Source organism: Pezoporus flaviventris, unplaced genomic scaffold, assembly GCF_033815535.1.
Source record: "Pezoporus flaviventris isolate CSIRO_AGI_PZ_B2104156 unplaced genomic scaffold, CSIRO_AGI_Pfla_v1 ptg000132l, whole genome shotgun sequence".
In the NCBI taxonomy this organism is placed as follows: domain Eukaryota; kingdom Metazoa; phylum Chordata; class Aves; order Psittaciformes; family Psittacidae; genus Pezoporus; species Pezoporus flaviventris.
In genome coordinates this window covers 86423-208318 of record NW_026892680.1, presented here as the reverse complement: position 1 = coordinate 208318, position 121896 = coordinate 86423, and the positions used below count along the sequence as shown (strand labels likewise).

General features: G+C 54.8%; 5 protein-coding genes across 12 annotated transcripts in view; 4 read left to right on the top strand and 1 right to left on the bottom strand.

Moving 5' to 3' along the window:
• Nucleotides 1-341: 341 nt before the first annotated feature.
• ALPK2 (alpha kinase 2) lies at nucleotides 342-42309 on the top strand. Of its 2 annotated transcripts, none has more exons than XM_061478790.1 (11): nucleotides 342-681; nucleotides 7213-8878; nucleotides 12693-14667; nucleotides 16753-16900; nucleotides 17301-17428; nucleotides 17523-17558; nucleotides 18400-18674; nucleotides 18789-18877; nucleotides 19376-19593; nucleotides 20383-20431; nucleotides 41237-42309. In XM_061478790.1, exons 2-11 carry the CDS (start codon nucleotides 7535-7537, stop codon nucleotides 41451-41453), a joined length of 4479 nt encoding a protein of 1492 aa, XP_061334774.1. In that variant the 5' UTR covers nucleotides 342-681; nucleotides 7213-7534; the 3' UTR covers nucleotides 41454-42309. The 2 variants fall into 2 exon arrangements, with proteins under 2 accessions (XP_061334774.1, XP_061334772.1); XM_061478788.1 differs by lacking the exon at nucleotides 41237-42309 and adding an exon at nucleotides 24216-24974 and having other exon boundaries at nucleotides 347-681.
• A 6607-nt stretch (nucleotides 42310-48916) lies between these two features.
• Nucleotides 48917-92043, bottom strand: NEDD4L (NEDD4 like E3 ubiquitin protein ligase). 7 transcript variants are annotated; one of them, XM_061478886.1, is made up of 32 exons: nucleotides 91913-92043; nucleotides 85303-85376; nucleotides 81063-81144; nucleotides 79948-79986; nucleotides 79444-79497; nucleotides 74004-74054; nucleotides 73497-73558; nucleotides 73289-73391; nucleotides 72943-73109; nucleotides 72087-72219; nucleotides 71306-71482; nucleotides 69719-69793; nucleotides 68654-68713; nucleotides 67339-67470; nucleotides 67088-67207; nucleotides 66332-66529; nucleotides 65721-65798; nucleotides 64706-64760; nucleotides 64560-64616; nucleotides 62083-62141; nucleotides 60173-60238; nucleotides 59353-59582; nucleotides 58717-58838; nucleotides 58530-58600; nucleotides 57962-58057; nucleotides 57521-57594; nucleotides 51570-51630; nucleotides 51393-51452; nucleotides 50878-50985; nucleotides 50690-50786; nucleotides 50367-50439; nucleotides 48917-49259 (listed from the first exon to the last, which is right to left on the bottom strand). In XM_061478886.1, the coding sequence occupies exons 1-32, from the start codon at nucleotides 91958-91960 to the stop codon at nucleotides 49157-49159; spliced, it is 2985 nt and encodes a 994-aa protein (XP_061334870.1). In that variant the 5' UTR covers nucleotides 91961-92043; the 3' UTR covers nucleotides 48917-49156. The 7 variants fall into 7 exon arrangements, with proteins under 7 accessions (XP_061334870.1, XP_061334871.1, XP_061334877.1 ...); XM_061478887.1 differs by having other exon boundaries at nucleotides 68654-68710; XM_061478893.1 differs by having other exon boundaries at nucleotides 91908-92042.
• A 10732-nt stretch (nucleotides 92044-102775) lies between these two features.
• On the top strand, nucleotides 102776-112948 carry ATP8B1 (ATPase phospholipid transporting 8B1). The gene is made up of 27 exons (XM_061478853.1): nucleotides 102776-103000; nucleotides 103682-103779; nucleotides 104187-104300; nucleotides 104466-104564; nucleotides 104660-104721; nucleotides 105077-105149; nucleotides 105266-105336; nucleotides 105684-105766; nucleotides 105920-106078; nucleotides 106231-106319; nucleotides 106417-106607; nucleotides 106893-107101; nucleotides 107168-107211; nucleotides 107311-107467; nucleotides 107795-107983; nucleotides 108256-108368; nucleotides 108482-108646; nucleotides 108776-108887; nucleotides 109051-109126; nucleotides 109615-109747; nucleotides 109858-110143; nucleotides 110510-110733; nucleotides 111142-111225; nucleotides 111341-111586; nucleotides 111768-111906; nucleotides 112269-112399; nucleotides 112739-112948. Exons 1-27 carry the CDS (start codon nucleotides 102820-102822, stop codon nucleotides 112946-112948), a joined length of 3738 nt encoding a protein of 1245 aa, XP_061334837.1. The 5' UTR covers nucleotides 102776-102819.
• A 721-nt stretch (nucleotides 112949-113669) lies between these two features.
• Nucleotides 113670-119748, top strand: NARS1 (asparaginyl-tRNA synthetase 1). The gene is made up of 15 exons (XM_061478838.1): nucleotides 113670-113717; nucleotides 114366-114448; nucleotides 114584-114649; nucleotides 114732-114824; nucleotides 115142-115231; nucleotides 115630-115708; nucleotides 115885-115955; nucleotides 116189-116275; nucleotides 116783-117004; nucleotides 117120-117319; nucleotides 117534-117669; nucleotides 118231-118344; nucleotides 118721-118852; nucleotides 118936-119067; nucleotides 119617-119748. Exons 1-15 carry the CDS (start codon nucleotides 113675-113677, stop codon nucleotides 119746-119748), a joined length of 1680 nt encoding a protein of 559 aa, XP_061334822.1. The 5' UTR covers nucleotides 113670-113674.
• Nucleotides 119749-120933: 1185 nt separating this feature from the next.
• The window catches only part of FECH (ferrochelatase), a 5896-nt gene continuing 4933 nt past the window's right edge, over nucleotides 120934-121896 (top strand). Inside the window, exon 1 of the mRNA XM_061478851.1 lies at nucleotides 120934-120990. Within this exon, the coding sequence (XP_061334835.1) occupies nucleotides 120942-120990 (49 nt within the window). The 5' untranslated portion in view covers nucleotides 120934-120941. The remainder of the gene's footprint in view (nucleotides 120991-121896) is intronic.

Genomic DNA, 121896 nt, shown 5'->3' with positions numbered 1-121896 from the left:
TAGGCTCTCATAACCACTTTTAGCTGTGCTTTCAGCTGCAAGAATGGCACAAAACTTGCTTTTCAGCCTTTTCTTGTGCTCAGAGCAGTCTGTGCAATTCATTCAAGTTCCTCCTGTGTGAGACTTGGGGAACTTTCTGACTGCAGGATTCACTCACCTTTGAGGCATGAGGTGGATTTTTATGAAGCGGTTGGTAAAAGCTCACTCTCCACCTTAGTTCTTCAAGTGCTTGTTAGGGATTGCAGTTGCTCCTGGTCAGCAGAGCTTTTGTGTGCTTAACTGCAAGCGAGAGATTCCCAGCGCAGTGAAGCACACTTAAAAACACCCCGGTGCTTTATTCTGCAAAGCTAAGGCCAACACTTCCTCTCTTTCAAGGCCATGAGGAAATTCCCCTGGACTTCTATGGAAGTAGGATGTGCTGTCCCATCCCTGCCAGCTCTCCCTCTGCCTGGCAGCGGTTTTCCCAGGAACAGCCATCTGCTGCATGTAACGAAATAGTCTCTCTTAAAAGTCAACCTGTTCTGTAAGCAGACTCGCTACTCTAAGGTCACACAACACCGAAGCTCCCAGCCAGCTTCTGAGCTCTGAGACGACGTGCACCACTTTAACGTCTTTTGTCTTATAGCACGGATGAAACCGCAGGCCTGGCCTGCTTGTAGAGCTTAAAGGAAGAGCACTTGGGTAAGTGCACGTCTGTGCTTTGAGAGGTCAGGTTGTTTCTGGTTTTCAGAGTACTTGTCTGCTTGTTCTCCTGCGTGCGGGTCGAATGTGTATCGTGGAAGAAAAATAAATGAAGAAGAGCAAGTTGCTTTATTCTTAATGCATTACATGATTGCAGTGATTTGTTTTGTGATGGCACGGGAAATAGGAGTTCTGATGTGCTTCTGCTAAAGTATGGTCGTTTTTGCTCAACTTGAGAGATTGTTGTTTCTAAACACACTGCCTTCAGAATTCTTCTGACTGTTTTGAAATGCGACGCTGGCACTATGTCCACTGAGCGTCAGGAGGACAAAACTTGTGTGAAAGCAAGCTTCTTGCTCTAAAGAATGTGTAAGTGATACAAGGTATCCTGAAGTTCACTTCCTAAATCCATACTGCATGGCCTGAGCCTTATCAGGTAAGGATTTCCTCCGTTCCTGAGGAAAAACCTGGTTGCTTGGGATTCTTGGCTGCATGAATTGCTCATGCTGACAGTGTCAGATGCTTGGCAAGTGTTAAAAATAGATGAAGACAGATCAGTGTTAAGAGTGGTGCTGTGTTTTAATTACTCAATATTAAGGTCTTCATTAGATATGTGCAGAGCCAGTCAGTTCTTGCATTTAGTCAGTGGTTTATAGCTGGGTGTTTTCTTTATGCCCTGGTGCTGTTTACAACAGGTAGCACACTAATAGAAAAGCTGTCAAAAAGCTTTGCATGTTGGCAAATGAAGAAACACAAAACATCCCAGAATATTTGGCAAGGATATGTTTTCCAGACATCTGCTTTTTGAACAGCAAAATTTCCCTGATGTGTTCCTTATCCAAACCTTGTTCATGCCATAGATGTGAGAATTAGGTTAGATAATGCGGTATTTTGGTACTTTCTGACATTACACACTCTTTGACAAGTAGCTGTTCTAATTATAGAAGAGTAATACTACAATTATTGTTGGTATTCCAGTATTAGGAGTTCCAGACAGAACTGCTGTGAGATACAGAAGCAAATAGGAAATGCAGTTGTAAATCCTCGTGTGGATGAGAGCTTGTTGTGGTTTAATCCAGCTGGCAACTGAGTACCACTTGCTACTCCTACTCCATCAAATGTTAGACTCTGTAGTAAGCAAACTGCTGTGTAAATACTTACTGTGTAGCCTTGTTGAACAGAGCTCACAGAGTTATCATTGAATTCTTGAATCCCAGTTTCTGTTGTCTTGGAGGCTTTGATAACAACATTTAAATACAGCACCTTTGGAAGTGGTTTTGTGGCTGTCTGGAGCAATCACTTGGGAAAGCTTGTCTGGGCTCGGAGTGGGGGAAAGTAGAATTTGGTTCCATCAGCACTTCTGGATGCACAGAAGAGCGTCACAGAAACACACCAGTGTTGATGAAACTTCTAAAGGAAAGCTTGTAGTAAAAGCCTGGATTTCTGTTAAAGAGAAGATGAGGAAGTGAAAAAATGTGCATGTTCCCAACTGGAAAAGCATCGTCAGGCTGAGAGTGGGGAGTGAGAACCCAGCCAGGCTGCAGCAGGACTCCCTTATATCCCATGTGCTTGTGTGTTCTGTCTGTGCCAAAACCAGGGTAAGGCAGGAATAGCGTGTATGCAACACTCGTTCCAGCGGGATGCCAGTGTCAGGCACGGCATGGATCCTGACCCAGCCAGTGGGAAGCTCCTCCTAGTCCCACATTTCAGACACTGCCCCTTTTAGGTTTTCCTTGGGATTGTGTGGTTAGTGGAGATTCCTTTCTGCTTTTGTTGTTGTTTCTGTTCTGCTTTTGCTGCTTTCTTTACTCAGCCTAATAACATACTGCTGGCCGTGCCAGCTTGCTTTCTGGTGGGATCTGTATGGTGTATGATATATGTATGATATGATATATGATATGTGTGGTATATGATGACTGTTTCCGTTCGTCACAAAGAAAAGTTTTGCCTCTGTTAGTGGCTTGGTTTGGAGCTTTTCCATGTTTCTCTTAAATGAAGTCTAATTATAGCCCCTAGCTTGCTTTGTGGTTAAGCCACCTGCCAATATAATAGCTCTATAAAGAGATCTATAAAGCCAAAGTTTAGTAGGATAATAATTGTTTTCCAGAATGGCAAATCCAGATCCCAAAGTTTGCCCTAATGGATTGGAGGTGACAGTAGGATTTGGGGAATTTGTTGCCTCAGACCAGCTACCTCAGAATAAAGAAGGAATCACATCAGCAACCGCTCTGGTGACTTTCTAAAGATCAGTGTGACAAAAGAGTGTTAAAGAGTAGGTGAGCAGCCTGTATGATGCATGCACCCACGTCCTCCTCGTATCAGAGAATCAGTCCTGCTTTCTGTGTGTAGGTTTGGGGGCAGAAGTTCAGTGGAAGTCAATCCACAAGGGACCTGCCAGCGTGGGCAGCAGCAGATAAGTTACTACAGGCACAGTCTGTGTCATCTGAGGCTGTTACACATGTTATTTATGTAGCTATCCATTTTTCCTGTGTTTTCAGGTATCCCAGACCTAGTGTCAGCTTGGTATAAAGAGACCAGAATATTAGCTGATGGAAGGATATGTCTTAATATGAGCCAGGGGGATTATCAGTCTCATTCCTCCTGTGTGTTTAGCTAAGATAACCCATTGTGCAGGCTCTTCTTGCCCACTGCTTTGTGCTGACGTGGGTGTGAAGCAGAACAGAGCCACGCAGGGGTATTTATGCTCTGATGTGGGACTTCAAAGCACTCACCCCAGACAATGCTTTGGTTGTCCGTGTGTTGTAATGCAGCACTATAGCAGGTTTAGGTGTGCCAGGCAGCACGTGAAGGTGAGAGTGGTTCCTGCCCCATGATAAGGAGAGAGACAACACATGGGTATGGACTGACAGGTCCCATGAGAGGAGGAGTGAATGCATCTGAAAGATAGGAATAAATCCTACTGGATGAGTCACGGGCTGAGCAGGACTGTGCAGACAACAGAGACTGTGTGATGAATAGGTAGTAAATGAGAGAAAACAGCTTCAGAAAGGCACTTTTTCTGCTGCCTACAAAGGACAGGAACCCCACAGAAAGACGCAGATTCCCTCCCGGACTTGGAAATCACATCAGCTTTGTGTAGAACTAACTTCTGTGAGTGTAAACTGCTTACGAAGGAAGATTGCAATTCTGGTTGTAACTAAATAAAGTAGGAAAAAATGTGATGTAAGAGGAGAATTAAGGGCCATTTTCTCAATGTCGTCAAATGTGTGTATTTCTGGCAGTTACAATTGGCATCTTTCTTACCATTACCTGCTCAGACCTGGTGGTGTTGATTTCTCCTGCATGGTTCTGCTTCCCTGCCCTCGTGTCCTTAGCTACTATCTGATTCAGCCACTGCCATCACTGGTTTCCAGAGCAAGACTTGAGACCAGCAGCCACAGCACCCTTCCACATCTAAATATTCTCTTGTCCTCTTTTCATCTCATGTTCAAACCCAGTTTCGTAGGAATTGAGTTTGTTTTCAGGTTACAAGTCAGCTGATGACAAACTTCCACCTCATCTTTCATCTTTCCTCTGTCACAAGTGTTATTGAGGAGCTGAGATGGTTTTATCCAACACTTCTCTTTCTAATTTCTATCTAAATTCAGTAACTGAAATAACAGTTTTAGCTTAAATCTTCTGTTTTCTCCCCAGCTTTACAAAAACCTAAAAGTCTGTTTGGGGTGGAACCACAACATTTACTGCAGTGTTACCCCTGGAGCAGGGTTGTGCTTTCCTTGCCATTGCTGGAGCTGCAGTGCTCAGCAATCAAATCTAATTCTCGTATCAAGAAACCTGACAGCTCTTCCCCCTCAATGTCAACATGCAGGAGCCAAGCTCATGTCTGTACAGTACAATTGCTTTAGTGAAGGCTATTCATGAGGCAATCTGCATGCAAAACTCTTGCCAAGTCTCTTTTCAGCTGGGAAAATTGCCATGCTTTTAAAATAGCTTATCCCCTCCAAACAGAGGAGAGAGGCATCTGCTCTCCTGAAAAGCAGAGCTGAAAGCAGCTTTGAAAGAATGCAACAGGGAGCATTAGGCAGATACATATTTCAGGGATGGGTGAATGCTTGGGGGGTAGTTCCATGCACTGTAATGAAACTGAGGAGGAAAAGATTGATCTCTACTGCTCCATTTTTATTTCTTCTGTTAAATATTTGTAGGGTTGAAATGGAAAACAAAACGTGATCAGAGAGCTGAAAAGCTGAACATAATGGGATGATGCCTGTTTTCTTCAGGCAGCATCTAGATTGCAGTTCAAAGGCCTGCATGAAGCAACTGAATTGGCCCAGGGCCAGCTGACAGGTGTCTGCATCATTTAAACCCACTACAAATGTGCACTGATTGTCCTCTTCCTATGGGAAGCCCATCTTGTGATGGATTTGGAACCAGACTGCTTCTCAGGCTCAGAGGTACCTGCACACCAGCTCTCTGCCCTGCCCTCCTGTGTGGGTAATCGCAGAACCACAGAGTGGTTTGGCTTTGAAGGGACCTTTAAATGTCACCGAGTCCAACCCGCTGCAGTGAGCAGGGACATCTTCCACTAGATCAGGTTGCTCGGAGCCATGTCCAACCTGACCTTCAGTGTTGCCAGGGATGGGGCTTCTACCACCTCTCTGGACGACCTGTGCCAGAGCCTCACCCCCCTTATTGGAAACCATTTATTCTGCCTATTTGGTCTGAATCTACCTTGTTTTAGCTGAAAAATTTCAGCTCAGAAAGCATCTCTAGCCAAGTCCCTGGGACCAGGCTGGCTTGCACCACCAGCAGGCTGCTTTGTCGTCTTCTGTGTCTTCTGGCAGTGTGTGCAATATACCTTTGTAGCACATCATGTTTGCTCTTCACACCATCCTTTCCTGTCAGCCTCTACTTCATTGCATGCTGGACCTTTGCCCATTTATTCCAAAGCTGAGTTGACAAAGCATGTTGCCTCTCTCCTGCCTTTTCCCAGCCTTCCCTCTGTCCCCTGTCTTACTTCTCGTAGCAGAGCTACTGAGCTCTCTCTTCCTCTCCTCTCCTCAGGCACACACATGCGTGTGTACAACACACGTATGTGTTACATGCTGGTCTGGTTACCCCATCTACTGTTGTTCATACTCCTTTGTGTGTGTGGGGTCAGTTTTGTTGCACACCCTGATATTGTCCTTTGTAAGTACCATTCCCATCAACCACCTTCTCTTCCAGCTTTTGCCTCCCAGGTAACTCTGTGGAAAAGGTGTCTTGGGCGTTTGCCCAAAGGAGATGAAATTACACCTAGCTGCTTTGGGCTCTTCACACTAGAGCAGATTCCAAGCAAGCCATGCAAGCCCCTTGCTATTTAGCCACCAAGGTCTAATCTGGCTCTCCCATTGCTTCTTGCTAGCTGCCTTTGATCAGTGCGTGCAGTGGCCTGTCACACGGAGCTGGGTGCTGACAGGTCCAGTGCCTGCTCTGCTGTGGCCCTGCAGAGAGCAGGAGCACTGCAGAGCACTTGGGAAAGGTTATGGTGTGAGCTTGCAGCCAGGAGAGAGACAGCAGCTAAAGAGGTCACAATGGGGAAAGCAGAGAGAAGAAAAAGGAGAATGAATAGAGGTCTTTCAATCAGCAGGATGGGAAGAAAGTTTTTCCTCCTGTTCTCCTTGTCACACCAGTTCTGAGAGTAAAAGTAGGTCACTTTTTCTTGCATCCTTCATGAGATCACAGTTACTGGAAGCTCAGTTCTGCTTCACTGCTTTCCCTGAGGAGAGGATCCAGGATGGTGGAATAGTCCTGCTGTCATTAGTGTGGGTGCTCTGTGGTGAAGAATGACCCAGAGTCCCTCTTGTGCTACACAGAAACACCTCAAGTCTCTTTGGATTGGGGAATGCTTAGGAAACATGTTTTACTTACAAGAGGAAAGAGATGATTCCATATCTCTTTGGAATCAGCTAATGGGAGGCTTCTGGCATCTTGCACCTTGGTTTGATGTGCATTCCCCATTGGCACACCAGGCTGCAACTGCACAGCTCTTTGAAAATAAGGCTCAAGTGAAACTACCCACCCTTATGTCATTGTCATCTAACCACAGATGTTACAAACAACAAACCAAAGTGGAATAGAATTGCCTTAAACAGAAATACCCCTGTAAAACCTAACCAGAATGCTTGCTCCAGGTACTCCTACAAACACATCTGGGACTTTGTGTCCCTGTGATGCCAGGAGTAGCCTGCTGCTGCGCCAATGTGGCTACCGACATAGCAGCTACTTGCTAGGAGTCATGCCCAGGTGAATATTCGCACTGTGTGCAGGTTACTGTTTGCATTTGGACATGTCTAAGTAAGAGGTGCTAAAGCCTATTTTGTGGTGCTATGTGTGTGTGCATTCGTGCTTAGGAATGCGTGCTTTCCAAGCACGGGTCACTCCAGACAGCTACAATGTGTTGCAGGAAGTGTCAGTGAGTAGATTGATGGGTTGTAGTTCCTGCTTTAATGTTTGACCGTGATTCTTAAATGCCGAGTCTATACTCCCGTGTTAGAAGGGTTTTAAACTGCAGGTTTCTCCTCTTTGCAGGTGCACAAAGCAGGGTCTACACTTTGAACAGGACCTGGACACAGTTTGACAGCAGAATGTCCTGCTCTGCAGCTTGGCTTGAGCTGGAATCACATACGGACCTCAAGACTTCCCTGGAGTTGGCTGGTGACCTAAATGACCATGTGGGGGACTTGAGGGTAAAATGAGCAGAAAGAGGAGCATTTTGCACAGCACAAGAGTTACCCCATGAGGGTGACCCCATGTTGATCCCACAGATTCTGACTCCTCAGAAATCAGAGGTGAAAAGCTCAGGAAAGCTGAAGTGTTGTCCCTCTTGAGAAACCCCACTGGCTTTCCTAACATGGAAGACAAGATGGATGTAAGAGATGTATTTAAACCCCAGGAAGACAGTTCCTGCCTAAGGGGTTTGTCAGAGAATGAGGATGGTCTCACTCGTTTTATGGCCAGGGGCACTGCTGGAGAAGCAGAGGAATGCAGCAGCAGGGAGGTGAGTTCCTGCCCTGCAAATGTGATCACTTCTCACACAGACAACTGCTGCTGTCACAGGGAGGACTCTGTGTCTGCTCAGTCTCTGGCTGATGTCCAAGCGGGTGATGCCCCCGCTACACCTCTCCCCACTGATACCCCCATCTGTGAGCAGGCAGATGCTCCTCCCACAGGAGACCACAGGTACTGTGCCAAAGATGGCTCTGACAACCCTGCCACTGTTGGGGGGGGTTATCCAGAGCAGATTCCAAGCGTATGTGATGACTTTGATGATGACCTGGAATACTTTGAATGTTCAGACGTGCTGACAGCGCAGGAGGATGAAATCTGGAAAAAGAAACTACAATTCTTATTAGAAAGTGATGATGAAGATGACTTAAAGCTGAGCAAGGATTGTGATGGGTGTGCTTACTTCCTCGGTGAAATGCCTTGCCTGATTCAAGTGTCAGATGACACTACGCCTATGGATACCACCATTGGCTTCTGTGGTCATCACTCAAAACTCAAAGGAGTAAATGTAAGGAGAGACCCCTCTACGTCCAGCCAGTCAACTCTGCAGCCAGAGATGACTCTCACTGTTGGGCACCACCGGGACAGCAGTTCCAGTCTGCAGGACAAAGAGAAAAGTAAAGTGCCTGAAGCATCCGCAGCCATTGGAAATGACCATCCCAGGGCTGAAGAAGGAAATAATGGAAGTAGCCCTTCAGCTGCAGGATTCCCAAGGGACACATCAAAGCACAAGGACAATGTACCTGCCGAGACAGACTCTGCTGGTGGCAGAGGTGCTGCTCTGACAAAGCAGGCTCCAGACACCACGATGGCAGAAAGCACGGACAAGGACTTGCTGGGGGCAAGCTCCTTGCTGCTGGAGGAGGAGGGAGGAGCCGTGCCAGAGGAAAACCCCAGGCGTGCTGTGTGCACCTTGACAGAGAGTCTGCGGATAAACCTCTTCAAGTTCCTGAACCCCAAAGAGCTCTGCAGATACGTAACTGCTATAGGACAGTCTCTGCAGGCTGCAGCGGAGGTCAGGGAATCCAGTGCTCTGGGTCAAGAAGGTGTCACTGCACCAGGGAGACCTGGGGAGGCAGAAAGCTCCCAGATGCAGCCTGGCGTGTGTCCTGCAGAAGAAGGGGGAAGGAAAAGGACTTGGGGCCTGTCTGAGCACAACCAGATGCCAGCTGAAACCGACCCACCCAGGGTAAGTACAGTGTTCCTCATTGAATAGAAAGAGCTGCTCTGCTGATTTAAATGCACTTTATTCCTGTTTGTCACAAAATCATGGGAAATGGGAATTACTGTGAAAGACACTATTCATGTACTCCTGAATGACAGCTCTGGCTGGGAGGAAATCTGGTGTTGAAAAAGGCCCAAATAAACCATAAGCTGTTCTAATTATAGAGTGAGACAGATAATAGTGAGAGGCACTAATGGGACTGTGGACAGCTGGGCAGGGAAACGTGAAACCCAGGCTGCTGCCCAGGTCTTACCAGAGCAATGTTGTCTTCAACCTACAGAGTTCCTCAAATACCTCTTGTGAGCACAGAGTCTTTTGAGTCACTTTCATCTCAGTTTGTACTCAAAGAATAGGATTGTGCTACAACAGATCAGCAGGGCTCTGCTCTGAGGGTCTGACATGGGGGAGTTTAGTCCAGAGAGGTCCTGTTACAAAGGTGGATGGAGCTTTGCTTTAAAATCAAACAATATAAGAGCCAAACACTCCAGCTGAAGTGTAAAATCCAGTTAAACATGAAACCCCAACGTGGTGCTCTCCATGTTTCATGCTATTGGTAGGAAATCAGCGTGGTTATACAGACTCATACAATGTGCCAACAGTTTTCCTAAGTGGGGAGAACTGGCTCATGCTTTTGTGTCTCGTAGTAAAGACTTGAGATACATAAATGTGGATGTATGAGTATTAAATCATGAATAATCTCTCACTGACTTTACTGATTGGAAGGTTTGTGGCTGATTGTACAGGAAACAAAGCATCTATGACAAAGAAACACAAATCAAATAGGAAAGCAGTATCTGTGTGCACAAAAGGGCTGGAGGTGAGCACGAGCCAAACCTCTGGTTCTACATTTATGAACGAAGATGGAATTTAGGTGTGGGTTCAAAATCAGGTGGTGTTGAAAATGAGGCAAAAGCATCCTGTGTGGAACCTGCTCTTTCTAGCACAGGAAAAGCACGGCCAGCTTCTCAGAGCTCCCACGTCATAAGCCAGGAGCTCCTCAGCAATCCGTTTGGGTAACCTAAGACAGGCAAGAACAAAATGTACCTCCCGTTGCTGCACAGAGGTTTATGTGGGCTGCGGTGTGAGCTGGAGCCCCCTCTGCCAGGAGCGGGGTGGGGGATTCGCACAAACCACAGTGACTGCTTTTGGGTTTCCCTCTGCATGTGGTGAGCAGGTCTGCTGAGGGTGCACCACAGCACTCAGTGCCCAGGGATTTACACTTCCCCTTGGAGCCAAGCTGCCTCCGACTGGAACAGCCTTTGCAAGTGCTGGACTGGGTGACTTCTGCTGCCATTAGCTGGTGGAGGTGGGAGGCTCCTGGCTCCTCTCCTGAGATCCTGGTGAAACTCTGTACGTACCTAATGCTTCAAAGCAGCTTAATTAATGATAGTTCCCCAAAGCCAACTGTGCCAGTGGTATGGTATGATATTACATCCCATGAGGAGAGCCAGGAAGCTGCCAGTCTGAGGTGTGTCATTCAAGAGCTGGGCTATAGTGGTCAGTTCAGAAGGTACTGGTGTCAGTCCCGAGTTCCAGAGCCCATGCCTATGGCCTGTTGAATGCCAGTGATGCTGGTGAGGTGCTCCTGGAACCAGCAGGTTCAGAGGGGCCCCAGGCCTGAAGCAACAGACTCATGCTGATACCCAGAAGAATGGCACATGGGGCATTTTTCTTCGTGCTAATGAGCTTTACTCTTCATCCTGCTGTTATCTGGATGTCACTCGTGTCATAAAATGTGAGACAGAATTGGTTTGGCCTTCCTGGCATAAACCGGTGTCACTTTCAGGTTATTTTAGCTGTTACTGTACCCAAGGAGAGAAGCAGACAGGCAGAAAGACATGGGAAGAGGGTGGAAAGGTAAGAGGGAAGGAGGGAGCTGGGTCAGTGACAAAGGAAAAGCAAAAGGAAACTGTTTGAAAGGGTGTCACAGCAGTTACAGCTGGTTAACTCTGCCCATGAGGGGTTAGCTTGAAACCTAGGGAATGAAACCCATTGAAATCCAGCCTGAGTCTTTCTAATGTCTCAGGGTTTTCCACTTCACTGCTAAGTTTTACCCTGTATAAACCCCTTCAGTAGTTCTTGTGTGCAGAATAACTCGCTGTAAGTGGTTCGCGTGCTTCATTTCTGAGTATTATATTCATACCATGTGCCACAGATCTCACAAGAGAGTCTGAGAGGCTACAGCTCATCCTTTCTAACAGGCTGGAGGGGTTGGTGGCAGGTAACATCTTGTTTCGTCGCCTGGGTTGTAGTTGGCTCCAGCCTTTCCTGGGAGCCACACAAATCCATCATCTGTACCACTTCAGAGCTGTGCTGTGAGCCCATTGCCCTGTGTTGCTGTCAAAGGCAGAGGCCTCTTTCTGTCCTTTGAAATCCTATATTCTTTCTTAACATCCTCTTTTTCTGCCTCTCCAGCAGGAATAGCAGGACGCTGGCAGGATGTCAGTGAGCATCTGCAGTAAAAGCTGCAGCTCATGTCTTTTGTTCCACCTAAAGCACTAGGAATACCTGCAGGTATTGAGTTCTTTAGCAGTAAAGGCAGGTGAGCCATTTAAACCAGAGTGTTATATTAGGAGAGAGAAATATTTCCCTTGAAACTCTCCTTCAGAATCACGTGTTTGTCTAATGAAACCCTCCCAGATATGGCACTAAAGGTATGTTCAGGCTCTTGAGCTGCCCCAGTCTCTGGTTCTGTTTTGCCTCTCTGCAGGTGTTTTTGGCCTAAGCTTCCCTATGAACACCAGCACCAACCCTTCCCAGTCAGGCTTCCTGTGCTGGTTTCCTCTTTTATACATGTGGGTCTCAGACTAGCCATTCACCATCCCCAGGGTGATTCCTCTTAGAAATCATAAACAAACCGCCCCAGAGGCTGCATGTGTGGCATCAAACCCTAGACACCTGAGAGAACAGGGAACAAAACCCAGTTCCAGATGGATAGATCCAGGCCTCTTTCCTAACTTGAGCAGGAGGCACCATTGGGCACCAGAGGGACAGCAGTCGTGGAGCTCAGCGTCCCAGGCTCAGGGGTTCAAGATAAGCATGCACTGGTAAAGGACCTGGTATCTGAGCAGCCTGTGCCTCTGCTGCACACAGCAGCTCATGGAATCCTTCATTCCATGTCCCTCCCTAAGGAGCAGCACTTCTGAGCTGTGCGCCTGCCAGCACTCACTGCACACACACACAGCAATGCTGCACCCCAGAGGACTCACACACTGGGTGTCACAGGGGCTCATTTCTGCCATCATCCAGCACATCCTTACTTGTTAACAAACACCCATGGGTGAAACTGGGACTCCCAAAGGGAAATCCCAACCCAGAGCAGTTACGATGTTGAGTTTGTAGCTGGGTAAAAGCTACAGCTTTGCTGTGGGTGGAAGATGCTCATCACCTCCATAGAATTGATGTAGTGCTGTTGAGAACTAGGGAAAACCCTGGCAACAAAAGCTTGGCAGGGACTCCGGGACAGGAATTTAGAGTGAAAGCTCAGTGCTGAGGGGAATGGGGAGCAGTTTGAACAGGGTTTGTGTCAGGCAATTTGGCTCAGTTTAGTTGAGGAATGGCTTGTTCCTGCATAAAGTGACTGTTTGGAACATTTTGATACAGGTTCTAAATCTGTATCAAAATCCAGGATTCCGATTTCACCCATTAAGTTGGTAGTTTGACTGCTGACAGCTACTAAAACCCCAAAGAAGGGACATTGCAAGCCAGGACTCCAGTCCAGGCCTGTGTCAAGCAGCAGTTCTGGCTTTGACTTACATTTCTCTTTTCTTCTTTGTAGAGTCAAGGTGCTGATGTTCAATTCTCTGCTCAGACCTGTGAAGGGCTGTGCATGGAGCCCCAGATGGAAAAGGAAGGCATCTCTGGGACTCGTGAGAGTGCAGGAGCCATCCAACCAGCTCCAGAAGTGCTCTGCACTGCAAGGACATCACAAGCAAAGAGTGACAGTGTACAGACTGACTCTCAACACCATGCTCACAGTGAGAAGGGAGGAAGTTGTCACCACCAAGTCTTCTGTGAGCAAGGAATGAATGTTGTTAGTGGTGGTGTTTCACCTTTCCCTGTACAGGACACGGGCTCTGCTCCTGACAAACAAGAATGTTTGTGTGCTGTTCTCTCTTCTGCAAAGCTCTGTGATGAGCCAAGGAAGGGAGGGCAACAGTGCAGCTTTGACTCACATGGTAGCAATGACACAGATACTTTTTGCAGTCTCTCCTCTGATGAATCTGTGCTTGAAGCTCAGACCAAGTCAGGCCTGGAATGTGGAGAACCTGCGTGCAGAGGAGATGCTGATGTATCTACAGTGCATGACAAGCTGTGGCAGCTTCTTCATGAAGATGAGGAGTTGGACTGTCAAATCCCATGTGAAACCAGGGGCATCACAAGCTTAGAAATCAGGCTGGCAGGTACCAAAGTCCCAGAACTGCGCTGTGCACAGAAGATCTCTTCTGATCCTCCTTTGCCAGAGGAGCAGGAACTTGTTACACAGCCAGATAGTAGACAAAGAACAGAGGAAGGTGTCTGCACCGACTCTAATATCCTACTTAAAGCAGATGGAGAGTCCATAGGAAACACTTGTCTTGCAAAAGTGGTAGAAGCAGATGGTGTGTGTCTAGATTCTAACACTGGAAATAAACCAGAAGCAGCACCATCCATTTGTGTTACAGCAAATAGCATCATCTTAAATCCAGGGGAGTGCTTGGAGCAGGAGCCAAATCCCATGTTACCTAACAGCAGCGGATCCATTCAGATGGCTGTTGGTGGGGAAGGAGAGCTTCCCATTAGTCATGCTTCCCAAGCATGTGATACAGGTTCTCCTGGAAGATTAAAGGGTGCTCAGAGTGGCGATCGTGACAAAGAAACTCCAGATAAGTCACACGGGACAGTTGGTCAGTTACTTCCCACTGAGCACAACATATCCTTGATGGATGAGACTGGAACTGGTGAAAGGTGTAATTTTAGAGACTGTTACCCAGCAAGGGGAGAGCTGCCTGATTTCCCTGAGGATAAAGCCTTTTTCCCCAGTGGAAACCCCAACCAGCTGCCACCTGAGGAACCCTCTTCTGTCAACACCTTACCTGAAAGTTATGGAGTGGGTTCACCAGAGAAAGGAAACCACTCAGCCCTGAATGCCCAGAGCAACACTGATCCTGACAGTGATCTCCCTTCAGGGAATGACTGTCACGATTCCCAAGTTATTTCTAATGCACAGGAAAATGTTACTGTAATTGGGACTCCTGAAAGCATCACACATAAGAATCCACCCCAAACCGCAGACCAACTGCCAGAAGTAGAAACCCAAGGAGTGGCATTCACCCCCTCTCCTGGGGATGCGGTTTTAAGGGATTTGAGCTTAGGATTGTGTAAAGCAGGAGGAGAACAGAGGCAGATTGGCAGGGCTGGAGCTCCCTGTGCCTCAGGAGCTGGGCATGCCTCAAGGAGCCAGGCTGCAGCTGCCCCTCGCAGTACATCAGAACATCTGGGCTTTGGTAACAGCCCCTTCAAGTCTGATGGAGAATTAAAAGCTGAGCCCGTCAAGTGGAAACACAACACAGCAAAGAGTGGGCACGTAGCTGCTGGGGCTAAGAAGAAGTTACCTCCAGCGTCACTGTCCAAAAAGCCCCGTCTGGAGGAGAGAGGAGATGCCTGCAGCAATCCTGCCCTTGCCACAAAGCCTGTGAGGAATGAGGCAGGAGTGAGTCAGAGGGAAGATAGAAATGAGCAAAGGAAACTCACTGTGAAAAAGGAGAGCAAAGGTAAGAGAAGGTTGAGGTTCATTTCTGTTCTTTCCCGTGTTCTGGCTGCACTTTGACATTCAAATCCAAACACTCTGCAAGCCTCCTTTGGTGTAAACCATGTCCTGCCCTCGCTGGTTTTAACCTCCAGCTCTGTGAGCTGCTACACTGTGGCTCCCAAACGCAGTCACCCTGCCTTGGTTACCAGCTGGTTTTATTACTAGCCAAGTAGCAGTGTTATTAGTAGTGCCACGTGTTGTGCAGTCCTGACTGGTGACTGCTGCTGGGTCTGCATTCCTCTTATCACTGTTGCGAATGACACTGCTGAAGTCAGCAATATTAAACTGGAACAGCATGCAAGTGAAAGGGGATTCAGGTTGCTGCCAGGTCAACCAAGATACAGACAGGAGCAGCAGTGTAACAGCTGGACAGATGTTTGTGGTTTCCATGGATGCTTTGCAAGGACTTTTGACATAAAATAATCAGAGCAACACTGAACAGGGACTAAAGCTGCACAACTGTGAGAGATTCTCATTAGAGTGTGCTCTGGGGAGAGTTCTGCTGCTCAAATCCCATTTAAAACCTCCAATCTTTTCTCTGTTGGAAGATGAGTCCTTTGCCTAGAGCCAAATGTGTGGGAGGAGAGACACATTCTGCACAGCACAGTAAGCAGGCTGCAGGCACTGGGATGTGCCTGAGCTCTTGCAATGTACCTGAGGCTGTGCTTGGAAAGGTTTTAAGCATTCAGGCCTGCAGCAGATGAGGCTGATTCTCCTTCACCTGCTCCTGATGTGCTTCAGTTCAGACTGAAATCAGTGTCTGTACCTCAGAGTCATGCTGGCCCTGCCCCAGCATTGTGGGGAGGTTGCAATGGCTCCTCTGGTACATGCTCAGTGTTCTCCTTTGTGTTATTTACAGCTGGAGGAGGCAGGACTTGGTGTCAGGACAGTGGTAGTTCTATTTGCAGTTGTGTCACATACTGCCTGTGTCATTTTAGCCCTGATTCAGCAAGATCCATAGGCTTAAGGACTTAAGTGACTACAAGTTAAACATAGCAGTGAATTCCAGGTGCCTGACCCCTCACACTGGATCCAGCATTCCTTCAGCATTAGCTGGGGGAAGCTAGACTGCAGGAATGGGATCCCCCCCAGGGGCCTTGTGTCACGCCAGCTCATTCACAGGATTAACACAGGAGGAAACAGAACGTCTTGCGTTGTACGTCCCTTACATCTAGCAGGGGTGGCTCACTGGAGCACAGGGATGTGTCATGATCCCAAAACCCTTCCTTAAGTATATGTTGATTCACTTTCTTTCCGAGTAGCCTCCATCCTTCTGCTCACGCCATGCCCACGTGCTGGGAGCTGGTAAGAAGTCCCAGCAGAGAACCAGGTTGTGAGGATCAACCTCAGCCCAGGCAGAGGCTTCTCCTCCCCTAACCTAGAATCATAGAATCAACTGGGTTGGAAAAGACCTGTAAGATCATTAAGTCCAACCCTTACCCCAGGACTGCCGAGGCCACCAAGACTGCCAGGAACCTGGGGGCTTGGATTTGTCAGCCAAAGAACCAGATGCCCTGTGGCTGGAAAGGTAGGGACTTTCCTTCAGGTGGGAAGCTAATCCTTTGGAACTGAAGTGGCAAAGGCCACTGACAGTACCAGATGCAGATATCTTATAGTGGTGGGGTCCTCCCTCCAGCTGGGCTTTAGGGAACATCACTGCACCTCTGAGAGCCTCATCTTGGCAAGGTGTGATACAAGAACACCTTGAGACTGAGCATCTCTTGGGGCTTCAAGGCTTTTCTCTCAAAGGCTTTTTTAGCAGGTCCCATAGGCAGAGAGAGTGTGTTTTGGAGAGGAAATGATTTTATGTCAAAGCCTTTTCAGTCTAGAACCTCCTTTGGGTCCCATTCTATCGATTCAAAGTGGGGCACTGAATCAGTCTTAAAACCTCTGTATTTTAAAGCGTTGCTTTCTGCATCAGATAACTCATGTTTAGTTACCAGTGTTGCCAGATTCACATTCTTAACATCTGCCAATCACTCTGGAATTCCTTTTTAACGCCAAAGCAACATCTCCTAATCCTAAACTGTGGCTCTTCTGTTCCAAGCTCCCAAGCTGCTGAAGGGAATCCAGGCAGAACTCTTCCCTGACTGCTCTGGGAATATTAAGCTGTGCTGTCAGTTTGGTGACATTCACAGTGACTCCACTATTACCTGGACTAAAGATTCCAAGTTACTGGCTCGGCTGCAGAGGAGGTGAGTGGATGGTCCTGAGTAGTTTCTGAGTAGCTTTTGGGAACACGTGCCAGTGATTTACTCTTGTGCCTCCTAAGAGGATTAGTGTGCTAGGTGCTCTTCACACAGAGCGTTAGTATTGGTCCTAGTTTGCATTCCATGTGACTTCATGGGATAAGTGTATCTCAGACTGTTGGGAATAACATGAAATACATAACAGAGATTTAAAGCCATTTCTAGCCACAGTTCTGACTTCTAAGATATTCAGTATTGTTCCATGGAGGTCTCCCTCCATCCCAACCACAATCTAACTAACTGGTGTGGACCCAAGCACTGTTCCTTCTTTGGGAAATATAGATGGGATAATCAGGGAAGCTCTTCTAGAAGCATTGATGTGGGAAATGACCATGTTCTGTTCCAGTGCCCAGGATGACTCTCCTGTCTCATTGGCAATAGCTAAAGCCAGTAACAAAGACCAGGGAATGTATTACTGCTGCTTGAACAACATGTATGGGAAGGTGACTGCTGAGTTTAATCTGACTTCAGAAGGTAAATCCCATTTATCATTGTAAGGAATAATAATGACAGTGGCAGTTCTCATTCATATTATTACTACAAAACGTGTTTCATTGTTTCCCTGTAGTATTGGAACATCTCTCAAGTTTCCAGAGCTGTGAAGGTAAGTCACTTGAATTCATGGCACTTTTGGAGGGGAAAGACCCTCATGTAGGATGCAGTGGCTTGTGCAGGTGCTGGAGCACCCACCATGACAAGCTGTTGGCTTGCACTTAGCCGTGGAGCTTCAGTTAGTGCAGCAAGCAGTGCAATAGCATCCCCTCATGTCATGCAGACACACACCAAGTACATGAGGACACATGCTCACCTGCTCTGTAACTATACTCCAAGAGAAAGATGGGCATAAAGCTTTGGAATGCTTTCCCTCTATGTTAACTTGTGTTTAATGTCTTGCTGTGCTGCAGCTGAAGATTGTGCATTGCAACTGAGTTTATCATTTCTCAACAATGTGCAGTAGTGTAGGGAATCCAGACCAGAGGGAGCTGCAAAGCCTTCACTGCTGGGTAGCACACACCTTTGCTGTCTATTCAGCTTCTTCACTGATGTTCCTTGAAAAGAGCCACTTTAAATGCCAGCCTGCAGCACTGGAGCTGATGCAGTGAGTGTGGCTGGTACTGGGAAAGCTGTTCCCATTATGGCCATACTGGGTAAGGACAAGACTCTTTCAGCTGAGTGAACATGTTGGCAGCTTTTGTCATCTTTACCTTTTGCTACACTGTATTCTCTCCTTCTGAGCCACCTTTCTCCATGCTGGCTTTAGATGGTAGAAGCAACAAGGTACGTGTAGAGCAGGGTTCCAAGCCCTTACTAACACAGGTTAGGCCATGTGCTCTATTTCCATTGAGCATTTTCCTCCTGCTATGGAGGGCTGCGTTTGTTCTTCCATGCCCACCCTGTGGCTGTAAGGAGGATGCTGTGCAGAACACAGGGGCTTTGTGTTGTAGGTATGGAGGAAATTGAGTTCATGCAGCTCATGTTCAGAGAGGATTTCATCAGTGACAGCTATTTTGGAGGGAACCTGCGTGGAGTGATAGCCACAGAAGAGCTTCACTTTGGAGAAGGCATGCACAGGAAAGCCTTCCGAAGCAGAGTGATGCAGGGGCTTGTGCCAGTGTTCAGCCCTGGGCACCCCTGTGTGCTCAAAGTGCACAATGCCATCACCTATGGGACCAAGAGCCAGGATGATCTGGTGGAAAAGAACTACAACCTTGCACTGCAGGTAAGCTCCCCTTTGGCAGCAGGAATCGTGGGGAAAGCAGTCTTCAAATATTCAAACAGCTCATCTGTTAATGTGTGGAGTAATATTCCATAGGTGTATCTCTTTGTAACATAGGAGTGCTATGTCCAGAATACTGCAAGAGAATATGCAAAGATCTATGCAGCTGAAGCTGAACCCTTGGAAGGCTTTGGAGAAGTACCAGAGTGAGTATATATCTATTTTATATCCATCTACACATATGTATTGTCCTGGGCCGCAGCTGCCCCCTGTAAGTCCTAAAGAAGAAAGAGGAATTCTGAGGACAGTGTTACAGCTGGAGTCATGACCTGCATAATAGCGAGTATCAGGGTGCTGAGAGAGGTTCCATTCCCATGAGAGAAGGGTAATAAGGAGCACAGACAATAAGTAGCAGGCAAAAGGCCTGTTTTGGTATGCATTTAGAGGAGGGTATTCGTGGTAGTGTGGCAGCGGTTACCCCTTTGGCACTGTTGATCCAAGACATAAGACTTTGGTAACCAAGAGAAATAAGCCCATAGAGGATAACATGATTATGGTCTGGAGGTACCAGCCCTACCCAGACGTCTCCTGGTGTGGTTTAGACTTAGCTGTTACTCCCTCTCTGAGATGCCTGGCTACTCTGTCTCTTACTCCTTCATTGACAGAACTCTCTGGATTTTACTAGTCTTATCCCTTGCTTTCAGGATCATTCCTATTTTCCTTGTCCATCGCCCTGCCAACAACATCCCCTACGCGACAGTGGAGGAGGAGCTGGTTGGGGAGTTTGTGAAGTACTCCGTCAGGGATGGCAAGGAAGTGAACTTCCTGAGGAGGGATTCCGAGGCTGGCCAGAAGTGCTGCACCTTCCAGCACTGGGTCTATGAGAAGACCAATGGGAGCTTGCTTGTCACTGACCTGCAAGGTGAGCTACGTGAGTGCATGGTACAGGCTGGTGACCTCTCCGAGGCAATGCCTGTCACTGCAGTGTGTCTGTGCCTGTTTAATGCAGCATCTCATGCAGGTTGGAACAAAAGATAGGAGGCAGAGGGAGGATGGTTTCTTTTCCAGCCTTCAAAGAGAGAAGGAAGGAGAAGAAATGGCTTCCTCACATTTCTTAATGCTTAATGGTCTTGAGATCATCATTTTCCTGCACAGAAAGCTGCATCTTCAGCACTGGGTTTCGCCTAGAAACAAGTCAACAAAGGGACAGGTTTAAAACCCCAAGTGTTTGGAGATACTGAATGGGAAAGGGTTTGGGCTCTTGCGTCCAGAAAGTGAAAATCAGGTTGCCTGACTATTGCTATTTGATTGGCAAAACAAATAAGCAGTTGAGAACATTTTAGTCTGAGTTTGCAAACATCAAACACACAAAGCCCATAAATAAATATACACAGGGCAGGTGTCAGCAGAGATTGTGTCTGTTCCTTAAAACCAAAGTGTAACCCTCCTTACCCCACGGACTGCCTGCACAGAGCACAAGTTGCACTCTACTTATCACCTACTATCTGTGAACTACTGGTCTGAGACTGACCTCTAGGAACTGCAAGTGCTACAGAGCACAGAGATCCTGGTTTTACTGGGATACCTTCAGATGCTTGGGCAAAATGGTGACAAATAATGCAAGCCATGAATCAATGAGCAATATGTAATGCCTCTAGATTTGGTGCTGTTCCAGTGTAACACAAGTTCTCTGTTTCCTTGCTGCTTGTAGGTGTAGGAATGAAGTTAACCGACGTTGGCATAGCAACACTGGCCAAAGGGTGAGTGCAAAATGCTTTCTTCACAGCATGGCTTTGCTTTGCACATCAATCTCTTCTCAGTGCGTGCTGGGGGAGGCTGCACTGAAAGCTATTCTTGCTTCAATGTGGAAGAAAAGCATCCTCATCTGACTCTTTTAACTCCTTTTGGATCATATTTGTGGGAACCACCTATGGGGGAAACACATTCACGTTGTTCTAAAAGGGCTGCACTGTGGGTTGGGCTTTTCTTTTGCTCCGTGCCTCCCTCAAAATATGCTTGTTCAAAGGGTGCTTCATGCATGAAATCGAGGTCTCTGCTGGCTTCCAAGGAGGTGAGGCACTTTGCTTGGTGGTCCATTGGCTGGAGGGAGGCAGGGCTGGAAAAGCAGGGCCAGCACTGGCTCCAGCTCAGGATACTTAAGCAGATCTGTTTCCTGGTAGTTTTACAATGGCTTCAGGTCTTTATGGGCGATTTAAGCCTTTGTGTAAACCTATAGCCCTTTAATCTTCTAACTTTCTCTTAAGTCTGTTGATTAAAGCTTTAGTTACACCACAGGCCAAAGGAGCCATTGACAGGAACGGGCAGTGCCGCTGGAAAGGGGCAGAGGAGGGGGGTCAGTGCCTTCAAATTCATGTTCTGCTTTGAGAAACTGATTCCAGTTTAGTATTTATACTAAAGGAGAAGAACCTCACAGTATTTGTTACATTATGAATCTGGGAAAATCCTTAATGTTTGCAGCTGGCATCCGTTCAATCCTTCCATTGAGCTGTGGAGCCAAAGTGAAAGCAGGTTAAATGAAGTTGCATCATCCACTTATAAAACACAAGCCATGAAAGTTTTATCTAGGCAACACTTGCCTGGAATCAGATTTATGGAAGTGCTTTAATGGATGAGGTTGTCCAGCTCACTGTGGGCAATTCCTCCTACAGAAACACATATTGGCTAGGGAAGAGGAGGTGCAGTTAGAAATGACTATGCAGTGCAAGCTGTAGGAAGGATTCTATGATCATCTATAAGGGAATATCATTTCCCTTCCTGAGCAACCTCTTAAAATGCGTGTCATTTTGGCTGTCATTTAGCTGATGACATTGCTGCAAGACAGCAGATATTTCCTGGCGCTGTTGGGAGAACAGGCAGAGTCCTACTTAGCCACAAAATACAGTGTGATACTGGTGTGATTTTAAGATCCCCAAGTGGTGTAATTGCTATAGAAATTACCAGGAATTACCCACTTTGCAGGGGAAGGACCTCAGTGATCACAGCCAGGTTCTTACCTCCAATTCTTCTAAACCCGGCCAGTCCCATCAAGGCAAAGCAGCAATATCCTTGGGGGATGCTTCTGTGGTCCTTGAGGAGCTCTCCCAAGTTATTCTGCTCTTTTACCCTTCCTATGTGTGTTTTACCAGTGAGCTGAAAACCGAAAGAACCCGGAGCGAAGGGTCAGTGATTCCTGCACTGCAGGAGCTGCAATACAGCTTCTGTCAGCAGAGGGCAAAGCCTCACCAGGAACCACACAGCCTGGCAGGGATTTCAGTGGAGCGCTGGGACAAGCGGCACTCCTTTGAACGAGGTCTGTGGTAGAGGCTTTGGCTTTGGCAAGCAAGAAGTGCCCAGGTGTTTATCCAGGCACAAAGAGGAGGAACTCAGGAGCACGGTGACCCACGGTCATGGGGTTTGGTGGGAGTGGTGTTTACCACATGGGGACCTGACAGGCTGCTTTGAGGGCACTGGTGAATTTAGTTGAACTCCACATGGCACCAAGAGCCACTGAACGCAGAGGTTGAGCCTGGGGCCAAATCCAACACTTCAGGTTTAAGGAAGATTTGGTTTGGGTCAGGTTTAGGGGATGGAATTCTGTCCAGGTTTTATTATCAGTCATCTAGTCAGTGAGTAATAGTGTGTGCTGTGCAGAATAACACACTCATGTGTCTCAAGGCTTGGAAGGGTGGGTAGAATGGAGACCTTCCCCACTTACACATACCACAAGCTATAGAGTGCTTTGAATCAAGCTCACAGGTCCTGCCAGGTTACAACAAGCTGTGGGCACCAGGTCTGTGAGGACAAAGCACATCTGGAGGCACACAAGGGGGGTCTGTGGAAGCCCTGGAAGCGCTGTTCCAGCCCCTGGTCTCACATCTGTAGGCTGGATTTCCTTGGGGTGCCTGCACCCTGCAGAGTCAAAGCAGGCTCATTCATCCTCTCGGCTCCCAAAGGGCAGGAGTATTACCTGGGGCACATCTGGAGCCGCAAGGACAGATGCAAACTTGTGTTAAGAGAAGGGAATTGGGGATGGCTCACTGAGGAGCAAAGCTAGGGAATAAAACCCCTCACATGGTCTGTCTCTTGCTCACAAGATTGTTGTGCCCTTACTGCAGCTATTTTTTGCACTTGTTGAGTTCTAAAGCTGTGGTTAGTTTAGCAGAGCCTTCAATTGTACATTTAAAGTGTCTCCTACTCAGAGTACCCTCTCAGCTACTGTTTCTGCTCCTGGTTAAAATGTTCCTCCAAAGACACACAGGAAGTTCCAAATACAGGTAGGAAAGGCATTTAGAAAGACTTGTATTCACTGCATGAGAAAAGCTCAACCTTTTCATTCCAAGATGATTTCCACAAAGAAATGAGTATTCTCAGAATGTAACAGCATGGGAAAAGCACATGAAGAAGCCACCAACTCTGCTTTAGCTGGTTCCTGGAGCCAGGAGCAGTGGTATCAAGAGGTTTTCTTGCTGAGCACAGCCAGGTTTGCCCCCGGAGCTTAGGAGCGTACATACCTGAAGCTCCTCTGGTAAAGGAGCTCAAGGATAAAGCCTCAAGTCTATTATTTCTCCAAAGGAGGGAGAGAACAGTTCATGCCCTGCTGAGCCCAACAGTAGCTCCCCACTTCAGCATCCTTCGGGTAAACCAGCACAAACCTTACTTGGAGAGGAGAGGAAAATAACCTCTTAGCCCTTTGGGGTTCATCTGGCTGCCTATGGCAGTTGGCTGAGTAGTTTCTCTGGAGCAGGCTCACAACCTGGTTGTTAGAGATGCAGAATAGGGCAGTTAGATATAAATGGAGGCAGACACCATTCCCTTTTGCAAGGTATTTTGTTATCTTTTCCCCGTTGGCACCATCCTTCTGTAAAAGAAATCCTTAGCTCTCAGAAAGAGCTTCACCTTCTCAGAGCACCAGCGTTTTCTTTAGCACTCTGCAGCCTGCAGGAGGAAGGAAGGTCTCTGGAATGCTGCAGTGAGCAGGTTGTGTTTATTTCAGTGCTAAAGCTTGTTGGGTTTGTGCAGTGGTAACTCACAGCTCACATCTGAGGGCATTGTGTGTCCAGTGGACCAGGAGAATAGGGTCGAACATGCCCTGGAAAGGGATCCTGGTAGTCAAGTCTGTGAGAGAGGAGCATGGCACACGGGGTAGGTACATGTTTGGATGGAAACAGCTTGCGGTTCTGACAACACCTCGTGCAGCAGCTTTGTCACTTCATGGTGGTCAAGAGAACTGCTTCTAGTTGTAGAATTCATTTCTATGTTACTGAGACAAAGCTAGCCAGCAGACAGCTGCATTCCCAGCTAGCTGGAATGAAGAACAGTAGCCAGGGAGTACAGGACTTCGGCTCTTTGATCCTTTTCTCTCTCTGCCGCTGCTTGTTGCCTGGTTTCCTTCCCCTCGCAATGGCTGGGTTTGTTTCTCTGTGGCAGAAACAGCAGTGCTTGGTGTTCTCCCGTTGCTCATGACCAGCAGGCATGCTTTGCCTCCCTATGCAGAAAATGACCTCTGAAATCCCATCTGGCTTTTTCTTTTCTTTGTTGCTACAGATACAAAGGGTTTAAAGGCAACTGCTCCTTTTCCTTCATTGAGCAGTTCAGAGCCCTCCACCAGTGCAATAAGTACTGTGAGATGCTGGGCCTGAAATCCCTCCGAGCCTCTCACCAGAAACAGAGGAAAGCAACAGCCATGAAAAGCAAAACCCTTCCAAACTCATCATCTATGAAGAAAACGGTGCCCAAGAAAGCCCGAGAACCTAGAGACTTCATTGCTTCAGAGCACTGAGTTGCACTGTCCCACACTCTGGAACCTCCTCCTGAGGACCTGTAGTAGTGATGGGCACCAATGACCTGGGGGGGACAGCTTCAGGTTTTTGCCTCCTGGTGTAATCCTGGAGTCATCCTCATGCTGATGCCAGCAGCAAAGGAAGGAGCTGATTCCGTGGTCGTGGCACCGGGGATTTAACACCAGGCAAGGTTTTGAAGACACACTAAGCCATCCGCCTGGAGTATCATACAACCCTCCTATGACTTGGTGTCTGCACATTTTGAGACTGGACGTGTCACTGGAGAACATCTTCCCTTCCTTGTGTCTGTGTCTGTGAGCCTGTGGGTTCAGCTGCTTGAAAACATCCACGTGTTTCAGCTGCCACTTACTCCAAGTTTTGCACAGTGTTGTTGCTCAGGCTGCTATGGAGAATTTGTTTTCTTTCCCAGATCTTTGTGTATCGTAATCCCACTTTAATCCCCCCCTTGTAATTGTTTCTCCCACTTACATGTCTTTTAATACAAGACAAAGCCATTCATGACCAGAGGTATCTGTCTTCTTTCCCATTCCCCATTAGTTAGCATATTTAAGGTCCTCACTAAATGGTTTCATCAGTTTAAAGGTGGGCAACTTGTGTGATTCCCCAGAGAATTCCTTGCTTTCCCTTCAAGCTTCCTTGAGTCCAAGTTAACCCCATGACAGCACTGCTGTAGGGCAGAGGTATGGACTCTGCATATTGTCACACAGCTACCAGCTGAAATAAACCTTTACCCACGGGGGTATTTCACCTCACAGCACTTCCAACTAGAAGTACCATGGCTTCTCTGTGTGGCTTAGAGACAGAACCTCTCTGCTGAAGAGAAATGATTCATCCAGGATGCCTAGGCCAGAGCTGGAGAAGGATACTGAACCCCATTGACCTGAGTGTAGCTTACACGGAGATTTGCAGGCAGAGGAGGGAAGGATGCACATCAGGGGATGCAGTGAGTACACTGGAGGTGGCTATAGAAGATGCCATGTGTAACAGAGCACACAAACACTGGGCATTGGCATGGTTCTGTGATTCTGAACCCAGACCACATTCTGGTTGTGTTTCTGGTTTGAGGGATTGGATGTCTGTTGTTTCTCTTCCAACTAGACTTGACATGTGTACTCAGAAGCTGATCTTCATTCTCTATTATTGATCTTGGAGAGCAGGTGTGGAAGTGGAGCCCTATCTAATGACAAGCCATCATGTTTGGATTAAATAGTCACACACCCAGCCAAAATGGGTGCTCAGGACTTTATCGAATGCTGGGAATAGACATGCTGCATTACTGATGTGTTACACCACTGTGTGAGTCACCATCCCTCGATTCCTGTCAGTGTGAAGCCTAAATGGTGATAATGGCGAAGGCAAATAGGAACCCCTGGCAATAGGCTGCTTTAAAGCTGCCATTTCTCTGTTCTAGAACAAAAGCTTCAGCTCCAACAATGTCATGTGGTGCTGTTAAGATTCAGCCTTTGCCCTGGAGTTCAGCTACATGTGCAATTACACCGGGACAACTACACATTAGTAGCTCCCACAAGCAGAAGGTGCTTCACTGATTAACTCAGGTCAGAGCCATCTCCACAGGCTGCAAAACCCTGCTCCATTAGGGTGCTCAGAGGGTTGTGCTTTGGTGTGTGTAAGGCAAGTAGAGAAGCAAGTCTTTGCCTCTTACTTGTTTGGTTGTTACCCTGTCCCCTGTCACCCCTGTCTGTCCTGTCCTCCTGTCTGTCTGCTTCCACAGCCAGGAACTCCATGGCAGTGCAGGCCCCTCTTAAAACACCCTCAGTTCCCTACTAATGTGTCTGAGTCGTGATATGAAGAGAATTTACTAACACCAGGATATTCCTATCCATCTGTCCATCCAAGATCAGTATTTATTGCTCCTGACAGCAAAACTGGGGCAGGAAGGAGGAGGCCAGCGGGTCAGTGTGTACTGGAAGGATGGTGTCAGGGAGGGGGGACAGCAGTCTCTCTCAAAAGAGACTTTATATCCCTTGGAATGATGTTAGAGGGACCAGGAGCATGTGGTGCTCTCTTCTGTGCTCCCACTTAGAGAAGGACAGCTGTCTCTGTGGCTGGTGTTTGCCTGGGACAGCAGGCTTGGAAGAGGGAAGAAAACAACAAGTCTTTCTTCTTCCTGTGGGGAGGAAGCTTTATCTTCTCCCTTTGGCAAGAGCTGCTCTGCAAAGTGACAGGCACTGCAAGGCAGAAGAAAGGTGGAGTCTAGGAGGTTCCCCCTCACTGCAAATCAGAGCACAGTGTTCTGTGAGCCTAAACCTTGGCTTATTCAATGGGATTTTGGCTTCCCAGGGCAGTGCTGGTGCTTGGCCTTCATTAAACCCTTTGTAAGCTCCTACAGATGCTTCCTACTCTTTGCAGTGTTTTCAGGAGGACTTCTATGAGAAATTGTGAGCATTCCCAAGCTGGCCTTGTGTTCCAGAGGTAACCAGAACCCCACTGATTCCCATGGTGATTCCTTGTGTTACTTGTGTGCTTTGCAGCTTTGCTCAGAAAGGAAAGGGCTGAGTCACGTTGACATGCACGTAGGAAGGTCATTTATTCCTCGTAGTGGTGGAGAGCCCATTGCTGCTGCTCACGCCCTGCTCTGAACTGATGTCTTGTCCACCAGTAGCTATTTAGTGTGATAATGGCGTTTGATAGACTGGACACAAACACCATTGTCACACTCCACAGCTCTGGAGGTAGGAGATCCTTTGGCCATGGAAGGAGTGCTATAGGTACATGGCAGACCTCAGCGGGGGGCTTCAGAGACCTGCAGAGCATAAAGACCATGGTTATGCAGATTTACACCCGGTACAGCAGGAGCCTCATCAGGGAGGAATCCTGATGCTAGAGTTTATATTTGTTCTCCCTATACTTGTTTTTACCAGCATTTCAGAGCTATGGGTATTCAGTTATGTGTCACCACCACGTCTGAGTACTGCAGGGAAGCAGAGAAGAGAAACAGGAGCACAGGGAAGGCAGGAGAATAGAAACCAGAGCTTGGGTGAGAGTAGTAGCCTTTGTATCTTACTCCACCATGTATCCCCTTCTCCCTCAGTCTCTAAAGACTGTCAGCCAGTGTGAGCATCCGTGCAAGATCACACTGGATATTAAGTGGAAGAAACACTGACCTGTGCAGGGAGAATGTAGCTTTGGGAAGGTGCAAGTCAGCTAGTGAGTGTTCACTAATAGGAATAGCAAAGGAGTTTTGGTAACTAACTGATAGCTGTAATGAAGCCTGCTCTCTTGAAGCCTGCTCTCTTAAAGGAAGCTGCCCTGGTGCTGTGTCACACAGAGGTTCAGCTCACTCTGTTCTTCAGCATCAGAAGCCAGAGGAGCACAAGTACAGTACACCGCTCTCTAATTCATCCCAACATCAGTGTTCTTTCCCCTTACTTTTCCTCAGACACGTTTTACTCAGCTTCCTCTCTTCAGCAGAGCAGTGATCAGGTAAGATGCTACTTAATCCCTGAGGAGCAGCCTGACAGGTCTTGGCAGGTACAGTGTGAGAAGCTTCACTGGGAAATGTGTGTGACAGCAGGTATGGTGCAGCTGCAAGCAGGCACCTTTCTAGTTCTGCAACTGCATGGACGCTTCCAGCAATTCAACAGGAATCTTCCCAAGACAAAAGGTAATAAAAGAAAGGGAATGGCCGCTAGTTTTTAGTACTGCAGTGGAGAAAAAACCCTGGCACAATGGGGAAGTTACAGGCTGGTGCAGGGAGAAAGCAGAAACATCAGAGAAGAGGAACTAAATCCGCTTTTCCTTCTCTTCTGCTACTCATTGGTATAAAGAGGGTGACTGGAATGTTCTTGTTGAGCAGATAGCTGTGAAGAACAAGGAGGTTTTTCAAGAAGTATCTTGATGGATCCCAGAACCTGTCCCTTCTGTATATCCAGGTGTGGAAGATTCCTGTATCCCTGCTGAAGTGTGACCACACTTGCGGTCAGCTCAGCAGTCACAGTTCACCTGCACTGCTGATTTTTGTTCCTCCATTTAGCATTTCCCTCTCCTTGAGCACGGGAAGCACTTACCTGAGCCAGCTGCCAAGTGATCCTCTGGTGTGTCCTTAGGGCTTGGCAGGACTGAGGTGCTGTTGCAGCTCTGGGGGGTCCTTGGAGGAACTGGGTTCCTTTTGGGAGTCACCAGCAGTGGGGAGCTGTGGAAAGCTCTGCTCCCAGGGGCCACTTTTCCCTTCCCTTTATGGGATCCTGAGCTTTGAAAGTAAACATTTCCTTCTCTCTCTGATAAGTCCTATTAAAATATTGATCTGGGGGAGGGAGATGGCCCTCACTGCAAGGGCCAGAGTCACCTTTAGTCACACTGAGCAGGGGAAAGAGCTCTGCAATCCCCATCTGCTCTGTCCCCTCAGAGAGAGCATAGGAGGGTAGGGAAAACTGCAAAACCCAGGGTATTTCCAGCTGCCTGTTGTGCTTAACCCTGACGGAGCGTGGTTAGTCTTCAGCTTAGATGCTTACCTCTTCCAGGGAGATGATTTCATCAGCACCTCAGATCACAGGGCTAACTTACTGTCCATGCTGGGCTTTACCAATCTGTTTCCCGTTGTTAACGTTGAATTACTGCCTTTTCTGCCCAGGAACTTTTAGAACCCAAAGAGGCTGTCGTGTTTTTAGTGTGGTTCACTTTCCAGCTATGAGATGGGGGAAAAATCTGGCTTTAGCTGAGCTGATCTGGACACCGATGGCAAACCAGGTATTACACACACGTTTCAGGACCTGTATTTATAGGTTCTTAACAGTCTTATCACTGCACATCCAGTTCAAGAGCAGCTTTTCCCCTTAGAAAACCTCCATACTTTACAATTCTCAGGGATTTAATGGCACAATTTCATAACCTTAGTTGTAAAAGCCATGTCAGCGGCTACTGTAGATGACAGGACTGTACCCTTTCCAGTTCTGATGCAGAAAGACTTGCATTAGCCCAAAGCACAGATGAATAATGCTGCCACGGATCTCCTTAGAATTCCTCCTGAAGCAGGCCCTGCTTTGCAGTTGGCACTGTGGGTTTGGGGGAAAAGTCTCCCATTAGGGACTTGTGCATTCACACAGTGTAAAGCTGACAGAATTACTAGTAGCAGTTGCCCAAAATCAGCCGAGAAAGGCTAAAATGTGCTCCTTTGAATGGCAGAGGCAACACCACTTACTTCTGGGTTGTGCTTCAGGACAAAATGGCAACGGGTAGGTGAAGCACTCTCCTGGAGCTGGGGCTCAACAGCCTTGCGACACCGGGTCCTGCTGCAGTTTGGCTCCAGTTCTTTGCAATTGAATGCCAAAGGATTTGGAAATTCCTGAAAAAAAAAAAAAAGAGAAGGGAACTGGTTTGTTGAAATGTTACGAAAGGTGACACAAGGACAGATAGCGCAACACACGTTGCACAGGCATCCCAGCACCAAGTGCTTCCTTTGAAATCCACAGGTATGAGCCCAAGTGAAATGATCTGACTTTGAAGCTCAGTCTGACTTAGAAGCTGGCAGAGGCCTCCAAAGGGCCCTAAATGGTGCCGTGGTTCCATTTTATGAGCATAGCTCCTGGTGACCAAGGTGTCACTATCCAGAGGGTGAAATTTCATCTATAGGAGAGCTCCCTCTGGTCGTTTTCTTACGTAAAATGTGGAGGATAGAAAGAGTGAAACAGAAACCTGAGGAATGGAGCCGGTTCTGTGTGCCAAGAGGGAGAGCACAGCTCCCAAACTGCTTCCCACAGGGGCTATGTTAGGAAGCTTTTCATTACAATCAGGGAGAAGCTGTAAGGGTTGTGAGCGCTATAAATCCCTGTGGAAGAGTAAAATCCCCAGCCAAGGGAGCCCTGATCCTGCCATCCTCTGGAACCCTGATATTTAACAGTTCTCCTTCCCAGGATTCCAGCCTCAGAACTGTTGCACTGATGGCCATTCCCAAATGAGAACTCGTATCCATGTGGCTTTCCTCCAGCTCTGTCGGTATTGAGCACAGAATCAATACTCTTGAACTGATGTGGTTTGGCTGTTTCACCTGTGGAAAAATCCCGTGTCAGCCTGCCAGTGGTGGGATGGCTTCCCTGGATCCAGACGTCCAGACGGAGCTGGGCTGGAGGTCCAGGCTGCATCCTGCCACATACTCAGCATTGTAACTGAATTCGTCCCTTCACTGTGAGCTGTTGGTTTCAGTGAATCCATGCTGACTTACATCAGTTTAGGGCAATAACCACGGAGCTTTTAGAGGGAATTGCATCGGGAGTTCAAATGGGCAGAGCTGCTGTTTATCCCAGATTACTGCAGTATTCAAGGGGCATCAAGCACTCAAGGAAGCCTCTTTACCACTGCTAATACCACAATGTGATCGACGAAGGCGAGGCATATCTAGTGCTGGGCCAGTGGAGATCATGGAAGGGAGGATGCTGTGACCCTTGTAAGTCAATGGCCAGCAGTTAAAGATTACCTGTTCTGGTCATTGTGGCTACTCGATGGCGAAAGATTAACTCGGAGCAGCATAAAGTAGAGCAAAGGTGTTTAACCTGGCAACCGTGATCCCTTCTGCTTGCCACTGGGGCTCAGTAAACGGGATCGATTGGAGTTTCCCAATCGTGGAACTCGGGACATCAGTTCCCGATCGTAACCACTCGCCACGGGGCACAATCCGCACGCAGCGCTGGGGCTGAGGATCACGTGCAGATGGCGGGGGTCAAGTCTGACTGGCAGTGTCCGTCCATCACAGGGAAGTAGCTGGGGTAGGATTGAAGCGATCCTGATGTGGGCTAACAGCTCAGCCCGATGTTGATGTACGTACTACAGGGGATGGCAGCTCCCTGTCCTGCTGCATAGCGAGCTCTCTTGCTCTGCAGCCGTTAAATGCAAGGGGTTTAGTCGACGTGCCACAAAGGTCCATGATCACAGAAACATAAGCCAACTTCTGCCTCATCCGTCACTTCCCTCTGAACCCCATCAGGTGCTGACACGCTGCACGCAGGGGATACGCAAGGTTTAAGCTCAGAATCGCAGCTAAAGGCCGGCCGTTTACTTTTGGAATCCAAATCCCAGTGGGATCACTCGCTTGGCTCAGCAGTGGCCCGTGCCTCAGGAAGACAAGAAACCCCTCTCAGCATCCGCTGCCTCCTCCGGTCTATGGACTGAGTCACTTGGCTATCCCCGGGCCCTCTGCTCATGGGTGTTCTGTACCACCCACCCCGGGGGTGCCTCTCCTCTCGGCACAGGGGGGTTTACACACCGCAGCCGTGGCACAGCCACCACCCTGAGCAGGAGCTGCCCGTGGAGCAGGCTCAGCGCAGCGTGAAGGGCTTTGGTGCCGACGAGGACGAGCACCCTCATGGATTTACAGGTAAAAACCCCTTTTCAGTCCTCTTTAAGGGCTTGGTAAGACTTTAGTGGCCAGAAACGTTGCTGCCATTCCCATTGCCATTCCCATTGCCATTCTCTATTCCCCATTCCCATTGCCATTCCCTATTCCCCATTCCCATTGCCATTCCCTATTCCCGTTCCCATTGCCATTCCCATTGCCATTCCCTATTCCCCATTCCCATTGCCATTCCCTATTTCCCATTGCCATTCCCATTGCCGTTCCCTATTCCCCATTCCCATTGCCATTCCCTATTCCCCATTCCCATTGCCATTCCCTATTCCCCATTCCCATTCCCTATTCCCTATTCCCATTCCCATTGCCATTCCCTATTCCCCATTCCCATTCCCTATTCCCCATTCCCATTCCCTATTCCCTATTCCTATTGCTGTTCCCTATTCCCCATTCCCATTGCCATTCTCTAATCCCCATTCCCATTCCCTATTCCCCATTGCCATTCCCTATTCCCCATTCCCATTGCCATTCTCTAATCCCCATTCCCATTGCCATTCCCTATTCCCCATTCCCATTCCCATCCCCGTTCCCATCCCCATCCCCAGGACAGGCGCGTGCAGCATCCCCATGTGCCTATGGCAGCCGGAGGGGCCATGGCGCTGCCCGAGGGGCGGGGCGGGGCCCAGGGGGCGCTCTCGAACCTTCTGGAAGGGGCCGGGCAGGTGCTGAGGCGGCTCTGCCTGAGGCGATGGCCGCCCCTCGGGGCCCAGCAGCCACCAGCCACCAGCCACGGCGGGAAGGAGAGGAGGGACCCCGTGCGGGGTGCAGCGGGGTGCTGGGGAGCGCAGCACCGCAGCAGTGAGTGAGAGCTGCGAGGGCAGGGGGGAATGGGGGCTTCGGCCCCGCCGCCTCCCTCCCTCGTGCTGCAGGTGCGGCCTCCAGGTTGCGCAGCCAAAAAGGATTCGGGGGAGATTTTCACGCCCTTCTCCTTGGCTTTGCTGTTCGGATGAGGACTGCAGGTGCGAAAGCGGGGTGAAAAGCGATGGGTTTCTAAGGCCGTGTTGGTGCTTTAAACCTTTCCCTCCTCCGCCGCCTTGACCTGGGAAAAGAGCCATGGGCGTGAAGTAAAAGCCAAGGAACAGCCAGGGAAAGGGCGGTTCGATGTGCCTTGGTAGGGTTTGTGCTGGGTTTTTCTTGCCTGTGCTCCTCTGCACCTCTTCCCTCTCAAACAGGGCAGTGTAAGGATGATAGCGACGGCGTGGGGACAAAAAGGCCTCAGTGTTTTAGGTGACATTGCAGATGGTTTCCTTGCTGAACATCAACTTTGCACAGATAAAGTGTGTACTATTAGGCTAAATAACTGTTACTTAACCTAACAGTTAACACCTACCACCCTATGCAGCATGACATTGGATTTCATGTGGCTTTTCCCGCCCTGGATGCCACAGCTCTCCCAAAATCCCCATTTCAAGACCTCAATGATAGCGAATCTGCTGTTTGTTTCTCTTCCTTGCCTGTCTCTATGGGTGGTGGGTGATCCCACGGGCAGAACGTGTCCTGGGGCAGGGTATGGGCAGCACAGCTGGTCTGCATTTGCTGAGATTAATGCAGGTGCTGAGCGTGAGCCACCCTCGGGTCTCTGTGTGTCAGAAGGATTTCTGCAGTGTAAAAAGAAAGGATTGAAGCAGGGAGAAAAGGGAGGAAACAGCTCCTGCTAAAGCACTGGGGAGCTCTCAAGTGTTCCTCTTTGTTCTAAGGCTGAAGAATGCTGTGGGGAGGATTCAGTGAGCAGGAGCTGGCTCTCAGCTGGACACCTCAATGGCCATAGCATCTGTCAGCTATGAGCAGCTCACGCGTTGCAGGCAAGTGGCACATAGGAACGGGCGGCGAGTGAAACATGGATCCTGAGCTCAGCATACACTGGAGTAGCAGCAGGTCCTGGCCTAGCACTGGGGACTGCAGCATTAACATCGAAAGAGGAATTGCTCATTGAGGCTGCAGAGGCAGAGAAGGGAGTGCCCCAGGTGATTGGGCAAGCAGGCAATCAATTAAGGCTTCATCAAGATCAGGTGTGAGGGGATCTTTCTAGGGTGTTCAGTCGGCAAAGTGATAGCCATGTGGCTGGACCCTCAGAATAGCCTCTGTTAACCTGGGGAGGCGCAGGGGCCTGGATGTACTGCACAGCAACAGCTCTGGGCTTCTGGAAGCTGCTCTTCAGGACTGACTCAGCTGGAGGGAGTGAGCTGCCACTGACAAGTAAGTAGACTTCTAATCCTTGGTTGTAATGGGATGGCTCTGAGGGCTCAGCACTTAAAACAGGAGGTGGTGTTCCTTTGGTATGGATTAAGCTTGATGCCCTTTACAGAGGGGGCATTGGTGGGAAATGAGCTGCATCAGCAGTAAATCGCCAGGCAACTTGTGTCCCTCCAATCTTTGTGTTGTCTTGAAGGTATTGTTAATGGAACCGGAGGTGGCCTTGTGCCTGGGGCTCTGGGTGGCCTGGGCACGTGTGATGGTGCCTGGGTCCATGCTGCTGCTGTGGGGTTTGTGCTCTGGGTGGAGGGAGCTTTCTGGAGGAAAAGGACGGAATGAAATGTGCTTTTCAAAGTCAGCTCTTGGAATTGGGGTTTTGCACTGACTAAGCTGTGTGGCACAGAACTCCCAAAGCCAGTGCTGATGGACTGGGCTAAGGCATTCATGTCCCAGCAGTTTAGAAGGTCTGGGCTTTGCTAAATATCTGTTTGATGTTTGCGTGGGCAGCTGCAGCGTATGCGTTGATAGAACTTAACTGTGTGTGGAACAGGAATGTTGGCACTGGAGTCCCAGCAGCTGAGATAAAAGGTGATGATCTCCTCACTCGTGGCCTTCTTGACTGGAGGCTTCCCTTTCATGGAGGGGTTAGAAGGCAGCTACGGAGTGCCAGACCTCATGCAGGCATTGAGGGACTGTCAGGCAGAACACGCTCTGTCGTGTTGTGGAGCTGGGTGAGAGTCTGGATCTGGGTGGGTGTTGCTGAGGAGCTGCTGTGTTTGGAGGTGCAGCCCGTGGCTGAGCATTGCTCTGGCTGAAGCAGAGCTGGTTTGTCACACGTGGTGAGGCACATTGAGGTCCTGAGGTCCATGGTGCTCCCCTGTGGTCCCCAGGACTGATTGCCTTGTCCAGCAGGCAATGGTGGATGCTGTGTGTGGAATTCTCTATTGGTGCAGTGCCCTACAGCTCTGAGGTTCTTTACATTGCTATTTGACGTGAGTACTCTCAGCAAAGCTTCAGACATGCTTGTGCTGCTGTTTGAGATCAAAGAACATCCCATCCTCTACCTCACCATGAAACAGCTGCTGTGAAAGCAAAAACGTTCAATAATGGGGTTGTTCCTTGTGTGTGTTCGTGCAATCCATAATAACACTGACATGTGATTGCGTTTGCAAAAGGAGCTTGAGCTCAGTGTAAGAGGGAGGAGCTGCTCATCCTCCTGCTGGATGGGGAAGTGACTGCATGCAGGAGCTCCTTAAGGAATCCCTGAACTCTTTCTAAACTCTTGGGAGCTGGATGCCAGTGATGGGAATTAGCTGCCTGCGTAACCATATACCAGTTCAGCTCCCCTATTGCCACTGGGTTTCCAGGTTAGACTATGTTGCAGAATTCAGTTAAAAGAATGAATTTGAGGCTTTCTTTTTTCTGTGCTTCGATTCTTAATATTGCATTGGTATTAGTGTCTGCAAAAGGAAGTAGTTGCTGGTCAAACCCTTTTTCTTTCTGTATTTTTTAATGGAGAAATGAAAACCCGCATGAGCTTTTTAAAGGAGAAAACAGCCCCAAGGTGGGGGAGGGAAATGCTGTTTGCTTTGTGACAAATGCTTGCTCTAATATCTATTGCCTGAAAACAGGTTTATTTGGAGACGCTAAGATATTTCAGTGCTTTCGGAGCAAGGTATCTGCTGTATCAGTCTCTAATGGTCCCTATGGGGGTTTATAGCCACTGTATAACCCCATAATGCATCAGGGCACCCTGTATTGCTGAATCACTGATAGCATCTCAGAACACAAAGCGTGTATCTAATCTCTGCACCTTTAGAGCATGTGTTTAGCCTCAGAGGAGTCAGCTTCAGCTGAAGGAGTCTGGATTTTATGGAGGTTTAATTTTAAAGGCTAAAACTTGGTACTGGCACTAAAGAGAAATGACACTTTCCAACCTCTTGTATTGGCAGTCGATTCAATTCTTGGTTCAGTGATCTCTTCATTTAAAGATCAAGTAAAAATCAGTTGTTTTCTTGTCCAAGTAACACCTCTTTCTGTAATGTGCAGTCATTTCAGCAGGGTTTGCTTTCAAGGTTCACTCAGATCTTTCTCTGCTTAGCAAGTTACAAATCAGAGCTATGCTTACAGGATAAATGCTGTATGAAAGGAAACATGGAACTCACCTGCTCTTCCTACAGCACTCCTGAAACCTTGGGTTTCTTCTGAGGCAGTTTATTGTGACTGGAGGACTCAAAGCACCACATACACAGGCCTTTCTCCCCCGTGGAAAGAGGGTTATTTCCTCCAGGTGTGAGCTGATGGCTTCCACCCGAGCGGTGTGTGGTGGGACTGGCACTGTGCAAAGGTGGCACTTGTGCCTCTGTGTCCCAGCCACAGGGCTGGCTGTGTTAAAGATTACTCGAGCACCAGCCTGCTCTTGGGTCTGAGCAGTGCTGCTTCTCTAGCACTTAGCCTGGGCTGTGTTTGCCCCGGGAGAGAGAGGGCTTCGTTTCTCAGGATGCCATTCATTGTGGCTTCAACCCCCGTGCCCAGGTTTGGGCACTGGGAGCCTGTTCTCCTGTTGGGGGCTGTGGGGCTTTACAAGCCCCCGAGATAGGCAGAGAGGAACCTAGGTTTGAATGTTGTGAAATAGCCTTCTGGTGGGGAAAAGCACATGCGTTCCCCGTGGTGGAGTGAGGTGGTGTATTCTCGGGGCTTCCTGCTGCTCACAGCTATTTCACATACATGAACTTGAGCATATTAAATATTAACCCTTCTTATCAGCCCTCTGTAAGCATTGAGCTCTGCTTTAACTTCAGGTAAATGAACAAACCCTCTGGGGTGATTTGTTGGTCTCTTCTCCCAAGAAACAAGCAATAGGACAAGAGGAGATGGCCTCAGGTTGCACCAGGGGAGGTTTAGGCTGGATATTAGGAACAACTTGTGCACCAGAAAGGTTGTCAAGCTCTGGAACAGGCTGCCCAGCTGGAGTCACCATCCCGGGGTGTATCTAAAAGACATGGATGCAGCACATAGGGATGTGGACTTGGCAGTGGGAGGTGTGATGGTTGGTGGCTGTCTTGGCCACAGTGGGCCTGAAGCGGTGGAGTTTAAATGTGTTGGTGCCATGAGATTAAAGGTCGGCAGAGCTGCTGCCCTGGTAGCAGGAGAGCAAACACCCGGGAGCTGGGGGGCAGTGTCCCTGAGAAACTGCTTGTGAAGGCTCTGAGGTCCATGAGTGTTGCTTGGGCTTTAAGAACCAGCTTTTTAAAGCAGCTCTAGGAGCAGGCGATCCCTGTCCTTCCCAGGGCTTCCAGACTTGTACAGTTCCAAGGTGGGGGGGAACGTCTTGGCCTGTCCAAGGCTTTTTCTGAAAGCCCCTCTGCACTGCTTTAGTTTACAGTGGTTCTTTGAGGGTAACGGGTAGTGCAGGAGGGTTCATAAATTGGAACAGGGAAGTGCCAGGGGCTCTGGGGGATCAACCAGAGACTGTCCTAGTGCAGCTGAGATGGGATCTGGCCCTGTAACCAGAGCACATGGAGTGTGATCCCAGCTTTCTGTCCTAATGCAGCTGAGATGGGATCTGGCCGTGTAACCACAGAGCACACGGAGTGTGATCCCAGCTTTCTGTCCTAATGCAGCTGAGATGGGATCTGGCCGTGTAACCACAGAGCACATGGAGTGTGATCCCAGCTTTCTGCCCTAATGCAGCTGAGTTGGGATCTGGCCGTGTAACCACAGAGCACATGGAGTGTGATCCCAGCTTTCTGTCCTAATGCAGCTGAGATGGGATCTGGCCGTGTAACCACAGAGCACATGGAGTGTGATCCCAGCTTTCTGTCCTAATGCAGCTGAGATGGGATCTGGCCCTGTAACCAGAGCACATGGAGTGTGATCCCAGCTTTCTGTCCTAATGCAGCTGAGATGGGATCTGGCCGTGTAACCACAGAGCACATGGAGTGTGATCCCAGCTTTCAGACACTGTGCTTGGGAGCATGAGAGCAGGAGGGAACCGAGCACAGGCCGTTGCAAAGTGCTTATTGGGGTTCTCTGCTCCAGCACCTATTCAAGTGATGGGTATTGGAGTAAGTGTGATACTGGGAATGAGTTGGAATGCTTCTGTATGGAGAATAGCAGGCATTCCAAATCCGAAGGATGCTGTGGCATTCAGAGAGGGGAATCTGCTTGATATGAGCTTTTGCATTTGCAAGACATCCAATGGGCTCTTAAAGCACTGAAGCTGATGGGGTAGAAGGGGATATATATATATATATACACATCCCATATAACCAAGTATGAAGCTATAGGAGAGGCAATCGAATGGAGTCAGTCTGTCCCCAGGAGTTTCTCAAGGATCTATAGCTGCATTTCCAATGTGTTTAGGCTGTCATTCCCATTTGCACTGTGAAAGGTTTTGCTGAGCCCCTGTTTTGAGTTCTTGGGGGGGGGGGGGGGGGTGTCACCTCCTGCCCCCTCCTGCTCTGCCAGCAGCAGCCATACCAGCAGCCATGAACAAACAGGATGCCTGTAGGTGACCCCCAGAAGTGACTGCTGGGTCACTGGACTCCTGGCCTTCAGCATGTGGGCAGGTGTGCTCAAACAAAGCCATTTAAACACATGCCAGGGCACAGGTACAGTGTGGGGAGGATATGTATGTGTATATATACATCAGTCTTGGAGCAAAAAGGGAAACGGGGAAGAAAAAGGCGTTTTTCATGAGTACAACAGGCAAACCCAGTGGCAATCCTTTCTGCAGATTGACCTCAAGTTGAGGCAGTCAAATGAGCCTCACCTCTCTCTGTCAGATGCCATTCATGTTCTGTTGTTGGATATTGTTGAGTTTGTGCTCTGGACTTCCTAGGAAACCCTTACTTGTGCATGCCATAAGCATTGAAAAGCCTCTGACTTCCCTGAAGGTCGTGTTTGTTTCCATGTTGTTCCATATGAAATGCAAGAAACTGTCACTTCCTGAACTGTGGTGAATAGTCGGTAATGTCCTCAGAGTGCCTTCAGTTGCTTCCATCCATTCTTCCTACTGTGAGTTCAGATACTGGTGGTAGGCTTGGGTTTGATAGCTACTTGTCCTCTGGCAAAAGGAGCGGGAGTAAGGGAATGTGGTGGTTCAGGCTTTGTGAGCAAGAGCTGAAGGAGCCTGGGAGTGGATGTAGCACAGAGGCTTCATCCCTTTTCTTCCCTTCTTTTTCTTGTAGAGGCACAGGAAAGCAGTGCAAGGTGATGCTAGAGTTGTTTATGGTAAAACTATCCGTATGTACTGGGTGTGTAGCACCAGATGTAATCCAGGGGTTTGATGTGCTCGTGAAGGCAGCAGAGATTTGGGAACTGGCTCTGATCTGAGTTTCCTGGATCCTGCATTCAAGGCTGAAGAAAGCAGACACAAAGGCAGCTGTGAAACGTTCAGAGGAGAAGGGGTGTCCTCGGAAGCTGGAGGCCCTTGTCGTTTGGCTTTAAGTTAGAGATGAAGCAAGATCTTGTTTCCTGGAGTCCACAGTGGGGAAGATGCAAGTTCTGGTCCAAACCTCTGGTTTAGAAGAGCTGATACTGACTCTCCTTAGTGTTTGTGCCTATGCTTCAGGCCTGATTAATTTGTGTTCTAAAAGCTGTAAGAGGTTTTCTTAGCAAACAGTACCTCAGCATCTCCATTACTGTGAGAATTCAGAGTCCAAAACCATTAAAGACATCTGCATTTTGGTTGCATTTGGAGCTGTTACCACTTCTTCCCTATGCTGGTGTGCCGCCAAGCTTGTACTTGTTAACAGCACATCAACACAGAGCTTTTGCCCTTGTTCTGGTCCATATTCTTCTGGCACAGTGTCACTGCCCCCATTTAGGCCAGGAGAGCAGTCGTCAGCGTGGCTTGTTGCTGAGGAGCACTTTGGTTTGGCTTGGGCTGCTTCTTGTCATGGGATTAATGGGATGTCTGCCTTGGGGGTGTTGGGGTCAGCACTGTTGTGACAAGTAGAAGAAAGGAGCACCAGGGAGGTGTTTCCTGCCTCGCTCTCAAGTAACAAAGCCCTTTATACAAGGGGAGGAAAGAGAATTCATAATCTGGACTGGATGCTCCTTTTTATCTTTAAAAGCCTGGGGCACAATTGGGAAACAGTGAGTCCAAGAGCTGCATGTTGTAACAGGCATTGAGATAACGTGGAATCACATTCCTATTGACATTGCTATTAGAGACTGAGCCACCTGGGTGCTGGATGAGGACACAGAACTGGTTAAAACTTGACACTTTTCTTACAAGCTGTTGTTCTGGAGCCCTGGAGCAAAGGAAATGACTGGCTGGTAGGGAAAATGTTGTCAGCTGTGGGGACAAGAACCTCTGCAGTTCCCTGAATTCCAGAGGGAGGGAATTCCTGTACTAGCACAAAATATTTACCTCTGGTTGCTTCCAAGGGTGCTTTTGGTTTTGTTCTGTGTAAAGAAGCCTTTAAAGCTGAAGCTGTGCAGCAGCAAACCAGAATCCTCAGAGGCACAGCAGAGTCTGCCCGCTGCATGCGACCCGTGTTTGCCAAGCATGGACCTCGTGTCCATCTCTGTTACCCTTTAACTTCAGGCCGAGGGGCAAAGTTTGCTTTTGTTTAAGAACTGATTTCGCAGCGGTTGTGTCCTCTGTCCCCTCCAGGATTGGCAGCTCTATGAAATGGGAACTGGGGTGGCCAGTTTTCCAGCACAGAGGTGCACCCACAAACACACAGTGTGCACTGAGCCTGAAAAGGTGAAAGCATGCAGCAAGTAATGAGTCAGAATTAGCAGAGCGAGCAGAGGCCTTACCTTTGTGCCACTGTTCCCGCAGGTATGCGGCAAAACCGATGCTGTGCTTGTCCTGATATTACAGGCCCTCGGAAAAAGTCTCTCACCTTCTTTCCCATAAGCTTCCTTTAAGGTCTCTCTGGAGCCTTCTCTTCTCCAGGCTGCCCCAGCCCAGCTCTCTCAGCCTGGCTCCAGAGCAGAGCTGCTCCAGCCCTTGCAGCAGCTCTGTGGCCTTCTCTTGACATGCTCCAGCAGCTCCATGTCCCTCTTGTACTGAGGACCCCAGAGTTGGGTGCAGGATTGCAGGGGGGAGTCTCGCCAGAGCAGAGCATAGCAGGAGGTCCCCTCCTTTGGTAATTGCAGTTTGAGCATCTAAAAGCTAGGCAAAGACTACATTGCAGGGTTAACCTGATTGCTCTCCCTGTTAATATATATAATTCCATACTTTATATTCCCAGAGTCCTGTTTCTGACACCTGCCTCAGAAATCAGGCTCCCTTGGCTTCAACAACTGACTGAACCACCAGCACCCATCATCCAAGGCTTCAGTTTCCCAGATGGTCAGACCTGCAAACCCACCACATGTCCAGCTCCTGCTGAAGTGAAGGTCTTAGTAAGAGCTAGTTGTACATCACTGAGAGAGCATTATCAGAGAGGGAAGGGCACCGAAGGTTAAAGCCAAAACCTTGCGTTGGTAAGGTTGAGATATGACAGAAACCAGATCCAGAGCAGTGTATTTGTCATGATGTGTCTTGGGTTTATGTTGTATTGCACTTCAGTCTGTCAAGGTAATGAAACACCCGCAGCAAATGGCAGAAAGGAAATTGAGGGGGAAAAAAGGCAGATGCATTTGAGCAAGAAGAAATTGAATTTGAACAGGGCTCTCAATCAAAAGCTGGGCAAATAACCAATGGAATCATGAAGAGATGATTTATCTTTGGGATCCTTGTGTTGGAGATGCTGGAAACAGGAGCAGTTCCTGTTGGGTTGCCATAGCAAACCCCCGGTGCCTTTCTCCTGATGGCATTATGTAGAAATGTCAGTGACTGGGGTTTATGTGGAGTCAACCCTGGAATGAAAGGAAAGCAGGAAATTCAGCTTCCCATTCAGCTGGATTTAAAGTCCTCAAGATTGCTGAAGCAAAGGGGTTGGGCAGGTTTTTGAAGGCATTTCAGCCTTTTGTGATGGCCAGTAGGTTTTTGGTGCCCAAATACTCATTAAGTATAGCTAGAACTGTCATTCTCATGTGCGCAAGTGCTCTGCTGTGCTGTCCCTAAATCATGTCCTAATATACGTCATGGATTTGGCGTCATTAACATCTACTAGCTGGAAGGTCTGTCTGTGCTGGCGTTGTGTGAAGTGGATGAAGCATAGTCAAAAGCAGGGCACAAAGAGGGAATGTTCCGGTGTCAGCGGGTGCCTGATCCTGGCTTGGGCACTCCCGTGTTCTCTCTAGTCTATTTTTTTTTTCCCTAGCTACAGCCTGGAATCCCTTTTGCACCGGAATTCCGACCACAATTTCCCATGGCACCGGATGCTATTTATTTTTAACTAGATATAAATTGTTTGGCTATTCATGTGCAACAAACCAGAAGGCATCACCTCTGTACAGGTCCCTGAGCTGCACATCACTTGGGTTTTCAAGTGCATTTGCTGTAAGCACTACTATTTGCTTCTCCTTAAGCTGCTTTGGCAGCATCTGCAAATCAGGTACTTGTCCAGCTGGACCTTCAGCTGGGATGGTTGCTGTGATTAATGACAGCCGGAAAAGGAATCCACTGGGATAGTGTAGGACTTTTCCCTTGTCGGGATATGAAGCAACCAGGTTCCAGGGCTGGAATTAGAAACGAAATCTCTATTCATTACTTCCTGCAGCGTCTCCTGTGGGTGGCTATGGAGTAGTGTGGCTGTGTAGGTATTGATCTGGGATTTGAACGTGCTGGTATGGGGGGTGGTTGCTTGTTTCTCAAGGGCAACAAACCCTTACTAGCCACATGCAAATGGCACACAGTAAGGATGTGTATGTCAAGGTGGGTTTTGATTGCAGTCTTTTGTTGTAAAGAGAGCTGGTTAATCTGATGTTTCAGCATCACCTGGAGCTTGCTCCCTTATAGCCCGAAGATGTTTGCTCATGTCAATCGGCAACACAGCTGAGTTACTCCAGCACAATAGTAGCTGCTAGAGTCAAGTAATCAGAGTCATTTAGGGGGCTGGTGTCTCTAAGAAGCCCTGTGGCAGCATTAGTGAGCTCTAGTAACTTGATTAATAGCAGGTATTCCCATCTATTGGGAAGCTGAGCAGGATTTTGGATGGTGTTTCTGGGTCATAGCAAGAGATTCCTTTATTCTCAGTCGCCTTGGCAGCCCTTGTTCCTCTTCTCCCCTGGGCTCCTGGACACTTGCTGAAGCAGATGGTGGTGGGGTATGTGTGATGTTGTGCTGTCTTCTTCCTTTCTTCCTCTCAGATTGCAGCTGAAAGTATTGTGGTGGGTCATTCCCTCCCTTGGGGCCGCTCTGGGATCTTTGGAATTCCCATCAGGCCTTGGCCTTGCTGTAATGAGTTGGGTGGTGAAGCATCCCTTGACACTTGATGGCTAAGGGGGGAAGTGATGGTGGGAATAATCAGTCATCCCCTGGCTGCCTGGGAACGTTCCTCACCTTGGTCATGGCCCGAGTGGAATTGTTACTGGAACTTGGAAAATTCCAGGGGTACTTCGAGCCCTCTGGATTTTGCAGCAGGCTGCCACCAGCATCTCCCTCTGAGTGGGATGCCCCTGTCCTGGTTTTTGCTGGGATACAGTTGGTTTTCTTCCTAGTAGCTGGTAGACAGTTGTGTGCTGGCTTTAGTCTGAGAACAGGCTGATGTTAGTTGTTGCTGAGCAGTACTAACCCTAATCGAGGACTTCCCAGTTTCCCATCCTCTTCCAGTGAGGAGGGGCACCAGGAGCCAGGAGGAGCCACCTGAAGCAGACTAAGGGATATTCCAGACTGGAAAAGGTAGTGTCAGGAGGGGCTGATTGCTGCTGGAGGCACACAGGCTGGGCATTGGTCAGTGGGTGCTGAGCAGTTGTACTGGCTTTATTTTTTGGGGGGGGGGGGGGGATTTATTCCTTCCTCGCTCATTATTATTGTTGCATTATTATTATTATATTTTAATTATTAAACTGCTCTTAACCCACTTTTTTCCCCTTTTTTTTCTGATTCTCCTCGCCGTCCCACTGGGAAGAGGGCAGGGAGGAAGTGCCCGTGCAGTACTCAGCTTAAACCAAGCCTCTCCCAGCCAAGTTTGGGAGCTTTGGAAGACCAAAGTGAAAGCTGCTGCTGGGGCCTGGCTGAACACTCCTCAGCCCTCATCTGCTGGGACGTGCTGAGGTGTCTGAAGGGAGCATTCCACCGAATTGAGGGGATTTTACCGGGTATGTCTTCATGCATGTGTCCTAGTGTCTGTGTGCGTGATTTAGGTACTGTGCAGCAAGGGCAGCATGGGTGTTGTCACCTCGCATCTGTAACTAAGTCACTGTTGTGACTGCAGTAAATCCAGATGATTAATTTAGCATTTACAAAGTGCTGCTACACCTTGTGATCCACATTGAACTGCAGAGTGCTGCTAGGCCAAAAGCTGTGCAAAATCCCACCCCTGGTGACCTGGTGCTTCTGCAACATCATGTTAAAATCACCTTCTACTGGTATCTTGCATATGTAACCCTTTAGACAGAAATCATTGACCAGGTCTGAGACTAGCACTAGGTCCAGCCTCACCTGGGCTAGGGAGGGGTCTAGTCTGAAGCTTGACTCAAAGGGAGGGTCTCCCTTTCCCTTTTGTTTCTTCAGTCTCATTCTAAATCAGTTCTACCTCTTTTCCTTGGTATGCTTCACCCATGCACTCGGTACCAGAGTGAACCATTGAACTTGAAAGTCACACTTTTATACATTCACATTAAAACTACTTTTGCTACTACTTTCGGTGAGTCCTTGATCCTAAAGCACTCCTTTGACAGGTAACTTGCTGTGTATTCATGCAAATCACATCAGTGCTGTGTGTAGGCTGTGCTCCGTTTGAAGCTTAGAAGCCAGGATATGATTTATTACGTATCCTGTGGTTAAGGCTGACAGACTATGTATTCCATCTGCAACTCTCTTAAGCCCTGGTATTAGCTGAAGAGGAGCCTACTGTATTCGTGAAGTGAGCTGTTAAATCAGAAGTGACTTACAGTGTGGTTTGTCTGGTTTTGGTTAGGTTTGGGGAGTTTTGTGGGGGTTTTGTCACTGGTTTTGGTTTGTGTGTGGTTTTAAGTTAGAAAAAGCAGCCTTAGTTCCGTTGCTGTTACTAAGAAGTTGTTCACAGTGCAACAGCATTAGGATTGTACCACTGAGGATGAAAACGGCTTTACTACAATGCATTGACTTGTATGGTTAAACAGAAACTTGGGTCTGGAGCAGCAGGAGGGGTGTCTAGTTTGTGGCATGCATGTTACTGTGGGCTGCAGAGAACTCTGCCGTGACACAAAACACACAAGAAAAAGGATGGACAATTCACATGGATTTTGGGAATGGCTTAAACGGGAGAAGGTGCTGCTGTGTGGTCTCTGCGGGGTTGGGGAACTTGAGAGAGCTTCTCATGGGAGCCTGGTGGAGTGTTGCACTGGAACAGAGGTGATGCCAGTGGGAAGCTGGGAGAGACGGGGGGGGTTGTGTTCTACCTGCCCATAGCTCTTTGGAGAGCACTGCATAGCCACTGACCTCACTTCAGTTGTGCCACTTCTGGTGGGGAAGAGCCTCTCTGAATATGAAGGAGGCTGTGCACAATGACCCCTGTGAACCTCAAGATCTTGCACGGCTGGGAAGGCCAGAGGTGTTATTGTGCCATGGGGATCGTGGGGAACAATTTGGGAACCACTTGACAGAAGCTGAGCGTGTGGAGGGTGTGTTTAATTACATAACAGTGACTGGTGCATGTGCGATAGACCAGGGGCCCCCCAGCGCCATCCAGCTGCGGCCTCCAGGCACTTGCTGTTTTAACAAAGCCAAAGAAATAGAGTTTAAGCATAAGATGCTGCGGCTTCCATAGCTCTTTATTAAGTATTTGATGAAGTTGCATCATTTCATTACAAGTTGGTTTTATTACACTGAGGTTTTGCTGTCAGGAACCCAACCTGCAGCTTCTTTCACTGCTCCTCAGAAAACAAATGGAGGATTTTGTCCATAAATCCATTCCCCAGAGTGTATCAAGTCTGAGCAGCGGGCTGAAGTCTGAAACTGCAGCAGGGATGCCGTTGTGGGTGGGTGCAGGCTGGGGTTTACAGCTTCACGTTAACAACACGGGGGAAACCAGCGAAGTCCCTGTGGAAGCAGGCCAGGAGCCCAGCATGGAAGTGTGGAGCAGTGTGGGCAGACGAGGTGGTAGCAGTGAGTGCTGATGGACACGTGCCCAAGCGTGGTTTGCACTGATGGTCCCTGGCGGGCGTGAGGTGCGCTGTGATAGGGACAGGTATGTGACAGTCACCTGCCTGGATTCCAGGTCTAGAAGCTTCCCATGTGTTTCATGTATGTGTTATTCCTAGTGTAAGATCGCAGCAGATGGGTGAAGGTTGGTGGGTTTCTTCTTGTTGTAATGCTGCATAGAAAAGGGAAGGCTTTCATTGGAAAGGTGAGGAGATGAATGTGCACCTTCAGAAGTCCAATCTGGTATTGTACCTGTATTCTACCTCACATACTGGTGACCGTATCGTATGGGCACTTGTAGGGCCGTTACGTTAACACAGGCACAGGGCTGAGGTATGAATCCCACCGGCGTGCTCGCTGCTTTGTGTTGTGCATGTTTTAAGTAAATGACATCTTGTTCCCAGAAAGATGCCTTCAAACGTAGATTTCGGGTGGAAAGGCTGGAAGTCAGGTTAGATACGTTAAATTAAGTAGCAAAGGTCCTCTGAGCTGCCCCTTTGCACAGCCAGGCTCTGCGTGTAGTCTCGTATGGTTTAGTGCAAACTGAAGGGCACTTCCTGGGCTGTGTCACAGCACAGAGGACCCCAGCTCCGGCTGGTGAAAAGGGGTTTAGCCACTGATGCAGGCACCAGGAATGGAATCTAAGTTGGGAGATACACTGTGTGCCAGCAGGGGCTTGTGTCCCTGTAAGGACAGTGACAGCTGGGGTTTGGATAGCCACAAAACCAGCTTCACACAGGAATGGGGCTGGGCAGAGCAGTTCCCCTCGCCTTATCCCATAAGTGGTCTTGTGAATGCCACATCTGGTTTACTGCTGGGCACCACAGCAAAGGGGGCTGTAGCACATCTGTACAGGTGAGCCCAAAGCTGCCACTTTAGTGGCACACCTTAGAAGTCAAGGGCTCCTTCACTTTAAGCTTGGTATCAAGCTGCTTCCTAAGAATTAACCCCCTTCTCTCCAATAAAGCATAGCAGTCCAACTGCACACTATCCACAGTTCATGGGGTGGACTTTGTCTCGCTGTTTTGGTACCTGGGAAATGCTTTTGGGGTGCCGGTTAGTGAGGGGAGTGGCTCATAAAGATGTTCTGTTTTCTTTCAAATACAAGCAGTAACGATTTCCCTTCCAGTCTGATGTTGTTGTGTAACTCCAGACAGCTGGAAGGGCTCTGATGTATGGAAGTGTTAGTAAACCCGTTCCGAAGGCTCACAACCTTGAGCCATATGTGAGATTACATTTCAGTTCACAACCAAGAGTTCGTACGGTTCCAACTGATGGCACTGGACAGGAAGGGAGCCTCCAGCCACCCCCAAAATCCCGTGTACCTGTTTGGATCGTCTCATTTTTCATGTAAAAGGTCAGAAAGGAATGGCAGCAAATGTTTAACAGGGAATTACTGTTAACCTGCGTTCAAAGAACGTGATCTGTCGGCTCTTTGAACGTGTTGTGAGCACACGTGTGTGTGCTGACTGTCACAGCAGGAAGTTTTCTTTCCAGTTCTCAGCCAGAGGGGCTGTACTGCAGCCGTGCAGGGGATGGTGAGGACAGGGCTCAGGGCCGGTGGCAGCGTGGTGACACCGTCTCTGGCATGTCTTGTCCTTCACAGGCAGTTCTGGGTTCCTGGGGTAAACCCCTGAGTGCAGGTAAGCGAGGGCAAAGCTCAGGCCCGCCCTGGCAGCGCGGCAACCACTGAACTTGGGCGCATCAAGTAGGAATTGTCACTTTTAATCCGTCACAAAAGAGATGCAACTCAGACAGTATCGTTCAGGCATGCAACATGGCAGAGGTAACAAAATGGAGAGAGAGAGCAGAGGACAGGAAATAAATCTTTGTGATTAAGTAAAAAAGAAATCACAAAACCATGTCTGCAGGCTCAGCTCTACAGCTGGGGGTTTCCTTTATACAGCAGCAGCAGCAGCAGCCAAGTTCACAAGTGATAGATATTGCACCAGAGAGACATGTGCAGTGAGGAGGAACAGAATCACATTAATGTGCTGATAAAACCAGATACGACTTTCCATGGGTTACATAAAGTGCCTTTAGAGTCGGTGCAGTTCCAAACCAACCCAGCCCCGGTGGCGGTTAGCTGTTGGGAGCGAACACGTACAGAGCTGAGCCAAACGGGCTGGCTCTCCATAGTGCCAAATCCCACGGCGCCAGGATCCATCCAGTGCCGCCAAAGAGGGAAGGGAGATACAAAGGTAGGGCCAGGGTTCAGCACGTGAAACGCTGGATGCCAACCCTAGCCCACGTAGTAGTTATGGTACATGTAGGTATTAGCAGTGCTGCAGCAGTTTGGTTACTGGACATGAGATTTGGCATGCTATGGGGTGTGTGGTGCTCCCCTGCCTGGAACCAGCCCCGTATTTATACACAACGCAACGTCCAGTCCGTGCTTCTGGAGCCAGGAAAACACTGCTGTGCTCAGTGAGGAGTTGTTCTCGCCACGCAGCCACGTCGAGGAGCTTCCCAGCCTCTTCCTACCTCCTTCATGGTTGGGGAACACGAGGCTCAAAGTGTGCTTTGAGAGAATGCCACTGGCCTCCAGTCTGGTACGAAATTAAGAAAAATGCTCAGTTGTCCAAGTAGATGATATTTAATTGTAAGGAAATAAAATCTGAAACTGGCTAAATCAATGGAAAAGTAAACATGAGCTGGAATACTATACCTGGAAAAGGATTAATCCCATTCATTGCCATTAGAAATTAGGTAAAATGTTTATTAAGGGCTTTGCCTACAGAGGCACAACATAAATAGAGCAAGTCCTGCTGGACCAGCCTCAGTCCGTGGCACGGGGCCGGCACCCCTAGGGCACAGTTCAACTCCTGCAGTGGGAGCCAGTGGGGTTTGCTCCGTGAAGCAGCGCCGGGCACGGCTGCGCCAGAGTCACCACGGGCCCTGGGGCCAAGCAGAGTGTGCGCAGGGAGAGGTGGGGCAGCTAATCCACTCCTTCAAAGCCTTGTGCGTTCTCCACCGCCATCAGGAGCTTCTCCCGCAGGTCTTCGAAGGACTCGTAGAGAGGTAAATCGAGGCGATTAAAGCTGGGGAGGGGGGGGAGAAGGGAAAGAATCACTCGGTAATCCATGGAAAACGACACATCCTCCTAAAGAGCTAGGAAAGGTCACGGAGAACATCTCGTCGTCCTAACGGTGCCACCGCCGCCGTGTCCTTCACCCACCTAACGCTTGTGTTCTCGCAGGTGCCCCCGAGGCCGGGCCTGCCTCGTGCCTGCTGCTGTCCAGAGCCGGACATGGCGATTCCTGAGCAAAGGAAGCACCTGATGGGAAACATTCCCTCTTTGCTAAAAGGCAGTAACGCTCGGAAAGATGCTCTGAATTCCCAGGCCACGTACTCTAACATCAGGAGAAAAGAACCACCCGAAAGGAGGTCTTGAAATGGTCCTGTTCGATCGAACAGGTAACTGAGGAGTGAATGGAGGAGTTGGCTTTGGAATGTGTGGGGCTGTGTTTGTGTTAAATAAAACTTGTTATTCTCTGGGCCCTGATGATGCTCATGGCAGGACCATGGGCTGAAAGCTGGTTTCCCTCCACAGCACTAGTTAAGTTACTCTGCTGCACACCAACAACATGGATTTAAGGTAAGACAAGGCTGGTATTGAACGCCTTAACCGCTTACAAGCTCTCTACATTAGGATTAAATGAGGACAGTTCGTAACCTCTCATTTTTAGTGAGCTGCCCCAGGATTCAGGGCCTTTACGTAGCACAGCTTCTTTACAGAGCCCAGAACAGAGCTGATGTCTTCACACTCGTATTACACCAAGTACACCATAAACTGCAGTTCCTCCTGCTGGTTTTGCCAATCCCAGAACAGCTGTAAAATAAAGCCTGTTCTATCGGACACCCATTTTAACACACAGGAGTCCTGAGGTGTGAGGACTCCGAGTTGTGACTTTTTAATAGCAGTAGAAAGTCCTTAGCAGAAGAGCCTACTCCTACACTTGCTTTATTGACTTGGCCTTTCACGTGTCCACGTCTTTGCCTTTTAAAGCCAGCCACGGCCACACGCAGTCACAGTTTCGGAGTATCCCACTTGCTAAATGCTGTACGATCCAGAGGTAAACCTCACCCCTTCCCTGGCAGCAAAACAGCACAGCAAAGGTATTTCATGTTCCTCTTTTATGACTTACCATGTGTGAGCTCTGGGCAGCTTATCAGGACTTCCCCATTGCTCTATTGTAAACAGCTGAGGACCATTTGAACCTGGGTGAAAACGAAACATCACACGGAGCGTGAGTAGCTGGGCACCACAGGGATCTCCTCACGGCTGTCTGTACCACTGAAGGTTTATGTTGCCACGAGCTGTACAGCTATTTTGTGTTGGTTGTATCGAGCTCTCAGTCACAATTCCATTAAAGCAAACAGGAGTGTGGTTGGTTCTTTGTGCAGAGGATGTGTAACGCAGCAGTACTGCCCTTTACCCATGAAAGCCCCCGTTACCAGCTCTGCTCACCATAGAGTTCAGCAAATCCATTCATAGGCACACGTGAGGTCCCCGTGACGAACTGCAGCAGCCGGATCCGTTTCTCAGCATCCATCAGCAGAACGGCCTGTTGGAAACGCACAAGGGGCACAGCTCTGCACCCTGCTGGTACTCGGCCTCAGCGGGGGGGTGTCGGGGCTGTGGCCTCCTGCCTTTACCTTCCAGAACCACTGGATGACGGGGTGGTTGGGGCAGTAGCCGTTCTTGTAGATGGTGTGCTGCCTCCAGTCGTTGACGTCCACGTCGCCGAGGCCGCACATCAGCAGCTGCACAGGGAGGGAATGACACGGTTACGGTGTTGCCCGTGTAACCTCCGCTGTCTTCGACCAGCGCGAATGTACACGCAAAGGGGAGGTGGAGCTTTCCCTTAGGACAGTCTGGAGGAGAATTCCAGGCTCCTGGAGCCACACTGTGCTGTGGGCCAGTGTTCTGCTCAAAAGGGACAGGGAGGGGCACCATGGCATCAACCTGGGAAGCTACAGGAGACTCGCAGGCCCTTGTACGCACGTGCTCAGCCCTCACCGATTACACATCGCTGTGCTTTCGGGTGGCAGTACATCACTGGGGAGACAAACCCCTCTGCAAGCGAAGGACCTTGTGTGCAAACCCCCTCACAAAGAGGCAGGCAGGGATGAGGCGCGGGCAGGAGCCCGGCCCTGGGCCTTGAACTCACCTCGAGCTCGTTTTCATCAAAAATCTTGATCAGATCAATGGGCAGCAGCTCGGTGAATCCCTGCGAGCAGAGGCCAGGGCAAAGCCCGTGTCATTCCAGGGCAGAGCCCGGCGGTAGCTGAGGATCCTCAGCCTCAGGGGGGCAGAGGGGATGCAGCGGGGGGGGGGATGCCCTTACCTCGAGGAAGGCGTTCATCTGCTTCTGAACCCTGTTCACAAACCTCCACTGGATCACCAGGCTGCAGGAGACAGGTAAACACATACACAAACACGGGCACAGACAGGGGGACAGACAGAGGGACAAGGGGACAGACATAAGGACAAGGGGACAGAGGGACACAGGGACAGAGGGACAAAGGGGACAGACAGAGGGAAACGGGGACAGAGGGACAAGGGGACAGACGGGGATAGAAGGACACAGGGACAGAGAGAGGGACACGGGGACAGAGAGAGGGACAAGGGGGACAGACAAAGGGAAAAGGGGACAGAGGAACATGGGGACACAGAGGGACAAGGGGACAGACAAAGGGACAAGGGGACAGAGGGAGGGACAAGGGGACATGGGAACAGACAGACGGACAAGGGGACAGACACCGGGACAAAGGGGACAGAGAGGGACACAGAAAGGGACAGACAGAGGGACAAAGGGGACAGAGGGACACGGGGACAGAGAGAGGGACATAGAGAGGGACAAGGGGACAGAGGGACAAAGGGGACAGACAGAGGGACAAGGGGACAGAGGGACAAAGGGGAGAGACAGAGGGACAAGGGGACAGAGGGACAAAGGGGACAGACAAAGGGACAAGGGGACAGAGGGACACGGGGACAGACGGGGACACGGGGACAGAGGGACAAAGGGGACAGAGAGAGGGACAAAGGGACAGAGGGACAAACAGAGGGACAAGGAGACAGAGGGACAAGGGGACAGAGGGACAAGGGGACAGAGGGACAAAGGGGACAGAGAGAGGGACAAGGGGACAGAGGGACAAGGGGACAGAGAGAGGGACAAGGGGACAGAGGGACAAGGGGACAGAGAGAGGGACAAGGGGACAGACAGAGGGACAAGGGGACAGACAAAGGGACAAGGGGACAGACAAAGGGACAAGGGGACAGAGGGACACGGGGACAGACAGGGGGACACGGGGACAGAGGGACAAGGGGACAGAAGGACAAAGGGGACAGAAGGACAAGGGGACAGAGGGACATGAGGACAGAGAGAGGGACAAGGGGACAGAGGGACAAGGGGACAGAAGGACAAAGGGGACAGAAGGACAAGGGGACAGAGGGACAAGGGGACAGAAGGACAAGGGGACAGACAGAGGGACAAGGGGACAGACAGAAGGACAAGGGGACAGAGGGACAAGGGGACAGAGAGAGGGACAAGGGGACAGAGGGACAAGGGGACAGACAGAGGGACAAGGGGACAGAGGGACAAGGGGACAGAAGGACAAAGGGGACAGAAGGACAAGGGGACAGAGGGACAAGGGGACAGAAGGACAAGGGGACAGACAGAGGGACAAGGGGACAGACAGAAGGACAAGGGGACAGAGGGACAAGGGGACAGAGAGAGGGACAAGGGGACAGAGAGAGGGACAAGGGGACAGAGAAGAAGGACAAGGGGACAGAGGGACAAGGGGACAGAAGGACAAGGGGACAGACAGAGGGACAAGGGGACAGACAGAAGGACAAGGGGACAGAGGGACAAGGGGACAGAGAGAGGGACAAGGGGACAGAGGGACAAGGGGACAGACAGAGGGACAAGGGGACAGAGGGACAAGGGGACAGAAGGACAAAGGGGACAGAAGGACAAGGGGACAGAGGGACAAGGGGACAGAAGGACAAGGGGACAGACAGAGGGACAAGGGGACAGACAGAAGGACAAGGGGACAGAGGGACAAGGGGACAGAGAGAGGGACAAGGGGACAGAGAGAGGGACAAGGGGACAGAGAGAGGGACAAGGGGACAGAGGGACAAGGGGACAGAAGGACAAGGGGACAGACAGAGGGACAAGGGGACAGAGAGAAGGACAAGGGGACAGAGGGACAAAGGGGACAGAGGGACAAGGGGACAGAGAGAAGGACAAGGGGACAGAGGGACAAAGGGGACAGAGGGACATGGGGACAGAGGGACAAAGGGGACAGAGAGAGGGACAAGGGGACAGAGGGACAAGGGGACAGAAGGACAAAGGGGACAGAAGGACAAGGGGACAGAGAGAGGGACAAGGGGACAGAGAGCAGGACAAGGGGACAGAGGGACAAAGGGGACAGAGGGACATGGGGACAGAGGGACAAAGGGGACAGAGAGAGGGACAAGGGGACAGAGGGACAAGGGGACAGAGGGACAAGGGGACAGAGGGACAAAGGGGACAGAGGGACAAGGGGACAGAGGGACAAGGGGACAGAGGGACAAGGGGACAGAGGGACAAAGGGGACAGAGAGAGGGACAAGGGGACAGAGGGACAAGGGGACAGAGGGACAAGGGGACAGAGAGAGGGACAAGGGGACAGAGGGACAAGGGGACAGAGGGACAAGGGGACAGACAGCAGGACAAGGGGACAGAGGGACAAAGGGGACAGAGGGACATGGGGACAGAGGGACAAAGGGGACAGAGAGAGGGACAAGGGGACAGAGGGACAAGGGGACAGAGGGACAAGGGGACAGAGGGACAAGGGGACAGAGGGAGGGACAAGGGGACAGAGAGAGGGACAAGGGGACAGAGAGAGGGACAAGGGGACAGAGGGACAAGGGGACAGAGGGAGGGACAAGGGGACAGAGAGAGGGACAAAGGGGACAGAGGGACAAGGGGACAGAGAGAGGGACAAGGGGACAGAGAGAGGGACAAGGGGACAGAGAGAGGGACAAGGGGACAGAAGGACAAGGGGACAGAGAGAGGGACAAGGGGACAGACAGAAGGACAAGGGGACAGAGGGACAAAGGGGACAGAGGGACATGGGGACAGAGGGACAAAGGGGACAGACAAAGGGACACGGGGACAGAGGGACAAAGGGGACAGAGAGAGGGACAAAGGGACAGAGGGACATGGGGACAGAGAGAGGGACAAGGGGACAGAGGGACAAGGGGACAGAAGGACAAAGGGGACAGAAGGACAAGGGGACAGAGGGACAAGGGGACAGAAGGACAAGGGGACAGACAGAGGGACAAGGGGACAGACAGAAGGACAAGGGGACAGAGGGACAAGGGGACAGAGAGAGGGACAAGGGGACAGAGAGAGGGACAAGGGGACAGAGAAGAAGGACAAGGGGACAGAGGGACAAGGGGACAGAAGGACAAGGGGACAGACAGAGGGACAAGGGGACAGAGAGAAGGACAAGGGGACAGAGGGACAAAGGGGACAGAGGGACAAGGGGACAGAGAGAAGGACAAGGGGACAGAGGGACAAAGGGGACAGAGGGACATGGGGACAGAGGGACAAAGGGGACAGAGAGAGGGACAAGGGGACAGAGGGACAAGGGGACAGAAGGACAAAGGGGACAGAAGGACAAGGGGACAGAGAGAGGGACAAGGGGACAGAGAGAGGGACAAGGGGACAGAGAAGAAGGACAAGGGGACAGAGGGACAAGGGGACAGAAGGACAAAGGGGACAGAAGGACAAGGGGACAGAGAGAGGGACAAGGGGACAGAGGGAGGGACAAGGGGACAGAGGGACAAGGGGACAGAAGGACAAGGGGACAGACAGAGGGACAAGGGGACAGAGGGACAAGGGGACAGAGGGACAAGGGGACAGAGGGAGGGACAAGGGGACAGAGGGAGGGACAAGGGGACAGAGGGAGGGACAAGGGGACAGAGGGACAAGGGGACAGAGGGACAAGGGGACAGAGGGACAAGGGGACAGAGGGACAAGGGGACAGAGAGAGGGACAAGGGGACAGAGAGAGGGACAAGGGGACAGAGGGACATGGGGACAGAGGGACAAAGGGACAAAGGGGACAGAGGGACAAGGGGACAGAGGGACATGGGGACAGAGGGAGGGACAAGGGGACAGAGGGAGGGACAAGGGGACAGAGGGAGGGACAAGGGGACAGAGGGACGGACAAGGGGACAGAGGGACAAGGGGACAGAGGGACAAGGGGACAGAGGGACAAGGGGACAGAGGGACAAAGGGGACAGAGGGACATGGGGACAGAGGGACAAAGGGGACAGAGGGACAAAGGGGACAGAGGGACAAGGGGACAGAGGGACATGGGGACAGAGGGACAAGGGGACAGAGGGACAAAGGGGACAGAGGGACATGGGGACAGAGGGACAAGGGGACAGAAGGACAAGGGGACAGACAGAGGGACAAGGGGACAGACAGAAGGACAAGGGGACAGAGGGACAAGGGGACAGAGAGAGGGACAAGGGGACAGAGAGAGGGACAAGGGGACAGAGGGACAAGGGGACAGAAGGACAAGGGGACAGACAGAGGGACAAGGGGACAGAGAGAAGGACAAGGGGACAGAGGGACAAAGGGGACAGAGGGACAAGGGGACAGAGAGAAGGACAAGGGGACAGAGGGACAAAGGGGACAGAGGGACATGGGGACAGAGGGACAAAGGGGACAGAGAGAGGGACAAGGGGACAGAGGGACAAGGGGACAGAAGGACAAAGGGGACAGAAGGACAAGGGGACAGAGAGAGGGACAAGGGGACAGAGAGAGGGACAAGGGGACAGAGAAGAAGGACAAGGGGACAGAGGGACAAGGGGACAGAAGGACAAAGGGGACAGAAGGACAAGGGGACAGAGAGAGGGACAAGGGGACAGAGGGACAAGGGGACAGAAGGACAAGGGGACAGACAGAGGGACAAGGGGACAGAGGGACAAGGGGACAGAGGGACAAGGGGACAGAGGGAGGGACAAGGGGACAGAGGGAGGGACAAGGGGACAGAGGGACAAGGGGACAGAGGGACAAGGGGACAGAGGGACAAGGGGACAGAGAGAGGGACAAGGGGACAGAGAGAGGGACAAGGGGACAGAGAGAGGGACAAGGGGACAGAGGGACATGGGGACAGAGGGACAAAGGGACAAAGGGGACAGAGGGACAAGGGGACAGAGGGACATGGGGACAGAGGGAGGGACAAGGGGACAGAGGGAGGGACAAGGGGACAGAGGGAGGGACAAGGGGACAGAGGGACGGACAAGGGGACAGAGGGACAAGGGGACAGAGGGACAAGGGGACAGAGGGACAAGGGGACAGAGGGACAAAGGGGACAGAGGGACATGGGGACAGAGGGACAAAGGGGACAGAGGGACAAAGGGGACAGAGGGACAAGGGGACAGAGGGACATGGGGACAGAGGGACAAGGGGACAGAGGGACAAAGGGGACAGAGGGACATGGGGACAGAGGGACAAAGGGGACAGAGGGACAAAGGGACATGGGGACAGAGGGAGGGACAAGGGGACAGAGGGACAAAGGGGACAGACAGAGGGACAAGGGGACAGAGGGAGGGACAAGGGGACAGAGGGACAAAGGGGACAGACAGAGGGACAAGGGGACAGAGGGACAAAGGGGACAGAGAGAGGGACAAGGGGACAGAGGGACAAGGGGACAGAAGGACAAGGGGACAGACAGAGGGACAAGGGGACAGAGGGACAAGGGGACAGAAGGACAAGGGGACAGACATAGGGACAAGGGGACAGAGGGAGGGACAAGGGGACAGAGGGACAAAGGGGACAGAGAGAGGGACAAGGGGACAGAGGGACAAACAGAGGGACAAAGGGGGCAGAGAGACATGGGGACAGACAGAGGGACAAGGGGACAGAGAGAGGGACATAGAAAGGGACAGGCAGAGGGACAAAGGGGACAGAGGGACACGGGGACAGACAGAGGGACAAGGGGACAGAGGGACAAGGGGACAGACAGAGGGACAAGGGGACAGATAGAGGGACAAAGGGGACAGACAGAGGGACATAGAAAGGGACAGGCAGAGGGGCAAGGGGACGGACAGAGGGACAAGGGGACAGAGGGACATGGGGACAGACAGAGGGACAAGGGGACAGACAGAGGGATAAGGGGACAGAGGTCCTCATTAGTGTGGGTCTTACCCATCCTCCTGGCTCCAGTTCCTCCCGCAGGGTTTCACCTCACCCCCCCCGGTGCTTCCCCTGCATGCACCCCCCCGCCCGCACGTACTCGATGTACTCCCGCTTGTTGTCGTTCGTCACCGTGATCTCGGAGCCGTTGGGCTTCAGGTCCACCTGGTAGGTCTGGAATGGGCACGGAAAGGAAGGCGAGCGGAACGCCGCGTTAGCAGGGAGCGCGCCCTCCCCGCGCAGCCCCTCCAGCAGCAGCAGGGCAGGCGGCGAACGCCAGCCGGGCATTCCCGTGGGGAAAAGGGGATCCCACAAAGGGCAGGGCAGAGCGAACAAGGCCAAGGTTCAAGGCCGGCCAGGAGCAGGCTGAGCGCGTTCCCTGCGTGACCCCGTTACTGCCGTCCGCAGCGTCCAGCGCCGCTCTTCCCAAAGCTGGGACCTCCTCTGGGTTCCCCCCCCCCCCCGGAAGGGATCCTGGGGAGGGTCGGAGCCGTGCTCCCCCTCAGCCCTGAACTGCAGCTCTGGGGCGCCCCTGCCGTACCTGGCCGAAGTTCTCCTCGTCGATGCAGAACATGAGATCCAGCTCCGTGGGGTCGTTCTCCAGGATCCACTTCAGGGAGTTGTAGTATTCGCTGTCCTGCGGATTGAACACGAGTAGTCAGTGCGCAGGAAACCTGAAGCAGTAAAACCACAGGGGGCTGGGAGGAGGAGGAGGACTCCTGCCTTCACACACGGGTACTACGAGGAGGGGTTTATGCTTACACTGTCTACTCAGAGTCTACTTTTAATAGGACCAAAGGCAGCTACGGCAGAGCTGAGAGGAAGGGGAAAAGGTTTCCCAGCTACTTGTAGGAATACAAGGGCCTGAACGTCCTTTAAGGGTCTTTCTGGTCATGGACCCCGTGGACAGGCCCTGAAAGGTTAAAGGAGAAGCCCCAGTGTCGTCCTCCCCACTCGATGCACGCCCAGCCGGGGACACAGGTGATGAACCAAGTCCATCCAGACCTTCCTGCGGCTGCTGCAGCAGCCCAGGGAACCCGGAGCTCTCCTGCCCCTGCCCAGAGCAACAGACCGTGTCCACGGGGATGGGCTCCAGGCCATGGCCTTACCACTGACTCCATGTCCTTCAGGGTGATGGGCTTCCCCAGCATCATCTTGTAGAAAGGTCTGATGAAGAAGCCTGCAAGAGAGAGGTGCAGTTGAGCTCGGCCTGGCCCCGAGCACCTGCAATACCCCCCTCCAAGTGACTGCTCACGGGGCTCCCCCCAGCCAAAGCCAGCCCCCTCCTTCACTCACCATCCAGGAGCTTGCCGTGGTACACGGCCAGCCCGGCCACGCGGCCGATGAAGGTGAAGTAGGACAAGTGGTCTTCGTTACAGAGACCTGAATTAGGATTAATCTGAAGTGTGTAGTTGTCCCTTGGTTGGGGAGAGAAAAGAAAGAGCTCAGCAACCGCCGCCGCCGCCGGGGCCACGCGCATCCCAGTAACCGCCTGCACCTGCGGGCCGGTACCGACCCGGCAGAGCCACCGTGGACACGCTGGGAAGGCCAGCTCACCCAACCCACGCTAAAGAGCATCCCCTTGCTAACAGCTTCAGCTGTGTGTGCCCGACGCGGGCACCAACCACCGCAGCTCCTCCCTGGAGCTCTGCAATCCCAGCCTGGCTGCGAGCAAGGCAACGCCGAGCAGCGCCCCAGGAAGCGGGCACCAACCACCGCAGCTCCTCCCTGGAGCTCTGCAATCCCAGCCTGGCTGCGAGCAAGGCAACGCCGAGCAGCGCCCCAGGAACCAAGAGATGCTTTAGGAGCTCTCGGGGCCCATCTGAAAGGCTCTCTGAAGAGCAAGGGAGGAGCCCCTGCCCTGGGGGGAGCAACTCTGCCTCCTGTGCACCACATCCCTCGTAAACGGAAGGCTTCTTAATGGCCACTTACGTTGCGGAATACTCAAAGAGACCGTAATAAGGGTTAAACATCTCCTTGGACAAGAGGAAAAACCACTCTCTGGCCACCCCGCCATAGTCGAGTCCTTTCTCGGACTCAAACTCAATCCAGAGCCTGGCTTTGAGCACGTCAGGTCTCTTCACAGACATGATTCTGCGGTAGGACTCCTCAAAGATGTTGTTTCTGTGCAGCTTCATCTCGAAGCGGTTCGGGATGTCGGCCTGCGGGACAGAGCACGGGGTCCCGCTGTTAGCGGTGACACACAAGCCCTTAGGCGAGCTGCTGACCCACTCAGTGGTGGGTGAGCCTCTGATGTGTGGAGCGTCCCCCTTTCCTGCTGTTCTCCAGTGCCCTCTGAGGCTACAGGCCGATGGCAAGCGGGGAACCAGAGCAGGCTGGACAAGGCCTTCAAGATGACCCAGCTCAAGGCCACCACTAACCCACGGCCCCAAGGGCCTGGTCCATATGGCTTGAGAACAGGACCAAGGACGGTGACCCCATCCCTGCGGGCTCTGCTCTGCCCTTCACAGTCCCCTGGGGTGAGGGGGAACCCCTCAACCCTTGCTGAAACCCGAGGCCTTGTAAGTAACACAGCCACTGGTCCCAGGTGCAGCGGGGATGTCAGCCACTGCTGCCTCATCCCTGCTGCACTCCGGCTTGGCCTTGCCTTCCCATACCCTGCTCAACCCCTTGGGGAGCAGGAGGAAGGGCAAGGGTGCTCCAGGGAGTTCCACCAGCGCTGCCTGGCTCCGCTCTGCTTGCTGCCAGCCTCAGGGCCACTGATCCCAGCCCAGAGCCCGGTTCTACTCACTGGTTTCTTCAGCTTCTTCCGGAAATAGTCATACTTCTGCTTGAACTCCCTGGAGTAGGGAACGGCCTGTTGGAGAGAACCACAACCCCCCATCATTCCAGCGCTCCAGCACCCGCACACATGGATACATCCATACCTGAGCACCATGGAGCTAAAGAGCTGCTGCCTACAGCTGGCTTCATCCAAACCCCGCCAGCCAAAACGTGCCCACTGCTCACATGCGCTCATCGCCTACTTACCCTCAACAGGGAAGAGCAAACCCAACCTCCACCAGAGACAGTAAGGATTTGGTGGGTACTGCTGCCCTCCATGTGTCTCACTAGGAGAGGAACACGGGGGTGGCTGTGACAGTGGATCTGAACCCAACATCCATGGAATATGGATGTGCACGGCAGGAAGCGCCAAGCTCGGGTGGGTGCTACTCCACAAAGTCCACAGCAGTTTGAACCTAAGAACAAGTTACAAGCTCACGAGGTAGGTATGTACCAGGAGGACCTCAAGAGGAGCTTCAGGCCCTTGCTTTGGGAGCGACAAGGCTCCAGTAAAGCCACAGCAGCAGCAAACACGGGTTGGCCTCCGAGCAGCGCAGGCTCTGCAGCTGCTCACTGAGGCAGGGCCACGGGCAGACATCACCTTTGCAGCCCAGTGTGAGCGGATCTAACACTGCACAGCTCTCAAACCAGGTGCAAAGTGTGCTTTAAACGGCTTGGAGTCAACATCCACCTTGTTACGTCTTTAATCCGGATCTAAACCACCTCGTTCACAGCCAGCGTCACCTGAAACAGGAGCCCTGGAAACAGGCCTCAAGAGAAGGCTTCCTGGCCTTGACCCTGGCTCCAACTACATCCTTACCCCCCGTCCAAGACGAGGAGCAGACTTAGGAATCCACTCACTCAACAACTTGGACGTGATTGTGGGGAGGATGAGACCGATTCGGGGTCGCAAACAGCAGGCTCCATCCCGTCCCCCCAAAGCCACAAAGCTCCAAGTGCAGCTGCTACAGGATGCTGAACCAGGAGGAATGAAGCGCATATATACACCATCGCTCTCAGTCATCCCCCTCTGATGACAGCACCACTTTACAACAGCCATTAAGTCACCTCGCAGCATGTCTGCACTGTTTAAGTGCAATGTGAAAGGCCATTCGAGCGCTGCCACTGCATCAAAAGTACTATTAAAAGCATTAAGACAGGTCCTGAACGTTTAAGTGGCTGCAAAATGGGTCTGGATCTCGTTTTGGCTTTAAAACCCCCCTAAACCACCCACAACGGAGGGTTATTTCTCATTTCCCAGCTGGACTTACTCATTTCAGCTTAACATTTCTGGGAATCCAAAGGATCTGTACCCTGGGTAGAGCAGCGCCTCGAGCTTTAAGTGCACGGTACCTCCCTCCAGAGCAGTTCTGCTCCAGCAAGCCACTGGTTTCCATCCCAGAGCCACCGGAACGACACCCTTGCCCTTCAAATCCCTGAGGATCCACCCCCAACAGAAAGGGACCAGCAGAGAATGCCCTGAAGCAGCCTAAGAAGGTCGCTCGCCCCGTGTCCTCGACGCCTGAACGTGGGTATGCCAGCACTCGCATTCCCTGAGGCTGCTGCTCTGCAGCCTCGGGGTTCACCTGCACTAAGCAGCGTGGCTCCCAAACCCCAGAGCCCGTTGTGCCTCTGCTCCACTCCGGATCCCCACTCCCAGCTCCCCCGCAGCGGAAAGAGCTCTCTGTGCTGCAGCCATCCCGAGGCGAGCGAGCTCCATGTCCCAGCTCTGCTGGCAGTCACGACCAAGGGGATGGGTAAACAGGACGGCTCCTCCCGTAGCCATCCCAAATCCCTGCTTCCTGGCCTGCTCCCGACCCGAGAGGCACAACCCCAGGAGTCCCAGTGTGTAACGGGCCGTCGCACCGCAGTACTTACTGGACCAGTAATGGCTGGGTTCTGCAGCCTGGGGTCTTCCCACTGGGTGATCTTATTATCTGTAGCAAGAAAAGCAATAGCATCATTACTCCTCTGCGGCCACACCGGGAACCGATGCTGCTCTTGCCCCCGACAGCTGCCTCCCTGCCATTCCCACTCTGGAGCACTCAGTACTCCCGGGCTGGAGAAGGTGCATTCCCCACCTCCAAAGCCCCAGCGCACTCTTTCGGGTTGGAAACCCTCCTTGGAAAGCACCGAACTACAACTGGATCCAGTGGCTTCCCACTGCTTTGAGCTCAACATCTGGAGAGGAACCACGTGCTACGTGGACAAGGCCTCGGAGTCAACTCCTGCAAGGTGAAGGGACCCAAACGCGTGGGTAAAGGATGGGGTTCAAGGTTACTCTTTGCATGAAGAGAGCCAAATGTCATGCTTGGAGAAGACAATCTGTGGTCGAATTTGGAGGGGAGAGCAGCTCTTTTAGGAACACGAAGCCCTCGAGCCTGCTCGAGCGCCCTGAGGGAGGCGAGAGGTTGTGCGGAGCCGTGGCGGGACGTGGGCCGAGTGCTCCTCACCAGATTCTGGTACACCACAGGACCACAACGACACGATGGGGTTGCAACAAGAAGACAAAGCTCCAGAAAACCAAAGGAGGGGCCACCTGCAAGGGCAAGTTCAGCTCATCCAGCTCCTGCTCTGCGAGGGGGATAGGAGAGGTAAGGCTACGCCTGCTCCGGGACACGCTGCTCTGCTTCACCTGCTAAGTCCTGTCGCTGCCGGGGTTGGGATTAACCACCCTCGGCTGGTGCGTTCCTGGGTATCGTAGGTGCGAGCACAGAGCAAACCCCTTTGTCTTTAACCACCGCGTTACGACAGCTGGAAGAGACCCCTACGTTTGGAGGATCCCAAGGTGCTTTTAGAATGGGCTGGGATGTGAGGTGGGATTCCCAAGTGCTAACCGAAGGAAATCCATCAGGATCACAAGGAACTGGAGCTAGCGGTTAAGCCACTGTCAACCCCCTGCTTTATTTCCCTTTCCAGCTTAGTGCTGATGGAAATCCTGGAGGAAGGCCACTGGAATGGCAGCTCCAAACCCCCCCCCGAGAGCAAAGGGAGATCCCTCCTCCTGCCTCTTCCCACTTCACCTTCCTTCAACAGAGTGCTCTGCTCTATAGCAACTCACTCCTCACCCCTGCTTCAATCCGAGAGGTGCTGCCTATGTAGTCTGCAACCTGCAGCTCAGCTCTTCCTTGCCTTACAGGTGTGTCTATGGTGCCATGGACCCATCTTTGTCCAGCTTCCTTCTCCTCTGGTCCCCTGCCACCCGTTCTTGCAGCGTGGGACCCTCACCGGGGCCGAGGACACTGAGGTTACTACAGCTCTTACTACACCACGGGCTGAGTTAACTCACAGCCATGCCCTCGTCAACCAAAACGCTGCTTATGCTTCCCCTTCTGAGCAACTCTTTGCAACTCCAACTGCTCCAAGAGCCCCTTGCTTCCCACTCCAGCAGCCGCCTGCCGGGCTCCTCCTGCTCTCTGCACTGATGAGTAAACCCCCCTTAGAGCGCTAGTGAGTACACTGAGGCATGGTGGAGCCACGAAGGGCGTTGAGGGGAACCCACGTAACGCATCCAGCCCTCTGCCAGTCACTGAGAACTGTTGTGGATCTGCTTGGGAAACGCCGTTTCCCTTCACGACGCCTTCCAACAGGCAGGTCATGTTTTCCTATCAGGCTCCTGGGAAGAGCAGGAGTACACGCATCCTGCAAGGAACAGGGAACACGGCTTCAGTCAGGGATGGGGACTGGTGCTACCGACAGGCCGAGGACGACGGAGGGGCTATGGGGCCTGCAGAAGTTAGACCTGCCTCTGGTTAAAGCCCAAAGACACTACAGGCCGTGCAGATGAGGCCACCAGCATTGATCTCTTGCTACCAAAGCCAGCTGAAGCCTGACTGAAAGCCGAGTAAAGCAACAGGACCAAGCCAGCCTCTCGGGGCTGGCTCTGCCTCCAAACAGCGACGAAAACTCACGCAGGAGTTGTGAGATGCTGGAGTAAGACAGGGCTACAATGAAACATCACTTAACACTAGAACTCCACTAACAGGACTGAGGAACGCCAACGGGCTGGGTGCAGTTTGACATGCTGGAAATAGGAAATAAGATCAGAACCAGCACTGCCACAAGACCTTCCTCAAGGGGAGGTCCGAGTACTCCCGAGTGCTCACCCCTCCAGTGCCCGCACGTGGAGACGTGGCTCTGTGAGCTCTTCTCATCTTATTTTCTATTCCTAGAGTAAAGTGTCGCCGATTCAGCGCAAAATAAGCCATGGGATCATCAACAACACCAACAACGAACCCAAAATATCAACGAGAACAAAAGAAACCACAGAGAAGGGATGTTAATGCTTCACAAGTCAGAGAGGGACAAAGCTTGATGAGCCGATTAAAAGCAAGCTTCCAGGTAGGATACAGTACCGTACGAGGGCACTAAGTCTCTGGTATCAATGTCTCCACAAATCAACACCTGGCTTCCTAAATGAAGAGTAAAATTACAAAGCTTTCACTTCAAGCTTTAGTAGCTCCCTTGGTCTACTCGCTCTAGGACCCGAGGGCTTACTTACTATGGTCTATATAGAAGGTCCTTCCGTCCAGGTGGATTCTTTCCTCCCAACCAGGCTGGAAGTGGGAAACAAAGGGAGAAACCAAGTGAACCACTGCCGCAGCTCGAAGCATTACCCCCACGGACAGAAAGCAGCTCACGGGTGCTGCTTGTCAGACGGAAACCACAAATGCTCCCAGAGGCTTTGTGCTGGGGCCAAACACCTTGGAAGGGTCAAATCCAACGCAGTGCCCTTTAAAGCTCGGAAACTGCTTCCTTCGGGGTTTATACTCCTTGCCTGCTACAAGGAAATCCTGTCCATCACTGCTTAGGACTGAGGGTTTCTACTTGTGAATCATACGTGGATGCAGTGAGTAGGGGCACCAGGACCCCAGCACAGTGGGACAACAGTCCCAGCCCTCAATCCCTTCCTTTTATCCATTCCCTTTCCTCATCTTCCACATGCCTGTAGCAGAGAAAGGAGGCTACATGGCACGCTGTTAGTAAACGCTGTGCTCTCCAGCCTCCTGGGTCTGGCCTCATTCCACCTCTACGGTGTCCAGGAGCTTCAGACCTCTATAAAACATAGATGAGGAACGATTTCCTTTCAATCTGTTGTGAGGAACTCGCGGTCCTTCTTCCCTCACTCATAAATGGAGTGTGTAACTGAGCTGAGACCTGTGACAGGATGCCCACAGACACGTGCCAGGCTCTCCTGATTCCACCGGGGGCACTTCAGGATGCTTTGGAGGAGGCTCCCACCCCATTCCAAAGGCTCGGCTTTGTCCTGAGGCAACAGCCCACAGAAATACACCCAAGGTGAGTTTCCTCCAAGCTCAAAGCCTCAGATGAGCACAGACACATGCAGTCCCTGCAGGAATGAGCCCGATGCCTGCATCACCATCAAGCTTTTGGTGCTTTGGCGCTGTCAGACAGGGGATGAGAGCAGCGTGTGAGCCCACATACAACGTGGGGCTGCGGCCCTGGATCACATGCTGTCGAGCACGTACAGAAAAGACACAGACAACAGCACTTACAGGAAGAGGGCCCAAATCATTTGGGTTCAAAGAGGTTTTTGATCTCAAATGCACTGGGAATTTCAGCCTCGGGTCCTCCTGCAATAGAAACAGGGAAGAGTAAATCCAACAGCTCAGCCTGGATCTAACACACCGGGTTGATGAGAATTAGCTGGAAGCCTTCCTACACCGCAGTTATTATTTGCTGGGAATGAAGGAAACCACACACAATAGATGGAACGCGTGGGATTTGGGGCTTAGGCAGAAGTTCTTTACCATGAGGGCGGTGGGACACCGGAATGGGTTGAATGGAGAAGCTGGGGCTGCCCCATCCCTGGCAGCGCTCAAGGCCAGGCTGGAGCAAGCTGCTCCCTATTGGAACAGGAGGGGCTTCGAAGGTTCCCTTAACCCAACCCCAAACAAATCTCCCTTCCCCATGAGCAGCAACGGCAGCACCAGCCAGGAAACGAGCTGCTCCAGCTTGCTGCTACCGCACGGAACCACGGAGCAGACTGGGAGCCATCCCTACACCACCTCTAGGCCAAGCTGGGCTGCCACATCCCCTTTAAAGGCAAACCCCGGAGGCAAAGGAGGTGAAGGGACGCCAAGTGACGGCGCCGAGCTGCCCTTACCCACGTGGTGGTTTTGGTGTTGTGGTCGATGAAGAAGGGCCGGCCGTTGGGCGCGATGCGCATCTCCCAGCCGGGAGGGAGGAAGCTCTGAGCCACTTTATGCTGGGGCTTCGGGGAGTTGTAAGGGGAGGGCTGAGGAGACTGGGGGTTCGAGAGGGTGTCCTTCACCGCCCGGCGCACCGGGGACTCCTTCATGCCCTGCAGGGAAAGAGGGAGCCGCGGGTGGCGCGCGGCACTGCCACAGCAGTCCCACCTGGGGGATACCGGAACTGAGGAATTAACACTAGGAGTAAGGAGTTGACACGAGGAGTAAGGAGTTGACACGAGGAGTAAGGAGTTGACACCAGGAGTAAGGGCTGGGCCTGGTTTCCTAGGACTTCCCTAGCTCAATTCTGCTCCTGTCGCGGCGCTTCCCTAACTGAGCCCACGTTTAGTTGCTAGGGCTTGAGTATTCCATTAGAGAACAGGTAATAGTATCTAACTATCTAGATACTTAGGACTTAATCCAAGCCTTATCTACGGATTGGTTTGAACCTCATTTGGGTGGAAGCTGCACTTCCATTACAAGGAATGCCATGGGAAAGACAGGGGCTGATGGGCACAAGTTACTCCTGGGGAGATCCCAACTCCATGACCTTCACGGGCTTCCCAACCCAACCCAAGCCATCCCATCCCATTCCACGAGCCTAAGCTGCAAGGCCAGAGGAGGATGAGCCCAGACAGAGGTGATCCTAACTTGGCCTGGGTGTTCCTCACCTCCAGGGGAGCAGAGAGGGTCACGGTGGGCGAGCTGAGGCTGCGAGGCCGCCTGATCTGGGGCTCACTGAGGTGGTTGCTGCTGTTGGCTCCTGACCCCACCATCCCATCTTCTGCCAGCTGCACCAGAAGCAAAACCCGTTAGCCAAGCGGGAGGACCACAGTTAGGCCACCCAGAACGATGGGATCGTTCCCTGTTATACACAGGAGCTTTAGGATCCCCTCAACCCAACCCATTCCACGCTCCCTACCTGCATGATGGGCCGTGTCCACGTGGTGGTGCGGTTGTTGTGGTTGACGTAGTAGGTCCTGCCCTTGGCATCCTTCCGCTCTTCCCAGCCCGAGGGGAGGCCGGGGGTGGTGTGGATGTAGGCCACGGAGGGCTGTGGAAGCAAGGAGTGACTGCATTGGTGCCTTCGAACAGCCAAAAGCACCCTTCAGATGCCTGCTGTTTAGGAGCTCACAGCCCGACGCACGGTGCCTGGTTTTAGCATCAGCTCTTCGGGGGTCTTTTTTGCCCACGGAACTTGTGATCCAGGTTGCCACCTTCACATCCCCCCAGCCTTTCCCTCTGTAGATTAAACATAGAGCCTTGTGTTTCCTTGACTCTCCCACGAAAAGGAGGATGCTTTTCCCTATCCTTAGTACGGATAACACCGCACGAAGTCAAGATCTCCCAGGCTCTCCGCAGCGTGTCCTTGAAGCGGTTGCAAGCGGGTGTAAAACCTGGAGCTGAGCCATTCTGTCATAGTCACAAGGGTTTGCTGTCCTGAAGACACAAACCGGAGCCCCAGCTCCAGCACGGAAAGACTCTGCTCCTACTGCTTCAGAGGGGAGGATGCTCAGGGAGTTACACTCCACACCAAGCCACACGTAGATGAGTTTAAGTCCCTTTCTGGTCTGGAGACCCCACCTGCTTTGCTAAGAGGTGTCCTGGCTGCCAGGGAAGCAATGGGAGTGCTCCGGGTTCTGCACTAGGAAGTGATGGAAGCACAAAGAGCTCCAGGGATTTCTCCTTCCCAGCAGCTGGAAGCAAAGGGCTAAACTCTGCCCGTGTATTACCGATGGCATCAAAGACTCGGGATGTGGTGAATTAAAGCACTGCACGAGAGCGTGAATCCCTTTAGGAATCCTTTAGGAAGAGCAGAAGGAATCTGCAGTGCTCAGAACATGAACCAAACCGCCTCCATCTGCCTGCCTGCCCTGAAGAGGCTGTAGGAAGGCCCAGGGCGCTTTCCTTACGGATGCAACACGGGAATCTGCCGCTCCTTGAAGAGTCCCAGGGTTAAATGCTGACACGGGGAACGGAGCTGCTCCCTCCACCCCCACCTCTCTGCTGCTTCCAAGAAGATCCCTGAGCTCCCTGCTTGGGGAAGAGGAGCGGTTTTTAACCTGAAAGGCGCAGGCTGCTGCACTGAAACGGGATGCTTCTGTATAAATTCAACCCCTTCCCTTGCAGAAAAGCACTCCCACATCCACAAAGCGCGCCAGGATTTGGGTGAATCCCGTCCCCCCCCCCCCGCACCCCGCCATGGGATTCCAAGGCTTGATAAAGAGGCTGGTTACCGTTGGCTCCTCACCCCCTGTGACAGTGGAGGACCGAGCTCTCCTCGCTGGCCCACTCTCCTGGGAAACGAGAAGGCAGGGCACAGTAAGCACACTGAGCGACGGAGAGCCACGCGCCGGCAGCGAGGAAGCAGGCACGCGGATGGAAAGCACCTTAAGACCCTAGCAAAGCCCCTGGAGTCATCAGCCCCCGAGAAGGAAGCCAGGAGCTCACACAAAACCCACCCAGAGATCGGGCTTCCAGAGGGCTTGCACTCAGCTCTCCAAGTGCTTTACCCTAATGCTGATCATAAGAGAATTTAGTCTAAACGGAACATGATTCTCCCCCCCACCAAATACTCAGAATTTACATGCTCTGCCCAGAAAGGTGGTATTTTGCACCAAAACGGTACGTTCTGGTCATCAGTGAAGTCAGATGGAAAAGGCTGAATGGACAGAGGGGATTTTCAGGAAGGATTAAGAGTCAAGAGCAGCACCGCGTGTGGAACACGAGTACGCCCTTAGCGCCGGAAGGGAACTTATCGTTAGCTTAGTAAGGGTGAAATGTGCTGCAGACCTGGGAACATCCTTGGTTTAGAGCAGCTCTGCCAGGGAAAGCAGTGCCGAGAACGAAGAGAAAGACATCCCAGCGACAGCACCCCACATCCACCAAGCGACAGCGAAAGAAGGAGAACACCCCTAGAGCAGGCTGCACCGGCAGTCAGCCTGGTGTAGAAGAGCAGGAAGACAGCAAGGGAGTGTTTGTGCTGGAAAGCCCAGCAGAGAGCAGGGAGAGACAGACCCCACTTCAGGAGCAGTTCTCTGAGCACCAGCTATTAAACTCGACCAAGAGGCAACCACTGTGTGGTTGCTGTAACCAGGCACTATTGGGTTGTAGGCCAAAACACGTGGAACCTTCTGCCACTGACACCAAGGATGCGCATGGTTACGACGTGAGAGGGACCTACAGATCTTGCCTGGATCTATAGGTCCTTCCTAGGCCTACAGAACTGCCCTAGGAAAAGGTGTTATTCAGCAGCAGAGATTACTCAACCACAAGGAAGGAAGAAGTTAGCTTTGCTTTACCAAGGAGAGCTGAGACTGTTCAGCGACCGCATCCGTGACGCTGCAGGATCTTAACCTCGAAGTGGGATCCCTTTGCTGGAAGGAAAGGAGAGGAAAAGACGGATTTAAGTTCAGGTGCCTTAACCCATGGGGCTTACTCACTGATTTCACTGTCATTCAATCCAACCCCCTTAAAAACTCATGTGGGTGTTGCAGTGTCTTTAGCTTTAGTCCTTCACCAGCAAGGTAAAACTCAAGCATTCCCTCCTGGAGCGGTTCAGGTCAACAGGGAAAAGCACTGGGACTGGGACACACATCTTGCACTCATCTTCAGTACCCAAGCTACAACCTGTTCTATGCGTTAGAGGCCAGCCCATGTGGGGGAAACAGGGAAATTCAGCTGTGGAACGAGTGGGAAAGGGGAGGATTAACTGAAGACATAACGGGATGTTACAATGCCACGGAGGTTTGACTGCTAGAGGTGGAGCTCCATGGTGTAATGATCAAGAGGGCACCTATGAATAGACTACAAATAATACAAAAAGGGGGAAACAGGGCATGAAAATATACCCATGTCCTCAAACATACACAGTCCTAAATCTGCCTCTGAGCTTGTTCTGAAGTGTCTTATGTTGCATAAGTGATGTCTTGAATCAGAGCCTCAAGCAGGGAAACGACCCAGCCTGTTTACACCCCTCCTGTGGGTGCTCTCATCTGCTGCAAGGTAACAAAGCAACACCAGCGGGAGAGTCAAACTCCACCTCCTAGGTGAGGACATCAGTGCCAGGAGCACACTCTGCTCCAGATCAGTGCTTCACACAAGGAGGAGATGATAGATACAAAAGAGAGGCAACTACCCCCTGCTTCTGCCCTGATGGGAAAGGGGCTGGCTGACAAACAGACCCACCAGCAAGCCTGAAGTGTTGTCTGGTGTTACAGAGATACATGAGGAGAGTGACAAAACACTTCAACACACATACAATCACCCCTCTGCTACCTGCTGGCAACCTGGGGGGGGGGGGGGGTTGGTTTACTATGGACGGATGGAGAGCCACCGGAGGGGCTTCTAGCATCAACTCCCTGTGTAAAGCCAGTTTAGAGCTGGGGGGCTTGGGAAGAAGCCTGCACCCATGTTTCCGCCATGCTTAGCCGTGGAGCTGGCCTCACAAGCCTTTGGGATGCTGTCACTTTAATGGCTTCTCCCAGCTAGGGCTCGCTCCCAGCTCTAACCCCTTGCTATATACGAGGAGGTGAAGATCCTGCTCTAAGTACATGCTTCCATACAGCCACGTACAGTTAAACACTGGCCAGGGGTGAGACGGGAAAGGGCAGCAGCGGATTTTCCTCTTTCCTTTGGGAACAGAGAGCATCAAGCCTCGAGTGAACGCTCTCTTTTACTAGAGGTGGAACGGCAGCAGCGCCTGAGCTTAAACTCCCCCAGAACACGTTAACCCCAGCCCCTTCTGTTGGGCCGTGGTGCCAGAGCATCGTAAGCGCACGCTCCGGTTTTCCTGCTCGCAGGAATTCCCAGCCCCGTGGGTGCGCTTCCCGTGCTTCCCACTAGCAGCAGACGAGAGGGTGAGGTAGAAAGAGCAGCGTGGCACGTACAAGCAAAGAACTGAGCTGTTCCCCATTGGAATCAGGAGTGACCTGCAGTCTTCTGCTCAGTTCCTCAGATAGCTCCTGAGGACTGGGCCGGGCCACTGGAGATGCAGGAGGAGGTGGCAATGACAAGCTTAGGGAATCTCCACTTGCACTTGCCTCCTCTGAAATGGTTTCCCAAGGCTACCAAAAGAGAAGAAACTCCGTTAAGGCTTCAGCACGACACCAGGCTCCTTCCCTCCCCTCCTGGCGGGGAGGCTCGGCAGCGAGGCGCTAAAGCCGGGCCCTGTACAACACACAAACACACACTGCCCGCCGAGGAGCGGCCACAGGGAGCACCGCGGGTCGGGCTGACTGCAAAGAGCCTTCACGGGGAGGACACAACGCGGTACGATTCCAAACAGAGAACGAGGGGGACGGAGGGAGGCAGGGAACGGGGCTCTCCCTACGCCGGTCCCAGGGGGATGCTGCTCAACGGCTCTCCGAGTCTGACTAAAAGCTTGGGGGACACAAGTGCTCCTCTTCAGCTGGGATAAACCCAACAGCTTCTGCTTCTCCCTCCTCTAGACCAAGGCACTGAAGGGAACGGGCTCCAGGCAGCGTGGTCCCCTTCTTTGTATGACTGACTCCGCTCTTGCCCCAAGCGGAACACGGGAAGCGTTACTACAGGTAACTCCTACACGCATTACTGTGTGTAACTCTTACACGCGTTACTACTACAGTCATTCACTTCCAGTATGAAACGGCAGCTCGGAGTTTAGCTCTTCAACCCAAGACCATTCCGTACCTCAGGAATGTCTCCGCTCTCCATGGGCTCCGGTTCCAGGTCCTCACTGATGTGCCTCCGAGAGCGGAACCGCCGATGGGCGGCTTCCTGGTTGATCTGCCGGATGTTGTTGTCTGACTCGGAGCCCACATCACTGCATGGGGGCCACGGAAGCATGGGAAGGAGGAAAGGAGAAGGAGACCATGAAGGTTCAACCCAACCATCTACTTTGCTGCTTTCCAAACCCCGGTGATGATAAAAACCAGGGAATCATGGAACGGTTTGGGTTGGAAGGGACCTTAAGGTCATCTAGTTCCAACCCGGGCCACCTTCCACTAGAGCCGGTTGCTCCAAGCCCCATCTAACCCGGCCTTCCCATCCACCCCTGCCCGGCTTCCTACAGGACGTAGCTTAATCCCTCGATCCAAAGCCAACAGAACTGGAAACCCCTCGCAAATGTCACGGAATCCCAGGTTGGGAAGACCTCAAGGATCACCTGCTCCAGCCTTTCTAAGGCAAGGCATTACTTAGACTAGATGCCCCACTACTGGGCAGCCACCACTTCCCTGGGGAGATGACTCCAATGGCCGGCTGCTCTCCTGGGGAAGAAGTCCTCTCTTGCACTGAACTCCCTCCCACCCCCTCAGACTTCCCGGAATTTCCCAGAGCATCCACGCGTACACGGGGCCGGGGGAGCCCCGGTCGCTCTTCCCTGAAGCTATCCGGACTTGGGCACATCTGAGGAAGCTCTTCCATGACGGAAGTCTACCTTCGGATCCATGGCACGGCACCAAACCCGGGCTCCACGCCTTCCCGAGTGAGCAGCGTGCCTTTAACAGCGCTCCACGGAACTCCAAGGCAGGCTTTTCCCACTTACATCAAGCTCGGGCGATGCCACTGAGTAGTCCTGTTGTTGTGGTTGACGTAGTAAGTCCTGCCCAGGTTGTCCACCTTCTCCTCCCAGCCCGGAGGCAGCGGCGGCGGCGGTAACTCCTCCTGGCGCTGAGAGGCCGACTCACTGGAATCCACCACATCCCATCCGTGCTTGGGAGACGAGGAAAAGCAGTTAAAGGAGGTCTCTGCTGCTTCCCTCAGCGGGGAGCTGCTGGTTCTGAAGCTCACAGGTACTGCAGCATAACCCCCCCCAAACAGGACAAGCTCCTCTGCTACAACCCTCCTTCAACCTCTCGTAAGGGGGACGCTACCCCAGGATTAAGCCTTACCTCAGAGTCATCCCTTGGCTCGCTGCTGTCATCCTCCTGGCCACCGTTTTTGGGCATGTAGGCCATCTTCAGCCTCAAGAAGCCCTTTACGCGGGACTTGTGGCTAGGAGACAAGGGGACCCAGCTCAGGCAGCGGCCCTTCCGCAGCAGCAGAGAGCAAACCTTAAGTAAGACCCAGTTTACACCACACAGTTCTCCCCTTCCTCACCTTCTCGGCCTGAGCAGGAAGTCCTTGAAGGTGTAGGGCCTTTCCATGGTGGGGTCTTCCGTCTGGAAGCACAGAAGGGAACGGGACATTAAAGGATGGAGACACCTGAGGAACGTTCACACCACAGATGGGGTGGCAACGCTGGGAGCCGTGCCCACCAGTGCCACCACGCAGCTATGGAAGCAGGGAGCCCCATCCCCATGAATCCAGGCTGCCACCGTGCTTCCAGCTGCCAGGAAAACCGGACAAGCGGAGCTCCAGGACAAGCTTCACGCCTGGAATCCCTCCATTGCTCCGGACACAAAAGCAAAGAGAGGAAACATCTCCCCCTCCTCAAACCAACCGACCAGCCCTCCTGCTAAAGGAATCCCACCCCTCCCAACCCCCGGTGTTTCGCCTTCAGCTCTAAGGCAACGCCGGGAATGCTTCAGGAATACGCAAGTGGACTTCCTATGGGAAAACGGGACCTAAGAGGAGGAGGGAGATGAGGCCAGGGCAGCGCCTTACCGGGAGGTGACTGAGGGGCACATCCACCTGACCCAGGAAGTCGTCTCTGGTCTGTCAAAGAAGGCAGAAAGGAGCCGTGAGCCAGCAGAGCTGAACGCTGCCCCAGCCCCCGGGCAGCAGGGGCTGGGAGGGCCCCGCTGGCTCAGCACCACCCGAGCCCACGTCCGCCACTCGCCTGCGGGTTCTTCCCCATCCCCTTCCCTTGGAGGGAGGGATCCGCCTCCCACGGGGGCAAGCAAGGGACGAGCTCCACCCCTAACTACAGCCCATGCCCACTGCACAGCCACGGAGGTGGCAGCATAAAGAGAGCCCTTCAGGTCTCCAAGATCTATGGGAGCTTGAAGGTGGGTGCGGTGGCCTCGTCACCCATGCGTGCCTGCCACCTTGAGGAGCACAGGGACCTACACGTGATACCTCCTGGCCACCACGGAACAGAAGGAACAGGAGAGATGAGCAGAGACGAAGCCTGCCAGGAACAGGAGCTCAACAAAGCCTCCAAAGAAACAGGTCCCATCCATCTGCTCACTGCCACTACGGAGTTAGCCCCGTAGCACACACGGACGCAGGCCACGCAGGCCACGGTCCCTGTCCTCATCCATGGCACCAGCCCCACACCGGGGGAGGAACCACCACCCTGCTTGCTAATCCACGGGATCAAGATGTATGGGATGGTTACTCACCCCACATGATGCCATAGTACCTATCCTGCGCTCATCTCACCCAAACACGATGGAGTCTGTGACTCACCTGGACTGGGAATGCATTGGAAAGCCAAGGGAATGCCATTTTGGCAGCAGATGAGGTAGGAAGGACTCAACAGCAGCGATGGCTTTGCTCAGCGTGTACCTGACGAGCCATGTCCTAAAGCAGCCCAAAGCCGAGTGCGCGCCAGGGAGACGAGGTCAGGGATGACTCCAGCGATTCCCAAAGAACCTGCTGCCTGTTTGCAGCCCTGCCACGCCGGGAATGCCAGGACGTGCATCCTGCGGCTCCCAGGCCAAGCCTACGCGTTCCTCACGGCACGGCACGAAGTGTAACATCAAACCCCAGCCTTCCTGGGATTACAGCACCCCAACAACCCTGCTTCCCGTGCAAAAAACCATCAAGGGATGCCCAGGGCACAGCCACGTGTATCCCCACGGACAAACAGAGTGCAGCTGCACCGAGGAGCCCCGAGCCTGAGGGACCCGATGTATCCCGCGAGGAGAGATGCTGTGAGTACCCTATGCAGCCAGGAAGCTCGCAGCCGAGCAGGAATGCCTTCAGCGCTCCCAGCACCTCAGGGACTCCACGGCTACCTGCATCCCATCCACCTCGACCTGCTCCTGCCTAACCTCAAGTATCAGCGAGCCACCACAGATGCTCCTGCTCCTTCCCTTCTGAACCGCAGCAACCCGCACTGCCTTCCCCGGGTCAGACACGGAACAGCAGCACCCTGTATCCCAAAGAATCCCAGCCTGCGCTCCCCGCGTTTCTGGAAGCTCCAACCCTGCCCTGCCCTGGCTTCAGAAAGGCACGAGCATCGACGCCAAGCAACACGGAAGCGGATGAAGCCATTCCTGGGACACCGGGATGGGGCGAATGGAGACGCTGGGGCTGCCCCATCCCTGCTTCAAGGCCACGTTAGAGCAACCTGCTCTAGTGGAAGGTATCCCTACGGATCTGCATGAGCTTTAGGGTCCTTTCCAACTCAAACTACTCTGGGACACGGCGAGTTCCACCCGAACCCCACTTATCCCAGTGCTTTCCCTCCCAGCGGATCGCTTGGAGCCGATCTCTTCCAGCACAGCATTCCTAAGGGAGGGACTGAGCAGGGCGAGCCCCAGGCTGAGAGCTGCCCGCTCCCTGAACGCGGCCCCACCACTTTCTTAGGGCCCTTTGTAATCCCCTGAGCACAAAGAGGCCGTTGTCGGCTCCCTCCCGCGCTGCGGTGACACACGAGAGTTTGGAAGTGGCTCCCAAGGCTCCAGCTCCCAGCTTCCAAACAACGGGAGCGCTTGTTCGGGGCCACAGCACGCACACGCTCCGCGGCCGATCGCAGCCAAAAGCGCTTGCAACGAGGGCTCCCACGTAAAATCCTTCCCTCCTGGGGGGGAGCTCGGGCTTCCCGGCGGATTTTCTCCGGCTCTGTAATGGAATACATCCTGCTCCAGTGGCAGAGAGGAGCCATGGGAAAGCTCACGAACACCTGGGAGCGGCGGGAGGCTGCAGCCACGGAATTCCCACATTCCAGCTTTTCCTGCTGGCAGGAATGGCGCTACCCACTCCTTCCGCCACAGAGCCTAACGGGAGGCCTGGGGAGGGACTGACTGCTCCTTTGACCCCCGAAACCCGAATCCTTAGGGATCCGTTGTGCCTCCCTCCTCCCGGCATGCATCCACTGCGCGCTAAGCACGCGGATACGCCGGAGTAACAGGGCGCCAAGCAGCTTTTCCCTGGGAAAGCTGCAGAGTCACGGCAGGGCCTCCGTGCTGCAGCGCCACGAGGAGCACACGCACACATCCCGCAGGCAATTCCATGCCCGTTCCCACCAGCTCCATGCCCACCGCTCCAGTTGCCATCCGAGTTGCCAGAGTCTTTCCAGCTGATGTAAGCCTGAATCCAGCCCCGGGGGGGGTGACATGAGGATCTCGAAATACTCCACTGGACGTAAGCAGGAACGGGAGCGACGTTACGGGACGCTGGAAGCGGAGAGGATTCCTGCCTTGCTCCCGGGCAATGGAGAACATTCCAGCACTGAGCACGGAGCGCCCGCCGCCCCTCTCTACTCACGCGCTACTCCGCCTTGTACTTACTGCGGTGGTGGCCGGGGCGGGAGGCTCCTGCTCCTCAGGAGCCCGGCTGACAAGGATGCGGAAGTGCTTCTGCTCCGGCCGGATCCTGAAGAGGCATCCCCGAGGAAGCCGCTCCTTCGGGCCGGGAGAGGCGGCAGGGCCGTCCCCGTGCGCTTCCGAAGCGGAGCCGTCATCGCCAGGCTTCCCTTCCGCGGGCAGGATGGGGTGGGCAGGGCTCCCCTCCAGCCGGATCCGCGGGTACCGCACCAGCCTGTCCCCTTTCGTGCCGGTAAAGCCAAAGCTGTGCTCCCCTCCCGGCCCGCTCGTGGGGGGCTGCTGCAGCTGGAGCACAAAGAGCTGCTTCCCTGCCGTCGCTCCCGCGTCGGGCACATGCTGCAGGGACCAGCGCCGGCGTTCGGGAACGGCGCTTCCAGGCTCAGGAGCGAAGGGGAGCAGGGTGACCCGAGGCACATCCGCGCCGGAAGCCCGATGCCGGATCCTCACACCGCCGACGGCTAGAGCCGAAGCATCCTCGCCCTGCTGCTCGCGAGGAAGAGGCTGGAACCCCCGGCGAGGACAGCAAAGGCTTCCGTTAATCCCTCGCCCCACGGCCTCCAGCAGCCGGGGAGGGGAATCCTCCGGAGAAGAAGGGCGGCTTCTCGCAGGGGCTTTGCAGGGAAGCGCCTCCTCGGGACACCCCGGAGCAGACTCCCCGGGGCCGCTGGCAGCCGCGCGCTGCAGGGAGATGCGCACGGAGGAGCTGCGGGTGGGCGGCGCGGCGGTGCCCGGGAGCCGCGGGATGCTCCTCCGCGATGCCATGAAGGGATCCGCTCCCGTCTCCGGGGCCAGCGCCTCCGCCTCGGGGGCCGTGCTGCTGCGGGCCGAGGCGAAGTGCAAGCGGAGGCGCTGGGCCATGCTCGGTGCCCTCGCGGGCGGGGGCCCCGGCTACAAGGCAAGGCGAGAAGCGAGGGGCCCATCTGCCCGGCCGCTTGCCCCCGGAGCACTGCGGCCCCGCGAGCGCCGGATAGCACGCATAGCCCCGGCGGCATTCCAGGCACGACCGGGGGGCAGAGCGCCCGTGCGGCGCGGCCCACGGGGTAGGACGGGGGCTGTCACGTGGGGCTGCGTGCCCCGCGCCCAGCTAAGCTGCTGGGGGGGGTTTGTTTTCCCTGCTTCGCTCGGGATGAGGCCGGCCCCTTCCCAGCTGCTGCTTTTCCATCAGGGAAGCAGCTGCTGGCAAACCCAAGCCCCCGCCCCTCCTTCCCTGGGGCTCAGCGACACCCAAAGCCCTTGGGTTCCATGCTGAACTTGAGCCTTTCCATGCGGACGAGGAGAAGTCCCTCCGAGCTCCGTGCTTTGGGATGAGGAGAGCAGGGCTCCGCTTCCAGCGTGCGCGGCGCTCCCGGCGTGACTCAGCCACAGCTCCCCCGCGGGCTCCAGCAGCCTCGAATCCTGCAGAATTCCAGCACGGAGCACGCTGGGATGCCCGGCAAAGCTTCCTCACCCCAGCAGCAGGGCGGAAGAGGCCGGGGGAAGAAGGGGCTGCTCCAGGTTCCTCCAGGCAAGGCAGGGACGGCTGCTGCCCTCGTTGCTCTTTAACACCGCGCAGGAAGCCCTGCCCGCTCCTGGCCTGGCTCCAGGGGGGAATTGAGGGCTGGAAGCAGGGCTGCGACGGCCGGCATGAGCAGACTCGGTGCTCCGAGGGGGCTTCACGGCAGTCACGCTCCCCAGCGGCTCCGAGGCTTTAAGGTGGAGGCTCGTTGCAGGCTCCCTTTGGAAGCAGGTGCTTTTCCAACGCCAGCAGAGGACTGGGAGCCCAAAGCTCCGCGGAGCTGCCAAGAGCCAGCACAATTCCCTATTGTGTGAGGTGGATTATGGGCCAGCAAGAGGAGAAGCACGACTGGCTGCCCCACAGCACCAGCGCTGGGGCGCTCCCTTCCAGAAGCACAGGCGCTGCGAGTTAGTTTCTCCTTATTTCCCAGACAAATCCAAGGACACAGACCCTCTGGCATCACGTATTCCCTATCTGACCATGCAGACGGATGGCAAAGGCTGCGAGTGCCTTGCTTCTTTGGGAACGGGAAGAAGAACCAAAGCTCTTGTGCTGAAACCCACACCAAGTACTGCAGAGCCAGCCACCAGCACGGGGCATACATAACCTGCCAGCGCTACTCACTCCGCGTGTGCCTGTGTGCAAACCTTACGTAGTGAAGCACAGCACAAGCAAGAAGCAGGAAGATGTTGGTAGAGCTCCCTACAAGAGCTCCTGCACCACCCAATGAAGTTCCAGGCTGAAACCACCACCGGTGTGCATGGCAGAGAGCCGAAACCGCTAACAGAGAGCGCTGTCATCACCTTAAACCTCCCCCCGTGAGTCCAAGGAGCAGCTCTGGCCAGCACACCCCGAAAAAGGGATGCAGAAGGGACCAGGAGACACTGAGGGAGCTGCTTCCTAAGGGACCAAAGGTTGGGACTTGCTTGGAGTGAAGCCCCAGGACCAACATGATGAGGTTTCCACCTCAGAACGGATGGGTTAACGTTGGTTCATGCCTGCCAGGCCCCAAGCAGAGCCTTTTCATGCCTCCACCTGCACTTCTTCCCTCACTGCCCCAAAGCCACTTTTCGATGTGCTGCTCTCACCAGATCCACGCAGGACAAGCACTCACCAGCCTGTTCTCATCAAACACCTCGAACAGGAGCCGATGGTTGGTTGGGTTCACCTGGGGGGACACAGAAACAGGGTCAGGATGTTCTAAACAGGGGTTTCACTTGAAGCAAGAGTAGAGAGAAGCTCCAAAAGGGCCCATTTTGACCTTTTGAGCACATAAAAGGCCAAGAGGAACGGCTTTTCCCGTCCCCCCTCTCTCCATTTGGGTTTTATTAGTTCCTGCAATGCTAATTCCACAGAGCTCTGGAACGACCCCTCGTTATTTGCCATGGCATTAACATTTCCAAGGCCCAGCAAACGATGCTCTGCTAAAACCACATTGCCCAGTGAAGGGAATGTGGCATTTGGCAGATGAGTTAACCCTAAGTAAGAGGAACGGCCCGTTCCTGCTCAGCCTGATGCTGATTTCTGCTTCCAGCAGAGCAATGGCATCAGGACGAGCACCTTTCAGGTTAAGTAGCGAGGACTCGGGTTAATGATGGTAAAGGAAAAGGCAACTCACTCGGAAGTAAAATTCTTCATTCCATTTTGGATTCAGGGTCTGCAAAGGGAAATCAACACGTTTATATACCCTGATGCCGTTAGATCTGCTCCAAGTGCTGACTCCTTAGGGAGAAAAGGGAGAGAGGAGCGTGGCATGAAGACCTGGGGGGGGGGGGGGAACTGCCATTAAGTTAGGGAGAAACTCTCTACTGAGTAAACCAAATGTAGGAGGCCACTTGAGTCAGCGGAGCCCAAAATAGCTGCTCAGTATAAATAGGATTCTGTGAGCAAAAGGCACATCCCTGAGAAGTGACACAAAGCAAACCTGAAGGCTTTGCATTCTCAAGGCTCATCTGGAGCCACGTGAAGGGGGAAAACCCCCGGGCAAGGGGAGGACGAGGAGGACGTACCTATAGTGTAAATGGACCGGGAAAGAGAAGGAAAGGAAAGGTGATTTCCTGTTCCTTCTCTCCTGCGGAAGGTATTAACAACCGGCCCTAAACCTGCAGCCAGACTGCAATCTGCAGGGAGCTGAGGCATGAAATGGTACCTTGATAAAGCACAGAGATTACAGCCCCGATGAGCAATGGGGCAATTCAGCCGTGGGCCAGTTTAAACCCAACTCTGCTACGTCCTCCCTGGCTGCGTGCCAGATCCTTCCCTCATCCTCTGGCAGAGCTGACAGCACACGCTGGCTCCGGGGTGCTCGAGCAGCAAGGGAGAGCCTTGGCTGTCAGCTGAGCACCCCGACGTGGCCACAGGGGACTCCTCCTCGTGCCCAGGATGCTGCTTTAAAGCGACTCAGTTCCCCGATACTGCCGTTCAATGCCTTTGGCTGCAAGGAAGCACTCCATGCGGATGGACAGCAGGACAGCCATCGGAGAGCTGTGCCAGCGATGCAAAAGGAGAGGAAAAGGGGAAAGTGCAGCTCCTTCGGCCTTCTGGAAGGCACTTCCGTGAGGCCTCAACCCCTTCCTCCCTGCCAGTACATTCAACTGAAGCAGAACAAGGTAAACCCTCTACAAACCCCTTGGAGCCCCGATACTGACAGCGAGGGCGGTGTTAGGTTATAGGATGCTGCTGACCCCTCCCGTTCCCAAAGGGAGGGGACATAAAAAGGAGTTCCACACCTACCTTCTTGATGGTTTTAGTCTGCACGAGAGCGAGCTCCCTGTTCTCATCTGCTACGTACAGGGAGAGCTTCACGTACGGGTCGCTGCAAGAGACACGGCGGCGGTTAAGGTGCAACGCCAGGGAACAGGAGCCAGCCCTGCGGCGTTCCCAAGGCTACTGTCCTGGGGAAGCACTTCCAATGGGACTCAAGAGGACCAAGCTGGGCGGCCTCTGCTATGCCTGGCCCTTAACCCCCAGCCACCTCCCGGGACAGCCCGGTTACGCCACGAGGAGCCCAAGGGCTTACAGCCAGGAGGAAGCAAGCTCCAAAGGCTTCCTGCATGGGGGACGGAGAAGGCACCCAGTGTGAGCAAGGTCACCGGGGCCAAGAGGGCGTCCACTGAAAGGGATGCACGGACTCAGCCTCCCTGCAGTGGCACGAGGAGTCATTGTACAACGCCCACTGCTAGGAGTGACCCCCTTGAACTGGCCTCCTACAAGGCACCAACGTCATAAACCACCAGTGAACGCAACGAGGGGCGGCCGTGAAACCCCCTTTCCCTCTGGGATCTGGTGGAGGACACCAGAAAAGCCCTGCCTTAACCCCTGGGAATGAAACAGAACGGGGACTGAAACAGAAAACACCCTTCAACCCACTTCATTCCAGTGCTGCTCCAAGCTGAAGCCAGCCCCCCTCCCCTAAGGCACGTGCCTCCCTCTATTCCCGAGCTATAGGGAGCTGACTCATGGAATCCCAGCCTGGTTTGGGTGGGAAGGGACTTCGAGCTCCTCCAGCTCCAGCCCCCGGCACTAAGGAATCCCAGTGATGTACGGATCCAAAGCGACGATGGAAACAAAGCCCCCAGTCCCACTGAATAAGGTTAGGATGGGACGCTTGAAAACAGCTGCGTGAAGAGCAGTAACACGCTGCTGCAAGTAACAAGCCCTACAGCCGCTTTCCCTGGCGGAATTCCCGATTCCTGCTGCTGCAAGAGGGAAAAGAGGCAGGAATCAGCCGCAGGGAACGCTGCAGCTCCTCGCTCCGGCTGTACCCCAGGAGCCCCAAACCCCTTCCCTTGCAGTCCATTGTCCCGCTCGCTCCTTCCAAACGCTCTTCCCGGAGGCTGCTGTGTAGGGAACGCCCTGACAGAGGCTCTCTGGGCATCGCTCCCTCCATCCCGCTGTTTCCCACTCCCCCCAGTGCCCGAAGCCCTAAAAGCCAGCCCGAAGCCAACCCAACGCAGCTGGTCCACAGCCCCAGTTTGGGAACGGAGCAGGAATTCCCCACGGCTCCCACCACAGGATCAGACAATAGGGCAGGCAGCAAAGGAAACCTGGTGTCAGGGTGCCAACGGGAGCATCCCAGGGCTGCAATCCTGCACTCTGCCCTCAAGCCTGAGGTGCTGGGCTCCCGCAGGGCTGGAGGGGGGGAAAGAACCCCCATGGAGGGCTCGCACCCTGCCCTCAGCACCCCGGGGCCTGCGCTGCTCCCGGCACCGAACAGGCCTGGCTGCCCCAGGCCGGACGCCACGGGGGTCACTGCGGCTCAGCCCCTTCCTCCTTGCCTGCTCCTTTGAACACACCCCATGTTGTCCCTTTCCGCCCCATTCCTGCCCTTTGCTTACCCAGACACCCACCCCAGCCCCGGTACTGCACCGCCTCGGAGCCGGGCCCTTTGTCCTGCCCCACATAAACCGGGTTCGCCCACGGAAGGGCTCCTGCTCCTTGCTGCTCCTCTTCCCATCAACAGCAGCAGCATCCTGGCGGTCTGGGGCCTGGGACACAGCACCCCAGGGAGCTGCACTGCGATGGCACCCACAGCATCACCCACATCACCCACAGCGTCACCCACATCACCCACAGCGTCACCCACATCACCCACAGCGTCACCCACATCACCCAAGTCACCCACAGCATCACCCACATCACCCACAGCATCACCCACAGCGTCACCCACATCACCCACAGCATCACCCACATCACCCAAGTCACCCACAGCATCACCCACATCACCCACAGCGTCACCCACAGCGTCACCCACAGCGTCACCCACATCACCCACAGCGTCACCCACATCACCCAAGTCACCCACAGCATCACCCACACCACCCACAGCATCACCCACATCACCCACAGCGTCACCCACATCACCCACAGCGTCACCCACATCACCCACGTCACCCACAGCATCACCCACACCACCCACAGCATCCCCCACAGCATCCCCCACATCTTCACCCACAGCACCACCCACATCCCCCACATCACCCCCGTCCCACCTGGGTCAGCTTCACGGGAGCCAGGGCAGGGCAAAGCAGGCAGGAAGCCGCGGCTTTTCCTCCTTCCTCACCCCCCCTTAGGGACCCCCTGCACCCGGGTACCTGCGGGCGCAGCCCCGTCCCCAGCTCCCCCCGTGGCGACTCCATTGCAAGCCCAACGAATCCCTCGGGACCGGGGGAGCCCCGGCCCGGAGCCCAGCGCTTCCCTGCCGAAGGAGGCCGGGGTGGGAGGTGCGGCCATCCCTCCTCTGGGGCCCTCTGCTGCCCGCCCCGACCGCTGCTCCCCAGGCTCGTATCCACCCCAGCCAAGCTGTTACCCGCAGGCTGGATACCTGCTCATCCCAACACCTGCCCGAGGCTGCTCCCACTGCCCTGGAGCTCGCATTGAAGCGCAAAGTGCTGCGGATGCCACCCCAAAGAGAGCCCTCCTTCGGGGCAGCAGGGAACAGCTCGGCCTGGAGCTGAGGCAGCTCCCAGGGGGGCTCCTTCCCTTCCCCCAGCTCTGCTGCCACAACCCCCTCCCCTCTTCCCCGCAAACGGGGCTGACATTCCCCATCCATCACCAGCTACCTGGGGCCACAGGAACCCACGGGGTGGGGGGGGTCACCCCAAAGCCTATGGGATCGCCCGGCCAGGCTCACAGCAATAAAAGCCCGGTTTCCCCTCACACATCCCGGGTTTGCAGGGACGCTCACCCAAAGCATCCCAAGCACACGGGATCCGGGTGAAGGGAGCAGCTACACGGAGGAGGGCCGGAGCAGGCGCGGCGCTGCCCCGACCTTCCCGTTCCCAAGGCCACAAAGCAGCCCAGCAGGGACCCGACCTCTCTCCTACTTGAGCCACGGCCATCCCGTCCCGAGGCTCCGCGGGATGCAGGCACTGGAGGGGTCTCCACCTCCGGGGACACACGGACACTGCTGCCGGGGACGCCGGCCCCTGCGCTCCTCCTGCCCCTGCCAATGGCCAGGCTCAGAATCCACGTGGATTCCAGCAGGGAGCCCCGTTTCCAGCAGCCCTGCTCCCCAGGCAGCGCAGCTGGGACTGAGAACAGCCCCTGGTGCCCGCGGGAGCCAGGCAATGGGAGCAGAGAGGATTTGCGCCTTGCAGGCTCCAGGGAAAGAGCAGGTGAAAGCCACAACCCCGGAGGCAACCCATAATATGCTTTGATGTCATGACAAGTGCAGCTTCCTGCTAACGCGACTCCAGCTTTGTTCACCCTCCAGCCACAACGAGCACTCACTCCCTGGGCTGGAAGGCGAGGGCAGCAGAGCAGCAGCTTTCCTGGGTCCCAAGTGGGAACAAAGCAACCCAAGTCATGGAATCACGGAACCAGCTGGCTTGGAGGGACCTTAAAACCCATCCAGGTCCAACAGGGACACCTCCCACCAGGGCAGCTTGCTCCGAGCCCCCCGCCAGCCTGCCCTGGGACGCTGCCACCTCCATCCAAGCTGCTTCCTCCCCTGCTTAGGGTCAGCAGCAAACGTGGGGAGCGAAACCCAAAGCCTTTGTGTTCCCATGCTCTGCACGTGGGTTTGCTGCCAAATTCACTGCTCTGGTGCCAATTCCCCCCCCCCCCCCCCAATTAAGGTTTAAATTGAGCTAATGATGGGCTGGGAAGCAGCACCAAGGGAAGACCCACAGGGAGCCCGCTCCAGCACGCAGAATGAGTGCTTTCACTATGGATGCAGCCCTGGGATGCGCCCGGGAGCAAGAGGGCTCCCAGCCTGGTCCTGCATGGGGGAGGTGGGGGGGGCGTTTTGGGCACTGCCAAAGCTTGAGCTGCTCCTCAGTGCCCTGTGGAGCCAAGGCAGATGGAGAAGGGCTCGCGGTGCAGGGACAGGGCAGGCCTGGAGCCCACCCGCTGCCCATAGACAATGTCCCCGTAAGCAAGTCCAGGGCCTCTCATCACCTTTGTGACCGAGCCATTCCAGAGCATCCTTGCTCTGGTTGTGTACATGAAGGAGCCCATGGGTAACACCTACCTGGCCCCAAAGATGTCCTTTTTGGCCAGGTCAATGCCGGACACCACCTTCACCCTCAGGATACGAGACTCCTCCTGCCAACAAGAAGGAAAAGGGGGTTGAGATCCATTCTCTCCTTCATTGCGGGCACCAGAAGGACGAGTCGCAGCCTTCAGACAGCATTCCTGCCTGAAGGAAAACCTCCTGGAAGGAGACGCTCACTTCACCTGCTGAAGTACAGCCTGAACCCGACCGTGAAGAGCATCCAGCTCCCCTCAGGGTGAAGGACACCAGAGCTAAGGGTACCAACACCCCGGTAAGGGACACCAACCGGAGCCCCACGTTCTAACACCATAAACGCTGCTTTCACCCCCTTTTTCCCCCCCTCCAGCCCGTTTCTTTCTGCTCCACAAAGCAGCCCCCAAGCCCAGGAACAGGTTCTGCAGTCACCGGCGCCGGTTCCACCCCGATAAGTGCAAGAGGTGAGGTTGAGTTCCAGTAACCTGAGCCTGCTCCTTGGAGCCGTGTCAGGGAACAACTCCCTTTCCCCCCCAGCTTTCTCCTGCAGCCCTGCGCTCCAGGTAGCAGGAATGGGGCCACGGGTTTGGTGCCTGCATCCGAGGGGGTTGAGATGGGGAGGGTCAGAAACGACACAGAAATCCGCCCTGGAAGAGCTGCTATTCCTTCACGTGGTCCAAAGGGGTTTCTCATGGGGGAACGTGGGATTCCTTCCCCAGAGAGCCAGCAGTGGGGCTGAGAGGTGACAAAGCACGAGCACCGTAGAGCCAGGGGATGCTCTGGGATGAAGGGACCTGGAAGCTCATCCGGTTCCAACAGGGACACCTTCCACTCGAGCAGCTTGCTCCGAGCCCCTTGAACACTGTCGGGGATGGGGCATCTCCCATTGCAGTGCCCCAGCACCCTCCCAGGGACCAGCTTCCCGGTATCCCACCTCAACCTCCCCTCTGGAGATTAAAGCCATTCCCCCTTGCTCCATGCCTCGCCCAAAGGCCCCCCTAAACCCGGCAGCAGCAGCTCACTCACTCCACACCCCCCAACCCACAAGAGCTGTGCTCCAACCCCAGGCCTGCAACTCACACCTCCGCCTTCTAACTCCACATTCCCACCGGGAATTCCGCAGGCGCCAGGACAGGACCCCCCCGGCCGGTTTAGAGCCGCACGAAGGGGTTCAGCACCCACGCTGCGGGGGGCACAGCACCGCACACGGAGCCCGGGACGCGGAAGCCCAAGGCTGGGGTGGGAGGGCAGCCCCATGGCCTTGCCCTGCCGCTCCGATGGCGGCCCCAGATAGGCCCCACAGGTAACTTTCCACTGCCAGGGTGGTGGGAACGCCGCAGGGAGCAGGGAGCTCGGAGGCAGTGCTTTGGGTGCAAAGAGCCTGGAAGGGGAGGGACAACAGGGCTCTGCCCCGGGTCACGGATACCCATGGACTGCAGGCACACAGAGCTCCCGGTGCGCCAGACATGGGATGGGATGGAGCAGCCCGAGGAGCAGGACCTGGGGTGCTGGGTGAGGAGAAGCTCAAGGGGAGAGCTTAGAGCAGCTCCAGCGCCCGAAGGAGCGATGGGAAACGTGGGCAAGGGATGCAGGGCCAGGCCAAGGGCAATGGCTTTAACCTGCTCCGAGGGGCCAGCCCACATCTCCCTCTGGGACACTGCCCACAGGCAGGCAAAGCACGAGGGAAGGACAGCGGGGCCCAACCGCCTTCATCCGGAGCTCTCACCGCAGCCCCAGCACCACGGGAAGCCGCCTCCTCCAAGGCCCAGCAGGCTGGGATCCTATAGGAGATGCTCTTCCTGAAGGCAAACTCCACCTGCCTCCCTCCGGAGAAGCCGAGGGAAGGGTTTAATCCTGCCTGGCAGCAGGGAAAGCATCTTCTGTGTGGCTGCTGAGCACAGGAACAAAGCTTTGTCGAGGAGATCCTGGCGCACGTGCCCAGGGCTGGGACCATAAAGGAACTCTTACGTGGCCAAAGCCAAAGCCCAAACCCCACGGGCCCTTGGCCAAAGCCCCTCTCCAGGTCTCCCACAGCCCCTTTCGGCACCGGAGCTGCTCTAAAGGGCTCCCTTTACGGAGCCTCCTCTTCCCCCGGCTGCCAACGGCGTGTCAGCTGCTGCCAGGAGCATCTTTATGTAACCGCAATCCATCCCTCGTCGGAGCTGCAGTGCCTGTGGACCACGAGCACCCCCGGAGCCTTGCGGCGGGAGCAGCATTCCTGACCTGACGTACCGTCGGGGCTTTCCCCTGCTGTCCACGGACCGTCCCTGTGCAGACGCACCAGCAAAACCAGGCCACCGTGAAGCTGGATGCGCGGCTCCACGTTCCCCGCGCTCTGGTGCGTGAATCACCCCGTTACCCAGCCAGAAGCGACGCCAGACCTCCCAGGGACCGTTAAGAATCCATGGTCCTGCCGCAGTTCCAGCCCTCCAGGGCCACCACGCTGCTCGGGCACTGCCGCAGCCTCCTGTCTCCAGCAGGTGTGGCTCCGGATGAGCTCCTCAGCAGCACCTCCGGAGGCAGCCCTGACCCTAAGCTCCCATCCCAAAGGATTCCAGCCTCGGGGATGAACCATTCCCAGCCAAGCGATGGGGAGGGATCCCCTCCCAGTGCGACGGGTAGGCTCAAAGGTGGAGTAAAGGGGGCCCAATGAACGTTAACCACTGAAGCTTCCCACCTTTGGGAATGACTTTGCCTTCTTCCACTCTGCTCACCCCCAAGGAAGCCGCTCTACTGCCCAGTGGCGCTAAAGGCTGAGCTGAAGCACAAGGAAACCTCTCCCGAGCAGTATTCCCGAGTCATTCCTCGAATGCCAAGAGGCAATTGTACTTAATGGTGTCTCCATCCCAGCTTCCCTGGCACGCGGGCCTCCTGCGGCATTCCCACCGACGGGAAGGCTTCGATACCTCAGTGCTGATGGATGCAATCTCCTCCCAGCATCAAGGTGGGATGCGGCCATCCTGGCCTTCCCTCCTAAAACCCATTCAGTGCGGGCAGAAAACTCTTCCCTGCTTCCCTTCACTGAATCCACATCATTCCAGACGACTGGAAGACTGCTCAGGAAGAAGAACCCCTTTAGGATCAGTCACAGGCAGCAGCTCCAGCCCCGCTCCAGGCTCAGCAAGCCCAGGAGAACCCTCCAGCCTCTGAGCTGCTCACTGATGGGTGGGAAGGCCCTGGACCTTCCCGCAGGGACTCAGCCAGTTCCAATGGGAACACCTCCCCTAGAGCCGCCTGCCTTCGAACACCAACCCCTGCCCCACACCGAGGCCCGGAGCAGCTCCTCCCGTCCTGCTGGGAGCTCCGGAGACTTCCCCCGGTAACGCAAGGTGCCCAGGTCCTAGAAAGGGGAGACAAACCCGCAGCGTCCTGCCCGCACGCAGGGCTGAAGGGCCAGGGATGGCACGGGGGAAGCTGTGGGTAAGCACAAATAGCCCTGGACGCGCAGCCACCAGCTGGGATGTGGCCTGGAGCGACCTGGGCTCGTGCATGGGGGCCCTATGGGGTCCTTCAACCGAGGGGATCCCAGGAGGTCGGAACTCCGCAGGCGTGAGCAGGCCAACGCCTCTGAAGGGGACGGCTGCTCCATGCCTCCTGCTGTTCACAGCCCAGAGGATTCCAGCTCGGGGCTGAATCAAACAAGCGGTCCCAACCCCAGCTACTCCTCTGGGATCGGGGCTCTGCACCTCAGCCTCCACTCTAGCAGCTTAAAGCCATCCCCCCCGGCCCGGCGCCGCGTCCCTTGCGAGCAGCCCTCCTCCGGCCTTCCCAGCTGAGCTCATTCGGCGTTCCCCTCCCGCCCGCTCCTGTTTGCAAAACAAAGCCCGGGCACGCAATTCCCCGGGGAAGCCGGCACGGAGGCGACTGCAGCCGCACAAGGGCTCTGCTCAGCGGATGCCGGGCTCGTTCCACGCCTCCTTCCCAGGAAAACGGCATCCCCGCAGAAGCAGGCTAACCCGGAGCTTGCATTCACCAGCACACAGTGCCCTCCAACGGCCAGCCCGTAATACGGATCCTGGGAACGCTGAGCGGCCGAAACGCGGTCGGATCACGGCCCTGGGTTGAAGGAACCTTGAAGTTCCCCCGGTTCCACCTTCTGAGCCCCATTCCCAGGCTCCCGTGCTACCCCTGGAAGCCAGCGCACTCCAAACGCGGAACTCCCATGGCTTGCCATCGCAGCACCGCAGCAGAAGCGCCTGGCTCTGCCCCGCGAGGCGATGCCACCCATCACTTCCCCTCTCCCTGCTTCCCAAGCACGCAGAGCCGGCGCTATGGCTGCGCCGGCCGGGCAGGAGGAGCTCCCGGAGCCCCAGTCCCAGTTAACCAGGAAGCACAGGGATAACTGGGCCTGGACGCACCCAAAGGCACGCGGGAGAGCTCGGGAACGTGAGCGCCGGGTCCTGAGGAGGAGACAACGTCCAGGAGCGAGGAATCCCTGGGGAACTGCTTCCACTGGAGCCCGCTGCTCCAAGCCCTGCCCGGGATGGGAAGCCCCAGGTGCTTGTATCCCATGTGGCACGTGAAAGCCGCTCCCCCTTGCCCTGTTGCTGCCCCAAAGCCGGAGGCTGAGGGATGGGATCCTCCAGGATTCACCTCCCATCTCCAACGCACGCAGGAGCGAGGCTGCCAATGGAGGTTAAGCTGCAGGGAGGGCCTGCAGAGCTCCCTCTTTGAAGGCAGGTGCAATCCTCCCTCCTGCTCCTTCGGGATAGCTCGACTGAATGGAAGCACGACTCGGGAGGAAGCTGGGAATTCCAGGGGATCCAAGTGCAAGGCCTGGCAGGTGAATGGAGCTCAGAAAGAGAACTGGAACTGGAGAGAGCTCTTCCGCAGCCAGAGCTGTGCTCCAGCTTCCAGGCTGGAAAGCATCTTCCAAAGGCACAGGAAGGGAATCTTCCACCTTGCATTCCCAAGAATCCCCCACTGATGTCAAGGAGAGCTGCATCCCAGGCTAAAAATGACCTCAGGATCTGCTCCCACCACATCCCACGCGTCCAACGCTACCCATCCTCAAGGATGGGGACCCCGGCACCACGTGAAGGCTCTGGAGGACCTGCCTGCTGTAACTGGCAGCAGTCAACGCACGGCTGGGTCAGGAAGGCCCACGGCGCCCATCACCCCACAGCAGGGCACACGTCCCCACTGAAGGTGTCCCTTGGGAATACCGAGCTCCACTGGGGTGCAGTGGACCTGCCTTGCTCTCCGTGTCCCCCTTGAACACCTTCCCCAGGGACTCCCCTCCTTCGCTGCACCTTTCAACAGCGGTTTCAGGGTGTTGCTGTACTGAAACAACAGCGCCGGTGCCACCCCTGCGCTTCCCCACACCCTGCCCTCCTCTTTCCCCTCCCTTCCACCCTCTTCCTGCTGTGTCTGTAGCTGGCTCTGCTCTGCTCCGGGATGCTTCCAGCACCCCCGGGGAGCTACAGGGAGAACAAGGACACCCCCCCCCCCCAATTGCTCCTCAGGGGAAGGGTGCTCATGGCTGCATTCACGCCATGGAACCACGGTGGAGACACCAGCTCCCTGCTCTGCAGCCCTGCCTGCTCCTTAACATTCCGTGCGGGCAGCAGCAGATGCTGAGGAAGGAGGCAGGGACAAAAGATACCCGGGAGCACACTCAGAGCCAGCAGCCCCACCCCCCCCCCCCTCGAGGGACAGCCACAGCTCCCAGGGTGGGTGCCCCAGCGCTGGCCCATAGCACAGGACCTGCTGCTCCTTCAGCCCCGGGCAGCATTCCCAGGCTACCTGCAGCATTCCTGCCCATGGAAGCTGGCCAGAGCGAGCCGCCAGGCAGGGAACAAGCAGGGAGGGAAGGCTTCACGGATTCTCCTCTCCTCTCCCCTCCCTTAAAGCAGCTCTCAGAAACCAACAGAAGCAGAACGAACACCGCCCCCCCCCCGCAGGAAAACACCCACTCCAAGCAGAGAACCTCCTTCCCAATAGGAATTCGATGGCACAGCCACATTCGGCGCTGCTCAAACACAACAGGCAATCAGATCGTCTGGCAGCTTCCACCGTCCTCTGGGCTAGGATTTGCTGCTCCCCATCCTGACCGCGGATCCCACAGGAAGCCTGCGTCCTTACCCCCGCCATCTCCCACTGGGATTCGTGACCACAACCTGATGCTAACAGCGAACACACGCAAAGCGCAGCCCGAAACAAAGCCCGGGCCTCCCGCGGGGCTCTGCCCCGCACGGCCATGCCCCCGCCGGGCAACGGCATCCAACGGACCTGAACGGAGACCGGCGCAGGCCGCCGGGCACCGCGCCCCGCACCTGCGGGGCCAGCGGCTCCCCCCGCCCGCGGCTGCGGCCGGGCACGGGCCGGGGCGGGGCGAGCAGGGCCCGGACCGACCCTCGACCTTCGCCCGCACCGGGAGGGAAGGGGGGGGGGGGGGAGAACCGCGGACCCCAACCCCGCCATGGCGGCGGCGGCGAGCGCGGGCGGGCCCGGCCCGGCGCTGCTCCCGGGCGCGTCACGTGCGTACACGAACACACACGAGCGCACACGAACGCACACGAACACACACGAGCGCACACGAACACACACGAGCGCACAAACCCGCACACAAACAAACACGAAGGGACACGAGCGCGCCCCCGCCGCGCCTCACCTCGTCCTCCGAGAGCCCGTAGACCGGTTCCACCGCCGCGGTCGCCATGGAGCCGCTCCCCACCGGGGGCTCCGCGGGGCCGGCCCGGCCCAGGTGCGCCGCCCGCCACCGCCTCCTCCTTCTTCTCCTCCTCCTCCTCCTGCCGCCGCCGCTGCCTGCTGGCCCGCGGGGGGGGGGGGGTGGGGGGAAGAAGGCTGCGGCCGGGGGCGGCGCTGCCCGGGGCCGCCGCTCAGGGGCGGCGCTGGGGCCCGCCCGCGCTCCCGCCGGCAGCGGCCGAGGCGCAGCGCGGCCACGGGAACGCGCGCTCCCGGCGGGCCCTGAGGCGGCGGCGGCGGCGGCGGCGGCCGGAGCGGGCTGGGGCGCGGGAGGCACCGGCAGCGCGAGCACGGCACAAAGCGGGGGGGCGGCGCCGCCTCAGGGCCCGCCCCGCCCCGCGCGGGCACCGCCGGGCCTGGGGGCGCTGTGGGGAGGGGAGGGGAGGCGGGGGGAGCTCGGCTCTTATCGGCCGCGATCGGCTGGGCTCGGCTCGGATCCGATTGGCCCAGCTCGGCTCGGCTCCGATCGGTTCGGATCCGATTGGCCCAGCCCGGCTCGGCTCCGATCGGTTCGGATCCGATTGGCCCAGCCCAGCCCGGCTCGGTTCGGCTCCGATCGGCCCGGCTCCGATCGGCCCGGCTCGGTTCGGATCCGATTGGCCCAGCCCGGCTCGGTTCGGCTCGGCTCCGATCGGCTGGGCTCGGTTCGGATCCGATCGCCTCCGATCGGCTGGGCTCGGTTCTACCCGGCTCGGCCCGGCAGCCGTGGTGCGGCCGCGGCCGAGGGGTCCCGGTGCCCGTGCCCCGGTCGCAGCGCACGGTGCTCCCCCCGCCGCCAGCCCGCGCTGCCGCTGCTCTCAGCCCCGTTTACGCCTCTCCAGGGCCCCCATTGATCCCTGCGGCGCTTGCGTCGGCGAAGCCACGTGGAGGCAGCGGCACGGGACGGAGCCGGTGCCAGCGCCCCCCGACACAAAGCCCTTGGCGCGCCCAGAGAGCGGCCCTGCTATGGGGGGGCTGAGCTGTGGCCTCCCCTGGCCCCCACACCTCCTGCTCAGCAAGCTCCGCCAGTCACACACGGACCCATGCGGTGCTGTGGGTTGGAGGGGACCTTAAAGCTCCTCCGGTTCCAAGCTCCGTGCGGGTATCTTTGGGCCTGGCGCCTGCCCCACAGAGGCAAAGGGAACGGGAGAGCCCTCTTTCTGGAGAGAAAGGGAGGAAAAGGAGGCAAGGCAGGAAGGAAGGGTGGGTTTGACCTCTGCCCAGCCGTGAGCCAAAATGGCAGGCTGCTAAAGTACAGCGTGGGAGGCCTTTGTCCTCACGGATGTCTCCCATCAGCGGCTCTGCCTGGTGTAGTTATGTCGTAAAGCATGTGGTTGTAAGCTACGAGCGATGGGGTTACTCACGGGGCCTTCCTCGCCCCACTCCGTGTGCTCCCCGTCACAGCGGTGTCCCGGAAAGGCAGAGGGGTTCCCTCTGGAATCCCCCCAACAGAGGGTTGTATCCCTCCTCATTCCCTCGTCCTCCTGCCCAAGAGGGGGGCTGCTCCCGTCATCGCAGTGCCTGCAGCTCCACGTTTCACTGCTGCTCCTTTCCCAAGTCCCGTTGGTACGGACACAAGGATGGGCTTCTCCTCGCTGGGCCTTAAGTCCCCAGTGGGGAACACTGGGAGCTTGGGGATGGCTTCGTCCCTCATCCTGACGTTAAAACTGCTCCTAGTAGTGACCGGACCACGAAGAGCACATCAGCCAAAGGAGCTAAGTTAATGCCTTAACACAAATCCTCTCTGGGTCAGATCCTTTGGGATTTCCTCCCCGTTTTCCTAGGAATAGCATCTGCAGGGATACAGAAACCTTCACTGGACACTGCTGTGTGTTGTCAGCCAAAACAGGGAAGGGGTTGAAACTCTTTTCCCTGCCTGTATCCATTCTACCCTTTGCTGATCCCATTGTTTGCTTTCCAGCCGGCCTTAACTGTACTCAAACACTGGGAGAAGGTGCTCGGAAGGGCACAGTAACACTGGAGAGCATTCCCGGTGTAAATCCCTCCTCCGTTAACCCCCACTGCCATAGAAACCACCAGCTTCCCGCAGGCAGATGCTTTGGGCTGTCTGGAATCGCCTTGACTTGGATTAGTGGAACCTCAGCCTAAGCCCCAAACGCTCTTTAGGAAAGGAGAGGGGAGCTTCCCGCTTCCCAAAGAGCATGAGGAGCGCGAGCCCGCATCCCAAACGGCATGTCCTGGAGCTGTGCATCCACAGCAGCACCTTCTGGACGCACAGAGTGACACGCTCCCTGGCACCGGCTTCCCCTCTCCTGAAGGCCACGTCCCTGTGTCCAAGCTCAAATCATTCCAGCCCCAAGGAGCGCTCAGCAAACCCCCCCATCCATTGGAATTCCAAGGCCGGCATGCATATCGCTGTGGGAGGCTGGGAGCCCTGCCTCTGCTTGGCGTTTCAACACCCTGTTTGGGGTGCAGCTGATGAGCATCCCTCCCTCCCGCTCTGGCTCCAGGGCACTGAATGCCTGCTCCCATTCCAGATGCAAAGTGGCAGCATGGGAGCTATGGAAAAGCCGGGACATGCCCGTGTCCCATTCCCAAGAGGTCTGGAAGCAGAAGGACAGCTTTATCTCTAGGCTAACGCGTTCCTTGGCTTCTAAGCTTGAAGCTGACGCTGTGCTCAAGGCCAGGTCGGAGCAAGGAAGGTGCACAGAGCCAGGAGATGATCCCGGAGCACGGAACACGCTCCAGAGGCTGTCCCACATTCCCGGCCTCCTGCAAACAGCTCCCTTTGCCAGAGGGAAGCAAAGCCCCTGTTCATAGGGGGGGACAGGGGTGCTTGAAGAAGCACTCACACTGATGGCTGTGAGTCTGAGTGCTGCCACGGGGTCACACTGCACATGGAAGAGCAGGAATGAGCATGGATCATCCCCTTGTCCCTTGTTCCAGGGTCCTGCCACGATCCCACAGGTCTACACACTGAAACCAGCTCTTTAGGAGATAGAATTACCCTTCCCAGACCTGTTTGTGTCCCTGGGAGCAGGGACCTGCACACACCTGAGGACTGGGAACCTGATCTCCGGCTGGAGCAATTCCAGAGGAGGCCACGGAGCTGCTGCGCTGGAGGCAGGCTGAGAGCAGCTCCAGTGCCTAAAGGGGCTCCAAGAGACCTGGAGGGGGGCTTTGGACAAGGGATGTAGGGACAGGACGTTGGGAATGGCTTTAACCTGCCAGAGGGGAGCTGGAGATGGGATATAAGGCAGAAGATCCGGGCCTGCAAAGGCAACCCCCTTTCGATGGGGCTCCAGGAAGCAAAAGGGGCTGTTTCAAACAGCTCCATCACACCCCACTGCTGCACGCACTGATCCCTGTCCTTGCAGCCATTTGGGAATGCTCTGGGACAAGTGAGGACTTTCTTGTTTCATTCCAGGACTGTGCCATTCCGCTTCCAGACCCGGAATGGGAACTGGGGCTCCCTGTGTGAGAGCCTTCTGCTGGCTCAGAAACCAAAGTGATGGATAAACCATCTCCAGCTCCAGCCCTTCCTACTTATCCTGCTGCTGCAGTGTTCCTGCAGGAATTCTTGTTATGGAGGGATAGGAATAAAGCTGAGTCCTCTCACAGGCTCATGAAAGGTGTGGGTGGAAGGGACACTAAAGCTCATGCAGTTCCAAGAGGGACACCTTCCACTGCACCAGGTTGCTCCAAGTCTCGTCCAGCCTGGCCTTGGACACTGCCAGGGATGCAGATGCAGCTTTGATACCTTCCCTTCTCCTGTGGGATCCATTATGGGATGGAATTCCTGCTACAGCTGCCTGGCAGAGTAGTTTCTCCCCCTTTTAGCAGGGTAGCAAATCAGGAGTAGGCTGATACCACCGTACACAAGCGGGGCTCATGGTCCTAAGGAACGCAAAACGAGTTCTGATCACACGAGTAGCTGCAGGGAAGCACAGCACGGATCCCTTGGGATACAGGAGGTTTTGCTGCTGCTCCAGTCAAGCCAAGCCCAATTCCCTTCTCCCAGGGCGCCTGAAAGCAGCAGCTCAGCCCAAACGTGCCCTTCAGTGCACGCACCCATGCGAGACGAGAGCGAATCCGTCAGAGGCCAACCCTCCCAGCCGGAGATGCCCAGTGGAGCACATGAGGCGTGAGCTGAACCAGAAGGATGCTCCCTTCGGGCAAGAAGCATCCCATCACCAAGGCAGAAAACACGGAATCCCAGAGCGGGTGGCATGGAAGGGACCTTAAAGCTCACCCAGGGGTGCCTTCCCCTAGAGCGGGTTGCTCCAAGCCCCGTCCACGCTGGCCTTGAACAGGGATGAGAAGAGGACAGGCTTGCAACGCGTTGGAAGGACGGAGTAACCTTGCCTTTAGAGCAGACAGGCTCGGGAAGGAACCCCAGCCACCTCAGAGCCAGCAAGCAAGGCAGTGGGTGCTGCGCGGAGCTGCCGGAGGCCATGCGGTGGTGTGGTTCTCCATCTGTTGGCCGGAGGGAGGAGCAACAGCGGTCCTGAAAGCGGGCGAGCATAGAGGCACGGAGCTCCAGAGCGGGCTGGGTTGGAGGGGACCTTAAACTCCTCCTGTTCCAACAGGGACACCTTCCACTAGAGCAGGTTGCTCCAAGCTGGCCTTGAGCACTGGGGCAGCCCCAGCTTCTCCTTTCAACCCATGCCAGTGTCCCACCACTCTCCCAGGGAAAAACTTCCCAATATCCCATCTCCGTGTCCCCTCTGGCAGGTTAAAGCCATTGCCATCGACGGGCTCCTGATTTGGACCTAACCCTCGTAGTCGTTGCTGTGTAGCAAGAGTTCTGCACAGCACTTCAGCAGTTCTTTAACACGTATTTGTTCCCTTTCCGACCTGAATCATTCAGCAGGAAACAGGGAATCCTGTGGCTCCTCTTCCTGGCCATGTTTTATGCATAACTCTGTGTTTGAATCCCCCTTTCAAGTAGAGGGGCGGGGGGGGGGGGCTGAGATACCCATCAGGGTATTAACTCCCATCAGGGTATTAAGCCTGCGGTGAAGTTATGCCATCCCAGCGTGTGCTCAGCTTACTTTGGGCTGATGAAACAAAGCCCAACTGTCAGCTTGTGGAATAACAACTATTCCTGTGCCAGACTTGGGGACAGATCCGGTGGCAAGAAATCCAAGGAGAGAAAGATCCAGGAGGAGAACTGGAGGTACCTGAGCACCGTGTGTGCGCAGCGGCAGCTCCTCCATCACACCCTTCACGGAAGAGCTGCATCCCCCTCCAGCATGGACCAGCACTTTGTGTCCAAAGGAATATTTAGGGCGCTTACTATGGCAAATCCTCACTGTTAAAGGCTTCTTTACCCCTAATAATCCTCATCCTGAAAGGTGACAAGTGATGGAGCAAAGCCCTGGCCAGAACTGGGCCTGAAGCGAAGGAAGTTGCTGCTTTGTAAGCCCAAGCGTTTCATTATCCCGCGTGAGGAAGTGAGGCAGGCAGGGAAAGAGGCAGGAGCTGAAAGGCGCCAAGTCCAGCGCTGCATTTAGGTGTAGGGATAGAAAAGGCTGCTGGAGCACGGCTCAAGGAGCACTGCTGCTAGTGCAGGACGCACCGAGGCGTCGCTTCCCTACCCGTGAGGCCCAAACCAAGAGCACTTGGACGCGGAGCAGCAGCCACGAGGGAGCGGGTTCTGGCTCCCCAGTGCTCTCAGCCGGATCAAACACACTTTGATGGGCTCAGCCTGCAGCAAGGGAGCCGGGATCTGACGTGGATTGATTCAAACCCGCACGACGCCACGCAGCTGAGCTGATTTTTAGCCCCTGCTTCCCCTTGCCCCTGCTTCCCCTTGCCCCTGCTCAATAATAACGCTTGATTTAGGCCAAACTGAGAGCATCGGGGAAGGCAGAAACTACGTTTCTCGTTTCAGTTGGCATTTTGGGCCAGGAAGAAGCTTTCCCTTCCCATTTGGATTGCTCAATCGGGACAGTTTGAGCTCAGGTGGAGGCTGGTTTCAAGTGATGACAGTGTTGGACAACCCTGCACACCCCAGTCACTGCCTTGCCCCTATTCTGTGTGTATGAAGCGGAGCTGGGCTGCTTCTGGAGGAGAAAGAAACCCTGCAAACAGCAAAAGCAGGACCCCAAAGCCCCCAGACCCCAAAGCCGTGCTCGGGGTGCATTCAGCACCGCACTGTGCGCTGTTCAGCATCCATCCTGCATGGATGGAGGGTGAGGGACCAGCACGATGAGGCTGCTCGTGCTGCACCTGCAGGATGACCCCAGGGCTGCAGACATGGGGTGGGTCCATGTCTGTGTTTGGGTGTCTGCTCACTGGATAAACACTTACAGTTGGAGCTGGTCACATCCGTTCCCATCAGGTCCTTGAGGTCTTCACATGCCTGGAAGAAGAAGAAGAACACAGTGAAAAGGATTGCAAATGGATAGTCATTGGTCTCAATGGCTGAGCATCCCCTTCCCTCAAAGGGCTTGGGAGCCATGAGTCCACTCTGACCCTTTACAAAGGCCAATGGGTTAAAATCCCTCCTAAGGTTAAAGGCTACAAAACCTCACACAGTTTCCTCTGTCACACTGCACAGTAAGCATATTATGAAGGTGGAATAAAGTAAATAAGATGGGATACAGAAATCCTGTCACTTAAAACACAAGGAGGGTGGTCCTACCTATCCCAAGACATCGATGGTGGTGGCCATTGCCACAACTGCCACTGATGTGGGCTTGGTTTGTGCCACAGCCGGGGTCCCTCAGCACAGGGATGGAGGTGGGGATGGAGCCAGGGACACAGGGATGGAACCGGGAATGGAGCCGGTGATGGAGCCGGGTACACAGGGATGGAGCCGGGGACACAGGGATGGAGCCGGGAATGGAGCTGGGGATGGAGCTGCGGACACAGGGATGGAGCCGGGGATGGAGCTGGGGATGGAGCTGGGGACACAGGGATGGAGCCGGGAATGGAGCTGGCGATGGAGCCGGGTACACAGGGATGGAGCCGAGGACACAGGGATGGAGCTGGGGACACAGGGATGGAGCCGGGGATGGAGCGGGCGATGGAGCCGGGTACACAGGGATGGAGCCGGGTACACAGGGATGGAGCCGGGGATGGAGCCGGGGATGGAGCCGGGTACACAGGGATGGAGCCGGGGATGGCGCCGGCCCCGAGGCGCTGCTGAGCCCCGCTCCTCTGGCCCATGGCGGGGCGGTTGCCGAGGCCGGGGCTGTCCCCGCTGCCCCCCCCCCCCCCCCCGGTAACGGCGGTGCCGAGCCGGGGCAGCCTCCCCTCGGGGGGGGCGGAGGGGGGGGGGGGGGGGCACCGTGCGTGAGCGGCTCCGCCGCCGCCTCCCCCCGACGGCGCGGCCGTGGCTGTGTCCGGGCCTCTCCCCTGGCCCTGGCGAGCGGGGGAACCCGTTTGTCCGGTCTGACGGCGGCTCCCGCGGGGCGGGCTCGGGGCCGCCGCGGGGATGAGAGGGCCCTGAGCGAGCGGCGGCGGCGGGGCGGGCCCGGAGGGCGCTTCCCCCGCGGGACCTCGGCGGTGCGAGGGCGGCGATGGCGGCGTCCCGGGGGCAGGCGGAGCTCCGGTAGCGGCGGGGAGCGGGCGCGGCGGGCAGGTGAGGCCTTCGCTTGTGCTCTGCTCTGGCGCACGGGGCTCTTGGCGGCGCCGTGCCCAGGAGGCTCCGAGCCCCGGCAGCGATGTGGGGCCCTGCCTCGCCTCTCCCCCCCCACCTCCATGAAGATGGGGCTCAGCTGATCCCCACGCTTAGCCCCGAGCGAGGAGCCGATTCCTCCGAGGCTACCCCAAGGCTGAAACCCTGGGAGAGGGAAGGGGTTCTTGGCTGGGAGGGGGCCGAATGGGGCTGGATGTTGGGCAGTCCTTTGCTTCTGTCGCCTTGGGCTGGTTCTGCTTCTGGCTTCTTCCTCCTCCCCTACCCCCAGATGAGGAAAGCGGCTTGGTGGCTGGGGGCTGCCCGCTCATCAGGCGGTGCTCGTAGAGCGGCGGTAGGGGTCCTGTGGAGGAGCCAGCCGCGTTCTGCACGAGAGGAGGCAGCCGAAAGCTGACTTTGAAACCGGCTCTCCCCCGAGCCGGCCCCCGGTAACTGAGCCGCTTTGCGGACGGAACCGTAATTGAATGCAGGGAGGGAGCCAGGAGCTCCTGAAAGCTCGGGCAGGCTCCGTGCGTGGCTTAGCCCATGGCCCTGGGCAAAGCACTTAACCTTGGCGTGCTGCTGGGCACCGCGGGGGTGAAGAACATGCTTCGGCTCAGATCCCTGGGGAACGCTGCTCCCTGAGCCGCTCTGCTGCCTGACAGAGCATCCAGCTCAGGGAACTCTTCTGTACGCTGGGTTTTCCCCTTGTGTGCTCTTCTGTACCTCGGAAACCTCTGCTTAATGGCGTTAGAGGTGTTTTATGGACGCTCCCATCAGGGAATCGCTAAGGAAAGCAGCAGAAAGTGACCTTCTGCCTAAGAGCAGGCAGCACGGATGGCTTTGGAGAGCTTCCTACTGCACACACATCATCTCATGAGCCAAAAAAGGGCCCAAACCCCTCTCTCCTATGGCTCACGCGTGCTCCAGGACAGTGATGTTCTCCTATGCCATGAACCTCGCGAGGCAGCGCAGTGCTCGAAGAGGCAGGTAGAAACCCCTCCGAAGTACACCCAAAGCAAAGGTTACCCAGCTTGGTTATCTCCTGCAAGATAACTTCTCTTGCCATGGGCTTCAGCTGCATCTCTGTTAATGGACAATCCCGGGGCAGATAACGGGGGATGTTATCACCCTGCTCCTGCATGCCTCATCCCGGAGTCAGGGAACGGTCCCAGCCCGAACCACCACCTCCCTTTAAGCAAGCTGGGCTAGAACAGCGTTTGGAGGGGAGCTCCCCCAGAGCCAAGTGTTCCGGGGTCACCCCCTGATGGCGCAGGGCCGTTACGGCACCAAGGTGATTCCTCTGGGGGTAGCCCAAGCTCGGCTGTGTGCGGTGCCACTGAAACCTCCTGGAGCTGGAAGGAACCCAGTTGGGGAAGCTCGTGATCCTCACAGCTCTCAAGGCAGAGCCGAAACCTCTCCCCGAGCGGTCGCTCTCCGAGCATCCCATGAAGCTGTTTCCATTGCAGTTCCCTGAGAGTCTGACCATCACCTTCAGGTCTTCTCCACCTGGCGCGTGGCGGTTCTCCTACCACCAGGTATGAGGTGGATTCTGGTGTCCATGAGTGCTTTACCCATAACCACCTCCCAGTCGCCTGGATCTGAACCTTTCCTGGCGGGAATTCTGAGTCACCTTCACCTGGAGCGTGGGTGGGAGCTTCCTGCAAGGCCGCAGTGCAGTGAGGAAGGAGCGTGGAGCCAGAAGTTCTTCCCTTACTGCTACTGAGCAGTTGTCAAGCCTGGCTTGAGCCTAGACGAGGAACCCCCTGTGCGTCCCCGCTCTGTTGGGGTGCTTTACCCCTGGATCTCCTGCAGCCTGGTTGCTTGGGTGTTTGCAACACGTGGCGTGAGCACTCAGCGCTTGTTTCCACGGAGCACGGAGGACCAGGATGCGCCTCCCAGCTCCTGTTTCACGGCAGCATCACCACTCTCCACCTCCCCCTGAGCTCCTGCCACCGCTTCGAGGCCCCTTCTGCTGCCAAGTAGGTGTCAAGAAACTTAACCCGGAGCCACTTTGTCACCGTGTCACTGGAGGGCTCCTTCTCCTTCCATCGCACCCCATCTCTGCTCTGTCATTGCTCTGGGTGCCTCTCTGTAGCTCCTCCGCTTGGACCAGCATCCCCTCCAGGGCCGGTGGTCCCCAAGGGCAGGGTACGTACAGGGATGCTTCTGGAACAGAGAGTAAATGCCCTGGGGTTCCTCTGGCATTCAGCTGAGCCTCTGCATGATTAATGAGTTCATTAATCATTAACCCGCTCATTAGTAAAGAGTAATAGGCTGAAGGCTGGGTCTGCGTGTGCCTTGGTTTGCTTCTCTTGGAGTGAGGGGCATTCAGAGGTGTGGTGCTGCTTCAAGGACCATGCCTGGGAGGACTTTCAGCTCTTCCCCTCCTGCAGGTCAGGTATTACAGGCTGAATCCTTTTCTGTTTTGTATAGATGATTCCAAGAGGAATTCTGGATCAAGCTGCCGGGGGGGGGGGGGGAGGGGGGTGGAGATTGAGATGGGATCTTAGGAAGTTCTTCCCTGTGAGGGTGGTGGGACACTGGGATGGGTTGGAAAAGCTGGGGCTGCCCCAGCCCTGGCAGCCCTCAAGGGCTTGGAGCAACCTGCTCTTGCGGAGAGTATCCCTATTGGAACTAGTTTCAATCCTATGGAATACTTATGGACTCATAGGATCACGGAATGGTTTGGCTTGGAAGGGACCTTAAAGCTCACCCAGTTCCACCCCCTTGGAACAGGACCTTGAGCTCCCAGCCAAAGGCCCTGTCATCTGAGCAGCATATTAAGTGCTCATGTAATATTTACATCTCCATTACAAGGGGGATTAAGGACAGTGCAAACCCTGGTGTTGAACCTGCAGGGAGGGCAGAGGGAGCAAGGACTGGCTTGGATGAGCCTGGCATGGAGCATGAGCTGTGTGACCTCAACCCTGCCTGCCAGGCCCCTGCTTCTTGCCCCGCTGCGGCCACGGGGAGCTCCACAGGGAACCACGCAGTGGCCCCTGGGAGTGATGCTCCCTCATTCCTCCATCCCACTGGATGTTCCTCAGCCTCTGGGTGAGCACACAGAGCACTAATGAAGGAGCTGCTGCTGCTGCTGTGGCCAGAGCTGCCCCATGGCTGGAAACCGGTTTCAGACGGGGCTTTTGGTGACCACCACCACCAGACGAGATGCCAGGGACGTGGTTCAGCTCTTGCTGTGTTAACTCCTGCCCTGCCTCCCCTCCCGTGCTCACAGGGTGCTCAGCATGATCTCGGAGAGGGACTCAGAGACCACCTTTGAGGAGTACTCCCAACCCAACGATGAGGTGATGCCCTACAGTGACGATGAAACCGAGGAGGAGCTGGAGCCTCGGCAGCCTGGGCCGAAAACAGGCCAGGCCCAGAGCAACAGAGACACCCGGGAGAGCAGAGACACCCTGAGGAGAGGTAACAGTGGGACTGGGAAGAGGCTGAGCCTCCTGTGGGTCAGGTTGTCAGTAGGGTGGCTTCGCTGGGCCCCTAATGGGTGGCAGAATGAAGCTCGGCCCCATTCCACGCAGAGCTCAGGGCCAGTTGGTTGCATAAAGGGGATGAGCTGCACGGTGACCTTGTCTTTGAGGCAGAGGAGAGCTCAGACGCAGCCCCACATCCTCCCCTTGCCCCTCACCTGGACACCTGAAGCAGCATCCGAGAGAACCTGCTTTGGGTTCTCCCCATGTAAGCACAAGGCTTCGCCGTCCCCACAGCCAATGGCACCCAAGTTAGCACCCAAACCGTGGGCCAATCCCAGCAAACCCCAGGCCCATCCATGAGGGACAATCCCTGTGGCTTGGGGAGAGCGGCCCGTGGCTCAGGAAAGCTGCACTTCCAAACACTGCTCCTCATCCTTCCTGTGGGCTGGCTCCGGAACGGGAACCTCTGATGTGGGCAGGGCTCAGCTGGTGGCTGGCTTAACAGGGCTAGGCTTGAGGGAGCTGGGAGGGACTCTGGACAAGGGATGTAGGCCCAGGAGGAGGACAAATAGCCTGGAAACCGATGGGAAACCTAACCCTGCTTTAAAAGGTGGCTTTTGAGAGGGAACCTGGCTTGTCCCTTGCCAGCCGTGAGGTTCTGACCTTGTCTCTTCAGACTGCAGCTGGCAAGTGAAAGCGAACGACCACCACTTCTACCAGCAGCCCCAGTTCAAGAGAACAATGTTCCTGTGCTTCAAGAGAAGCAAATACAAAGTAAGTCCCCTCTGGCTGAATGAGGGGGAATTACTTCCTTAAGAAGGGCATTCCAGTGCCTAAAGGGGCTGCAAGAAAGCTGGGAGGGAGGGCCAGGGCAAGGGCAATGCCTTGAACCCGACAGAGGAGAGGTGGAGATGGCCTTCACTTCGTTTAGCTGGGCAGAAGCTGTACCCTTTCCACACGGGTGCAGTGCTTTGTGCTCCGTGGTGTAGCTAAAGCTGCAGTCTGAGATTCTTTGGTGGGTTTTAATGGCACGGGAATGGCTCTTTTTGTGCCTGGTTGAGGGGACCCCTACTGGGGAAAGGAACCACTCCGTCAAGGCTGATAGGGAAGCTTGAGAGGAAGTACACATGCGTTGCAAGAAGAAGCTGCTGTGCTCAGTGATGTTTGCTCTCCTTCTGCAGGGCAATGCCATCAAGACCTACAAGTACAACCCAATCACGTTCCTACCCCTGAACCTCCTGGAGCAGTTCAAGAGAGCGGCCAACTTCTACTTCCTTGTTCTCCTCATACTGCAGGTAAGGAAGGCGGAGGGAATGCCAGCCGGGAGGCGAGTGTGAGTTGCTCCTTGCTCACCCGAGTAGTATCTTCCTAACCTTTGTCTGACGTGTTGGCTTCCTTCCTTATAGCCCGATCGCTATGAAATGTCTCTGAACTGACCTGATTTCCTGGGTCTCTTGCAGTCAATTCCCCAGATAAGCACCCTGTCATGGTACACAACACTGGTGCCCTTACTCCTGGTGCTGGGCATAACGGCAGTCAAAGACCTGGTGGATGACATTGTAAGAAACGCTTTATATCGCTTTAAAGGCCAAGGAAATGGCTTATATCTAAAACTGGGATAGAGGGAGAGAACACGGTCTGCTCCTGCTTTCAGGCTCGCCACCGGATGGACAATGAGGTGAATAACAGGAGATGTGAAGTCATCAGGGATGGAAGGTTTGTGCTCATCCTTTCTTGGCTCTAATGTTTGTGGCCTTGGTACTAAGCTCTTAAAGCAGCTCCTTGTTGTCTGTGTGAAAATCTGATTGAAAAAGGAAGGGAACTGCCCCCAGGAGTAACTTCAACTCAGTTCTATGGTGCTAAATCGGGGCTAAAAGCAACTTAAGAAGGACCGCGGGTAGGTGAAGAGGGAAGAGGGAGCTTGGCCTCTGAGCTAGACCCTCAACTAAAAGGCAGTGTTTCCAAAGGGAAAACCACACCTGACCAGGATGCAACGTTACAATATCCATGACAAGAGGTACCGAGTGTTCTAGATTGAAGAATGAGCACTGTTAAACTCTCTTGCTGTTAGGTTCAAGAGCACAAAATGGAAAGATATCAAAGTTGGGGATATCCTTCGCCTGAAGAAGAACACCTTTGTTCCTGTAAGTGCTTTAGACGCTTGGTTTCTGTTCCTCCAGAGCTCCGGGTGAGCCTCCCCATGGGTTTATGGGGAGAGCGTGGATAACCATCTCCCCCTGGTGCTTATTTCTTCTCCTAGGCTGATATTTTGCTGTTGTCCAGCTCCGAACCGAACAGCCTGTGCTATGTGGAGACAGCCGAGCTAGATGGGTAAGGCTCTGTTTCAGCATTCCTTGCCTTGCTGGGAAAGGGGCTGCAATTCAAACTGGTTAAGCTGGAAAACTGTGCCCAGGTTTTGATTCCCACAATTCAGAGATCATTAGAAAGTGGTGGGGGATCAGTCGGTGGGGTCTGTGGGGGAACATCACACATGGGACAAAGGCTTGGATTCGTTCAGCCTGGAGAAGGGTGATTTCATCAGTCTTGTGGCATCGCGGAGTTACAAAGAAGATGCTCCCTCCGCAAAGCAGCTGCAAGCTGGACCTGCTTCCTTTCACCTTTCCTTACGCCCTGCGAGTGGGAAAGCAGCAACGCATCTCTTTATCCCTTCTCCTTAGGGAAACCAACTTGAAGTTCAAGATGGCCCTGGAGGTAACGCACAGACACCTGCAAGAAGAAGGTGCAATGGCAAACTTTGATGGTTGGTGCTGTTCCACCCCTACAACTGGTCCCTTCCACCCCAGACCGTTCCGTGATTCCGTGAACAGTCATTTACTCACAGCCCGACGTAAAACTGGTGCGATCCTGGTACAAATCACTGCTGTAGACTAAAGCTGTTCCCCTCCTCGTTTAGGCCTGGTTGAATGTGAGGAGCCAAACAACAGACTGGATAAGTTTGCAGGCACTTTGTTCTGGAGGAACACCAGTTACTCCCTGGACGCCGATAAGGTCCTGCTGCGCGGATGTAAGATCAGGAATACGGAGTTCTGCCACGGCATGGTCATATTTGCAGGTACTGAGGAACATGTGTAACACTGACTCGCTAAATCATGCCCCGGGGAGTGAAACGGCATCTTCATCTTATAAATCCCCGTTGGGTTTATGTCCCTGGGCTGTAAAACAGCAGGTTTAGCTCTCGGCTGCCCGCTCCATCTTTATTTGTAGGTGCTGACACAAAAATAATGAAGAACAGTGGCAAGACCAGATTTAAGAGGACCAAAATCGACTCCCTGATGAACTACATGGTTTATACTGTAAGTCTGTGTTCCAACTTCCCAGCTTTGGGGTCGTTTCGAAGCGATCAGAGAGGATGGGCACTGAGGAACCCTGGTCCCTCTCTGCACATCACAGATCTTCATTGTCCTCATCCTGCTGTCAGCTGGCCTGGCCATTGGCCACACGTACTGGGAGCAGCAGGTCGGCAACTCCTCCTGGTACCTCTATGATGCTGAAGACTTCAGCCCTCCCTATCGTGGCTTCCTCAACTTCTGGGGCTACATCATCGTCCTCAACACCATGGTCCCCATCTCCCTCTATGTGAGGTAGGTAATGCCCTGGCCTTTAATAGGTGATAGGGTTGAACTAACTTAGGGGCTACTTAATGCTGAACATCCCAGTCTGCTCCTGCAGTCCGTGGAGGAAGCTGCTTGGAAAGCAAACTCAGGTGGAAAACCCCTATTTCCAGACTGTTCCTCAAACACAGCGCCATGAAACAGGAATAGCTTTGACGTCGTAACATACTTGAAGTCCTCCAACCCTCTTCTTGGAGCGGAGTGGGAAGGAGGTTAAAACCCTGGGAATGAGACCGTTCCTTTGGTTTCATTTAGCGTGGAAGTGATCCGTTTTGTCCAAAGCTACTTCATCAACTGGGACCTGCAGATGTACTACCCCGAGAAGGACACTGCTGCCAAGGCCAGAACCACCACCCTCAATGAGCAGCTGGGGCAGATCCACTACATCTTCTCTGACAAGACAGGAACCCTGACCCAGAACATCATGACCTTCAAGAAGTGCTGCATTAATGGCCAGAGATACGGTAAGTCCGTGGTTGTCCAAGTGGTGCTGGGTCCCGTGCCTCCTAACCACGGTCCTCGCATTGCAGGAGACTGCCGGGACGGAGCAGGGCAGCCTCAGAGCCACCCCGAGGTAGGTTGGTGTCACCCGGCTGTGTAGAACAGGGCACGTTCCTTCCATCCTGCCGAAGCAGTGGCACCCGAGGTGACCCCAACTCTGTTCTCCAAGCAGCAAGTGGATTTCAGCTGGAACGTGCATGCAGATGGGAAGTTCTCCTTCTACGATCACTACCTGATAGAGCAAATACGAGCTGGAAAGGACCCCGAAATACACAAGTTCTTCTTTCTGCTTGCCATCTGCCACACTGTCATGGTTGACATTTCTGATGGTGAGTACGGTTTGGTTTGCCTGTGGAAGGAGAAACAGTGCCTAATCCACTTGCACAAGGGACGGAGCCAAAAGGAAGATGATCCCCTTAGTACAAACACGGTTTCAGTGCGGAAACCCAAGTGGTTCCATGCTGCTCCTCCTTCACTCACAGCCCTATAGGCTACACAAAGGCATGTGCTGCCAGGACAGACACGCAGCAGCCAAACGAGTAACTAAATGGGATAGAAACGAAATGCAGAGGTGAAGAGCTTTGGAGGGATTCGTGGACGTGAGGAATAAGGTTGGAGGAGTCACATTCATGTACGCATTTCCCTTCTCCCCACAGGTCAGCTCAACTACCAAGCAGCTTCTCCAGACGAAGGAGCCCTGGTGACAGCAGCCAGGAACTTTGGCTACGTGTTCCTGTCCCGCACACAGAACACCATCACTCTGAGCGAGATGGGCGCGGAGAGGACGTACGATGTCCTCGCCATCCTGGACTTCAACAGCGACAGGAAGAGGATGTCTGTCATCGGTAAGCTGCTTGCAAGCAAGCCTGTGTTTCACGGGGGGGGGGGGGGGAGCACACGTAAGAGAAGTTGGAGTGTGGAGGACTGCGACAGCTCTAAATCCCTGAGAAGGGGAGATGCAGTTGTCCACCCAATGCTTCCCTGAGCATTGTTGGAGGTGACAAAGGAGGAACATCTTGAAGCTGTGGCACTAGACTGAAAGATCTCCCCTGAAACTTTGCCTTTACGTAGATGTACTCAAAACCCTTTGCCACTCCTCTCTTGTTTTACTGCACAGTAAGAGAACCAGGTGGAAACATCCGGCTATACTGTAAAGGGGCTGACACAGTCATCTATGAACGCCTGCACCCCAGCAATCCCAAGAGAGAAGCCACAGAGGAAGCACTGGATGTATGTGTGTGGTTTACCTACCCCTTGAAGTTACAGGTGCTTCAGTGCCCACTAGAACCTCACTCCGAAGCTCTTAAATCAGGTGTAACTGTGTATTTGCCACCATCTGTCAGGTATTTGCCAGTGAAACCCTGAGGACCCTCTGCCTGTGCTACAGAGACATCGATCCTGAGGAGTTCGAAGCCTGGAATAAGAAATTCCTGGAGGCCAGTGTGGCCACCACGAGCCGTGAGGAGGCTCTGGACAAAGCCTACGAGGAAATAGAACGGAACCTGATTGTAAGTCAAGTTTGAACCTTTGAACGTGCTTCTAGGGAACCAGACCTCTCCGAGGGGAAGTTATTTGGGGTGAGATCGCCTCAGGCTTTAGAACCACACCAAACGCTTCTGTTTCTGGTGTGCTTCCAGCTGCTTGGAGCAACAGCAATAGAAGACAAGCTCCAGGATGGAGTTCCAGAGACTATTGCCAGGCTTTCCAAAGCAGACATCAAAATCTGGGTGCTCACCGGTGACAAAAAAGGTGGCGTTTCATCCTAAAGGCAGGATAAGTTGGGACAACACAAGAGGGAGCCCAGAGATGCTCTCTGGAGCCAGGCTGAGAGAGCTGGGCTGGTTCAGGCTGAACACTTCCTCCTGACTCAACTCTGGCCTAAATCCTTGCCTCTGACTGCTTTCCATTGCAGAAACTGCTGAAAACATTGGATTTTCCTGTGAGCTCCTAACGGATGAAACCACCATCTGCTACGGAGAAGACACCAGGCAAGTGGGGAGCCCAGGGAAAACCAGTCCCTGGATAACATTATCCCTGCGCTTTGGTCCCCTCGGGACTGCAGGCCTGGGCTGAGCTAAGCAGGTCTCTCCCTAGTGCACAGCTTGAGTAGCAGCCCAGATTTGCTCTCACTGTGTGTCCCTGAATGTCAGTGTTATCCCAGCTATTCCTCCAGCTCATCCCATGTTCCTGCACGCAGCACAGACCTATGCCATAAGCCCAGAAACTCAGCCATACGGAAATGGTTAATCCCAAGGGAAAGCAACGTAGGACTGGGAGAAAGGGAGCTCTGTTACACTGTCACAGCTATTCCTGACTCATTTTCCCAGAGTTTTCCTTATTGGCAAACCTCTTGTAGCACTGCTTAGACCATCACCTAATACATGGCAACAGAAGTCCTTGCAGCATCTATTTCTTGTAGATTTTGAGGCTGGGACTGATCCAGCTTCAAGTTTATCCCTGTTTTTCCTCTATCCAGTGCTCTTCTTCAAACAAGGCTGGAAAACCAGAGGAACACGGCTGGATCCAGTGCACATTCCTCACTGAGGATGAATGAGCCCTTCTTCCAAGGCAGTGGGGATCGTGCTTTAATAATCACTGGCTCCTGGTTGGTACGTACCAGAGGTGTTCTCCTGCCTGTTTAGGGCAGTGCTGGATGGACCTGAAGCTCTTTTCCAGCCTGGTTGCTCCCACGACTCCCCGATTTCCTTTGCTGTCACAGAACGAAATCCTGCTGGAGAAGAAGAAGAAGAAGAAGAAACTGAAGCTCAAGTTCCCCCGAACAGCAGAAGAGGAGAAGAAGCAAAGGGAGAAGAGGCAAAGGGCCGAGGCCTACAAAGAGCAGCAGCAGCAGAACTTTGTGGAGCTGGCCTGTGAGTGCAAGGCTGTGATCTGCTGCCGGGTGACTCCGAAGCAGAAGGCCATGGTGGTGGAGCTGGTGAAGAAGTACAAGAAAGCCATCACTCTGGCTATTGGGGATGGTGCCAATGACGTCAACATGATCAAAAGTAAGGCAGCTGCAAAGCTTCTCCTGATAGGAGAGAGCTCCTCTGGGCCTTCCTCTGCAGCCTCTTCACTATCGCTCTTTGAGAAGACTCCTCCATCTGTTTCACTTGAGCACTTGGGCTCTGTTTGCTTCCATCTGTGCTTTCCCTCCTTGGGGAAGCCCTTCAGGAAATGGTCAGTGGGGCTTCCCGATGGATTTTGCGGACGTTCCCCGCGGAGGGACTTGAATTCTCTGGGGGTTACAAACAGGGAGCATAAAGAACGAATCCCAGCGGGAAAGCCAATTCCGGGCTCTGGGCTCCGCTGTTGAAGAGCCCAGAACTGGTGGGAGATGTGCTCACGTTGTGGTGTGTGTTTCCTTCACGTAGCTGCTCACATTGGAGTTGGGATCAGTGGCCAGGAAGGGATGCAAGCTGTCATGTCCAGTGACTACTCCTTCGGGCAGTTCCGCTACCTCCAGAGGCTGCTGCTGGTCCACGGGCGCTGGTCCTACATCAGGATGTGCAAGTTCTTGAGATACTTCTTCTACAAGAACTTTGCTTTTACTCTGGTCCACATCTGGTATTCCTTCTTCAATGGCTTCTCTGCCCAGGTGAGGAGGTTTCTTGTGCGAAACAGCAAGAGGGAGCGTGGCACAGCAAAGCTTGAACCTGGGAAGCGATGGCACCCCGAAGCTGCCGTCCATAGCTCCTGCAGGAAAATAGGTGCTTAGTTACACCTTGTGTAGGTGCAGCAGGATTCGGGTTGGAAGGGCCCTCAAAGCTCCTCTGGTTCCAAGAGGAACACCTTCCACCTGCTGGACAGGGTGCTCCCAGGAGGTCCATGTGTGCCGTTCCAGCAGCGTCCCAGGTCAGGTCACACAGCTGGTTTGGAAGGAGTAGGGCACCCTCACACAGAGCCTTGAGCTAAGGCGTCGAGTAAGCACGGGGCAGGTCACGTAAAGCTGGAGGAGAGCCCGCGTGAGCTCTCAGGAGCCACTGAGCTTCCTCCTCTCTCGCAGACAGCCTACGAAGACTGGTTCATCACGCTCTACAACGTCTTGTACTCCAGCCTCCCTGTGCTCCTCGTTGGATTGCTCGAGCAGGTATTGTCCAGGTGCTTGGAGCTGCATGGGCTCCAAGGGCCCTTCCAACCCAACCCAACCCGTCCCTCGAAGCTTACCCCAGGAAGTTGCTACAAGTTCTCTTTCTCTTACTCAGGACGTGAGCGACAAGCTGAGCCTCCGCTTCCCCAGGCTCTACGTGGTGGGCCAGAAGGATTTACTCTTTAACTACAGGAAGTTCTTCCTGAGTTTGCTTCACGGAGCTATCACCTCCTTGATCATCTTCTTCATCCCCTACGGGGCCTACCTGAAAACGATGGGGCAGGATGGAGAAGCGCCATCGGACTATCAGTCCTTTGCTGTCACAGCAGCCTCTTCTCTTATATTTGTGGTCAACTTCCAGGCAAGTCAGCTCAGTTTCCTCAGCTCTGGGCCTGCTTTTGGCTCCTCACGCCATGGCAGCGAGCAAAAAGCTGCTCTTTGAGGCCTTCTCCTCCCTCTCGATGCTCCCTTTGCATCTGGCTGGGAGGTGACTCCGCCATGCTCAGAGGAGTTGCTCACGTGGAGCTCTGCTTTGCTTCCAGATTGGCTTGGATACATCCTACTGGACCTTTGTGAACGCCTTCTCCGTGTTTGGGAGTATTGCACTTTACTTTGGCATCACCTTTGACTTCCACAGTGCTGGGATCCACGTTCTCTTCCCTTCTGGCTTTCAGTTCACTGGTGAGTCCTCGTGCTTCGTGGTTCCTGGTCCTGAACTGTGGCCCAAACGATGCTTTATTTGGGAGTACCCAATCAAAATGAGCTGGAATTGGGCATTATCCAGCAGTTGGAGTCCACAAATAGGAACCAAAAGAGCTTGGGCATGAATTTCTTGTAGGAAAAGTGCCTTACAAACTCATTCCTCTTATACTGTCCTCACAGTAGAGTCTGAATCAAAGCCTGATGTTGTGCTACACGACGCAATACCCGTCTGAGGCGTTTCACCCTCAGAAAACAAGCTGCGCCTTTTAGTGCCTTACTCGTGTGTTACACCCAGTCGAACGACCATGTCATACACTCATTTTTGCCTTGTTTATGCCTAGGCACTGCCCCGAACGCTCTGAGACAGCCCTACCTGTGGCTCACCATGGTTTTATCCATCGCTATCTGCTTACTGCCCATAGTGGCCCAGCGTTTCTTAGCCATGACAATCTGGCCTTCGGAAAGCGACAGAGTGAGCAAAGCGGGATCTTGCTTTGGTTAACGGGGCACGGATTCACACACACGAGGGGGAACGGGGGGGTGACATTAATGGAATTAGATTGGTTTGGCTTGAAGGGCCCTTTAAAGCTCACCCAGTTCCACTCGCCCAGGGCGCTCCGACACCGCCAGGCCTGGGGCAGCCCCAGCTTCTCCATTCCCACCATCCACCCCCACAGGGAGGCACCTCCCTCCGTCCCCGTCTCCATCTCCCCCCGCCGCAGCTTAACCCCGTTCCCTCCACCCGCCGCCCCCCCGTGCTGCTCCCACCTGCCTCGCGATCCATCGCGATCCGTGCCTGTGCTCCCCGCAGATCCTGAGGCACCGCCGGCAGCTGGCGGCAGACGAGCAGCTCTGGAAGCGGCGGCCGAGCGCCTTCCGCAGGGGGATATCGGCCCGGCGCTCCGCGTACGCCTTCTCGCACCAGCGCGGCTACGCGGACCTCATCGCCTCCGGGCGCAGCCTCCGGAAGAAGCGGGCTCCTCTGCCTGCCGTGCTGGGCCCCGGCGCCGCCGCGCACTGATCCCCGCCCCGCGGCCGATGCGCTCCGACCGAAGCAGCCGGCGTCGGGCCGGGCCGGCCCACGGGACCTGCTGCTTTCGGCCTCTTACGGAGCCCGTGCGGCCGAGGCCCGGCCCGGCCAGCGGCGCAGCCCCGCGCCGGGGATGGAATCCCAGCCGCCGGTGCCCGGCAGCCGCAGTTCACGTTCGCTCGGGCACAGCGGGCTGCCCTCCCCGCCCATCTCCGCGCCGAGCTCCGGCCGCTCGCCTCCTCGGCCAGGCGGCGGTGCCTATCCCGACTCCCCCGTGCCTCTCCCGAGCGCCGCGCGGCCGGCCGCCGCTACCCCGACATCCGGCATGTACATTTCAGAGAGGTCACCCAATAAAGGTCCGAAAGCTCCCTCAGAGGACGGACGAGGACGAGGACGAGGACGAGGACGAGGACGAGGAGGAGGAGGAGGAGGAGGAGGAGGAGGAGGAGGAGGAAGGGCAGGGAACGGCGGGGAACGGCGGCGGCGCCGCTGCCCTCAACCGGCCCCGGGGCGCCCGGGCCGCGGCTCCCTCAGGGCTGCCCGAGGGGCGGGGCTTCCCCTCAGGAGCGCGGGCAGGGGGCGTGGCCTCCCGGGGGGGCGTGGCTTCTGTGGTCACGTGACGCTGCTTCCTCTCCCGCCTTGCGCCTGCCGTCGGTGTCCCGCCCCTGCCGGTGGGCGGAAGCGCGGTGACGCACTACCGGCGGGCTCGGGGCCGACATGGCGGGCGAGGTGCTGGGCAGAACGGCGGCGCTGGTGCTCGGTGAGGGCCCGCGGCGGGAGGGAGCCAGTCGGGCTCCCAGGGACCTTCCGGACCGGCTCGGGACCGTTCGGAGCCGCTCGGGTCCTTTCGGAGCCGCTCGGACCGGCTCGGTTCCTTTCGGAGCGCTTCGGGAAGCTTCGGCTCGGCTCGGCTCGGTTGGGCAGCGCGCTCCTCGGCCCGGGGGGAAGATGGCGGCCGGTTGTGGCCCGCGGAGCTCGGTCGGAGCGGGGCTGCGGCCTTAGGGCGGCAGGGACGGAGCGGGGGCAGGCCCGGGGGCGGCTCGGGAACGGGTGGGGGGGGGGTGGGCAGCGGAGGAGGCCTTAAAGCTGCTTCCCCGAGCCCTGTGGTGGGGTCAGGCCTGCAGGCCGTGGCCAGGCCCCCTCCGCACTGTGCCCAGGTGGCTGCTGTGGGAGGTTATCAGCAAGATAAGCGCGAAGGCTGAACGCCCGTGTGTGTGTGTGTATGTATATGTGTGTATATGTGTGTGTGTGTATGTATATGTGTGTATATGTGTGTGTGTGTATGTATATGTGTGTATATGTGTGTGTGTATATGTGTATATATGTGTGCGTGTGTGTATATGTGTGTGTGTGCCCAGCTCCTCCTCCTGCTAACGGGGCCTGCTCCCCGCCTTTGCCCCTCTTCCAGAGGAGCTCTATGTTTCCGACCGAGAAGGCAACGATTCCAGTGGGGATGGGACCCAGAAGAAGCCCTTCAAGACTGTTCTGAAGGTAACGCCTTCTACGGGAGGCCTTGAGGGCAGGTGGGTTTGTGGGTCTGGTTTGGCCGCTGCAGAAGGGTGGGGAGCAGGATGCGCGCTTGGGGATGCCTTCAGGCCGTTAATGGTGCTGCTCCCCCCTCGCCAGGCCTTGCTGACAGCAGGGAAGGAGCCGTTCCCCACTATCTACGTGGACTCGCAGAAGGAACACGAGGTGCCGTAGAGCTTCCACGAGGAATTCCGTCGGTGGCCCCGGACGGGACGCGGCTCCAATGCCTTGTCTTGGTTTAATGCAGAGATGGGCCATCATATCCAAGTCGCAGATGAAGAACGGCAAGAAGCTGTGGCACAGGGAGCAGATGAAGAACGAAGCAAAGGAGAAGAAGGAGGTGGGTTGCCCCGCTGGGAAGCACAGCCCCTTCTTCCCCAACCCCGTTACGCGCTGGTGCTGGCATTCCCGGCCCCAAACAGCTTCGTCTGGGCCACGTTTTCCACCGTGGTTACTCAGAGCTTGGCTTTGCTTAGGTTAGGACAAGGCAGAGTTGAGGAAGTGCAGGTGAGGAATGAAGCTGTGCTTTCATTCCCAGCATGAGCGTGCATTAGGGCAGCTTCAGCTCTTGGGCACCCGTGTACGTGGTAATCTGCAGTCCAAAGAGTGGCAATGAGCCCAAGCCTATTGAATACATCTCGTTCCCTTGCTCTGCAGGCAGAAGATCTCTTGAGGAGGGAGAAGAACCTGGAGGAGGCCAAGAAGGTTGTGATCAAGAACGACCCGAGGCTTCCGGAGCCAAAATGTGTGAGTAAGAGCCAGTGGGGGCTCGATGCACGGCCTGGTTTGGCTGCTCTGTGGGGCTTCAAGGCCTTCTTACCAGCCCTAAACACGCCTTTGGTTTCTGGCTGTAGTGCACAGGCTTTAGGTCACACGCAACACGAGCTGCTTTAAAAGCTCTTCCGGTCCTTAGCTTCTCCACACTGAGCAGGAAGGACTCGGTGTGAAGCCTGGGAATGCTGCCCCAGCTTACTGCCTTTCCTGGCTAAACGACTCTTCCCTTGCTCAGCTGTTGAGTGTCGGAGCTGTGCTTCCACCCGGGATGGAATTCAGCTTCAGGGGGAGGAAGGTGCCGCGTAATTGCATGGCGAGCGCTGTCCCGGAGGTGAATCACCTCTCCCCTCGCCTCCGTTCCCTGTTCCCAGGTGAAGATTGCTGCTCTGGAGGCTTACAGAGGCCAGAGGGTGAAGGTGTTTGGTTGGATTCACCGCCTGAGGAGGCAGGGTAAGCGTGGGCCTTGGGCTGTGAGGGGATGGAGCGCGCTCGGGGTTCAGACCCGGACCGGGACAGCGCTTACCTTTACACCCACCCTGCAAGCTGAGGAGTCAAACAGCACAGCTGGAAGCTTAAAGGTGTGGAAAGAAGCACCACGAAGGCTTTTCTCCTTGTCTCCCGCCTAGGAAAGAACCTGATGTTCGTTGTCTTGAGGGATGGCACTGGTTTCCTGCAGTGTGTCCTGTCGGATGAGCTGGTGAGTTGGGATGCCTTCGTCCCGTCGTTAAGCGAAGCGCTCGTCCCTCTCCTTTTCCCTCTCGTTGGAAGCCCCAAACCCTCTGATTCAAGCTGTGGGGTTGCCCAAGGCCCCTCTAGTGGGAAGGAGTTGCAAGTGCCAACGGGAGAGCTGCTTACAAGTAGGAGGGAGCTCCAATCCGTGTCACCCCAAGCCCAGACCTGACCTTCCCTTTGCCTCCTGTCTCCCCGCAGTGCCAGTGTTACAACGGGCTGGTTCTCTCCACGGAGAGCAGCGTCGCAGCGTACGGAACGCTGAACCTCCTTCCCCAAGGGAAGCAGGTATGGGATCGCTCTCGCAGGAGCCATGGTCTGTGGCAGCTGCTCAAGGCGCTTAGAGAATGCGGAAGTCTTCTCGTAGAGGGGAGGACTCCTCACCCTGGGGTTGTAGTAAGGCTTTTAGTGCCAGCCTCTTGTGTTTTAGCACCAAACTACCTCTCCCAGCCAGGAGTAGCTCCCAGTGGAGGTCACCCCAGGGTGGTTTTGGTTGGGAGGAACCTCTGAGGGCCCTCAGGAAGGGTCCCTTCTCTTCCTGAAGATCTGATGTGAGGGCTTGTCCGGCTGTGTTCCTGCCGTCCCTGAGGATGGAGCCTGCAGTGTGGTCCCGGTGTTTTACCATCTCCTCCGTAGCCACCCGTTGAGCAGCTGCAGGGAGTCAGTCCCCTCACGGCGGGCCGCCAGCGGCCCGGTGTTGTACACCGGGGTGACGCTGTGGTTAAGGTGACGTCTCCACCGCGCCGCCAGGGCCGAAAAGGAGGCCTCTGAGGCGTTTCCTCTCGCCCTCGGCAGGCTCCAGGAGGCCACGAGCTCAACTGTGACTACTGGGAGCTCATCGGCCTGGCGCCAGCGGGAGGAGCTGACAACGTGCTCAACGAGGACTCGGAGGTGGACGTGCAGCTCAACAACAGGCACATGATGATCCGAGGCGAGAACATGGCCAAGATCTTCAAGGTGCGCTCCACGGTGGTGCAGGCCTTCAGGGACCACTTCTTTGCCAACGGTTATTACGAGGTGAGTGGCAGGAGCTCGCTGCTTCCGTGTCCTCCCTCCCGCGGCGGTTTCCTTACGGATCCCATCTTGGGCGCCTCGTCCCTGCCCGTCCTCCTTCGGTGTCGTTCTCCACCAGGTCACGCCACCGACCCTGGTCCAGACCCAGGTGGAGGGGGGCTCCACCCTCTTCAAGCTGGATTACTTTGGGGAAGAGGCCTACTTGACGCAGTCCTCGCAGCTCTACCTGGAGACCTGCGTCCCGGCCCTGGGGGACGTGTTCTGCATCGCGCAGTCCTACAGAGCGGAGCAGTCCCGCACCCGCAGGCACCTGGCAGAGTAAGGAGGGAGGAAGGAGCCTGCTTTGCTGGGGGGGGGTAGTAGGGAGGTTGTAAAGCGGGGCGGGGGAGCGGGGGGTTGATGTACCACAGGCAGACAGCCCAACGTGGGAGGAGTGTTTGGGGTGAGACCTTGTCTTGGTGGGCGTCAGGGGACATTGAGCTAAGTAGAGGTTGCTCCTGGGTGGCTCTCTGACGGTGCCTGTGTGTTTCAGGTACACCCACATCGAAGCCGAATGTCCCTTCATCAGCTTCGGGGAGCTGTTGGACCGGCTGGAGAGCCTGGTGTGTGATGTGGTGGACAGGGTCTTGAAGTCGCCTGCGGCGGGTTTACTCTACGACCTGAACCCGGTACGTAGGGACAGGCAGCAATGGCAAGGCAGATAGGATCTTTAGCTCTTCCTGATGGGAATGTTCGGGAAAGCAGGGAGCTCTAACACTATGAAGTCACATCACAGACTGGGTTGGGTTGGAAGGGAGCTTAAAGCTCCCCGTCTTCCAACGCTCATGGAAAGCACTAACCCACCGACTCCTCCAGGGGCGGGGGAAGAAGTCCCCTGCTAGCAAGCTCCAGGAGCCAGGAAAACACTGGGGTTTAATATGGAATCAAAGCCTCTATCCCAGAGCTTGTACTGGTGATGGGCTGGAGCATTGACAAGCGGTGATTCACTTCTTCCCCCAGAAGGTGGAGCTCTGAAGTGCTTTCACTGCGCGCAGAGCCTTTGTCCCCTGCTGCCTTTGGGGAGATGTGCTCCTCCTGAGCTTGATGGATGTAGTTACTCGGGAGCAATCTGTGGGCACATGAGCTGCAGAGAGCGGTGTCTGTGCCTCAAGCCTGCCGCGACCGTGCCAGTCACCTGGAGGAGTGGTGTTCTCCCCAGATTCCCACTGGTTTTCCCTGCTCCTCCTCAGGGTTTCCAGCCCCCGAAGCGCCCTTTCCGCCGGATGAACTACAGCGAAGCCATCGAGTGGCTGAAGGAGCACGATGTCAAGAAGGAGGATGGCACGCACTACGAGTTTGGAGAAGTAAGGCTGGCTGAGGCTCTTCACGCGTTCATCCCCACCAAACTCCCGCTGCCCTTTGCCGTTTGCCCTCTTTGCTGTTGCTGGTTTCAAAGATGGTGGAGGGAAAGGTCTTCAAGCTGCACCCCACGGGAGGTTGCAGAGGGAGCACTCAAACTGCTTGAGGTTTGAGGAGGAAGGCAGATTGGGCTCTTCCGCTTTGGGAAGCCGCCGGGGGTCAGGTTGGGTTTTCCTCAGTTTTCTGCCTGCCCCATGGGGAAGGGACGATTGGTTGCTCCTGGATCAGCGTATGGATACGCGTGGCCTCGGTGTCACACCGGTACGCGCTGGGCGCCGGGCGCTCGGCTTCACGTAGCGCTAAGTCCTCCCTTATCGCCAGGACATTCCCGAAGCTCCCGAGAGGCTGATGACGGACGCCATCAACGAGCCCATCTTGCTGTGCCGATTCCCCGCCGAGATCAAGTCCTTCTACATGCAGCGCTGCCAGGACGATCCCCGCCTCACCGAGTCCGTAAGTAGGGCTTCCCGATCCCGCCGGGGGGCAGGCCCCAGAGGGTTGCTCCCAGCCCCTCGGAACGCTTGGATCCGCTCTAGGTGGACGTGTTGATGCCGAACGTGGGGGAGATCGTCGGGGGCTCCATGCGTATCTGGGACAGCGAGGAGCTGCTCGAGGGCTACAAGAGGGAGGGCATCGATCCCACGCCGTACTACTGGTACACGGATCAGGTCCGTAACACCACCTCCGCCTGCTCCTTGGTGGGATCCGGGGCTTTAAAGCGCTCTTGGGGACGGGCAGTGTTGGGACGGGGCTTGGAAGGTGGCGCTGAGGGGTGGAACCGGAGGAGCTTTCAGGCCCCTGCCGGCCTCTCCAGTGGTGCAGCCGAAATCGGAAACCTCTTGGAGGCTGGCCCCGAGGAATTCGGCCAGGGCCAAAACGCAGTGGGGAAGCGGTTCCTGTGCGCTCACACCGTTGCTGGAGCCGCCCACGGGGACGCCTTCCTCTCGCGGTGTCTCCTGCGATGGGGTGGGTTAGGTAAGGAGAGGTTGACAGGGAAGCACTCGGCCTTTCCCTTCCCTTTCCTCATAGTCCCCACGGCGAGGGAAGTCAGGGCAAGCAGCCACAGGCACCCCGCCTGCAGGGAGCAGAATCCATCTCCCTCCTCGCCCCAAAACTCCCGGAATGGTTTAGGGCCCTTTTCCTGCTCTTGTTAGTGCTGGGCCAGCATAAACGGGATGCCCGGGATTCCCATCTCCTCTTTGCTTTGCATGGCCCAGAGGAAGTACGGGACCTGCCCTCACGGCGGCTACGGCTTGGGCTTGGAGCGCTTCCTCACCTGGATCCTCAACAGGCACCACATCAGGGATGTCTGCCTGTACCCCCGCTTCGTCCAGCGCTGCAAACCCTAGGGCTGCAGCTCCTAGGAAAAGGAGGATCCCTTGGGAGAACGGGACTTGTGCTCCTCCAAGGAAAGGGAAGGGAAGGGAAGGAAAATCAACCCCTCTTTGCATGGAAAACACTCCTCCTGGACTGGAAGAGAAGCGTGGATGTGTCTTGGGCCGAGCTCCAGCCCTGTCCCTCCTTGGGAATATGCTCCTCCGTTGGATTTGTGGGGCTCGGAGGGATTGGGGCTGGGTGCTCTTGGTGCTTTTGATTCCATTTGAGTGGGGCAGCTTGCTTTGAATTCCCACATGGCAATGGCTGGGAAGGGGAGGAAGGAGGCAGTGAAGTAGGAATACTGGAGCTGAGCAGCGCTCCTTGTTTGCATGGAAGCTCCGCTCGAGTGGGATCCAGCACGGAATTCCATTGCAAGAGGTGTGGGTTGGATTTTCCTTGTGTTTCCCTGATTATTTATTGGTGAGGAGGGATGAGGCTGGGGGGGGGGGGGGGGGGATGTTGCTGCTTATCCCTTTTCCCTGGGGCTGAAGGACCCGTATGCGTGTCGGAGCGTGGATCCTGATGGATACAGGAGCAGCGTGCTGCCCTCCAATCCCAAAGGAGCTGGGCCCTTAGCAGTCCAATTGGATGTGGGCTCCTGCCTCTCCTCGCCCCGTGAAGCCTGGCTTCACTGTGGAGCAATTCCCCCTTTCCCAGCTGCACCGCACTGGTTTCCCGGGCTGGAGCCCCGTTCTGGGATAGGATTGAGTGCGTGTTCAGCGTGCGGGGCCGCTTTCCTCCCTCCTGCATGTCCCCTGTGAGCCCCCAATAAAGGATGCTCCCTGCAGCAGCACCGCGGGCCCTGCCTCTCCTTGCCGAGCTCGGGATGCCCTCGCCGTGTCCGCCATGGGCACGGACCCCTCCATCCGTGGCGGAGGGCGCCTGGGAGCTCAGGGCCGCCCCCGCTGCCCTTCCACGTCCCGCCCGCCCGGGGACGGCTCCTTCCCTCGGCCGGCTCAAACCCGTTCCCGTTCTCCCATCCCTTATCCCAACCTCCCCCCCCCTCCCCGGAGCCCCTTTAGGACCCTGGGGTCGATGTCTCCCCTCCGCCCCCTCAGCGCTACCGGTGCCCCCCGGGCCCGGCCCCGCCTGGCCCCGGCCCCGTCCCCGCCCCGCGGCCGGGCAGGGAGGGAGGCGCGGGGCCGGGCCCGGAGCGTCTGAGGGAATGCGGGCGGCCAACATGGCGGCGGCCGCGGGCCGGGCCGCGCGTCCCGGTGAGCGCGGGGGGCCTGGAGCGGGGCCTGGGGGCGGCGGCGGACGGGGAGCGGCCTCCGGGCTCCGGGGGGGGGGGGGGCGGTGGCGGCGGCGGGTCCCGGTTACACAACGGAGCGGGGCCTTTCGTAACGGGGAGGGGGGGGGGGGGAGCGGCGCTGGGGCCTCCGGCTGCCCTCGGTGCCGCTCCCGCTGTGCGCGGTGCGGAGCGCCCCGGGGCCCCGTTCCCGGCCCGCGGGTGCGCTCTGTGCACGGGCCCGGGGCAGAGCCCTTCCCGTCGGGCGCTCCGAGCCGCTGCCGTCGGTGCTGCGCGGGACGGACGCATCCCGGCGTGCCCGGGCGCTGATGTCCCGTTGGAACGGAAGGAAACGGCGCATCCCGGCGTGTCCGGGCGCTGATGTCCCGTTGGAACGGAGGGAAACGGCGCTGAAACCGCGGCGGCGTCCGGGCAGAACCCGCGCTGAGCGCAGGCAAAGGCTTCACGGAGTTTAAACGCCCAAGGATCGCTTAGAGCTTCTGTTCGGGGTCGAGGTGTTGGCGTGGGGTAGCCTGGAGAAGGCTCCTCAACCCCAGCCGTGCTCATCCCGCTATAGGGGTGCTGTAGGAATGCTATAGGGGTGCTGTAGGGATGCTGTATGGATGTTGTAGGGGTGCTATAATGATTCTATAGGGATGCTGTATGGATGTTGTAGGGGTGCTATAATGATGCTATAGGCTTGCTATAGTGATGGTATAGGGATGCTGTAGGAATGCTGTACGGATGCTGTAGGGATGCTATAATGATGCTGTAGGGATGCTGTAGGGATACTATAGGGATGCTGTAGAGATGTTTTAGGGATGCCGTAGGGATGCTATAATGAGTTATAGGGATGCTGTAGGGATGCTATAATGATGCTATAGGGATGCTG

Coding starts and splice junctions, on each gene's coding strand:
- NARS1 (XM_061478838.1), top strand. CDS start 113,675: ATGGCGGGCGAGGTGCTGGGCAGAACGGCGGCGCTGGTGCTCG. Junction 115,956..116,188: donor GTGTCCTGTCGGATGAGCTG/GTGAGTTGGGAT, acceptor GTCTCCCCGCAG/TGCCAGTGTTACAACGGGCT. Junction 117,670..118,230: donor TACTCTACGACCTGAACCCG/GTACGTAGGGAC, acceptor GCTCCTCCTCAG/GGTTTCCAGCCCCCGAAGCG.
- ATP8B1 (XM_061478853.1), top strand. CDS start 102,820: ATGATCTCGGAGAGGGACTCAGAGACCACCTTTGAGGAGTACTCCCAA. Junction 104,722..105,076: donor GAAGTCATCAGGGATGGAAG/GTTTGTGCTCAT, acceptor TCTTGCTGTTAG/GTTCAAGAGCACAAAATGGA. Junction 107,212..107,310: donor AGCCTCAGAGCCACCCCGAG/GTAGGTTGGTGT, acceptor TTCTCCAAGCAG/CAAGTGGATTTCAGCTGGAA.
- NEDD4L (XM_061478886.1), bottom strand. CDS start 91,960: ATGGCGACCGCGGCGGTGGAACCGGTCTACGGGCTCTCGGAGGACGAG. Junction 73,392..73,496: donor TTCCTGCTCAGGCCGAGAAG/GTGAGGAAGGGG, acceptor CTTGTCTCCTAG/CCACAAGTCCCGCGTAAAGG. Junction 51,631..57,520: donor AACAAGCGGGAGTACATCGA/GTACGTGCGGGC, acceptor TGTCTCCTGCAG/CCTGGTGATCCAGTGGAGGT.
- ALPK2 (XM_061478788.1), top strand. CDS start 7,535: ATGGAAGACAAGATGGATGTAAGAGATGTATTTAAACCCCAGGAAGAC. Junction 14,668..16,752: donor TGTGAAAAAGGAGAGCAAAG/GTAAGAGAAGGT, acceptor TTCTGTTCCAAG/CTCCCAAGCTGCTGAAGGGA. Junction 18,675..18,788: donor ACTACAACCTTGCACTGCAG/GTAAGCTCCCCT, acceptor TTTGTAACATAG/GAGTGCTATGTCCAGAATAC.